The sequence below is a fragment of the Podarcis cretensis genome, assembly GCF_951804945.1.
Source record: "Podarcis cretensis genome assembly, chromosome: 3".
Taxonomy (NCBI): Eukaryota; Metazoa; Chordata; class Lepidosauria; order Squamata; family Lacertidae; genus Podarcis; species Podarcis cretensis.
In genome coordinates this window covers 112,087,672-112,231,850 of record NC_137172.1, presented here as the reverse complement: position 1 = coordinate 112,231,850, position 144,179 = coordinate 112,087,672, and the positions used below count along the sequence as shown (strand labels likewise).

At 44.2% G+C, this 144,179-nt stretch overlaps 1 protein-coding gene and 1 long non-coding RNA gene across 3 annotated transcripts; one reads left to right on the top strand and one right to left on the bottom strand.

The window, feature by feature from the left end:
* The first annotated feature begins 59,992 nt into the window (after positions 1–59,992).
* Positions 59,993–140,196, top strand: SNAP25 (synaptosome associated protein 25). Of its 2 annotated transcripts, none has more exons than XM_079970152.1 (8): positions 59,993–60,144; positions 113,006–113,142; positions 114,914–114,955; positions 124,053–124,101; positions 130,986–131,103; positions 135,419–135,544; positions 136,338–136,482; positions 138,518–140,196. In XM_079970152.1, the coding sequence occupies exons 2-8, from the start codon at positions 113,071–113,073 to the stop codon at positions 138,584–138,586; spliced, it is 621 nt and encodes a 206-aa protein (XP_079826278.1). In that variant the 5' UTR covers positions 59,993–60,144; positions 113,006–113,070; the 3' UTR covers positions 138,587–140,196. The 2 variants fall into 2 exon arrangements, with proteins under 2 accessions (XP_079826278.1, XP_079826277.1); XM_079970151.1 differs by lacking the exon at positions 130,986–131,103 and adding an exon at positions 131,256–131,373 and having other exon boundaries at positions 60,001–60,144.
* LOC307212754 lies at positions 124,904–130,979 on the bottom strand. Its single transcript, XR_013837177.1, has 2 exons — positions 126,119–130,979; positions 124,904–125,416 (listed from the first exon to the last, which is right to left on the bottom strand). It is a non-coding gene; the product is annotated as an uncharacterized lncRNA (long non-coding RNA).
* Positions 140,197–144,179: the final 3,983 nt, after the last annotated feature.

The window sequence follows — 144,179 nt, the reverse complement described above, 5'->3', positions numbered from 1 at the left end:
CTGCTTATAGTGGTCTCCTAAACAGATTATCATTTTTTCCCCATTCTTTTTTAACGTTTCTGTCCTCTTAGTTCCTGAACTTTCCAATCAGCTTTGCCATTGCAGCATAGTCCATCAGCATATTTTGCCATTCCTCTCTTCTTTCCATCTCTAGGCTAATAGCATCCACGTGGCTGTTGTCGCATACATAAAAAGTATTTTCTGCTCCTTTGGAATGTCGGCACCTATAATTCCGAACTTTTTTAACAAAAGTAATTTTAAACATTCATTTCATTGTACATCATTTCCCAGAAAGCTTTTATTATCTTACACAACCACCACATATGATAAAAGGTACCTTCTTTTTCTTTACATTTCCAGCAGGTATTTGTGCATGTTCTATCCCAACACTTTTCTCCAGGGTGGCATCATGGCAGGCAATTTCTTCAACAGCAGCATAAGAGCATGAAGCAAGCCCTGCTGGATCACACTCAATGGCCCATCTCATCTAGCATCCTCTTCTCACAGTGGCCGGCAAAATGGATCTAGATTTCTGTTGTTAGGTGGCTATCTGTCACGGATGGCTTAGTTGAGATTCCTGCATTGCAGGGGATTGAACTTGATGACCCCCCAGCTTCCCTACCAAATCCATTTTTTGGCTTTTCTTGCAATTTCTATTTTTTTATTTTTAAATATAATTTTTATTAATTTTCTATTAAAAAATTCACTTCTACTTTCTATTTGAATCGAGTCTGCAACTTTATGTAACTAAACAATATTTTTATCTGATTATATTGCAGACTTCTGTTGCCAATTTCCCCCCCCCCCAAATTTTAATTGATTTTCAATATTTATCACAAAAAATAACGTAACTGTCAGAGCTGCCTCTAGGTCCCAGCTCACAGAGGACCAACGCTAGGCTGTAGTAATGTACAAAAGTCTTTATTGAAGTTCAGTTTCTATTTCAAAGCCACAGCGTGCAGCCCTACGTCTTAAACCCTAGATCGGCGAAGTCCCGTCTGAGTCTCCTCCCCTATGACACCAGTTTAAGATCCTAGCCCTGTTCCACCTTTTACGCTGCTCTCTCCTCCTCTGGGTCCTCCTGCCCGTTGGGGCATTGCCCTTTCTGGACTCTTCCGACGCTGAGTCGCTTAGCTCCTCCCCCTCCCTCCGGTGGGCTTTAGGACCCGGTTCCCTATCCTCATTCTCTGCTGTCCCGCGCTCCTGTACATTTGAACTTGCCTCTCGCGCCAGCCCAGTGACCTTTCTCCTAACCGTTACAGTACTTCAGTCACTGCTTCCCTCTTCCGGGACACTGGCCGGATCTGACCTCTCCTCCGTTGTCCGACTTTCTGATGGAGGCGTGGTCAGCCCTGCCTTATCTTCTCTCCCTGGTGGGGAATGCACTGGCCCCGATCCTTGGGACTCTTCCCCCCCCCCACTCTGCTCTGGTGGGGAAGCTTGTCCTGATTTCCAGCTACTGCTCTGGGAGTCCCTGCTGCCCCCTTGCTCCTGGGGCATTCCCCTTGGGAACCCCCTACCCCTGGCCACTGGCGCCCCCTTCTGTGAATCTTCCGATTCGCTGGAGAGGCTCATGGAATCCCTCGGTCCACTGTCCTCTTCTCCTACGCTCCCCTCGTATTCTTCCCCTTCGCTCTCCATCTCCTCTCTTCCCTGTGCCTCTGCTCCTGAGCCCCTGACAGTAACAAAACACACAAAGAAAAACACACTACAACAATAAACTAGACACAAAGGAAAATTATATTTTCAAATGCCTAATTCTCATTACATTGATAACTGACTTCCTCAAATCCCCTCTAACTGAATTTCATCATATCACCTATATAACAGTTCTCCAAATTCATATTTCTGATAATATTAACTCCTTTCATTTACTAACCTCTTCACCTTTATTAATACTGTAATCCTTAGTATTTGCTACCACGTATTCTTATTCTACCCCTAAACCTATTTGTTACTTCCAAGAATTTTCTATTTATCTTATATCACAATATTTAGCTAAATATTTTTTAAATTTCTTCCAATCCTCTTGTGTCTCCTCTTCTGTCTGGTTGTGGATTCTTCCACTCAGGTTGGCCAGCTCCAAAAAGTCCAACATCTTCATCTGCCATCTGTGTTGCCATTTTTGTTGAGAGGGATACTAAAGGGAATGATCCAATCTGGCAAAGCATCCTGGATAATGATAGAAGGCCACGCAGCTTCGTCCCAAGCTTCCACGTTAATGCTGCAAAGGGTGGTATAGTCTTAATTCTGCTAAACGTGATGCTAACCATATTCAAGTGAGTTATGGGTATGATCCAGCCAAAGTTGATGCGTTTTGGATCCCATTGATTTGAGCAGGAGAGTTTAGTATATGTTTACACCTCTCCTGTTGAAATCAATGAAAATCATTAGAATTTAAAAGCACATGTTTATACTTCTCCCGTTGAAATCAATGGCGTTTTAAAGTGATTGATTTTTCTCGGGATCATGTCCACTGCTCTGCAGGGAGCACAGTAGTGTAGCTGGGGCTGCAAGGTAAAAGTGTACCTAATAACTGATGTTTCCTCTTCTGGGCAAACAGGAAATGGATGAACTATAAGCTTGGTGGTAGAGGACGTGCTTGCATGTGGAATTTCCGGCATCCTTACCTAAAAGATGTTATTCCTTCCTCTGAATGAGCAGGTTCGTAGCTTGGGGGTCCTCCTGGATCCTTTGCTGTCGCTCAAGGCTCAGGTGGCCTCAGTGGCCCGGAGTGCCTTCCATCAGCTTTGGCTAGTGGCCCAGCTATGCTCCTGTCTGGACAGGGATAGCCTAACTACTGTTGTCTATGCTCTGGTAACCTCAAGGTTAGATTACTGCAATGTGTTATATGCAGTGCTGCCTCTGAAGATGGTTTGAAAATTTCAGCTAGTGCAGAATTCAGCGGCCAGGTTGCTCACCGGAGCAAGATGGTTTGAGCATATCACACCAATTCTGGTCCAACTGCACTGCCTACCAATTAGTTTCCAGGCCCAATTCAAAATGCTAGTTTTGACCTACAGTATAAAGCCTGAAATGGCTCAGGACCACAGTACCTCAAGGACTGCCTCTTTCCATATGAACCTACCCGAACCCTGATCGTCTTCTGAGGTCCTTCTTCATGTGCCTCCTTCTCAAGAGGTCTATAGGGTGGCAACACAAGAACGGGCCTTATCTGCAGTGGCTCCCCATCTGTGGAATGCTCTCCCTAGGGAAGTTTGCCTGGCACTGTCATTATACACCTTTAGGCGCCATGAAAAAATGTTCCTTTTTATCCAGGCCTTTGGTTGATCTGATTGACAACCTATACCCTTTTAAAATGTCACTCTTTGGGGGGGGTATTGGGTTGTTGTTTTATTTTGATTATATATATTGTGGTTTTTATGTTGATATTTTCTGTGAACTGCCCTGAGAACTCTGGGTATAGGGCGGTATATTATTATTATTATTATTATTATTATTATTATTTCAGCATGGGGAAGCAAAACCTCTGCCTGTGACCCAGGTAAAGGTAAAGGGACCCCTGACCAATAGGTCGAGTCGCTGACGACTCTGGGGTTGCGGTGCTCATCTCGCTTTATTGGCCGAGGGAGCCGGCGTACAGCTTCCGAGTCATGTGGCCAGCATGACTAAGCCACTTCTGGCGAACCAGAGCAGCGCACGGAAACACCGTTTACCTTCCCGCTGGAGCGGTACCTATTTATCTACTTTCACTGGCGTGCTTTCGAATGGGAGCTCACCCCGTCACGGGGATTCGAACCACCAACCTTCTGATCGGCAAGCCCTATTGTCAGGGGCTCAGGAGCAGAGGCACAGGGAAGAGAGGAGATGGAGAGCGAAGGGGAAGAATCCGAGGGGAGCGTAGGAGAAGAGGACAGTGGACCGAGGGATTCCATGAGCCTCTCCAGCGAATTGGAAGATTCACAGAAGGGGGCGCCAGTGGCCAGGGGTAGGGGGTTCCCAAGGGGAACGCCCCAGGAGCAAGGGGGCAGCAGGGACTCCCAGAGCAGTAGTTGGAAATCAGGACAAGCTTCCCCACCAGAGCAGAGTGGGGGGGGGAAGAGTCCCAAGGATCGGGGCCAGTGCATTCCCCACCAGGGAGAGAAGATAAGGCAGGGCTGACCACGCCTCCATCAGAAAGTCGGACAACGGAGGAGAGGTCAGATCCGGCCAGTGTCCCGGAAGAGGGAAGCAGTGACCGAAGTAGTGTAACGGTTAGGAGAAAGGTCACTGGGCTGGCGCAAGAGGCAAGTTCAAATGTACAGGAGCGCGGGACAGCAGAGAATGAGGATTGGGAACCGAGTCCTAAAGCCCGCCAGAGGGAGGGGGAGGAGCTAAGCGACTCAGCGTCGGAAGAGTCCAGAAAGGGCAATGCCCCAGCGGGCAGGAGGACCCAGAGGAGGAGAGAGCAGCGTAAAAGGTGGAGCAGGGCTAGGATCTTAAACTGGTGTCATAGGGGAGGAGACTCAGACGGGACTTCGCCGATCTAGGGTTTAAGACGTAGGGCTGCACGCTGTGGCTTTGAAATGGAAACTGAACTTCAATAAAGACTTTTGTACATTACTACAGCCTAGCGTTGGTCCTCTGTGAGCTGGGACCTAGAGGCAGCTCTGACACCTATGCTCTGTGGTTTAACCCACAGTGCCACCCGCGTCCCACCTGTGACCCAGAGCAATAGCTAAATCAGCATTGACAATCCTGGGCTAGATGGAACGATACCCATTACCAACTTAACTTTATATACATATTTGGTTGGTTGGTTGGTTGGTTTTTACTCCGCCACAATATTGTTGAAGGGTAGGGGTGTTTGTAGATGCCTTAAATAGCTTCATGTTTCCATAAGCAATCAATCTGATGCTTGAGGAAATGTTAATACTAATGCATTTGGCTTCTGGAACTTCTTCCAAAGAAAATGCCAACAATTTTCCGTGCCCCAAATTGGGAGGAGTTCAAGGCATTCCATTGCTGAAGCTGGGGCTTCCAATGAATACTTGAAAGTCTGTCATGGTTTAGCACTTGCATTGAAATGCTACAGTGCTGCTCATTTTAAACCAACTTCGACATAGATTGGAATCCAGGAAAAACTACAGTGTTCAGAGGAGCAGCTGGTACATTGTATCATGGCACACTGTCAGCTTCTGTTGGACAGGTAAATAGCTTGGCATGTTGTCACGGTGCAGAAAAGGTTAGCACTGCTACAGAGAGGGCCAGTATTCTGCAGAAATCAGATAATAAATTATAAGTGAGCATAAAGAGGAAAAATGTTAGCTGGCATAGTATAGTGGCAATGAAGGCTGTGTTCCTATAGATATTTACTGGAAGTAAATCCAACTGTATAGCTGTCCGTATAATTAAAGCTATGGTTTTCCCAGTAGTGATGTATGGAAGTGAGAGCTGGACCATAAAGAAGGCCGAAGAATTGATGCTTTTGAATTATGGTGCTGGAGGAGACTCTTGAGAGTCCCATGGACTGCAAGAAGATCAAACCTAACCATTCTGAAGGAAATCAGCCCTGAATGTTCACTGGAAGGACAGATCCTGAAGCTGAGGCTCCAATACTTTGGCCACCTCATGAGAAGAGAAGACTCCCTGGAAAAGACCCTGATGTTGGGAAAGATTGAGGGCACAAGGAGAAGGGGGTGACAGAGGACAAGATGGTTGGACAGTGTTCTCGAAGCTACGAACATGAGTTTGACCAAACTGCGGTAGGCAGTGGAAGACAGGCGTGCCTGGCGTGCTCTGGTCCATGGGGTCATGAAGAGTCAGACATGACTAAACGACTAAACAACAACAACAAATCCAACTGAACTTCATTTCTGAGTTTGTTGTTCTCGTCATCCATCTCAAGAGAGAGAGACTAGAGTGCACCTCCAGGGGTGAAGTCAAACTGCTGTGTTAGTAGCACCGAAGTAACCTCCCCAGGGTGCAAGTCTGAGCAGTGTGTACGGAGGTCCTGGGCTACCAAGAGGACAAGATCTTGGCCTTGCTGATGTGTTCCAGAGGAAACCAGTTGGGCTGCAGGAGTTGCCAGAAAGAGGCGTGCAAGATGCCATCCAACCATCTTAGAGACTCCACTCTGGATTTGTGTAGGGTTTACTTCTTAGTCCTTTCTTCTCCCAAAATATCCCTCAGAGAAGCAGAGATTTAGGATCACAGTTTCCCTTCTACCTTCCCAGGTTGATGAGCTCCACCTGCCCCTCACTTCCCTTCTTGACTGTTGGTCTCATCCACTAAATCCACTGGAGGAAGTCCCTAATGTACCTAGGCTTTGAGACCCATTGGCTACCCTCTGAGTAGACATGATAGAACTGTACTAGAAAAGACCAAGCTATGAATCACAATGACCCTACTTCAAATCTTGCCTCTACCAGGAACACAGCTTGCGGCCTTCCTCACCCTCTGCCTCTTCCAACAATATGGGGTTCTACATTTCAGGATTCTTGAAAATATTGCTGCAATGTAATAGCTCAATTCAGACCCACAACCAAACCATGGTTTGGAGATGCTGAAATACGCCACACGCTCATGGATTCACTTTACTTGCAGTTTAGTGCTCACCATAATTCATTGTGACATCAGAGTTGGAACTCTATAGTTAGTGCTTGCTCTCTAGGCCAGAATGGATGGAAAACTCAATTTCTGCATTTTTAATATTTAGATCCTGCCTTATCACCCAGACACAAAACTGAAGGTGGCTTGTTCAAGTCAATAAATGCTTCTGTGGGCCAAATATCCACATCAGCAGCACCAGCACCACTGTCACAGGACCAAAGTGTCAAGCAGCATCATACCCTTGGTCCAGACGTAGGCAATGTGATCACCTGCAGACATTGCTGGACTATAAGTCCCACAATTCCTGGCCATTGGTCATGCTGGCTGGGACAGATGGGAATTGCAGTCCAACCAACATCTGGAGGGCACCATATTGACTTCTCCTGATTTGCAGCATTCTGCAGAGGCTAGCCATGCCAGCCGTTGAAGGAGGAACATCAATGGACTGATGTTGGCAATGTTCAAAAGGAAGGGGGAAAACTTCTTGCCATCTCATCTTGAATAAATAAAAAGAAGCCTCATGAATATTTATCTAGCAGTTGTGGGCATCTCTCCTCTAAAATGATGACTCTGGGCCAGATTCTTGGGCCCAGTGCTTACATTCAAAATTACAACAACAACAAAACCAAAAACCCTAACTCAGAAAACAGCCTGATCTATAAAATTCTACTTTCTTGCTTTCATAAATATGACCCTTTAAAACTGGGGAAGTTAGTTCAGGTTGCCTTGAGCATGCTGAACTGCTGAGGCTGTCACAGTCCAAGCTATGGCGACTGTGCTCTCTTTGCCAGGACTAGTGGCCCTTTAAAATTAGGAGGGAGAGTGCTTGTGCATGTGGGAGTCCATGCGGCCATCACAGGGTCATGCTGCTCTTCTCCTGGCAGAGCAGGATGGCCTGGACTGTCCAAGTTGCCTATCATAATCTTAAAAGGGCAAAGGTAAAGCAGCTAGGGGAACAAAACTGCCTCTACATTGTGGGAATGTTCTTTTTTTAAAAAAAAATAATTTTTATTAACAGGCCAATCAAATCACATTAATTCCAAATCACATTAATTCCAAATTACACAGCCAAATTTTTAAATTTTTGTTGGGGATACCCATACTTCGTGCTCCGAAAGGGATCCAAACATCTCTCTTGCTGCTGCTTTGATGTACCTTCTCTTTGTTGTTTTCCTCATCTTCTTGTTGTTATCATATATTCCTTTCTTTGTGATCTCTGATAGTCTCCACAAGCAGGTTGAAAACAAACGTTGTACATTGTGGGAATGTTCGGGGACGCAGGAGAGGATATATTGTCTGACAATATATCTTTCCAACTTTCCAATTTAGCAGAATAACATTCTACCTTTAAAACTTGCAGCGGATGCGTTTGCTCAGGCTCACTAAAGCCTCTATAATAACTGTTCTGGTATTTCCCCCTTATTCCCTCATAAAAGATAAGACACGACACAGTCTTCTACAAAAATATAAAAAGGTTTACTCACACATCATTCTGTTCACAATAGGATCCCAGAAGGCAGACTTAGCTTAGAAAAGTAACATATATCTATAAACGATCTCATAAGAAGACAGTCCCTTTGTCCTCTCTTAGCTGGAAGCCAAGAGGGCATCTTTGGCTAAGCATATGTTGCTTCTTCAATGCATGTAGTCAAAGAGAGAGAGATGGCTGCCCTGCCCTGTGCTTTTGTCGTTACCTGCACAGGTGAGGCCACACCCACCTCTAGTCACATGCAGAGGAAGTCTGTCCCAGCCCAGAAGGAAACAGAAAGTTTACCTGCTGGCTGGACAAACATTCCTCCCCATGTGTAAACATGTTCACTCTAGGAATGTTGTACTTGACTGCTCTTGTGTTTCACATTCCACATACATTTATGTGGGCCCTGCAAATGGTGGTATGTCACTTTGCAGTGTAGGCAAAGGAAACATACTTTAACTCTGGCAACACAGCCTTTAGCTAAATTGAAGGGAAAGAGTGAAACAGCCATTTTACCCATGCAAGAGTTGGCCCCTTCAATGTTTTGTCCATTCCTTCTAACATCATTACTACTACTACTACTACTACTTATACTCCACCCATCTGACTGGGTTGCCCCAGCCACTGTGGGTGACTTCCAACATATATAAAAACATAATAAAACATTACTTTAAAAAACTCAAAAAAACTTACAGTATACAGGGCTGCCTCAGATGTCTTCTATTTATTTATTTTTGTAAACACTTTTTATTAAATTTTCTGTTTTACAATTTAAAATACTCATTTAAATGTACTTAAAATATCAATGACTTCCCTTCTCTTTCCATGGTTCATTTTGCATATCATAAATCCCTGCATATTTTACAAAAACTAAACCATTCAGTATTCCATTATTACATCCATCAAAACTTATTTACACTGCTGAATTTATCTTAATGCTGCCAACATTTTCAAGTGTGCACATTCTTTCCGCATATATTCAATAAACTTTTTCCAATCTTCTCTAAATGTATATTCTTCTTGTTCTCTTATTCTATATCTTAGTTTTGCAAGCTGCTCATATTCTGTCAGCTTAAGTTGCCGTTCTTCTTTGGTTGGGACCTTGCTCATTTTCCATTTTGGGGCTAACAAAACACGGGCTGCAGTAATGGCTTACATAAATAACCTTTTTTGACACCTGGGAATTTCCATCTGAATTATTCCCAACAGAAAGGACTCTGGGTTTTTTGGGGAAAGTACTTTTAAACATTTTTTTCAGTTCATTGTTATTTCAGTTCATGGTTATTTCCCAATACTCTTTTACCCTTTTACAAGTCCACCATAACGTAAGATGTCTTCTCAAGGTTGTATAGTTACTTACCTCCTTAGCTTGGGGGGTCACATAACTCCATGCCCTCCAACATTTATCCAATGAAAATAAGGACATCCTAAGGAAAAGCGGAATATCAGAAACTGGGATGGCTTCTGTAAATCTGGGACTGTCCCTGGAAAATAGGTCTGCTGTCCTTTTTCAAAGGGTAGCGCTGAGGTCATAGCAAGGAACTCCTCCACCGTCTTCAGTGAAGGGCATGGAAGTTATTTTCATGAACCGGCCTTTGGCAGAAATGTGAGTCGCTTTAATCATGCCAGCCAGACACTTAAAAGATGAGGAGGCAGGGAAATCCTTAGCGAATTTCTCATTAGCACTGTGAAGATCAAACATGGAAAGTCACTGGCAACGAATGTTCTGTTCTTTAGAAGTGAAGGCTGATTGCTATGTGAGATTTTCGCAGTGCTGCCAACCCTCCAAAATGCAAACAAAATTAAAACCCCAATTACAGAGGTTCCCAAGCTGTAGACAAGGGACCACCAGTGGTCTGTGAGTTTTATTCAGGTGATCTGTGGCATACCCGTGGATTTGTGGCTGAAAATGGGAGATGGCCCACCCGACACATTAAATAGACATATTGATTTTTAATTGTATTTTTATTGCTGCTTTTATTTCTTATATTGTATTTGAGTGTATTGCACTTTGAGTTGTACGGAATACAATTCAATACAATATATAAGAAGTAAAATAAGCAATAAAAATGTAATGGAAAATCGTTCGGCATTTGGCACAGTGCACTACAATGGCTATGGCAGGCAGAAAAATCATTAAGTGGTCCCCCAAGACCACCAGCAACTTTCAAGTGATCCATGGGGAGCGGAGAGATTTGGAAACCACTTCCCCTTAAGGACCTGAAGAAGATACCCTAATTTGTACATGGTCCTCCAGATATTGTTGGACTTCCAACTCTCATCAATCCTAGACAGTGAAGCCAATGCTCAGGGATGATTGGAGCTGTTTTAACTGAATTCACCCAATAGGCATGACTAAGTTAGTGCAAGTCCATTGGCAACTTTCAGGTGATTCATGGGGAGTGGGGAGATTTGGAAACCACTTCCTTATAAGGACTAAAAGGTAAAGGTAAAGGTACCCCTGCCCGTACAGGCCAGTCTTGACAGACTCTGGGGTTGTGCGCCCATCTCACTTAAGAGGCCAGGGGCCAGCGCTGTCCGGAGACACTTCCGGGTCACGTGGCCAGCGTGACATCGCTGCTCTGGCCAGAGCCAGAGCCAGAGCCAGAGCCGCACACGGAAACGCCGTTTACCTTCCCGCTGGTAAGCGGTCCCTATTTATCTACTTGCACCCGGAGGTGCTTTCGAACTGCTAGGTTGGCAGGCGCTGGGACCGAGCAGCAGGAGCACACCCCGCCGCAGGGATTCGAACCGCCGACCTTTCGATCGGCAAGCCCTAGGCGCTGAGGCTTTAACCCACAGCGCCACCTGCGTCCTCCTTATAAGGACTAAGTGGAATTAAATAAGAAGGCCAAGAGAAAATGGCTTGGGCAAGGCTTTTAGAGTTGTTGCATATATGATTTGAAGCGACGCGGATGGCGCTGTGGGTTAAGCCACAGAGCCTAGGACTTGCCGATCAGAAGGTCGGTGGTTCGAATCCCCGTGACAGGGTGAGCTCCCGTTGCTCGGTCCCTGCTCCTGCCAACCTAGCAGTTCGAAAGCACGTCAAAGTGCAAGTAGATAAATAGGTACTGCTCCAGCGGGAAGGTAAACGGCGTTTCTGTGCGCTGCTGTGGTTCGCCAGAAGCAGCTCAATCATGCTGGCCACATGACCCGGAAGCTGTACGCCGGCTCCCTCGGCCAATAAAGCGAGATGAGTGCTGCGACCCCAGAGTCGGCCACAACTGGACCTAATGGTCAGGGGTCCCTTTACCTTTTATATATGGGTTGAAGTAGGGTTCAACTGCCCAGTCACCATGTATACATAGATCACTGAGATCTTTCTGGTGTTCCTCTACACCCCCGGAGTTTGCTTGGCCTTTCCTAGGGACTGAGGTTTTAGCATGAGCTGGGGAACCTCTGGCCTACTGTTGGACTCCAAATCCCATCAGTTCCAGCCAGTGGTCAGGGATGATGAGAGTTGTAGTCCAAGAATATCTAAAGGACCACAGGTTCCCCATGCCTGATTTAAACTGCCCTGCTGAATTGGCACCATAAACAGGCAGCCAGAAAGCAGCATTTTCTATTCCCAGCAGAGTGGAATAGAAATCTCTGTTCCCCGCCCCCCCCCCCTCCACCAGTCTCCCCATCTCCTGTCATTTAGTACGATGGGCTTCAAAACATCCTTTTGGGTTAGCGGGGTGTGTGTGGCAGAATGCATCTCTTTCTTTCATCTTAGACAGCAGTGTCAGCATTTTCAGATGTGTTCCGCATCCTTACCAACTCCTCCTAAAGAATGTTTTATTTTCCCTTCATGAATTCCTCTGTAATTGAGGAGCTGGAGCTAGCTGATTGTGAATGATGGCTTCTCTATTTAGGGAAGAGCTGTTCTGCCTTCTGATTCCAGAGCACTGCTAGTACTTTCTGAATAATACTGTTAGGAATATGACGCATAGTTGGAATCGTTGTCTTTCTCGGGGTCTTCAGGGAGCAGAGGGGATGTGTCATCCTTTCTCACAGTGCAGAAATTTAGGACCCATCCGGCACATGTCTTCAGAGTTGAGAAGCCCAGAGCAATAAATGGAACACTTCTGTTTGCTTTCCCTATTTATAAAAAAAAAGCCACAATAGAAAGCTTGCTTCTTAGGGCCGGTGATGGTGGGGATTGCATCTTATGCAAATACCCAAGGTGAATGTTCAGAGAAACAGAGAACAGATCAGAGAATTATATTTCCCTTGTTTTGCAGAGAATTAGAAAAAGAATTTAGGCTGTTGTAAGCAGAGTTACTTTATTCCCACTTGAGTATCATGTTAAAGATCCAGAAGCAGTTGGATTGCTTTTGACCTCGAACCAAGGGCATAAAAGACTGCTTGGGATTAGACTGTTGTTTTTTTTAAATGCCAAGGTAGATGTGGTCTCGATGGGGCTAAAATGAACATGGTGAAACGATCTAGGGGACATATTCTGTGTTGTTGTAGCTAATGTCTTTTTGGAGAAGGCAAGGGAAAGGGTAATGAAATGCTGAACTGGAAATGTCCCGTGAACTTTTAAGTTTCCCAACAAGAGACATCTCATCAAAGTATCTCTTTTCTTTTCGGATAATAATTTTTATAAGTTTTCAATTATAATCCAATAATAGCCTCATTATAACAATGCCAAATTATAATAAAGTTACTAATACCAATCGTTCAAATACCAAAATATATAATTTTGGTCCCGTCCCCCCCACATGCTAGAATTGATGGTTTGATTATTTTCTTTATTTCTGCATTTCAAAATCTTATTAATTTCAATTTCATTCTGGTCAAAATAATAATCCCTTATAAACAACTGCAATATTAATAACTTCTATTCATATTGACACATTAAATGATTTATAAATGTACAAGTGAGGCACTCAAACGATATTCTTGTTCTTCCTATGTGTGGCAATTATTCTGTCCATGATGTTTCTTTCTGTCCTTGAAAAATGTTATGTTATGTTCCCAGTTGTTGCTGTTCTCCATCATGCCTTGGGCGGAGTTAATATCCCATTGTTGTTTCAGAAATTTCTTCATTGCTCTGTCCCATCTCATCAAAGTATCTCAGCCAGTATATCTTATTAGCTTCCTTAAGAATGTTAATCAAACAAATGTAGCCTGGATATAGAAGCCTAGGGAAGACATTTAGCTTATGGGTGAGGAACCTGTGGCCCTCCAAATGTTTATTTGTTTGCTTTATTTATTTAAGGAGGAAAAAGGTTTAAAACCCTAAAAAGACTAGGTTATGGTCAGAGGAGATGACCCACCCAACTTCCACCACTAGTTCCAGGAGAACTAGTCAAAAAAAGGATCATAAGTCTACAGTTTTGAACAGAGATAGAGCTGAGTTTGGGCACTGGAAGGTAGTAGAAATTTGAGGAGTCATCTCTACTTTGAGAGCAAAGAGAAATCAGTGGACTTTGACTGTCTGATCAGGTGTCTACGTTCCACCACAACTTCGGCTGGCATATTTGTAATTAATACATAAACAGTACAAAATGGCATTATGACTTCAGAGCCTAGGACTTGCCGATCAGAAGGTCGGCGGTTCGAATCCCCGTGACGGGGTGAGCTCCCTTGCTCGGTCCCAGCTCGTGCCCACCTAGCACTTTGAAAGCATGTCAAAGTGCAAGTAGATGAATAGGTACCACTCCTGCGGGAAGGTAAACAGTGTTTCCGTGTGCTGCTCTGGTTCACCAGAAGCGGCTTAGTCATGCTGGCCACATGACCCGGAAGCTGTACACCGGCTCCCTTGGCCAATAAAGCGAGATGAGCGCCGCAACCCCAGAGTCGGTCACGACTGGACCAAATGGTCAGGGGTCCTTTACCTTTAACTTCCTTCCAAAGGGAACCAATGGGTTGTATTCAATGCTAGTCTGACTCAATTGAGATGAAATGGCTAACTTAGGTCCATTAATTCCAATGGGACTCACATTTGATTACACTATAAGCACATTTCTACCACTTTATTAGTCATGGTTTGCCCCAAAGAATTCTGGGAACTGTAGTTTGTTAAGGGTGCTTAGAGTTGTTTCAAAGACCCCTACAGGGCTACAATCTCCAGAGATCCCTGGGAAGAGGGGTTGATTCACTCTGGAAATCATAGCTCTCATCTTGAGAAGGAAGGATCTGTCCATTTCAATTCTTTCAGTTTCTCATTTTTCTGGTCTTCAATTCAGTTCTCCACATTTCTCAGCAATTCACGTGTTTTAAAAACAATAGCCTTCATGAAAATTCCTCAGCATGTTAGTGCAATTTCTCCCAATTAACTTATTTGTATATGTAGTTTGGACTAATGCTCACATTTTTACAAACAATTCCCCCTAATATAATGCAGTTATGTAAGTTACTTTCACCAATATCTTCATTTTTATGCATACTTTCCCCTAATGTATTTGTAAACACACTGCTTGCAGAAGTGGGGTGAGCAAAGGAATGCTTTTTTCCCCAAAAAATAAAGAAGCAGTAAATTTGCTTATGTGATTTATTAACATTCCAGACTGTCAAATGGGATCAAATCACTGACATCATATTTTAACATATTGGTTGTTAAGATCCATGGCTAATGGAATTTACAGTCATACATAAAGTGTCATTAAAAATGAGCTGGCTTAAAATAAACCTCCATGCAATGAGACTCACAATCAGCAAGGGACCATTTGGTCAAAATAAATGGCCTTTCCTATCAAAAGCAAGGCATTTCGCTCTCTCCGTCTGAAACATGTACAGATCAAAGGAGATAAAGCATGAAAGTTAAATGAATGGCGGCAAAGAAAACTTTTTTTTTTAAAAAAAAGTTCATGTAATTTCCAGAAGCTATATTGTGACAACCAAAATATATATTATATTTGCACTAAGGTCACAGTATCAGAAGAAAATACGTGCTAGGAAATGGAATGTGTTTTCTACTGCAAAAGAGCTGGCTTCAATTTTGAGGGAGCTGATTTATCCTCAAAGCTGGGGGATTATATACAAATAAGCAATATTTTTGTCTACAGTGTTGTTGCCACTGATAGGCTATTGGTGGTTTGTGTGTGTGTGTGTTTAAGAGATGTCCATTTAATCCCCCCCCCCAAATGATATTTTCTTCCATTAATCTCTGTACAGTGGTACCTCAGGTTACAGACGCTTCAGGTTACAGACGCTTCAGGTTACAGACACCGCTAACCCAGAAATAGTACCTCGGGTTAAGAACTTTACCTCAGGATGAGAACAGAAATTGCGCAGCGGCAGCAGCGGGAGGCCCCATTAGCTAAAGTGGTACCTCAGGTTACAAACAGTTTCAGGTTAAGAACGGACCTCCAGAACGAATTAAGTTCTTAACCTGAGGTATTACTTTATAGATGTGTACATAACCCGTCATGCACAAAGAAGGCTTGAGAGTATTTCTTTTTTGTTGTCACAACTTAATACAGTGTTGAAATATGAAATTTTGCGCACACGAGGGGGGGTGTTATTTAGCAAAACAAAAAGCAGGTGAATAAATCTACTCCAAATTATCAGTGTAAAGTCAACTGCATTGATCTCGTGGCCTGACCAAAGCTACGGACCCCTCATGGATGCACAGATGAGACTATTGTCCTAAAATTTAGGTGGACTCAGGAGGTGACTGTGCCCTGGATTCTTTGATCTATTTAAAGGTGCCCAGAGATTATGTATTTAGGGGAATCATCCCTTTTTCCAATGTGCTGGGTTGATTAAGATACAGATTGGAGGTTGTACTTCAACAGCAGTTTATATGCATGGTCAATAGCTAGGGATGATGGGAGTTGTAGTTCAGCAATATCAGGAAGGTCAAAGTTTCTCACACCATTTCTAGTAGGACTAGTTAGATTTCAGTCCTGCTTCCATGGATGTGTGAACATTTCAATTCTGATTTCTTCCCTGTGTCATAGTATGGATAGCAGTGCTGCAGAGAGTGTGTCTGAAAAGTCACCAGAAATTCAAGTACCACATTTGCTTTATGGTGGGTAGTTATAGTCTGATCACTTCTCCTATCTGGGCAGTTATCTTTCCACAAGGGCTGACACTGATGCCAAAATCCAGCAGCACCTGAGCTCTGCAAATGCAGTTTTCTCTTGACTGAACCACTGAGTGTTTGAGGACCAAGACATTCACAGGGAAACCAAAATGCTTGTTTACAAAGCTGTTGTACTACCAACCTTACTGTATGCTTAGGAAACATGGACCACTTATAAACACCATCTCCAACTCCTGGAAAGATTCCAGCAACTGTGTGTCTGAAAAATGTAACACATCACTTGGGAAGACAGGCGAACAAATGTCAGTGTTATGGAAGAAGCAAACATCACCAGCATTGAAGCAATGATGCTTCAACATCAACTTTGTTGGACTGGTCACGTTGTGCGAATGCCTGATTATCGTCTTCCAAAGCAACTACTCTATTCCAAACTTAAGAATGGAAAGCGTCGTGCTGGTGGTCAACAAAAGAGGTTTAAAGACTCTCTCAAGGCATCTATAAAAATGTAGTATAAACACCGACAAATGGGAAACCCTGGCCTGTGAGCGCTCCAATCGAAGAACAGCCTTTACCAAAAGTGTCATGGGCTTTAAAGATGTTCAAACTCAGGACGAAAGTGAGAAAGCAATGATCCTTCAACATCAATTTCGTTGGACTGATCATGTTGTGTGGATGCCTGATTATTGTCTTCCAAAACAACTTCTCTATTCCAAACTTTAAAATGGAAAGCTGATGGTCAACAAAAGAGATTTAAAGACTCTCGACTCTCTCAGGGCAAATCTTTTTTAAAAAGCAGTATGAACACCGACAACTGGGAAACAATGGCCTGCAAGCACTCCAATTGGGGAACAGCCTTTACCAAAGGTGTCATGGGCTTTGAAGACACTCGAACTCACGACGAAAGGAAGAAACGTGCTAAGAGGAAGGCACGCTTGGCAAACCCTCACCGTGATCAACTCCTGCTCGGAAATCTATGTCCCCACTGTGGAAGGATGTGTGGATCCAGAATTGGCCTCTGGAGTCACCTATGGACTTACTGTTAAAACCGTGTTCATGGAAGGTAATCTTAGCTACGAGTGATCCCCAAAGGGGTAGCTATACTTTTCCTTGTGTGTGATCATTAGGGAAGTCACCCAAGAATGATGCTGGGTTCAATCCAACATACATGTACTCAGAATGGATCTACTGAAATTAAGGAACCGAATGTTATTTTGGCCCCTAAATTACAGTCAGTCTATTCTGAGGAGAACTAACTCTGGGGAAAACCCATTGTAATCTTTGTTGGAAGCCACCCAGAGTGGCTGGGGAAACCCAGCCAGATGGGTGTGGTACAAATAAATTATTATTATTATTATTATTATTATTATTATTATTATTCCTCGGCAAAGAGCTATACAGGTTGTGTGGACTCTATGACCATTATTGTTGGAGTTTTGTGCTTACTTTGCGGGATGCCATTGAGATGGCACTGCTGGTTTTATTACAATGAAACACTATTTTAATTTTTCAAAATAGACAAACAAATAAATGGGATTAGCTGCCTGAGAACTTAAGGATCAAGCGGCCCTATTTTATGAAGAATGTGCCATACTAAGGAAGTTATCCAACCACCCAAAAAGAAAACAACCACTCTATTTAATACCTTGTCTGGTTTCTTAAATACATTACTGATACCTCTCTCCCCCTCCCCAATTTACCTTTCCTTATGAGGGGTAAAAACAATTCCATGCCCTCTTGATCAGTTGCCAATGGGCGAAGGTGATTATTTCTCTCTATTAAATCTTTGCTAATTAATCAAATTGTTTAATTCATCTCTATTGGGTCTCAAGGCAACATACAGTAGATACAATAAACGTGACAACAAGTGATTCTACACTGATTCTCAACAATTAACCCCCCATTCCCCAAGTACATTAGTATGCTCAACATTAAAACAGTAAACAGAGCGCCATCAGAAAGGAAAGAATCGATGGGTGGGTGTTATTTTATCAAAGGCCTCTCCTGCCCTCTTCTTCCTTGCACTGAAGTCAACCAGCCATAATGTGTGACTGGCTGCTGAGTGTGCAGAACCTCTCTGTGGCTTATCACACGCTCGTGTGTTTTCTTCCTCCCCTGCCTGAAACTGTCCCTTATGTAGATAGGGCTTTGAAAGGCAAGAGAACTTGTATGCATCAAACCCACAGTGCCTCATACCTGCATCTCTTCCTCCTCCTCAAGAGCCAGTATGGTGTAGTGGTTAAGAGCAGTAGTCTTGTAATCTGGTGAACCGGGTTCGCTTCCCCGCTCCTCCACATGCAGCTGCTGGGTGACCTTGGGCTACTTCTTTGAAGTCTCTCAGCCTCACCTCACAGAGTGTTTATTGTGGGGGAGGAAGGGAAAGGAGAATTTTAGCCGCTTTGAGACTCCTTCAGGTAGTGATAAAGCAGGATATCAAATCCAAACTTTTCTTTTTCTCCTCCTCCTCCTCCTCCTTAAATTTTATTTATACTTTTCAAATTAATACATTTCATCACATTTACAATCATCTTGATATTTCAAAACTTGACTTCCTTCCCCTTCTTTCTGAGGTTCCTTAAATTTATTTTTAATATCTTCTGCATATCCAAATTAACTTAATTTGCTCATTTATTCATCTTCTTTAAATATAAAACTGCAGGTTATTACAATATTTCTACTAATGTTTTTATCTGTTTGCAATTTATCTGTAAATATTCAATAAACCACTTCCATTCTTTTACAAAAAGTTTGTTATCTTGATTTCTTATTCATTTGTGCATATTCCATAACTTTTTGTATCCATCCTTCCTATGCTGGGACTTCTGCTTCTTTCCATTTTAGGGTGAACAACATTCTTGCCACTGTAGTAGCATACATTAAAAAAAATAAAATCTATAGAGTTTAGGTAGTTCTGTCCCTATAATTCCCAAAAGAAAAGCTTTTGGGTTTGTTTGTTTTTACAAAGGTTATTTTAAACTTTTCAATTCATTATATATCAAATTCTCAGTAAGCTTTAACCTTACTACAAGACCACCACACATGATAAAAAGAATCTTCTTTCACTTTACATTTTCAACACTTAATCGGTTTAGATTTATACATTTTTGCCCATTTACTTGGTGTTAGGTACCATCTATGCATCATTTTCATATCATTTTCTCTTAAACTGTAACATGCTGTAAATTTTATATCCATATTCCACAATCGCTCCCACTGCATTTCTTCCTTCGAATGTAGCCACGCTCTCTTCCCCTCTCCATCTCCCCCTCCACACTCCTTAGCACGGGGTGAATGAGTCAAAAGTTCTCTGCGCTGAATGCTGCAATAGGAAAGCGAGATACAGAGTTCTCCTGCTTGCCTGTGCCAAGCCACTGCTGCAATGAATCGATTCTGCCACACTCGGCCGCGATTCGTTAAACCCCCCTCCACCTGTGTGGGGGTTAGCTGGATTGCTGCAGAAAAGCATACTGCTGTTTGTTTGTCTCGTTTAACCACGTGACCCAAGTCCTTGCAGCCATAAACATTTGATTTCTCTCTCTCTCTCTCTCTCTCTCTCTATATATATATATATATATTTCCTCCCCTCAATGGATGGAGATGAAATGGCTGCGTCTACACTCTCCCGTCTCCAGAATCTTATCAATGGGGAGAAGGAAAGAGAGCTCTGGCTTCATTAGTATTCCAGGGCATGCCTTTTCGCTCCTGCTGCATTTTGTTCTGTGGCACTCCAGGCACAGAAGGCAGAGAGGAGAGAAGCCCAGAAAATCTATGCAGGTGTCTGGAAGAAATCAGAGCTACTGGGCAGGAAAACACACTTAGATACAGCTCATTTTCAGGCTGTAGCCGCATCGAGATATTGCTAACTCATCTCTTTGTTTGTGGCTAAACATCTGAAGGTCAGAGGCTTGGTCAGTACAGTGGTACCTCAGGCTACAGACGCTTCAGGTTACAGACGCTTCAGGTTACAGACTCCGCTAACTCAGAAATATTACCTCGGGTTAAGAACTTTGCTTCAGGATGGTAACAGAAATTGCGCAGCGGTGGCGTGGCAGGAGCAGGAGGCCCCATTAGCTAAAGTGCTACCTCAGGTTAAGAACAGTTTCAGGTTAAGAATGGATCTCCGGAACGCATTCAGTTCTTAACCCGAGGTACCACTGTATGTTGTACAAATTTCATTATAATTGTTGCTTTTTTAAAAAAAAAGTCATCCAGCATGACATTTCATTCTTCCTACAAAACTACTATTGTCAGTGTAGTCAACATTGAGCAAGATAGACCAAAAGGCAGCTCCCAATGTTCTTATGTAACTTTTGCTGATAAGTATATAACAGGTATGGCACTGTGGGTTAAACTACAGAGCCTAGGATTGCCGATCAGAAGGTTGGCGGTTTGAATCCCCGCGACAGGATGAGCTCCCGTTGCTCAGTCCCAGCTCCTGCCAACCTAGCAGTTCAAAGGCACGTCAAAGTGCAAGTAGATAAATAGGTACCTCTCTGGCGGGAAGGTAAACAGCGTTTCCATGCGCTGCTCTGGTTCGCCAGAAGCAGCTTAGTCATGCTGGCCACATGACCCGGAAGCTGTACGCCGGCTCCCTCGGCCAATAAAGCGAGATGAGCACCGTACCCCAGAGTTGGCCACAACTGGACCTAATGGTCAGGGGTCCCTTTACCTTTATATAACAGGCATAGGCAAACTCAGTCCTCCAGATGTTTTGGGACTACAACTCCCATCATCCCTAGCTAACAGGACCAGTGATCAGGGATGATAGGAATTGTAGTCCCAAAACTTCTGGAGGGCTGAGTTTGTTTATGCCTGGTATATAAGGATGGAGGACGGCCTTAATAGATTGCTGCAGCTAAACTGGCAACGGGGAGCGGATGCTGGGACGATATAACACCTGAAAGACCAATATTTGGCTACCAGTACGTTTCCAAACACAATTCAAAGTGTTGGTGTTGACCTTTAAAGCCCTAAACAGCCTTGGCCCAGTATACCTGAAGGAGCGTCTCCACCCCGGAGGTCCAGCTCCGAAGGCCTTCTGGTGGTTCCCTCCCTGTGAGAAGTGAGGTTACAGGGAACCAGGTAGAGAGCCTTCTCGGTGGTGGCACCCACCCTGTGTAATGCCCTCCCATCAGATGTCAAGGAGATAAGTAGCTGTACAACCTTTAGAAGATATCTGATGACAGCCCTGTATGAGGAAGCTTTTAATGTTTAGTGCTTTATTATGTGTTTGTAGATGCTGGAAGCTGCCCAGACTGGCTGGAGCAACCCAGTCAGATGGGCAGGAGGCAATTAATAAAATTAATATTATATGGAAATTTTACCTGCTTCAAGCAAGCACACTGTTATAGAGCCCCTCCCCTCCAGCACATTCCCAGTGGTGAAGAGTTCCAGGTGCAATACGAGAAGAGGCTTTAGTTGCCTGAGAGTACCCTCAAGACCCTGAGTGGTTTTGTAGTAAGGTTAAAGCTTACAGGGAAATGATATATAATGAATTGAAAATTATGTTTAAAATAGCCTTTGTAAAAAAGAAAAACCACAGAAGCTTTTCTTTGGGGAATTATAGGGACAGAACTACCTACATTGTATAGACATTTTTTTAATGTATGCGACTACAGCAACAGGAATGCTACTCATCCAAAAATGGAAAGAAGCAGAAGTCCCAGCAAAGGAAGAATGGATACAAAAACTTATGGGATATGCAGAAATGGTGAAACTTGCTGAAAGAATAAGAAATCAAGGTAACAAACTTTTTATAAAAGAATGGAAATGGTTTATTGAATATTTACAAATTAAACTGCAAACAGATAAAAACTTTGGCAGGATTATTGTAATAATCTGCAGCTATATAAGAGTAGATATTTAAATTAGATAATTAAATGAGCAAATCAAATGAATTTGGAGATACAGATGATACTACAAAAAATAATTTCAGGAACCTCAGAAATACAAGGAAGGAAGTCAAACTTTGAAATGTTACCACAATGATTGTAAAATTAATGAAATGTATAAATTTAAAAAGTATAAATAAAAACATTTTTAAAAAGAATGCCCTGAAGAACGAAGGCATCTTTGTAACTCTGGTTGTATTTAAACCTATAATCCTGGCACAGTGAAGACAATTGGATACACTATTAAGGAGAGAGCACAGCCTACATCAGCTTTCCCAAGAGATACTTACAAAGTCCTGCCAAAGTTTGCAGCTAATGAAGTCCTCACAACTCCCTGAGTTCCTTTACAGGATGAAACAACATTTTGCTATCTCTTCATCCATTCTCCCCAAGTGGAGGACTGTCACCATCTTTGAGCTCTGATGGGTATCTCATTCCAGAAGCTCGAGAGATATCTTCAGCTATCAGGAGGCCATCATTTGTCATTCGCTCCCACCGATGAAACATCTGCAGATCATGCTGCACTCTTTATCAGATGATCAGCCTAGAGGAAAGATGGTCTGTTGGCAGCTTTTAGCAATATAGAAGATAAAAAAGACTCCCCAAACACATCTTTGACTCTCTCACCTAGCAGTTTCAAATCGCTATGACCCATTTTTGCCAACTGAAATGAGTACTCTCTGCATTCTCATTGAAATATGTAGCTTATTAAGAAGCATAGCACAGGGTGAGAAAAGCCTAGGTGTCCTACATATATATATATGCTTTTGCAAAACATTTTGATTGCACATCGCCCTTAGATGTGTGGTCAAGCAACCCAGAGGCACGTTGAAATCATATTCTCAAAAGTACTGTAAATATTAATTGGCACAAAAGCCATCTTCCTTAACTTACGTAACCGGCTGTGCTCTTAGATAAATAAGATACACTATTCATTGTATCAAATTGTAAATTTCAACAGAAGTAACCCATAAAGTTCAACAAACAAACAAAGCAGTTGGTGGAGCGATTTGTCTTGTTAATTCCGATAACGAACGAGACTCTGGCATGCTAACTAGTTATGCGATCCCCGATCATTTTGTGGAACTGTAACAACATTATAGGGACGCAGGTGGCGCTGTGGGTTAAAGCCTCAGCGCCTAGGGCTTGCCGATCGAAAGGTCGGCGGTTCGAATCCCTGCGGCGGGGTGCGCTCCCGCTGCTCGGTCCCAGCGCCTGCCAACCTAGCAGTTCGAAAGCACCTCCGGGTGCAAGTAGATAAATAGGGACCACTTACCAGCGGGAAGGTAAACGGCGTTTCCGTGTGCGGCTCTGGCTCTGGCTCTGGCTCTGGCCAGAGCAGCGATGTCACGCTGGCCACGTGACCCGGAAGTGTCTCCGGACAGCGTTGGCCCCTGGCCTCTTAAGTGAGATGGGCGCACAACCCCAGAGTCTGTCAAGACTGGCCCGTACGGGCAGGGGTACCTTTACCTTTACCTTTAACAACATTTCAGGTGGATAGTTTGGACTTTATAAACAGACAGGTGGAATAGACACCATTATACGGATGGACCTTGTACATGAACTGACTAGAGAATAATCTGATCCACTGGGTCTTCTGCTTTGAACTTTATGAGTTACTGTGGTACCTTGGATTACATACGCTTCAGGTTACAGACTCCACTAACCCAGAAATATTACCGCGGGTTAAGAACTTTGCTTCAGGGTGAGAACAGAAATCGTGCAGCAGCGGCACAGTGGCAGAAGGAGGCCCCATTAGCTAAAGTGGTGCTTCAGGTTAAGAAGAGTTTCAGGTTAAGAACAGTCCTCCAGAACGAATTAAGTTCTTAACCCAAGGTACCACTGTACTTCTGTTGAAATTTACAATTTGATATAATGAATAGTATATCTTATGTATCTAAGAACACAGCCAGTTACATCCTGCGTGTTTATTGAGGATGCTTTATGTGACCATAGCTTTGTTTGTTGTTATCTTCCTTAACTGAGGCATATATTTTCAGCTATTTGGGTCGTCTAGGACTGACCCCTTTAAGCATAATCTAGCATTGTAAACAAGAAACAAAACCAGGGATGCTCACCCAGAGCCTGGTCTGTGTGCCTAAATAATGCTCCTCTCCCTTGACCTGAACCTCACCTCCCAGGTTTCTCATCTCTCCTGTGACAAGGCAGCCGTTGGCTCCTGATTCACCATATTGCAACGCTCCCTGGCAACTGCTCTTACTGCTACAGGCTCTTAAGAGCCGCTTCAGACACTATGGAAAGATGAGGCATGGGGACATGCCAGCTCCATCTGAAAAGGCACTGTTTTATTTCTGCACTATTTATTTCCTCAGCGCAACTGCAATATCCTGGAAGGCATTTTGAGTCTCGGGGGCTGGATGCAGATGACCGTTTGCTGCATGACATCAGCAGAGAAACTGGGTATGGAGAGGCAAATCTGACTCTGCCAGCCTCAGCTCACACGGTGAGATTTTCTGCGTGGTCAGATGCCACCTCTTGTATGTGGCCTGACTCTCCCCCCTATTACAAGGGATTTCTTTTGGGCAACAGCAAAATATGGCACGGTATTCTGGTGGCCTTCTCCTCTCAGCCACCTGGAATCCCACTGAGCTGTGCACCTGGCAAGGTTACTGGAGGCGGTTCACATTTATATTCCTTGCCAATGACTTCTGGGTGCCCAAATTCTTGCAGCTGAGAATTTCAGCACATTGAAGCTTGCCTTCACTCTGGCCTGTCACTCCTATGAAGGTAAAGGTAAAGGACCCCTGATTGGCAAGCCCAAGAGGCTCAGTGGTTTAGCCTCCGTATGACTGAGCTGTGAAGGCTACTCCTCCGGCTCTCCTCCGACAGTGATCAACGACCTAAGCCTTTGAATGAGACTTCAGGCACGCTCTCCATTCTGCAGAGTACCCAGACAACAGCAGAAGGAGACAGAAATATGTACTACATTGCTGCTTTATTTCTCACTATGCAAGACAGAAAAGAATATTGGTCTGCTCTCTGTGAGAGACAGAAAACAACAGGAACAAAGAAACAGGAAACCAGTAACTTCAGCATCCGTCTCCCATCTCCCGGGAGACTTCCAACAGCCTGGAATGTCAACAGAGTCTCATGACTCCAAGAACTGCACAGTGGCAATAACAGAAACCTAACAAGCGCCACCTGCATCCCCCATGATTATACAGTGGTTCCTCGGGTTACAGACGCTTCAGGTTACAGATGCTTCAGGTTACAGACTCCGCTAACCCAGAAATAGTACCTCGGGTTAAGAACTTTGCTTCAGGAGGAGAACATAAATCGTGTGGCGGCGGTGTGGCAGCAGCAGAAGGCCCCATTAGCTAAAGTGATATCTCAGGTTAAGAACAGTTTCAGGTTAAGAACGGACTTCCAGAACGAATTAAGTTCCTAACCCGTGGTAACACTGTATTGTATGTACATTATTGTATTTATAGTTCAAATCGGGGGAAAGAAATACAGTAAATAGACAAAAGTACAAAGATGCACAACATGTTTAGTGGTAAGTGTACCCCTGTGTACCCCCAGAAAAAAAGAACTGTATATCCTGAGGCAGAACTAGCCCAATAAGGTCTGTTCTTGGATACCAGCTTTCCAAGGTCTCAGGCAGAGAACTTTCCCAATCCTCATACGAAGGAAGATCCATTTTTAAAAAGCCAGAGTCCTTTGTTAGATCTAGAACAATCTGCATGCTTGCTGTCGCTGAACTACCTCTACCATTAGGCCAAGTGAGGCAGCCGTCTCAGACAGCTGATTCTGAGTATCATGAAAGAGTAGCAAGTTCTTATTTGTTGCTGTTGTTGTTTTCTTATTGTTACTATCAATTGTATTGTATACAATGATATGCAATATAATTATACAATGTAATATACAATATGATTTTTATAATATGATATAATAATAAAAATTATAATTATAATTATAATTTGAATCCATATTTTATATCTCTCCATATTGTCCATAATATTCACTACATTACAAGTGTTATTAAAATGCTGCTAATGTTTTCATCCGCTTACAGTAGTCTTCTAGATAATTTTTTTAAAAATTTCCATTCTTTGTTGAAGTTTTGATCTTCTTGCTTCTTGGGTTTCTGGTCAGTTTTGCCATTTTGGCATAGTCCAACAGCTTGGTTTGCCATTCCTCTCTGGTAGGGACTTTGTCTTCTTTCTGTCTCTGGGCTAGTAACATCTGTGCGACTGTGGTCGCATACATAAAAAGTATTTTCTGTTCCTTTGGGATGTCTGTACCTACAATTCCTAATACAAAAGCTTCTGGGTTGTTGTTTTTTTACAAAAGTTATTTAAAACATTTTTTTTCAATTCATTATCTATCATTTCCCAAAATGCTTTTATAACCTTACACAACCACCTCATACGGTAAAAGGTACCTTCTTTTTCTTTACATTTCCAGCAGATATTTATACTTGTCTAATATGTTTTTGCTAACCTACTGGGTACAATATGATTATTCAATAATACAATCAAAATAATACTGTATTATTTTGACTACTGGGGGGAGGTGATTGCGTGAATTGTTCTGCTTTTTTAAAACTCAAGTTTCAAGATAACTTGACTGGCCTCAAATACTGAGCACCTTAACTTGTGGGGCAGCATTTGATTCTTCGTCTCAGACAGCAAAATGTCTTGGTCTGCCTTGTGAGCTATGACCACTGCCAACCCCTCCGGCTGTCAGGGGTTCTAATAAGATGTCGGATTCCTCCATCCCTATCCTTTGGCGCAGTCCAGCTTCCTTTTTTTAAAAAAAGAGTATGAATCTTCTGGAGGGAAGGGCCTGTGGCTCGCAGCCAAACATTTCTGCCCCCTCGCCAAGTTTTGAAGTCGGCAAAAGAGTTTGGGCGTGCATGGCATGATCTAGCCTATGGCAAGCAAAGCTGTCAAGGCAATTATCCAGCCATCGCCAGGACCTGTACGACTAGCAAGTAGGGTGACTCATGAGCTGATGCTGTTCTTCTGGTGGGAAGACTGTTCCAAATTTGTAAAATTCTCTGGAAAATGATCACTAATCATGCTCCCATCTTTTAAGAATCCTGAATTCAAGCCAGGTTTCTGAATTCTGATTTGAATCCCGTGGATCTCTTGTTAAATATTAAGGCTGGGAATCTTGGGTCCAAATACCTATTTTAAGCATTCCCAAATGATTGCCCACACTCAGTGGGAGTCTGGATTTCTTTCTTTCTTTGAACATTTCCTCTGTGTTGTCTTTGCCACATGGCATTACATAAAGCAAACACATGCACACCAATCACAAAATCCTTTTTGGCATGCAGACTTGGTTGAGCAGTTCTTTGGAATTGAGAGTATTTGGGCAGGCTGCTGCTGTATCGCCTGAAATACATGGGGGGATGTTGGAACATCTGGAATTAGAAAGCTGGGAGGAATCAGTTATGACCATGCATGAGAGCCTGTTCCCTTCATTAAAGCAGCAACAACAAAAATAAAATGATGGCTATTTATATCTTTCTTGGGTTTAGAATTCACTGGTTGAAATTGTTATGGTTTTTAAGATGGGGGTTATGTTAATTTGGAATTATTTTAAATATAATGTTTTTCCCTGTAGCAATATACATCTTTAATGACAAATTGAGTCATTATTGCAGTCTGAGCATGGGCTGTGAAAGTAGTCTGATTTGAACAGAAAGCCTTTTTTGCAGCACAGAGGTGTTGCATTCAAGGTATCTCATAATAATATAATAATAATTTATTATCTATACCCCACCCATCTGGCCGGGTTTCCCCAGCCACTCTGGGCGGCTTCCAACAAAGATTAAAAATACTGGTTTTAATGCTGTACTGTTTTTAACACTTGATTGGGAGCCGCCCAGAGTGGCTGGGGTATAAATAATAAATTATTATTATTATTATTATTATTATTATTATTATTATACATTAAAATGTCACACATTAAAAAATTCCCTAAACAGGGCTGCCTTCAGATGTCTTCTAAATGTCAGGTAGTTGTTTATCTCTTTGACATCTGATGGGAGGGCATTCCACAGGGCGGGCATCACTACCAAGAAGGCCTTGCCTGGTTCCCTGTAGCCTTTCTTCTCGCAGTGAGGGAACCGCCAGAAGGACCTCGGCACTGGACCTCAGTGTCCGGGCAGAACAATGGGGGTGGAGACCCTAAAGAATGATGCCTGATCATTCATTTGGAATATATTTGAAAGCTTGGATTGTGGGGGGAAGGGGCTCTGCCTTCTTCAGTATATGAAGCATCAGGTAACAGGTGATGGGGCTATTCAGATTATGTGAAAGACATCTTTCTACCTGATACCCTCGAGAGCAGGAAGCAAATGTATCCCTCCAGGCCTCTCTAGCTGCCCCTTCTCCTCATGCCACCTTGAGCCACGCCCCATAGCAGCCCCACTTTGCCCCCACCTCACGAATGCACTCCACTCAATCTTCCATTCCAACAATGCAAGGATTTCTGCTTGTACAATGAGAAGTTTGCCCCTTCTCCTTCACCTCTTTTCATGCCCTCCCCCAGCCCAGATCTGTTCCTGGGGGTTCCCCTGACCCTCTGGAGCAGATCTGGGGAGGGCATGGGTTTGCACAGGGAAAGAGAGGGGGGAAACCCCATTGTGCAAGCAGACATCTCTGCATTGAGGGGACATGGCAGTTGAAAAAAGGCAAAGGGACCCCTGACCATTAGGACCAGTCGTGGCCGACTCTGGGGTTGCGGCGCTCATCTCGCTTTATTGGCGGAGGGAGCCGATGTACAGCTTCCGGGTCATGTGGCCAGCATGACTAAGCCGCTTCTGGCAAACCAGAGCAGTGCACAGAAATGCCGTTTAACTTCCCGCTGGAGCGGTACCTATTTATCTACTTGCACTTTGACATGCTTTCAAACTGCTAGGTTGGCAGGAGCAGGGACCGAGCAATGGGAGCTCACCCCGCCGTGGGGATTCGAACTGCGACCTTCTGATCGGCAAGTCCTAGGCTCTGTGGTTTAACCCACAGTGCCACCCGCGGCCCTTGGCAGTTGAATACCACCCCACAAATGCTTTCGCCTACCTGCAATGTTGTCCTTAAACTCTGATCAAGCATTTTGCTTGCCTGGAAGCAGGACAGAACGGGGTGGGTAGGTGTGGATGTAGAATGTAAAATAAATGTAAAATCCACATTGGTTGCTCTGTCTACTTCTTTCCTCTGGCAAGAGGAGAGCTACTGCCAGTTGGAATAGCACTGGGCTACATGGACAATAGCTCCTTTCACCCCAAAACCTTTCCTCATCTGTTTGGCCCCTCCCATCTCATTTTCATTCTCATCTTGGCTCACCTGGCCCCTTCCGCTGAGCCAGGCACAACACAGTTGCCTGTAGATTTCTGTAGATCTTCCGCACCCACTGCCCAGATTTAGTATGCACAGAGCAACAATTCTGCATCTTTCACCTCCACACACACACACACACACACACACACACAATCAGCAAAGTGAGAGAAGCTTTTGTGGCAATCACACATCTTGGCTTTTATTTTTAGCTCTCCTCCTCTTCTGCTTCCCTTTCAGTGCCGCATTGCTCTGCATACTGTCTCTTCTCCATCAGTCTTGCCAGGGCTGTTTCTCTATCCGGCAGGAAAATTCTCATTGTGATGTTTTGAGCATCCCTCAGGTGCAAATTCTGGCCTGGAGATTTGCATTCAAACCCAGTCCTTGGCATCTGCTTTATTTATGTTAACGAACCAACCCTTCCAGAAAGGTAGCCCCCCCCCCCTTTTAACAGTACCTCTCAGGCCAAATGTTTCTAACCATGCACCCTTCTTGCTAGCCTATTTTTGGTAAATAAATATTTTATTATGGTATGATAGGCTGACAAGCTGTGTTTATTCCGTTTCTGTTCACATGGCCTCATATAGAAGGGGGAGGGAATTATTTACACTGAATGGGTGGCATCTGTTTCTGGCCCCTTAAGACTGCTCCAGTCTTTTTGAGGTCAAGCATTCAAAGCTCTTCATAGCTAGTGAAGAATATGAAAAGCCTTAGGCTATAGAGAGAGAGGAAGGAAGGAAGGAAGGAAGGAAGGAAGGAAGGAAGAAGTTATAAGTTATGCAGGAGTTTGTCAATGGCATATGAAGACCTAAAATACTAGTGGACCACCAGATGCTGTTAGACTACAACTCCCATCATCACTGACCATTGGCCATACTAGCTGGAGACTGGTGGGAGTCAAGCATCATAGTGTTATGAGTTCAAGGGTGCTAGACTCCTCTAAAGACCTGGGTCTGGTAGAGGTTAGAATCAAATAAATACCTGGAGTCTTAACACGGGTGGCAAATTTGGCGAGTGTTAAAATATAAGACAGGCCAGCTTCCTGAGTTCAAGAAATCACCTGGGAGAAGAACCATTACGGAGAATGAAAGGAAAGTAATAGGCCATTAACAAAGCAAATACTCTGTGACAGACGGCAGATGGGTGTCAGCTCCTCCTTCAACAGAGAGTTAGTCAGAAGACAATGCCAGATTTTTAAGACTGAGTTTAGGATTGCAGTGACGCTGATGTGACCTAGAAGAGGTTGCAGTCTGTTAAATGCGGCAAGCTGCAGAGAGACAGAGCCATGGTTGGTGTCTGTTAGTATCCACGGCTGCAGTTATGGGAGAAGCAAGACACTTGGAGTGTTAATGCTGTGAACCCCTCCATTGCACATATGTGTAAATAAACCATATATCATAAAGACACCGCAGTCTGTGCTGTACCTCATTTCCAAAAGGAAGCATGGACCCTGGGTTAGCAAGAGAATAACTCCTGGTATCCCATACCACTAGGAGGTTGGGTGCTGTGCAACAATATGGAGGGCCAATGTCAGGGAAGAGCCAGAATGTGCAGTTTCGTCAGTAGCAGGGGAGGCTTCTGAGCAGGAACTGGCAGAAGAGGAAGACAGGGAACTGACACATGAAGCAGAGCAGGGGGTGGGCCGGAAGGAGGAGCAAGGGGTCAGGGATGGTGAAGAGCCCTATAACCCACCAGAGCCAGCAGGGGGCTTTCACACCAGCACATTCAAGGAGGGAAATGAAACTTAAAGAGCAAAGATGTATCGCGAGGTTTCCACACCTACTTTGTTGGCACTGAAATCAAAGGAAGCCACTCTCCGAATCTGACTCGACAGTTTCGGATGCATGATTTTGAACTGCAGCTGTTCTTTGTATATATGTAATAAAGACTGTAAATATCACACTGTGTGTGCTGCAGTTTTACTGCAAAGAGGGAGCACCACCTTTACAGCCACTGATTGCCCATCACTGACCTAAAAGAAATAAATGGTGACTGGATCTAGCCTGTTGGGAGACTGTTTGCTTCAGTTCCAGATATGAGATGCCATGGGGGTGGGGAGTTAATCCAAATGAAAATAAAACTGAATCAGAGCTTGAAAGCTTATGGCAATTTAGTCTACAATCCAGTGTGAAGTTCCATTAAACTGAACAGGGCTTTCTTCTGAGTAGACCCACATAGGACTGAATTGCTGCTGCTGCTGCTGCTGCTGCTGCTGCTGCTGCTGCTGCTTCTTCTTCTTCTTCTTCTTCTTCTTCTTCTTCTTCTTCTAGCTTTAGTAAAAGCTGAACTGTAAATGTTTAGCCTGGAGAAGAGGAGGTTAAGGGGTAATATGATAGCCATGTTCAAATATATAAAAGGATGTCACATAGAGGAGGGAGAAAGGTTGTTTTCTGCTGCTCCAGAGAAGCGGACACGGAGCAATGGCTCCAAACTACAAGAAAAAAGATTCCACCTAAACATTAGGAAGAACTTCCTGACAGTAAGAGCTGTTTGACAGTGGAATTTGCTGCCAAGGAGTGTGGTGGAGTCTCCTTCTTTGGAGGTCTTTAAGCAGAGGCTTGACAACCATATGTCAGGAGTGCTCTGATGGTGATGGTGTTTCCTGCTTGGCAGGGGGTTGGACTCGATGGCCCTTGTGGTCTCTTCCAACTCTATGATTCTATGATTCTATTCTATGAATTGCCAAGAACCAGAATTGGAACTGATTCCCTAAGGTTAAAAAAAAAAGTGGGAACCATTTCAGAATAACAGGTTTGATGTTTAATCAAAAGAATGTATTGTTAAATTATCTGAACCCAGTGATTTCAGATGTTTTCATTGCTTACTCTGGGATTTGGTTACCTTTGAATGAGAACACAAGAACTTAAGGTGCTAGATTAGGTCAATGGTCCATCAAGTCCCTATTCTCACAATGGCTAGCAAGCAAGACCTGAGCACAAGAGCACTCTCCTTTCCATTGGTTTTCAGCAAATGGTATTCAGAAGCACCAGAGAATTCCTTCTTGGGGACTAGGTTGACAATCCCTGCCCTGGAGCAACAGAAAACAAACTTGGCTCCATCATCTATGTGATAGCCCAGGAGATACTTGAAGAAGGCTATAATCATTTCTTCTTCAGACTAAACATACCTGATTCTCCCATTTTGCCTCCTAAGACCAGGTCTCTGAGGTCCTCACCGTTTTTGCCATCCTCCTCTGGAAGCATTTTAGTTTGTTGATACCCCTTTTATATTGTCATCATTACTCAAAACTGGATGTGGGGCATTCATGCTCCTCAATGTGAAGGTGTGGGGTCAGATCTCACAAAAGATTTCAAAGCCAGAGTGAGTATATTACTCATTCTTGAGAGGAGGAAACATAGCAGCACAAAGGAGATGATAACGAGTGAATGCAGAGGGGAATATGGGATGTATTTACTTCAGGACAAAGAAAGGAACGTAAGCACAACCTAATCATGGCTTGGCTCACTGCACTCAAGCTTTCTCAACCCAGGTCAGGGATGAAAAAGGTAGCTGGGAACAGCGAAGTGCCGGCTAATCAAAGATTCTCAAGGGAAAGCTAAAATACTGAGGGAGAAAGAGGGACTGTCACACTGGGTTGCCGGAACTGCCTGTCAAGATGAAAGGAAGTATATAATAAATAACCACATAGCCTGCCTCCCTGCCTGCCTGCATTAGAGTGATTCAGAATGAAATGGTTGATCAACACACTATCCTTGGGAAATGATCCTGGCTTCTGCCCAAACACACACAGAAGCCCTTACTTGGAAGTAAGGAACAGGTCTTCATTCAGGCAAGTCATGGTACACATTCAGCAGCAGATACAGTTCTCAGGCAGGGCCAGCACAATAAATTCTGGCACCTGAGACGAGCCACAAAGTGACTCCCCCTTCCCCACCAGGGAAGAAGCTGGGAGCAAAGATTGACATCAGGAGCAAAGGGGGTGGGAATAAAGATCTACATCAGGATCCACTGCCCCTGTGGATCCAGCCACCTGAGGCAGCCACCTCACGTTGCCTCACGGGTGGGCCGGCACTGCGCCCAGGAGTCACGATTCAAGAGTTCAGGAGCAGGACAAAAAGGTCAGAACCGGAAAGAAGTGACATAGGTGTATGAATGAGTTTTCCCAACCCCTTCCACCAAGCTTATAAAGAGGAGGCATAGCATGATCTCTCACAAGGCTCCCTTGCCTTGAGAATAGCGAGACTTCAAGAAAACGCTCCTTAGCAGCAGGTGCACCTGCTCATACCTACCAAGGCAGTGCCTGGTTTGAAGTGAGATGACTGCACCCTCTGATTCAACATCCTGCTCAGTCACTGTCACTTCCTGTTTAGCCCCCATCCCACCCCACTTCATTGATCAAAGCCCTCTGCATTCACAGAAAGTTTCGAGGGGAGAACCAACATCCATGTTCCCCCTTCCAAATCAACTGAAGTTGGAGTAGAAACGGAAGACCCTCTTCCAACGCAGTTCAGCCACCTCCTTGTTTCTTCTTCCCAATCCCAATCCTGACAGTGCTGAGGAAGTTGTGACAGAAAACAGGAAAACTGGGTTGTGAGAGTCCTTTGCTTCAGGGAAAGCACCGTGGATGATGTTCCACTAGGATTTGTAATATTTCACACACTATTTTTGTACCTAACATAGTTTTGTTTTTGTTTTTTTCTCTGTGTGTGTTCATGAAAATGTCATGTATGGGATCTCAGAGCTGGAGAGAAATAGACCATGGTCCATCAAGACTTTGGTTATGACTACAAAACCCACATTTTTGCAGTGCAAGTGTGAGTGGAAGTGGATACACGTTTCTATATATTTTAAAGCTTAAACCCTCTGGTGCATTGGCCCACTTTCATGTGTGAAAGTTTCCCGATCGGGGGCTGGGAGGTGGCGTAGGGGCAGGGGAATGAGAGAGTGGAAATGCAACCATAACTAATATTAGAAGCTGTGGATTGTTTTTCCATGAAAATCCACTGCTTTGGGACAGGGGAATTGAGGGAGAAATTAAATTATTTCATTTCATTCATGCAGTATGGTGCAGAGAAAGCTTTATCCTTGCAAAAAAGTGATAGGGGACTTTAAGTTAAATTTGACCAAACTGCGGGAGGCAGTGGAAGACAGGAGTGCCTGGCGTGCTTTGGTCCATGGGGTCACGAAGAGTCGGACATGACTAAATGACTAAACAACATGCAGAAGAAGTTAAAATGAGTTCTGCAGAAACCATCCCACTGTCATTACATCCAACCGCTTTGTTTTGTTGATCTGAACCCAGTGACTCAGAGATCATATGCCTATCTGTGGCTGATTAGATGAAATGCAAAAACATTTTGGTCACAAAACTGGAGTTATTCAAAACATGAGCATGGCATTTTTATTGCAATGTGTCATACCTGTGCAAAAGATTATGCACATTGAAGAAACAATCCCAGATGCACATAGCACTTTAGCAGCGAGTCTGACTTTGTTTTTCCAGTGTGGGGGAGTTGCTCCTGTGTGGGAGAATTTCTTTCTATTGCAGATCTATACTCTGTGCCATGAAGGAGAACACAGACACACACGAGCGAAGAAGCTATAATTACCAAATAAGCAATAGAACTGGTGCACTGCATGGCAGGGATCCCGATAGAAATAGGGTGAAGCCAGAGGGATAAAGACAAGCAATTGTTAGGCAGGTAAGCTTGACAGAACCTGCCATTCCAAAATGGTCTATGGTCTATTAATACACACAGAATGCTTTTGCCTGTACACGCTAATCATTTCTGCATACTAATTGAGTGCAAAATAAGAAGACTCCAAATGTCAGGCTAAGCAGGTCTTACAACCTTTTGATCCTGCTGAGAAATGCAGTTCCACCAGGACTTAAGTAGCTTTCATCCCACCACCATTGCACGACAAGGCCACAATACCTGAAGGAGCATCTCCACACCCATCGTTCTGCCCGGACGCTGAGGTCCAGCGCCGAGGGCCTTCTGGCGGTTCCCTTCCTGTGAGAAGCCAAGTTACAGGGAACCAGACAGAGGGCCTTCTCAGTGGTGGCACCCGCCCTGTGGAACACCCTCCCACCAGATATCAAAGAGAAGAACAACTACCAGACTTTTAGAAGACATCTGAAGGCAGCCCAGTTTAGGGAAGCTTTTAATGTTTAACAGGCCAATGTATTTTAATCTTTTGTTGGAAGCCTCCCAGAGTGGCTGGGGAAACCCAGCCAGATGGGTGGGGTATAAATAATAAGTTGTTGTTGTTGTTGTTGTTGTTGTTGTTGTTGTTGTTGTTATCCACCCTCCCAGCATCAGGCCGTGGTTTAAATAGACTCCACGGCCACGCCCCCAAGCTCCCATTGGAGCACCCCCCTGGGGTGACCTTGGAGCCATACTCCATCGAGAGGCAGGACACCGCCCCAACCAGTGCTAAAGAGGGGGTGTCCTGCAGCCAGCATGCAACCCTGACCCTCAATTAAGAGGATCCGACTTCCTCACAAGACATTACTGTGCAAATACAATGGACATATAAGCATCCTTTTAGATTAGGAAACCAGCACTGGTTGCTACTAGGATCGCCATATTTCTAGAAGTACACAAAGGTTTTTTTCAATTCATTATAAATTATTTCCCAATACTCTTTTACCCTTTTAAAAGTCCACCACATATGAAAGAACGTTCCCTCAACCTCTTTGCATCTCCAGCACTTATCTGATTCAGTCTTATACATCTTAGCAAGCCTACTCAGAGTTATGTACCACCTGTAAATCATTTTCAAGTAGTTCTCCTTCAAGGAATAACATGCTGTAAACTTCAGATCGCTCTTCCAAAGTTTTTTCCACAGATAAAAATGTATATTATGTCATATATCTATTGCCCAGTGTGTCATAGAGACTTTGACAAGCTTGATTTTTGTTTCCCAATCTAATAACAGATTGTACATTTTAGATAAAAGTTTTTCTTTGTTTTGTATAAGCTCTTTTTAAAATTGTGAGCTTTGGTCTGAGAAACCATTTTTCTTATCTATTTTAAACATTTCTCTCTTTTTAAATTTTTATTACATTTTATTGAACAAGAAAAACCTCAAAATACATACAATACCGACATAGAAACATTCAGTGAATTGTAGAGATTATAAAGAGTATAAATAGAAAAAGAACAGAAGAAGAAAAAAGAAAGAGAAGAAAAAGAGATGAAGGTGTGAATAGAAAAAGAACATAATTATATCTGATGTGCAAATCAGTGAAGAAAAGAAATTTCTGACTAAGCCCATTGTACTGATTTATAATTAAACTATTATTTACACAGTGACATAAAGTTGTTTTTCTTTGACTTAATTTGACATTTTCCAACAAATATTTTATATTGCATGGCTCATTCAGTATCTGCCAGGAAGCTTTTATTGTTCCAGTACCCTTTGAGATATTCCTTAATAAGGATATCCATTCCTTATTAACTTCTTGTGTTGAGTTTCCTTTCACTGTCCCCCTTCTCCTTGCTAGTTGTAAGTACTCTATTAATTTGGCTTGCCACTCAATCTTTGAAGTGATGATTTCGCTCTTCCATTTTTTTGCCTTTAGAATCCTTGCTGCAGCTGATGCATACATGAATAGTGGTCTAAACTTCTTTTTAATTTCTACTGTCATAAGTCCTAAAAGAAATGCCTCAGGTTTTTTTAGGGAATGGGATCGTAAACATTTTCTTTAACTCGTTATAAATGATGTCCCAAAAATCTTTGATCTTTTCACATTCCCACCACATGTGCATATAGGTTCCAATACCTTTTCTACATCTCCAACATAACTCTGACCTATTCTTGTACATTTTGGCTAATTTTGCTGGTCTATTATCTATTTTAAAGATTTCATGTAACTGATGATATTGTAGCCAGTCCATAACATGGCTCCTTACAATTTCCATTGATTTCAGTTTAGGTTCTCCCTCTGTGAAATGCAGCAATTCCCTGTAAGTTGCCCATTGTCCCAGAATCAGTGTCCATTAAAATGTGGAGTACACACAGACTAACTTGCGTATCAAAGCCCTGTGACCTGCAATTCCTCATTGTCCAATAAACACACAAGCACGTGTATTTAAGATTATGGGCTAAAACAGGGCACAACTTTGTTGGTTACAGATGTGAGCAGTTTGGCTTAGGCATTGGGTGAAACCAGGCTATATCTTGACTCCTGCCCTTCTTCAGGGTGTCTAACTAAGGGTAAACCACCAGAAGGGAGACAGGGGAGAAAGAGAAGCCCCCCCCCAGCCATGCCATGGTTTAAGACACCCACAACCATGCCCCCCCAGCCCTGATTGGCCGGGCAAGCGTGACACGGTCAGGGTTGGCACGAGGGGGGCGTCATGAAAGGTGGGTGGTCTTTTTAATAAAAAAAAACCTGCCATAAATTATTATGATTGTTTATGTGCAGGATTTAAAAAAAAAAATTATTAGAGTTTATAAAGATAAATACAAAACTTAATATCAAATATCTTTTTTATCTAACATTAGTCTAAATAAGATTTAGAAAAAAAGTAAAAGAGAAAAAGAGAGAGAGATACAAAGAAAGAGAAAGAAAAAAACTTAAGAGAAGAGAGAAAAGATTTCAAATTCTTCATTTGTCTGCTCTGTATAATCAGTACTCACTTCATCCACTCCAATATAAGACCCCAAATCCAAATGTCATTATTTCACTTTTTCACGCAAAAATCTATGAGAGGCTTCCAATTTTTAGCAAACATTAACAGCGACTTTCTTTGATTAAACATGTCAATTTTGCAATCTCAGCTAATTTTAACAACCATTCTTCCATTGCTGGTAATGATGAGTCTTTCCATCTTTGTGCATATAATGGTTTTGTCACCTGCATGATTTTGATATATTTTTTTGGTAGTATGAGAAAGCTTTCAGATTGGCTATTGCCTGTTTCCAGTATGAAATAGCATTACCCAGGAACAGTGTGGTCACATAATCATTTTGTACAGGGTACCACATCGAGTTACAATTTTGCATTGTTATGAAGTAGGTTGCATGGTTGCAGTTGCAGTTCCAGTCGCAACTCCACACTCCCCTGACAGTGACTAAAGTAAGGTGTTTTATATATATATATTAAAAGTTTATACATTTTACTAATTTTAGACATTTCACTAATTTCACAATCATTTTTACATTTCAAAATATATACTCTTATAAAACTGCAGATTATTACAACAATCCTGCCAATGTTCTTATCTCTTATCTGTAAATATTCCATAAACCATTTCCATTCTTTTATTTTTTTTAAAAAATAAGGAAGGAAGGATTCCGAATACCTGGAAGGAAGCCTATATCACATTAATTCCTAAAAAAGATGTGGACGCCTTAGAGGTGAAGAATTATAGGCCGATTTCGTTATTAAATAACGACTATAAATTGTTTGCGGATGTAATGGCAGAAAGATTAAAAAAAGTATTAAATAGCAGAATTCACAAAGACCAAATGGGCTTCCTACCAGGGAGACAATTGAAGGACAACGTAAGAAATGTGATAGATATCATTGAATACTTGGAAACTAGAACAGATAAACAGGCGGCCTTGATATTTATTAATGCTGAAAAGGCATTTGACAATGTCTCTTGGCCTTTTTTGATGGAAAATTTGAAAATGATGGGGATGGGAGAAAGATTTAGAAAAGGTATAGAAGCTATCTACCATGAGCAAAAAGCAAAACTTGTAATAAACAACACTACATCAGAATTTTTTGATATATCCAAAGGGACTAGACAAGGTTGCCCCTTGTCTCCTCTATTATTTATAACAGTATTGGAAGTACTTACTAAGAGACTGAGGGAAACAGCAGAGGTTAAAGGAGTTAAGGTAGGGACTAAGGAACACAAAATCAATGCCTTTGCGGATGATATTGTACTAACATTAGAAGATCCAAAGCATAGTGTGAAAGAAGCTTTACAAAAATTTGAAGAGTTTGGTGCTGTGTCAGGCCTTAAGGTTAATAAAAATAAGACCAAAATGCTGACTAAAAATTTAACTAAAGAAGATACTGCAGATTTAGAACAAAAGACGGGAATTATGACAGCAAAGAAGGTGAAGTACCTTGGAGTGTGGATTACAGCTAAAAATATTAACTTATATGAGGATAACTATGAGGTCACCTGGAAGAATATTAAGAAAGATTTAGAAATCTGGGAGAGAATGAGATTATCTTTTCTGGGGAGGATAGCGGTTATCAAAATGAATGTCCTGCCTAGAATGTTATTTTTATTTCAAACCATTCCTGTACTTAAAGGTTTAAAGCAGTGTAAAGAGTGGCAAAGAGCCTTGGCGAGATACATCTGGCAGGGAAAAAGACCGCGAATAAAAATGAAAATATTGGTAGATAGAAAAGAAAGAGGGGGTTTCTCCCTACCGGATTTAAGTTTATATTATGAAGCGGCGTGTTTATTGTGGCTGAAAGATTGGATAAGACTGGAAAATAGGGACATCTTGGATTTGGAAGGCTTTGATAACAGGTACGGGTGGCACTCGTACCTGTGGTACGAGAAGGTGAAAGTACATAGAGGCTTTCTAAACCATATTTTTAGAGGACCAATATTCCAAGTATGGGAAAGAAATAAAAATCTATTGGAAAGGAAGACACCTTGGTGGATTTCACCAATAGAGGTGTTAACTGTCAAAAATATTAATATGGAAGGGAAGAATGCCACATATGAAGAACTTACGAGGAAAACTGATCAAGGCATTAAACTTAGACCATACAAAGAGATTAAAAACTCATTTACAGGGTGGCTGCAATACCACCAGGTAAATGATTTGTTAAAAGAATATAAAAAGAAATTAGGATTTGAAGACAAAAAATCTAAATTCAATGTGGAAGTTATAGAAGGTAAGAATAAAATATTGTCTAGGATATATGATATTTTACTGGAGTGGTACACAAAAGACGAGGAGGTGAAGGAGGTCATGACTAAATGGGCGATAGACATTGGTTATAACATCGACTTTGAGAGGTGGCTGGAATTATGGAATACTAACATGAAGTTCACGGCGTGTACGGCACTAAGGGAAAACCTGTGGAAAACGATTTATAGGTGGTAGCACACGCCAGTGAAACTGGCTAAGATTTATAGGTTGAAGAACAAAAGATGCTGAAATGTGGAGAAGTAGAAGGTGACTTCTACCACATGTGGTGGTCATGTAGCAAAGTGAAAGGCTTTGGGGAATTGATCTATAACGAACTTAAAAAAAAAATTAAATTCACTTTTCCCCAAAAACCCGAAGCTTTTCTGCTAGGAATGATGGGTAAAGAAATTAAAAAAGAAGATAAGACATTATTCCTATATGCCACAACAGCCGCAAGAATCATGTTAGCACAAAATTGGAAAACGGAGGTTATACCCAATATAAGTGACTGACAGGTTAAAGTGACACATTATGCCGAGCTCGCTAGAATAACAGGAAGATTAAGGGATCAAGATGAACAGAAATTTCATGATAATTGGAATAAATATTGGATGTATATTGGAACTAAATTTCAGATGACACTAGCGGGGTTGGAATAACTCTAACAGTAAGGGATTACTATGTAAAAGAGATAAAATACGTGACCATAAAATTTATCTGATACTTACCAAAGGAGTGGAGGGAAGTCCAAGGCTCGGCAGAGCCTAAAACAACTGTGTATTATACTTATGATCTGTGGAGTGGATATAATATGTGCAAGTTATGTAATGGATTTTGTATATGTCTATATGTATATATGTGTAATATTAATAAAAAATTATCGTAAATAATAATAATATTTATTGCATCTCCTGAAACCTGATGTGCCATTCTCCCACTTTCAATAATACATAATTCTTCACAATTACAGTCATATTAAAGTTAGAAATAACATTCTAGTTCACCAGTTGCGCGCTCTCTCTCTCTCTCTCTTTTAAGCTGGCCTGGAAAGTCGGATGATATAACAGGGGATTTTAAAAAACATCTTCCCTTTCACTAAAAATTAAATCTGAGTGTTGCGGGGGTGGGGGGTGTTGTCGTTTTTAGAAAGGAGAGTTGTGAAGCAGGGACTGTTTTCCTAAAGGACCTCCAGCAACCTCTTCACACATCCCCAATGAGAAACATGCTGTAATGAATACATTTTACTGAGCATGTCATGAGCTGTATACAGTCGATTCCGTTATAGCAAAATGTCCAGGGAGCTCGTGTGCTTCTGTGCTGAGGTGGCATTGATGAGTGTACACGTATTTTGTTATGGAATCACATTCTGCAGACCGGTGTGGTTTCTCTGGCATCTAGAGTCAGATCTTATTAGCGTTGCCAGGCCCTTCTTTATGTGCAGTCAGCTTTCTTAGGAAATCTGTACATCTGCATGGAATATTTAAACCTTCTTTCATCTGGTCTCAGAGGGTTAGGGGCTCCCGGACCAAACCTTAAAGGACAATGTCCATTTCAAGTTGTGAGTGTGTTGTATAGACACCTGAGAGTAATGACAGGTCTTCTGAGGAATCCCTGCATGGTTGTTGTTTTTAAAAAAAGTGGGGGCGGGGTCTGGACTTCCTCTATTTAGGGAAATGTTTCCCAAACTTGGGTCTCCAGCTGTTTTTGGATTACAACTCCCATCAACCCAAGCTGGCATTACCAGTGGTCAGGGATGATGGGAACTGTAGTCTGAAAATAGCTGGAGACCCAAGTTTGGGAAACGCTGGTCTAGGGCATAGGTGGGTATCAGATAAATCCACAGGTGCCAGCTCCTAGGGCTGAGGCACTCCCCCCCAATGTTTTTTTTTTAGGGGCCCCAATTTTTTGGGAGGGGGCGGTCTCCCTCAATGTTCAGAGGGTGTTTGGCTCCACCCCCTGGTGATGTCGTGTGCATGACATCAGGATGTTGCATTGAGCCCCCTCAATCATCTTGAGAACTTGGTGCCTCTGGATGAATCCCAGTGATCCCATTCGTGGATCACTGGCAATTTCAGTTGCATGCTGCATTGAGCAGGGGAGTCAGAATGGGTGGTCTTCAAGCTCCCTTTTCAGATATTTGATTTGATGGGATTTTATAGTCTTAGCCAACAAGGACTTTCTCCTGTTCTTGAACCAAAATCAATAAATGAATGCCTACTTAGGATCATTTAACACAAATTAGCTCTGCCTCGAGGTGGGTGGCGCTGTGGTCTAAACCACTGAGCCTAGGGCTTGCTGATCGGAAGGTCGGCAGTTCGAATTCCCACGGCGGGGTGAGCTCCCATTGCTCAGTCCCTGCTCCTGCCAACCTAGCAGTTCGAAAGCATATCAAAGTGCAAGTAGATAAATAGGTACTGCTCCAGCGGGAAGGTAAACGGCATTTCCGTGTGCTGCTCTGGTTTCGCCAGAAGCAGCTTAGTCATGCTGGCCACATGGCCCGGAAAAACTGTCTGCGGGCAAACGCTGGCTCCCTCAGCCAGTAAAGCGAGATGAGCTCCACAACCCCAGAGTTGTCCGCGACTGGACCTAACGGTTAGGGGACCTTTACCTTTACCTTTTAGCTCTGCCTCAGGTGTTGAGAGATCCTGAGGACACACTCTTGAATTGCCAATTTAAAAACACAAACTGTGGACCAAGGAGATGAGGATAAAAAAGAATGGCTATATAAGATGGAAGGCATACTATAGCACTGATCAAGGTCCTAAATCACAAGGGAGCTCTATTCAATTACAAATTGGATGGAGAATATTGGCTGAAAGGGGGCTTTTTAGTTCATTGTGAGTCTCACTGACTCCTTGCCTCAGCTGAATCCACCTTAGATGGCATCCAACATTTCTCTGCAGCCCAAAATTGCAGGGGGAGCCTGTCCATCATCCTCAGTCTTCTTACTTGTGAATCCTGCAACACAGTTCAAAAAGCACTGACCTAGAATCCTTGCTAAACGATGAGGGAAGCATGCAGCGAACTCAAGTGAGTGAAAACACCATTGGAGGTAAAGAAAGGAAGAAAGAAGCTCATATCCTAGACTTCTTCTGGTGGGAAGAGCTGATACATTAATGCAGGCGCCCCAGGCTGCCTACATCAAGCGATGCTGAAGGAGGGGACAGGCAAAGCACTGCCATGTTTATTATAGATATTTCATCATTACATAACAATAATAAAGCCACACTTAATAAGGTTGTAAAGTGATGGTGGAGTAAAAATGTGACATGTGAACAAATCACTCATGAGGAATGCATGGGAAATTGCATGCTTTGGACCTACCATTATTATATAAGTGCTCAAGTTATTTCTGGAGAAGTCAAGGGAGGGAGGGAGGGAGGGAGGGAGGGAGGGAGGGAGGGAGGGAGGGAAGGAAGGAAGGAAGAAATTCCTTCAAGCAGGCTAATCAGCTAAGCAGCATTCAAACCTAGAAAGGCTTCTGTGCAATGCTATGCAGAGACAACAGTTCTTTGGGACTGCTATCCGAAAAGGAACTTGCTGAGAAGTAAGCTCCGTTTAACTGAGCTGGGCTTACTTCCAAGTAGACCTGTATAGAATTGCACTGTCGGGTTTCTATGAAGCAATGGGAGATGGGTTTTGTGCAAGAAACCCAAGGTGCTGCAGTGGTTAGAACAATGACCTAAGACCAAGGTTGGAGCCCCCACTCAACTATGAAGCTATCCAGGACTGGCTGGACCCAGAGGAATGGTGGGAGACACCTGCTGGGGATCCCCCAAGGGGAGTAGGCCCAGAGACTGGAGATTGGTGATGGGATGACGATGAGTGGTCAGGGGGAGAAGACTGGGAAAAGGAGTTGTTGGAAGCTGATGGGATAACTAAGCTTATTATTATTACTATTACTAATACTATTATTAGAATTTATATGCCTCCCTATACCCAGGGGTCTCAGGGAGGTTCGCAAAATAAAATCAAGAAATAAAACCACAGAATACCTAATAAAAATAAAAATAACAACAAAATAGCCACCCCCCAAAAAAAAAAAAAAACATTTTAAAAGGGCATAGGATGTCAATCAAATAAACCAAAGGCAGGGTTAAAAGGGAACGTTTTTGCCTGGTGCCTAAAGGTGTATAATGAAGGCACCAGGCAAACTTCCCTGGGGAGGGCATTGCACTGATGGGGAGCCACTGCAGAGAAGGCCCGTTCTCGTGTTGCCACCCTCGGGACCTCTCGAGGAGGAGGCACACAAAGGAGGGCCTCAGAAGATGATCTCAGGGTCCAGGTAGGTTCATATGGAAAGAGGCAGTCCTTGAGGTATTGTGGTCCTGAGCTGTTTAAGGCTTTATGGGTCAAAACCAGCACTTTGAATTGGGCCCAGAAACTAACTGGTAGCCAGTGAAGTCAGACCAGGATCGGTGTAATATGCTCAAACCGTCTTGCTCTGGTGAGCAACTTGGCCGCTGAATTCTGCACTAGCTGAAATTTCCAAACCATCTTCAGAGGCAGCACTGTGTATAACACATTGCAGTAATCTAGCCTTGAGGTTACCAGAGCATAGACAACAGTAGTTAGGCTATCCCTGTCCAGACAGGGGCGTAGCTGGACCATCAGCCAAAGCTGATGGAAGGCACTCCGGGCCACTGAGGCCACCTGAGCCTTGAGCGACAGCAAAGGATCCAGGAGTACCCCCAAGCTACGAACCTGCTCCTTCAGGCAAAGTGTAAGCGCACCAAGAGCAGGTGATCTCCCAGCCATCTGGTCGAGGGAACCACCCACTAACAGTGCCTCGGTCTTATCTGGATTGAGTTTCAGTTTGTTGGTTCTCATCCAGTCCATTATCAAGGCAAGACACTGGTCCAGCACTTCCACTGCCTCACCTGCAGATGTAATGGAGAAACAGAGCCGAGTGCCATCAGCATACAACGTACTCCGAACCTCCGGATAACCCCACCCAGCAGTTTCATGTAGATGTGAGCTGGGGGAATCTGTGGCAGAGAGAAGTCTAGAATCAGAGGCAGAAGCTGAAGCACGGGAGGAGGGAGGCCAAGAGGCAGACAGGAGTCAGGCTGGTGAAGAAGCCAGTCTGTCTTCCCCTTCCTGCTGGACAAGCTCCCTTCCCCACTTGTCTCCCAGGACCAAGAGAGGTATGAAGTGGGAGGAGCAAAGACAGGCACACAGGCATAATCTCCAATCGCCTGGGAAGGACCCGGGGTAGGAGGAAGATTAGACAGCTGCAGGAAGGTGGGGACCTTCCACCTCCACAACTGCCTCATAGGGGAAATATCTACTGAGAAGAGTTTCATAGAATCATAGAATCATAGAGTTGGAAGAGACCACAAGGGCCATCGAGTCCAACCCCCTGCCAAGCAGGAAACACCATCAGAGCACTCCTGACATATGGTTGTCAAGCCTCTGCTTAAAGACCTCCAAAGAAGGAGACTCCACCGCACTCCTTGGCAGCAAATTCCACTGTCGAACAGCTCTTACTGTCAGGAAGTTCTTCCTAATGTTTAGGTGGAATCTTCTTTCTTGTAGTTTGGAACCATTGCTCCGTGTCCGCTTCTCTGGAGCAGCAGAAAACAACCTTTCTCCCACCTCTATGTGACATCCTTTTATATATTTGAACATGGCTATCATATCACCCCTTAACCTCCTCTTCTCCAGGCTAAACATGCCCAGCTCCCTTAGCCGTTCCTCATAAGGCTAAGGTTTGTGCTCATTAGGCCTGGAACTCCTGAGTAGAAGACCTTGGTTCTTCTAAGAATGAGTTAACTTCACTTACTCTGTGTGATTTATTGCTGACTCTCTCCTGACCATGGGTGCCAGCCACTCACTCTCAGCCTAACCTACCTCAAAGAGTTGTTTTGGAGATTAACTGGAGAAGGGAAGAACCAGGTAAGCCACAATGAGCTCCGTGGAGAAAAGTAGGGTTCTAAATGAAATCAATAAATAAAGCACCATTTTTAAAATTACACACACACACACACACAAAACCAGATAAACATTAAAGTGACTGGCTAATCAAAAATAAGGGATGCGGGTGGCGCTGTGGGTTAAATCACAGAGCCTAGGACTTGCCGATCAGAAGGTCGCGGTTCAAATCCCCGCAACGGGGTGAGCTCCTGGTGCTCAGTCCCTGCTCCTGCCAACCTAGCAGTTCAAAAGCACGTCAAAGTGCAAGTAGATAAATAGGTGTCGCTCCGGTGGGATGGTAAACGGCGTTTCCATGCACTGCTCTGGTTCGCCAGAAGCAGCTTAGTCATGCTGGACACATGACCCGGAAGCTGTACACCAGCTCCCTCGGCCAGTAAAGCGAGAGGAGCGCCGCAACCCCAGAGTCAGCCACGACTGGACCTAATGGTCAGGGGTCCTTTTACCTTTACCTTTAATTAAAAATAAACATCAATAATAAGCATTAAAAGGTATTCAAGAGAGAACTGAAAGTCAAAGGTGAGGACTCCTGCCAAATCCCTGCTGGAATTAACAATTTTATTATTTATAACAATAAAAGAGTGTTCCACAGTATGGGACCAGTGACACTAAATGGCCAGCTTTAAGTTGAAGCCAGTTGGGCCTCTGTAACTTGGGGGCAACTATCAGCACTCTTCAATATGGGCTCAGTGGCTCACACTTATAATGGGTGTATTTATTTATTTAAAATGTAATTTATTATAATACGAAACCTAATTAGTATATGCATATGAGATATAAGTACATGAGATATGTGCTGATTAGTATAAGATTTGTATTTAATATTCACTTAGACGTTGTTTTCAAGTAATCTCGCAACATATAAGTAGCAAAAGCAACACAAAATCCCCACATCCCAACCGCAAATCGAAAACCTCGCCGGTAATCTTTAAGCCTTAAAAGAGTTTAAGACAGTCTTTCCCTGTTCCTTATAAAGGCTTTGGAGCCAACAGCATCTGACACTGAGAATTTTGGACAAAATCCAAATGAAGGGAACATAAAGCTTGTGCAAGCACATTTGAGTCAGGATAATTGGCTTGATAATCCCTTCCGCTGATTTCAGATTCATACTTCATGCCCTCTCTCTAAGAAGAATGAGAAGAACTCTGCTGGATGCAAACAAGCGGTCATCTAGTCTAGTTTTCAGCAGCAGTCAACAACCAGAAGCTTCTGGACAATTCGCATGAGCAATGCCTGAGCACAGCAACCTTTCCCTGCTGGTATTCTGGGATAAACTCCCTGTGCATATGGAAGTTCTATTTAGCTTTAAAGGCAGATTGTTGCAATGAAGCGGTCAAGCCCCTTTGAGACTCATCTTAAGCCACTAGCCCAAAATGGAAAATGAGAGAAGCCCCAACTAAAGAAGAATGGCAGCATAAACTGATGGAATATGTGCAGCTTGCGGATCTAACATATAGAATAAGAGAACAAGAAGAATATATATTTAAAGAAGACTGGAAAATGTTTGTTGAATACATGGAGGAAAATTGTGTATATTTGAAAACGTGGGCAGCATTAAGATAAATTCAGCAGTGTAAATAAGTTTTGATGGATGTAATAATGGAATACTGAATGGTTTATATAAAAAATGCAGGGATTTATGTTGTGCAAAATGAACCACAGAAAGAGAGGAAGGGAGGTCATTGCTAGTTTAAGGTTGTTTAAGTGAATTCTCTAAAATGTAAAACACATACACACACACACACACACATTTTATATATATATAGAGAGAGAGAGAGAGAGAGAGAGAGAGAGAGAGAGAGAGAGAGTCATCTTAAGCCAGGATCCGCAGCCACATCCCGTGACAGCAACTGTGTGTGTGAGAGTATGTGTGTTAAAAATACTTTCTTTTACCTATCCTGAATTTACTGCCTATCAGTTTCATTTGGTAAACCCAAGTTCAAGTTGCTTCAGTGTTGGCTTATGGGATCAAATAAGGCCACAACTTTATTGTTATGGATGTGAATGTTTGGCCATAGGCACTGGGGTAAGTGCCCACCTACTAGCAGTACCACTAAGGGTAAAGTCAACCAGAAGGCACTTCCTATGACCTACGTCAAATTGGGGCATCCCCTAAGCAGTCCCCGTTGGAGGAGTGGTATGGCCCTAGCCCCTGTCTGGCCATCGGACAGGAGCCACTCCTCCCGGATCCTTTTAGCAGGATATCCTTAACTGTGGAGGGGCAGGCAGAGGCTACAACCTCCCCTCCAACCAAGATCTAAGCTTACCCAATGCCTATCTGCCTTACAGAGTTGTGACGATTGCTATGAGGTAGGAGAAAACACAAATGGTGGAGCCAATTTTGCCAGCTGGGAAAAATTCCTGCCCTGCCCCCAAAATACGGCAACCGACATTACCCATAGCAACATCGTCCCAGCAGAAGACAACCCTAAACTAAGGGAGGGAGGGTAGGAGAGCTGACACAGCGAACAAGAGGCCAAAATGCCAGGCAGGCCTGCAATTTATCCTGGCCCTGGGCATGAGGCCAAGTGCCGTCATTGGGCAGTTGGTCCTGCACCCAGGGGAACGCCCTCCAATTCCTGCTGCCATTGGCCTATTGGGTGGCAGGAGGATGATCCAGCTTGCCGTTCACTGGTTAACATGGCGGCCCAGGGGCCGTCCTCAAAGCCGCCCACCGAAGAAGAGGCAAACGGACTTCTAGTGAGGGAGGAGCTCTATTTGCATTTTTCGTTCATCTCTGCTATGCCCCTTTACCCACTATTTATATTAATTAAAAATGTAAAAGTAAAGAGACCCCTAACCATTAAGTCCAGTCGCGGACTACTCTGGGGTTGCGGCACTCATCATCTCACTTTATGAGGGAGCCGGCGTTTGTCCGCAGACAGTTTTTCCGGGTCATGTGGTCAGCATGACTAAGCCACTTCTGGTGAACCAGAGCAGCTCAGGGAAACGCCGTTTACCTTCCCACCAGAGCGGTACCTATTTATCTACTTGCACTGGCATACTTTCAAACTGCTAGGTTGGCAGGAGCAGGGACCGAGCAACGGGAGTTCACCCTGTCACGGGGATTCAAACCGCCAACCTTCTGATCGGCAAGCCCTAGGCTCTGTGGTTTAGACCACAGCGCCATCCGCGTCCCAATTATCAACTAAAAAGCACAGAGCGTAATCTTTTCATCCTATGAAAAGCGTCCCAGCCCCTTGATCATTTTGGTTGTCCTTTCTTTTTTTTATTTTAAAATAAGAAGCAGAGAGCTTCCCTCGCTCCATTTCTTAACCTGAGTCCACACTTAGGTAAAAACTCATCTTCACAGCTGTTTAGGTCTTGTGGGTTCCCCACTCCATAAAACATTATTATTTTCAGTTTGCTGAGTCACAGAGTGTTACCCAGAATTTTAAGTAGTCGGACAGACAGCAGCATCACTTTTCGGATATCTGAGAGGAATATCAAGGCAATATAAATTCAAAAAGCAGGGCTAAATAAAGGTTTCAAAAATCATCACATGTCAAGGGTAGATCTCTCCTGGTTTTGATCAATGTCCTGTCAATTAAGTTGTTCTTTTTTAAAAACCAACACCTTTGTAATGTAATGATAGGCTTTAAGCGAGAGGCTTTCTGAAGGAGTGGCAGGTTTCGACATTGTCAATGCCACTCTGGGAAAGTGTTCTAGACATTCAGAATTCCCAAATTCAGGGAGAAGTTCAGCAGGGTAATTTTTGCAGCAGTGCTACTCAGCATCCAAAGCAACTGCCTGGGAACCAGATGCCATTGTGCCATAGGGATATTAATGAGAAGCATTATAGTAGCAAACCTGGAGAGTACAATTTGCTGCCATGTTAATTAAATCGCCATAGCGATTGTGGTTTTTTTCCCATAGTAAATGGTTTATTCTGCAATCCTATACACACTTAAGGGACACGGGTGGTGCTGTGGGTAAAACCTCAGCGCCTAGGACTTGCCGATTGTCAGGTTGGCGGTTCGAATCCCCGAGGCGGGGTGCGTTCCCGTTGCTCGGTCCCAGCGCCTGCCAACCTAGCAGTTCGAAAGCACCCTCGGGTGCAAGTAGATAAATAGGGACCGCTTACTAGCGGGAAGGTAAACGGCGTTCCGTGTGCTGCGCTGGCTTGCCAGATGCAGCTTGTCACGCTGGCCACGTGACCCGGAAGTGTCTCCGGACAACGCTGGCCCCCGGCCTCTTAAGCGAGATGGGTGCGCAACCCCAGAGTCAGACATGACTGGCCCGTACGGAAAGGGGTACCTTTACCTTTACCTTTATACACACTTGCAAAGGAGCAAGCCTTCTGGTTTTGAGTAGTCATGTATAGGACTGCACCTTTTAAAATTTTCATTTCACTGATATTTGTTTGTTTGTTTGTTTGTTTGTTTGTTTGTTTGTTTATATCAAAGGCCTGTGAAAGGAACATTCATGTTGGGGGAAAACTTTTTGCAAAACAGGTATTTTTAAGGGATATGAGCCCAATAGTCTCCTGTTGTACTTTATAACTCCCTTGCATGCCTGGCCATGAGTGCAATGGAATGGTTGGTTCTCCATAGATACTTAAATGTTCGTAAACTACACTGTGTACATGTGTTTATATGGCGTTGCATGAAACAGGTACTCTGCCTATTCTGGGGACACAGTCCATGCTGTGAGCTCCTTAAATTCAGGGTGGTGGTGGTTGGGGGGTTAAAGTGTGTGTGTGTGTGTGTGTGTGTGAGAGAGAGAGAGAGAGAGAGAGAGAGAGAGAGACTATTTTGTGTTGTTCAAGAGCTTTAAACCCTTTAGGCAGTAATCCTATACTTACTTCTCTGGGAACAAGTCCCACTAAACTCAGTGGGACCTACATCTCAGGAGACATGCATAGGATTCTACTGCAAGCCTGCAAGTCTATACAAAATTTACCTGGAAGCAAAGTCCCTAGTGGGACTTAAGTTTGAGCAGACATGTACAGGATGGTGCTTTTAAAGAGCCTCGGCAGCCATAGTATAAAAAGCTTTCAAAGAGAAGCAAAAAAATGTCAGAGTCCAGTGGAAAATCTCCCATCGTTTGTAGAGTTTCTGTAAAGGTTTCAGTGCTGCAATGCAGTGCTATTTTAGAGAAACAGAATGTGAAATGGAAGCAAGCGGAAGGCATTGTTGGTTACAGAGCTGCGAGGAGATATTGTTTTTCTCAAATGGCTGCTGATTTGTTTTTTGATCTGTATCTCTGAAACCTTTAGCCTATAAAAAAGAACCACACATGCAAAAAAACACAGTGTCCTTCACTGCATGGTTAAAATGTCCCTCTCGGGATCTGTGCATATTCTTTAATTCCATGAGTTATTGCAGTGAAACTGTGCTTCATTCCAGGCCCTGTTTTAAGTACTGGTTCTGACCTTTAACACCTTCAGCGCTGGATCTCAGTGTTCAGATAGGGGTGGAAACGCTCCTTCAGGTATACAGGACCGAGCCCATTTAGGGTTTTAAAGGTCAGTACCAACACTTTGAATTCTGCTCGGAAACCTACTGGGAGCCAATGCAGATCTCTCAGGACCTGTGTTATGTGGTCCCGGCGGCTGCTCCCAGTCACCAGTCTAGTTGCCGCATTCTGGATTAATTGCAGTTTCCGGGTCACCACGTAGAGTGCATTGCAGTAGTCCAAGCGGGAGATAACTAGAGCATGCAGCACTCTCATGAGACAGTCCGCGGGCAGGTAGGGTCTTAGCCTGTGTACCAGGTGGAGCTGGTAGACAGCCGTCCTGGACACAGAATTAACTTGCACCTCCATGGACAGCTGTGAGTCCAAAATGACTCCCAGGCTGCGCACCTGGTCCTTCAGGGGCACAGTTGCCCCATTCAGGACCAGGGAATCCCCCACACCTGCCCGCCCCCTGTCCCCCAAAAACAGTACTTCTGTCTTGTCAGGATTCAACCGCAATCTGTTAGCCACCATCCATCCTCCAACCGCCTCCAGGAACTCACACAGGACCTTCACTGCCTTCAGTGGTTCTGATTTAAAGGAGAGGTAGAGCTGGGTGTCATCTGCATACTGATGAACACCCAGCCCAACCCCCCTGTTGATCTCTCCCAGCGGTTTCATATAGATATTAAAAAGCATGGGGGAGAAGGACGGAACCCTGAGGCACCCTACAAGTGAGAACCCAGGGGTCTGAACACTCATCCCCCAACTTTCTGGACACGGCCCAGGAGAAAGGAGCAGAACCACCGTATAACATCACAACTATGTCATAATCTGGGAGTGGTCTTCTGGCAGAAACCTGAGCATCAGGTTTGCCCCCATCCCTCTCTTGACCTCCACTTCATACCCATTAAGTAAAATAAAGGTATGTATGAACATGTTCCTGTCCTCCCAGTCAAGTCAATCACACTCCTTTGTCTTGACCAAGATCATAATCAACTGAGGTTGGGTTTTACTATTGTCTCTGGAATGGCTACCTGTCTGGCACTCAGGGCCAGGATGCCAGCGAGTATCTTCCATGCAAGAGGCTGCTGAGTATGTGGTGTCAGGCTTGAGGAATTATGGCTGCCCACATCCCAGACTCCCCCTTTGGTAGCCATTCCTTTCCTGAGCAGAACAAAGTCGGAATGGCACAAATCCAATACTGAAGCAATTTTCATATGACTTTCTAAAGTTTTCCTATTCAGCCAGTACATAGATACATTTATCAGTGAATTGTTACATCTGGTAATGTGCAGCGGAGGCCCTTTGAATAGAGATAGGGGGAAAATACTGTATGATGAAGTGTTTTGTGGGGACATTTGCAGGAGCCGGTGGGGTGCATGGTGTCCACTGGAGGGGCAACCCCCCCAACCTTTCCATAAATTCCGTTAACACTGGCCATACAAGATTTTCAACAGAGGGCTTCCTGTAGGTGCCCTTGCCATCTGAAATAAGATAGGTGGTTTTCCAGATGCAGGGCCTTCTTGGTGATGGTGTCAGCTTTGTAACATTCTCTCCAGAGGCACCTACACGGTTGTCTTCTCAGTGCCGCAAAGAAGTCCTTTTAACTCTGCTGCTTCCATCCTATGTCAAGGTTGAATATATGTGTAAATAAAACCAGATAACCTAAATACATCACAGTCTCCGTTGGCCTTCATTTCAAGGAAACCAAACCCTGGTTGGGCACAGGCCTTTGTGGAATCTCTCACCACTCAGAGATTGGGGTGTACAGTACTGTCAGGTGGCAGAAGAACCAACCCAGGTTGCCAGGAACAGATAAGACAAGGAAACGTCCTTACTGTCTGCTTTTATTCAATATTTACAGAGAGAGGCTTGATAGCATTGCCCCGAGTGAATCTCCACCTCCTCTGTCTCTCCCATTTCCTCATGAGCCATCACTGTTGTTGTTTAGTTGTTTAGTCGTGTCTGACTCTTCATGACCCCAAGGACTAGAGCACTCCAGGCACTCCTGTCTTCCACTGCCTCCCGCAGTTTGGTCAAACTCATGCTGGTAGCTTCCAGAACACTGTCCAACCATCTCGTCCTCTGTCACCCCTTCTCCTTGTGCCCTCAATCTTTCCCAACATCAGGGTCTTTTCCAGGGAGTCTTCTCTTCTCATGAGGTGGCCAAAGTATTGGAGCCTCAGCTTCAGGATCTGTCCTTCCAGTGAGCACTCAGGGCTGATTTCCTTCAGAATGGATAGGTTTGATCTTCTTGCAGACCATGGGACTCTCAAGAGTCTCCTCCAGCACCAGAATTCAAAAGCATCAATTCTTTGGCGATCAGCCTTCTTTATGGTCCAGCTCTCACTTCCATACATCACTACTGGGAAAACCATAGCTTCATCACTACAGGTGCTGAAAAGTGCCCTCTGCCTTTGACCTCTTTCCTCTCCTACTTTCAAGGTCCACCATGTTCTGGGAGAGGGGGGGTCTGGAATGCTTTCTAAAGGCACTGAGTCCGTCAGCTGTCACTCCCCTGGTACTGCTTCTTTTTCTGCTTCCTCCTCCTCTCCCATTATTCCTCAGTTTTCCCCCTCATCTTCCTCTGAGCCGTGACCTCCCTCAAACCCCTGTTGTAATTCTGAACTGTCTTCTTCTTCTCTGGAAGGGTCAGGCTGGGGAGGCGGTCTCCACCATTCCTCCTCTGCCCAGTCCCTGACAAGTACAATCTGTAGAAGATATGATCAGGAAGAACAGGAAAACTGCAACTCTATGAAATCAAATCACAGCCTTCTTCTCCTGCTTTGTTTTCAGAGCTATTCCCTTACAAGGGAGTAGTGATTTCATAACCGAACATATGCACAGCAGTTGGTAAGCTGATTTCCCCCCATTATTTTTATTTTATTTTATTTTTTCACCGAAACAAAATGGATCCCATCCAAAATGTGGTCCTACTAATTGGAAGTCCATAAGAAGAAGCCACCTTTGGGGGCCATGGCAGTTCACCCTGTTGCCTGCTGACAACGTCAGGCGTGCATTTTAGCCCTGCACTTCTCTTCACTTAAATCCAAGAAAAGTTCAAGCTTATTCCCCTTGATTCTAGGGGCCACTCCACACAACAGAGCCAGGCAACTGTGTTGTTATATGTCACTACAGTGGTACCTCGGGTTACATATGCTTCAGGTTATATACGCTTCAGGTTACAGACTCTGCTAACCCAGAAATAGTGCTTCAGGTTAAGAACTTTGCTTCAGGATGAGAACAGAAATCGTGCTCCGGCGGCGTGGCAGCAGCAGGAGGCCCCATTAGCTAAAGTGGTGCTTCAGGTTAAGAACAGTTTCAGGTTAAGAACGGACCTCCAGAACGAAGTACTTAACCCGATGTACCACTGTACTACCTGATTTTGCTGCAGCACAAATTCATACCAGCCGTGTTTCCCTTATTTAATGAAACAGAGTACTTTATGATCTTTATGGCTGTAACCCTGGCAGCTCCCACAGCTGTTACTAGGTATTTGTGTGGACTCAGGGGGAGTCATGATTGTTTTTCTTTGACCACCTGCCCATCCTTCCCTCCCTTGTGCTGCGTTTCAAACTGCTCTCATTTTCAGAAGTATCTTTCTGGAACATAGAAAGCTGCCTGGTACTAAGCCACTGGTCCACTTAGTTCAGTTCTGTCTACTTTGCCTGGCAGCAGTTCTCCCAGGTTTCAGGCAGGGGACCATCTCATCTTTGCCTGGAAATGCTGGAGACTGAACTTTCTGCATCCAAAACCAAGACTCTACAACTGAGCCATTGCCTTTCCCCAGCTACAGTCCTTCTGTGACATAAGGATGGAAAGAGTATTATTTTGGTGGATATCCGAAATCCAGCTGTGTGCAGTCCTCTTGGGTTTTGGCCTCTTTTATCCACCAGCTCAGCTTCTATGATGCCAGCGAGGAATATTCCAATTTCACACAGTGGAAATAGACACCAGAACTGAAAGTGAGATGACTTGCCAAGTATTTCCAGTAAGGACAGGCTACGCTGGAATTTAACAAAAAAAACAAGAAGTATCCTAGGGCACCAATCAACATATATTAACAGGAAAACATTTGCCTTCCCACAGGGATGCTTGCAATATCTTTGTGGGGAATGGGTACTCAACATGTACAGGGGTAGGAGAGGGGTAAAGTCCTGTTGCACAAGTGCTAATCCTTGCACTAGCACAATTACTTAGTTGAAGGCTGTCCATGATATTATGTCATACTCCCTTCCTCTCATGCCCTCAGAAGTACACGTTTTCAAATCCAGTTTGAATATGATGTGCCACATTAAAGGTAAAGGGTAAAGGGACCCCTGACCATTAGGTCCAGTCATGACTGACTCTGGGGTTGTGGCGCTCATCTCGCTTTATTGGCCGAGGGAGCCGGCGTACAGCTTCCGGGTCATGTGGCCAGCATGACTAAGCTGCTTCTGGCGAACCAGAGCAGTGCACGGAAACGCTGTTTACCTTCCCGCCGGAGCGGTACCTATTTATCTACTTGCATTTTGACGTACTTTCAAACTGCTAGGTGGGCAGGAGCAGGGACCGAGCAATGGGAGCTCACCTCGTTGTGGGGATTCAAACTGCCAACCTTCTGATCGGCAAGTCCTAGGCTCTGTGGTTTAACCCACAGCGCCACCCGCATCCCTATGTGCCACATTAATTTCTGCTTATTTCAGTAGGCTGAAACTCTTTCCCAGCTCTGCAAGGGCTTTCAAATTGCTCCAAACTTGGATCTTGGCATCCAGGAATGGATGGTTTGATTTCCCTCCCTCTTTAACTTCCCACCCCAGAACTCTTAATCATTAAGGTGTCATCTGTTCATGCACTGTCATCCATGCATGTGCAATGGCCATCTCAAATGTACACACCTCAGTTTAACTGCAAACTGAACATGGTTTACATTTTTAAATCTGATGGAAGCTGGTTTGAGGGGAAACACTTCATATACTATTTCTCAAGTGTGCATGCACATGAAAGCTCATACCAATAACAAACATAGTTGGTCTCTAAGGTGCTACTGGAAGGATTTTTTTAAATTTTGTTTTGACTACGGTAGACCAACATGGCTACCTACCTGTATCAAGAAACTACAGGATAGATATGGCTTGTGATGAAATGTTAGGTGTACAAGGATTCAAAAGACAAATCTTGGACAAAAGAATAGTCAGTGGCTTGCTTGCTTTTTTTCCTGGCTCAAATGCTAGACACTTGGGTTATTTATTTATTCATTAGATTTATATCCCACCGTTCCTCCAAGGAGCTCAAATAGCACCACACATGGTTTTCCCCCTTCCCAATTCATCTTCACAACAACCCTGTGAGACAGGTTAGGCTAAGGGACACTGACTGCTCCAAGGTCACCCAATGACCCCTGGTCTCCCAGCTCCTAGTTCAGCACTCTTAACCACTACACCACATTGCCTCATGTGGCATGAACCTGGCTTTCTTGGAGCTGTAACATGCACAGAGCACAACTAGTAGAATGCATGCAAAACCCTTTTGAACATTTGTTCCCTTCACTTGTCATTTCTACGCTGAAGGAAACCTTACTTGACCTGGCTGCCTCTAGCCCTTAAATGCTTGGTGTTGCCAGTGCCCGCCAAAACCCACTTCCTTACCAGGCAAGGCCCATTTCCTGTTTCTTCTCCACATCCCTCATGATGTAATCTCCCGCAAGACCAGGGAACTTGTCTCTGTTGCCTGGTAACGTGGCCAACATTCCCCTCCCAGACTTAGCTTCAGGGCCACCCCCACACATCTGTTAGGCATCCTCAGCCTTTTTAAAAAAAAAAAACAACAACTAGCAATTGAATTGAGACCCAGATGGAATGATACATTTAATAACATTTCCTTCAAATGGAGATTGGAGATGTGGTGCAAAAGAACCGCAACACCACATCGCAGGTGATCAGGTGGACTTCAGTACCTGGGTCAATGTGTCTGTGGGGAATGGGGGAAGTGGAGTTAGACAGGAACCTCAGCACATCTTATATAAATAATGATATAATAATTTACTTACCATATATCTTGCTCTTCTGCTAAAAAAATACCCTGGAGATGATCAAGATGGTATATGTGGTTCTCCCCATTTCATCTTTGGGGAGAGATAATAATAATAATAATAATAATAATAATAATAATAATAATAATTTATTTCCCCAGCCATTCTGGGCAGCTCCCAACAGAATATTAAAAACATAATAAAACATCAAACATTAAAAACTTCCCTAAAAAGGGCTGCCTTCAGATAACTATCTGACTTTCAGAAGACATCTGAAGGCAGCCCTTTATTTCCTTGACATCCGATGGGAGGCCATTCCACAGGGTGAGCACCACTACCAAGAAGGCCCTCTCTCTGGTTCCCTGTCGCTTCACTTCTCACAGTGAGGGAACTGTCAGAAGGCCCTCAGAGCTGGACCTCAGTGTCCGGGCTGAACAATGGGGGTGGAGACTGTAACTGGCCCAAAGCCACCCAGTGAATTTCATGGCCTAGTGGGGATTTGAACCCTGGTCTACCAGCTCCTAGTCCACTACTGTAACTGCTACACTACACTGGTCATAAAACTATATAATGTCATAATATGGTTCGCTAATGCTTTCCCCTGGACAATGCAAATCACACAGGCACTGTGGGAGACCAGAACTGGCACCCAGCATATGCCCTTTGCATCGACTGTGTTTGCAAATCTTTCAGTAGCGTGAGTGGCATGATACTGTACTATGGAGCCATGCGCAACCACACACACCCTTGCTCCATATGGCCTTTACACTATGGTTTACAAGTGTGGCCTTGTGCTCTGGATTATAATAATAATAATAATAATTTATTATTTATACCCCGCCCATCTGGCTGAGTTTCCCCAGCCACTCTGGGCGGCTCCCAATCAGTGTTAAAAACAGTACAGCATTACATATTAAAAACTTCCCTGAACAGGGCTGCCTTAAGATGTCTTCTGAATGTCAGGTAATTCTTTATCTCTTTGACATCTGATGGGAATTATTGCACAATCGCCTCAAAGATATCCAAAGACAGCACCTAAAAAAAGATTTTCATGGGCTGTCCTTACAAATCTTTTGGGAGGTGAAGTTAGGGGGGCCTAAGTTATGTTTAACTTGTTCCAAAAGTGTCATCCTATCTCATTTCATTCAATGGGAGTTGTGCTGCTGCAATCGAAAGAAGGAAGGACTATTCTCACAGCCAACGTAAGCCAGAAAACCTGGCAAAATCAGGCTCTTGTTGGAGCAGCAGTACAGATCACACAGACTGTTGAAGAGTCTTCTTTATTACTTGTTCTTCCTTTCCTTGTCACAGACCTCCTTTTCCTCATTTTAGAACACCTGTATTTAAATGAGGGGTTTTTTGTTTGTTTTTGGGTGGGAGAGCTATCCTTTCCTGGGTTTTCAGTGCACAATTAACTATCAAGGTTTTGGTGGGGAGGGAGGGGTGAAGGAGAAACAGCAGTGCTCAAAGTGGGCCAAATAATCTGTATTTCTGCTTTTCTCCATGTTCCACACAAGCTCAGTACTTGACAGGCACACTTTTAAATTTTGCACGGTATTTGATCTGTCTCCTGGAGGGCCCCATGAACCCAGCCAGAAATGTTTTTTTAGTGGGGAAAGATACATTTCAGTCTCAACTCATAAAGAAGCTTAGGTTCATTATGATTCTGCTAGACTGAAGTAAGCATGCGATGGTGTGATTGATGCTTGTCTTAATAATCTAGGAGTAATACTTTACGTATGTCATTAGATATGGATTAAATAGAATGTGGCATTTGGGCAGATAAGAGCAAGAAAGCCTTCTCAGAGTTTAGCTTAAGCTTTTAAAATGAGCAAAATAGATACGATCTGAGAAATTTGGATTCATTCCATCCGTGCACTGCTGTTCTTTAGACTAAGAGTTTTTATACACTGTAAATATAAAAAATAACTTTTGAGGTTTTAACAGCTACTCTACAGTGTAAAGCTGTCGACAGGAATGTAAAAACAAAACAACAAGGCAATTTTGTTTGCGTCCCCTTTGCTAAGGAGGAGGGGTCCCAACCAGACAGATTGGCATAATTAAAGCCCCTATGCAAAGTTGGCTTGCTTGCTGGGGGCACAGAAAACAACACAGAGAAGGAGAGAGAAATCTTGCATAAAAATAGAAGCCCACGTCGACGGGCCATATATGGAGTACTGGAGACTTAGAGGAATACCCTTTTCGGACCACCCCTTTGGCGAAAACAAATCATTACCGCATTATTGCTCTCCCTCCCCGCCCCCAACCAAAGCTTCAGCTAAAAAATGCCCTGCAAAGGTGAACAAGATATCTTCAGGCTACGGTATGCACTAGGAAAGGTCACGCCCCGTCGTGTCTCCTTTAAATAATTTCAAAACAGATTTATCACTTTTAATAACCGGTGGAGGAAAATGCAAAGGATTGCGGTACAGTGCAGCAACAGCAGCAGCTTCTGATGAGTCAAGCTCCCACAGACGCCAGCCTGCCTCTCCAGTTCCCCTCGCCCCCACCCGCGCGAGCCCTCCTTTCCCTCTCCTCCTCCCCTCAATAGATGTCTATTAAAAGCTGCTGACGTTGGAAACGACGGCCATCTTTGATGAGGGCACAGCTCCCATTCCATTGAAGAAGGAGACTCGGGGAGGTCAGCAGCGGCTGTGCTTACTTCCCGACTGCAGCAGTGCACCCCAGTCTCACAACCTTCGTCGGAGGCAACCGGACAGAGCTCTTCTGCAGCCAAGGTAAGAGAAGCACCGGATAAAAGCCTCAAAGGAAGCCTTTTCTCCCCCCGCTTCCCCGCTTGCAAAGGTGTGGAGGAAATATATTGCTGGGAGAGCTGTAATCTCACCAACCATGTTGTTGTTTTCTGACTGAGCAAAGAAGAGGAAAGGAGAAGAAATGAAACCCTATTTCACATGGCCGATTTTATTATTCTTATTATTTTATGTTGCTGTGGGTTTTAAGAGTTTTCCTGCACCCTTAACTCTTTGTGCGTGAGGGGGCGGGTTAGGGAGTGAATACTTAAACCTATATCGTTTCTTCTTTTAAGAGATGGTGGTTGTTTTCCTGTCTGGGAACAACCAACCTTTCTCTCCCGCGTTGTCGTGCATGGCTCTCGTCTACGTATCTGGCGCTGGAGTGTCGAGGTGGGATACGATATCGGGCGGAGGTTGGGGTTTTCTTTTCGGTTGTTTTGCCCCCCCCCCGCCTCCCCGCCCTCCACATTGGCCGACAGCCTTCAATGGCAGATAGAGGTTCAGCACCCTGGATAGCGGCTACGGCTGCGGACTGCGTCGCAGCGGCGGTAGAAATCCATCAGGGCAGCTTGCGCAGCGAAAAGCTTCACTGCAGTAGTGGGCTTCGATTCAGCACCTCGGACAGCTAACCTCCTGCATTGAGACCGTAGGGTCGTGGTCAGGACCATGGACAGCTCTCGCCTGGTTGCAGAGACCCCGACTTGCAAATAACTGCAAAATGATAACGTGAAGTGAGGTGGTGGGGTTAGAAGGCAGGGGACTGAAACCAAACTTAAATATGTCAGACAGATTGTATGTGCGCGTGTAGAGGCACATTAAAATCTTTAAAAGGCGACGCCGATCTAGTTCCAAGTTTCCAGCTTCTCCTTTGCGTCTTTTTGTCAACAATGCTTTAGCCCCCCCCCCCACCGCCCAGCGCTGCCTCTGTTTACACGCCATCACCCGAGATCACGCTGTTTCTCCATCTCAGAATATCCGCATTCATCGCCACTTAGGAAAGGCAAAAAGCAAAAAGCCTTTCCTAACCTCCGTATTGCAGAGTCCAGAGCTGCGAAACCTCGGCTTTTCGCCCCACCCCCACCCCCCCCCCAAAAAACCCCGTGGATCCTCGTTTTCCTGCGAGGAAAGCCTGTGTTTAAGCAGATAAATTCTAAAAGGTGACAGGAGGGGGGAAGGCGGTGGGGGAAGGGGCGTAAGATAGCTTTTGGTGCCTTCACTTTCCAATATTAAAGTTCGTATTATTTGCTTGTCACGTTGTGTGCTCTGTTTTCAATAAGTTAAAAAAAATCGGGTATTTTTTTATGTCTCTCCCTCTCTCTCCACCCACCCCGCCCACCTCATCACTTTAATGACGACGTTTGCAATGGCCAAATTGCTAAACTTCCATTGGGTTTGAAAACAAACCACTCGTGAGCCCGGCGCCCTGTAATTTTCCCATAGACTGGGTTGGGCACCTTCATTCATCTTTTCCTTGCTAGTACACGTCGGAGGGCCATTCCTACGAGGCTATGGGAAGCAATGGGGCCAGAGCCTCTGGGATGCAGTAGGGAGATCGGTGCTGGATGTGGGGTTTTTTTTAATAAAAAACAAGAACAACTGGCCAACCCACTCCCAAGCCCTCGACCGGAGGGGAGGGGAACCGAGCGAAGAGGACTCTGGTCTCGTGTGCACCGCAGAGCTTCCCTTAACTGTGCGTGCATCTTATGTAACCGATTTGCTGGAATGTCTAAAGCAACATTCCTGGCCCACATAGAACATGCGGGGTTCAGAACTGTCGACGCTTCTTCCTGTCATGGGGGAGGCGTTGCATTGAGAGGAGAGAAAAGGACAGCGGACCGGGGGCCCCTAAGCAAGGAAGCTTCAAGGGAGATTGTTTACTTAAGTGTGGGGGGAGCAGGGTATTCACAAATACAGCTTTGCGCTTCCTCGGAGCTCCGGGCCACAGAGCGCTTCACATGTTTGCGTCAGAGGAAAGCTCTTACGTGCGAAATCACCAGTAAAAACGATTCCTGGTGGTTTTCTTCTTCATCGCAGGCGAAGGGGTGAAGAAGAAGAAAGCGAGCGGGAGGGGAGGAAGCCTGCAGTGATACAGGGGGCGGGGGCGGAAAAAAAAATCCTTGCGTCTGAGACTGATAGGAAAACCAGGGGACCGTGAGGCTTTGTTTCCATCTTAGCAGCGTCTCTGGATAAGTGATGCGGGGCGAGATCTCAGGTGGCGCCCATTCATGGCTGCAGGGTGGAAAGAGAGAGAGACGCGTCAGCTCAGCTCAGCTGACGGATTAAGAGGGCTGATTGAGAAAACTCCCGGAGATCAGGCAGCAAGCACCAGATTTGATGCGCCCAGCCCGACGTTTGCTTCCCACTGTCACGTTTCCTGGCCTCTGCCTCCATCTGCTGCATTAACTGCTGGCGTGGAGGAAGCACGTTGAATCAAGGGGTGCCTACATCGAAAAGAGGCTACTTAGCTGGGAGTGGTGAGGTGCGGTGACTTCTTCCTGTCTCCCCCCCCCCACCCCACCCCACCATTCGGTTGTCTAAAAAGCTTTCAGGTCCAAATCGCAGGAGCTCTACTGAGCAGAGCTTGTTTTCCGCTCGGGTCCTGGTCTTGGTGATAAGAATCAGGTGGGGTTATTATTAATCTAGCTGGCGACGGCTGCCCAAGGCCAGCTCTCCCAGCAGATCTCTACGCAGCAAAACAGAAGCCAGCGAGACTTACCACGTGACAATCTAAACACCTTTCCCTTAATCGATTTGTTAAACAAATTAACCCCTCCATGAGATTGTTGTTATCGTGTGTTTTTTTTTGTTGTTGTTGTTGTTTTGTTTTAAGGTGTGGGCTTGTCAGGTCCATCTGGACAAAGCAGGGAGGGGAAGAGGGGGGTGGTTTGAAGGATGCTGTCTCAGCAGACAAGGCGAGCAAAGGGTGTCTTCCTCGGGCTCACGACGTTAAGCAGCAGCAATGTCCTTCGGGTGCCTCGTGACTCAGAGAATGGGAACCCAGAATAATCTCGAGGAACCGCGAGCAGCCAAGAACGAGCAATCGTGCCTCGCAGTAGGAAGAAGAAACAAGGTGGGAGTGGAGAATGCAGCTGGCAGATCAGAAGAGGACCGATTGGGAGGGATGTGGGGCAGGCTGTAACCCCAGAACCTGATTTCGATGCCAAGCCCATCATGGTCTTGCTGCTTCTGAAGCACAGATTCTGCTTGAGATCTTCCCATAGGCATCTGGTTGGTCTCCCATAAGAACATGATGACGGGTCATTGATGGAACAGGAATATTCTTATACTGTATCCCTATGAAGCCATAACAGCATTTCTAAGCATGGGCGGAATGCCTTTCTTGCAACAGATCTTCCCATAGGCATCTGGTTGGTCTCCCATAAGAACATGATGACGGGTCATTGATGGAACAGGAATCTTCTTATATCCCTATGAAGCAATAACAGTGTTTCTAAGCATGGGCAGAATGCCTTTCTTGCAACAGCCAGGTCCAGGAAGGTTCTCCATGTATGACTTCCAGGTGCCTGGATATCAAACAAATGAGAAGATGGACCCTAAAAGAACTGACAGCGTCACCTTGCAGTGGCTGGCATGTGGGACAGAGACAGAGGTTGCACCAACCAACCAGCAATGCAGACCTGGAAGCAAACAAGCCAACACAAGCAGAAGTGGAGACCATCTCTTAGGGAACAACCTGAACAAAATCTTTCCATTAGGACCTGCCAATGCATAATTCCACAATGGCTTGTTTGATTGCCAAATGTTGCAGGCAGCGGGAATTGGGTGAAGCTGATGGCTGCTGCTTTTGAAAAGAGTGCAAATCAGCCAGGAGGATATTTCCAGACTGCAACAACTGAGATGACTTTGGGCCTTTGGTTCCAAACAGCTGTCAGAGAGGGTATCCCAAAGAATGAGTAATGCATGCCCATGTGTGTCAAGATTATTATTATTGTTGTTGTTGTTCTTTATTAAATTTGTGTAATAAATTTGTAGCGCCACTACAGAGGGCCTTCTCGGTAGTGGTGCCCACCCTGTGGAATGCCCTCCCATCAGATGTCAAGGAAATAAACAACTATCTGACTTTTAGAAGACATCTGAAGGCAGCTCTGTATTGGGAAATTTTGAATGTCTGATGTTTTCCATTTTTTTTTATATGCTGTAAGCCGCCCAGAGTGGCTGGGGAAACCCACCCAGATGGGTGAGGTATAAATAATAACAATTATTATTATTATTATTATTATTAACCCTTCAAAACTACCTTCTCCTGAGTCAGAACACTGATTTGTTTAGTCCAGGCTGGTCGTAAGCTGACTCAGGCAATGGTTTTGCCCATTCCTAACACCCATGTTTCTTACTCACTCAAGGATTTATGGCAAGAATTTAATGTTTAGTTTTATATCTTGGAGCAGCTAACTTTTTTGCCCTGAGCATTGGCTACCACTCAGAGGGTTATATGCCAGTGATGAACTGAAGTAGGTGTGGTCAATGCGCACACACATGCATGCACCTCCAACACACACACACATGCATATGGACCACACTCCCACAGCAGAGTGTTTTTCCTGCCCGTTGCTGGCTAGGAGTCTCTTTTCTTACTCCAGTGCTGCAGTGGGGAAGAAGAATAAATGATTGATATGCCTTTTTAATTTGCAATGATGCCTCTTCCCTGTCTGATGCAGCAGCATTGCAAGAAAGTCTTAGGGCTCGGCGAACAGGATGCAGTGTTGCTTTGGGTTTCCTGTTTTCTTTGAGCAGTTGTATGTCTTTAAATATTATTCACAGATGGGGAGAGTGATGTTATGCTTAGGTTCTGCTTGCTATGGGCATCTGGTTGGCCACTGTGAAAGCAATGTGCTGGACCAGATGGGCCTCTGGCCTGATCTTCTGTTCATTCACATTTCCTGCTCCCTTTGTGTTTTGATATGAGCAAATGTATATTTGAATATAGTATATGTTTTTTATATTACATTTATGCCTTGCTCTCAGCTGCCCATCCACTTTATTCTTTTGCCACTGTAGGTGGATTGGGTTGGGAACTGAAAATAATACCAGGCAGGGAACCATCTGACATTTGAACCATTTTTCCAATCTAGGAATAGCAATTTTTAGCTTCTCATAGACTGTTTAGATTGTGTCCCACATGTAGTATAGTGTTTTGCCTGTTGGTCATTTCAGTTCTCAGACCTACTTCCAGTGCCAAGATAAAATAGCAAGGGGTGAACTGGCCACATCAAAAATCATAATAAATATCCTCAAATCAAAAATAAAAACTTGTGCTGCTTTGTGAGACTCATGTCATGATAGCCAATAGCAGGCTTCCTCCAACTCGGCCCTCCAGATGTTTTTGGCCTACAACTCCCATGATCCCTAGCTAGCACGACCAGTGATCAGGAATGATGGGAAATGCAGTCTCAAAACATCTGGAGGGCTGAGTTGGAGGAAGCCTGGTCAATAGGGTGCCAACGAGAAGTTCTCATAATTTATTACTATTCAGTTTCTCACCCACCTTTCCTCCAAGGAGCTGAAGGTGGCATACATGGTTCTCCCTGCCCTCCATTTTACCATCACAACAACCCTGTGAGGTAGGGTAGGCTGAGAGAAGGTGACTGGCTGAAGGTCATCCAATGAGCTTCATGGCTGAGCTGGGATTGGGCTCCAGGGTCCATTATGTCATGCTGGTTCTCAACTCCTGTTAGCATAGCATAGCATAGCACAGAAGGTGTCAGGTTGGCTACCCCTGGCTGTGTGGCTGCCCCTGGTGGCACTGTGGTCTAAACCACTGAACCTCTTGAGCTTGCTGATCAGAAGGTCAGTGGTTTGAATCCCTGCAAAGGGGTGAGCTCCCGTTGCTCGGTCCCTGCTCCTGCCAACCTAGCAGTTCGGAGGCACACCACTGCAAGTAGATAAAGAGGTACCGCTGCAGCAGGAAGGTAAATGGCATTTCCGTGCGCTCTGGTTTCTGTCACGGTGTTCCGTTGTGCCAGAAGCAGTTTAATCATGCTGGCCACATGACCCGGAAAGCTGTCTGTGGACAAACGCCGGCTCCCTCAGCCTGAAGTGAGATGAGCGTCACAACCCCCTAGTCGCCTTTGATTGGACTTAACTGTCCAAGGATCCTTTACCTTTTTACCTTTTCTGTGTGACAAAAAACAGAGGGAGGCAATTCAATCTTTGGGTTGGGGCAGGTTAAAGCAGATTTCTGCAGGTGACACCATAAGGAAGAAGGGTGGGTGGGGATGCTTTAATGGTGCAAAAATCAATGCCTTAATGGTTAGCAAGTGGGAGCTGTTGTCCAATGACATTGGAGGGCACCCTGTTGGCTACCCCTGGAGCAGCCAGCATATACTGTATGCACTTAGGAAATAATTTAAGCATGTACTAAATTGCATGGCAACATTTTCCGTTTCACAATAGGGAAGTGGGAGCTTAGCAAGAGAGACAAAACACAACCGCAGCAGCTCCATGTGATGTATCTGCACCACATCAGACTGTACTGAATGGTTGAATGCCCCTGCTGCGTAAAGCAAATCAAAGTTAGCATGTGCCTAGCTAGATCATTCTCTCTGACATGCCATTACCCACCCCCAAACTCCATATATAGCCTTCTTCCGAGTCAACAAATTGCGGGCATTCACCATCCCATTCCTCTTCTGTCCCATCTGAATTGGCCATACAGTCTGGCCGCCATCTTATAGCATGGAGCTGCTGATTGTAGAGCTTGGTTGCCCAGACAAATTCTTAGCCGCATTGTTGAACCCGAGCCTTAGGGCTCAGCTGACATCCTTTGACAGAGTCCTGAAATATCATTACTGACATAAATTGATGGAGCTGAAGTGAATTCATTCTACTGTAATTAATTTCTTCTGGTGTTGATGCTGGACAATGGCCTGAGCAATCTTCCTTGCCAGCTGAATTTAACTTACATTGATGAACATCTCTGCTGAACAGAGCTAAACTGTTTGCATTCTAATTTACTGGACTGGGAGGGCAGTATTTATATATCTGCATTTCACCTCTGTAGCCAGCTAGATCTTTAGTAAGCAGCATTTAAATGTTATGGCTCATGTGGGGAAACCCCTGTCATGCAGAAGACCTTGCTTTTCCGGCTTTGACTCTATGCAGTGGTATCTCGGGTTAAGAACTTAATTTGTTCCGGAGGTCCGTTCTTAACCTGAAACTGTTCTTAACCTGAGGCACCATTTTAGCTAATGGGGCCTCCTGCTGCCGCCGCACAATTTCTGTTCTCATCCTGAAGCAAAGTTCTTAACCCGAGGTACTATTTTTGGGTTAGCGGAGTCTGTAACCTGAAGCATCTGTAAACCTGAAGCATCTGTAACCCGAGGTACCACTGTATACCTATTTATCTGGGAGTTAGTTCCCTTGAACATAATGGGACTTGCTTCTGTGTAGGCATGTATAGGGCTCTGCTGGCAGGATCTTCCACACTGGGGGCTATCATCCACCCAATTATTTCTTGCTCTAGGGGTGAGTGTTACAACATTGCTTCTCTGTCATAAATGCAGTAGGAATGTGTAAAGTAGAGCATGTTATATAATTCCAGGACATGCAATTCCAAGATGCAGTGTTGATTCTCCCATCTCAGCCAGTTGGGAATGACGCATACAACCAATTTTCTACAGCTTACCCCCACTGCAAATTTTGGAAACCTTCTGCAGTTTAAACATTAAGAGGCTACCCATGCACGCACATGGGTGAAATATATTGTTATGCCTCATCCCCTTTATCATAGCTTTATAGTGTCCCTTCTTTGGCAGTGGTAGATACGGTATCTCATCTTTCCCAGTTGCAGAAGCTGAATTTCTAATCCAAGGGGAAAGAAAGACCAGAAGCAATTTGTCCTGAATGTTTCACTGTTACTTTGGATGATGAATTCTCATCTGGCATTGCCCAAATTGAATTCATGCTGGCTGCAGCTATCAAATGCGTTTAGCTTTTCAGCTGGAACTATCCCAAGCCATGTGTGTTTTGTGTTCTAAAAAGCCCCCATTAAAAACTGAGATCTGGGCATCAAAATCATTAATGACACCTAATGGGAATATGTTGATTTACACCCATCAGGTATTTTCTCCAGTTATATGTGTGTCACTACATTCATACAGACTGGTGATTTAATCTCAGGACTGCAAATCTGATTTTTCTTCTTCTTTTGTGCATTCACTGTTTCATAGATTTTGAGGTATTAGAGATTAAACTGTTGTGTGAATAGGTGAAATAGTTTCTCCTACCCCGACCAAAATGCATTTCTTTCAAACTGTGAAAGTGATGGCGTGGTTGAGGGGTTTGCTAAAGAAAGAATATGTAGCCCCGTGCTAAAGGGGAAGAGGGTTAGTCTTAGGAATTGGGTTTGTTGCATTCCTGGAAGCAATCATTTTTGGTCAAACCTTATGCCAAGAGTCTGGTAATTCTGGGTCAGAATCTCCCCTTTCTAGCAAGCAAAAATAATTTTCAGTTGACAGGTTCACATATAAGAATCTAGTGCTGATGTTGACAATTTGAAAATATGAAACTGCTTTGAATATATGAAAATTGAGCCCCAAACACTGACTCATCAGGCTCAAGAGAAGACATCCTTTCAAACCCTTCTGCTACCCAAGAACCTCTTAAGTGCAGATAGTGGGACCTTGTGGGCTACGAAGAAATGCATCTATCAATCTTAAGCATAAATAAATAAAACTAATGGATGAAAGCAAATCTCTTACTTTGAAAAGAGCAGCATATTTTGCTTGCAATCATTGCCTTACCATGTCTGCAGGTAAGCCAGTCCCCCCCGCAACCTGGTGCCCTCCATATGTCTTGGACTTCAACTGGTAGGGATGATGAGGGTTGTGGTCCAAAACATCTGGAATGGGGGGAGGCTGATGTTAAACTTTTGCTGGATTTGAGAATTTATTAATTTTGTATACCACCCTTCATCCACAGATCCCAGGGCAGTATACAAATTTAAAAATTATATGACTTTGTCTTGAAGAATAACATTTTTTCAATGCACACACACACACACACACACACACACACACACACACACACAAATCATTCTATTATTGTTCTTCACTGTGCCTGGGATATGACTCAGCAATAAGAATATTTACATGTGGAGGGAAGGAACTATCATTGAAAGTACACCTCTAACAAGGGAGGGAGGGACCGTTTGTATACATGTACAAGTAATTATGTTTTGCACGTTGTTTTCATTTTTCAAATTTTTAACGTCCAGTATTTACTGCTAGAGAAACTGGATAACTTTAGAATGATTGTAGCTGAGCATAACTGCTGATAATAACTGTCAACTTCTGTCTTTAACCATGAATACAAAAAGATGCTTCTTTACATGTGATTTCTGACATGACTGCCTTGTATTTGGTTTCTCCTTTGAAGCCTGTTGTCTAATTTAGAAATGTGCCATTAGAGGCACAAACAAAAGGAAAACTTCTCATGAATCGTATCAACAAGATCAATAACTATTAGCAGAGCTTGTTTGTAGTCAGTAGGCTTCAACACATGCATACCCCACCTTAAAACAAAAAAGACTAGTAGGAAGTCAGTGGCAGGGAATATTTTGCAATCCATATCCAGAGCTATATTCCCTCCAGTACAACATTCTGGACGCCAAATAATAATAATAATAATAATAATAATAGTTTATTTATACCCCACCCACCTGACTCGGTTTCCCCAGCCACTCTGGGCGGCTCCCAACAGAATATTAAAAAACACGATAAAACATCAAACAATGGTGAGAAGGACCAGAGTCAAAAGTGGGAAGGGCAAAGGATGTGGTTCTTACTTTCGTACAGTAGAACTATATGTTGGTGTGATGTGAACAGTGAGTTAAATTGCACAGCCTTGAGCTTGAGCTCTAGCATATTCCCCATGCCTGGATCTTGTGAGATAAGGGTGCCAGGTGCCCTGGGTTACCATAGCAACACCAGCAAGGTTGAATGTCTGACTTGTTGAATCATTCAGCCTCCCATTGGTTCAGGAATTAAGCCTGCATGTGGAGGCAGGCATAGTAGTCTCTAGGGCATTGCTTTCATTACGTCTTGTCCTGTTGCACATCTATGTACTGTCCTCTTTGCTGTCAGGGGCTGACTCTGCGAGAGTCAGGAGAAGAGGCTGTGGGTTTTACACAGCAGCGTTTGCTAGCATGGTGATAGTGTTAGGGGATCTTCCTGCGTGTATGTATCTTCAAAGGCCAGAAGAAATGCATATATAGTAGACAGTAGTGTTTTGCTGCATCTTAGAAACACCTTTTTACTTCGAACTGTGCGGGAGAGGCGTCCTTGCCTGTAATCGGGAACTCTGGGAGAAGCTGTCTGCTGGTGACAGGGAATCTCTGGAAGACTCTGCTGGGGCTCTGCATACTCTGTTGACATATCACACCGGTTGAGATATGGTGATGTCATGGAGTGGGCAGAGGAGGAGTGGTAGAGACAGCCTCCCCAGCCTTTTCATTCCAAGAAAAAAGAAGAAGAGTGAGTTGAGGGTTTGGGGGGGGGGGCAAAGCAGTGGGATCGCCACTGGCACTGCCCTTCCAAGGGCTTGACAATCCACCTACCTATAGTTGTCACATTATCACGCTGTGACTTGGTGCATGGAGCCCCTCTGAAACAATATGGGTGGTTATGTAATCATCTGAAGTGCCTTGTAGAGTCTGCCCAACATGTATTTAACTCCACAAATAAACTGCGTCACCAGCTAGAAAGCATTTCCTCTCTCATCATACAGGGCACAATCTATTTAAGATGCTGATAGTCATTATCTAGTGTTGTTATATTGTATCCAGTGCATATTTTTTGAAAACAGGCAAATGGCTCCGAGAGAGATGGATTTTGGATGCGGTAGCAGTTAGTGTTTGTGAAAGCCTGTTCGTCCGGTACCCTTTAGAAAAGGAGAGCATAATGAAATGGAATGGAAAACCCTCCAGGGTTCTGAGTAGTCACTGAGCACTGATACATAGATGTCATCTTTCATGTTGTGCTGTAGGGAAAGCTTAACATTTTTTTTTTTTAAAAAAAAAAAGAATTCTACACTGTGCAGGGATTTCTAAGACATCAATATTCTCTCCTCCCCTCTGGTGGCAGAAGCCTATTAGGCTATTGTGTCCATCTATTCTGTATCTCAAATTTCACAGTTTCGGTCCCTGCCCTGAGAACACATTCTGACCTTGAGAATGTCCCATTCACTTATTAATAAAAAGGTACACCCTTATATTTATGGCCACAGAAGAAGTGACAATCCATTGCAACCTACTGTTGTCAAGGAGAAAAACGGCGCCCGGGGAAATTATCATTTGTCGTTACTGAATCTATCATGTTTGTGTACCACCGTTCCCTCAGTAAGATAAAGGTGGTGTCTAGAGATGGGGAATAAATGTGACTCTGTTCAGATTCATGAAGCTGAATATATCTAATCTGTGCTTTCCAAAATAATTTGAGCATCGAAACACAGCCATCCCTCAATATTCACACTTATCTGAATTTTGTGATGCAGTTCTCCAGCCAAGCAGTGTTTATAAAAATGCATATATTAGGGAAAATGTGTGCAAAAAGGAATATATTTGTGAAAATGATATACAAAAATGCATTGCTTGCAAAAAAAGTGCATATTAGTCAAAACCACAGGAAAAAACCTATTAAAAACACTAAAATATTGAAGGATTTTCATGAGGATTTTTTAAAAATGCAAATTGCTGCAGAAACATGAAGAACAGGAATTAAGATCAGAAAGTGAGAATCTTAGAGAAATGAAATTAACAGACCCTTCTATCCCTAGTGGTGAACATAACCTCCCTCCCATTGGGTATAGGTTAGACTGATATATTGGGATTGGTCCAAGTTGAGATAGAGAGCTTCATGACTGAGAGTGTATTTGATTTAAATCTCCTAATTCAAAATCCAGTGCTCCAGTCCCTATACTACACTGGGTACATGAAGGGTGGAGCTAAGCAGTTTTTACTGTGCAGCAGAATAGATTAATAACACTCAGCTATCTCTCTCCCTCTCTCTGTGTGTGTGTGTGTGTGTCTGTGTGTGTCTGTGTGCGTAAATACTAGCTCTCTGAAGGAAGGACCTTAGCCATTGTTAGATACTCAGAGCAGACACAATGTATTTTGATGCCCTGGGTCAGAACAGCAAATGGTGCCCCCATCCCAAAGTCAAGACGCATAATACTAAAGGCAGGCAAGTTATTTTGACATCTGAGGCAGAACATTCAACAAGCCCCTCTCCTACACCCTAGCAGTAAAAACACAATAAAAACAAATTACATAACTAACATTTTGCTGCCCTTTCTTGACACCCAAACACTGCTGCCTGAGGTGGTTATTTTACTCTGCCTAATGGGAGGGCCCTCCTGCCAACCTAGCAGTTCGAAAGCACGTCAAAGTGCAAGTAGATAAATAGGTACTGCTCCGATGGGAAGGTAAACGGCATTTCCATGCGCTGCTCTGGTTTGCCAGAAGTGGCTTAGTCATGCTGGCCACATGACCCGGAAGCTGTACGCCGGCTCCCTCGGCCAATAAAGCGAGATGAGCACAGCAACCCCAGAGTCAGTCACGACTGGACCTAATGGTCAGGGGTCCCTTTACCCTTTACCTTTAATGGGAGGGCCAGTCTGAGTGCATTGCAGAACAGGCTGGTAGCATTCAATGGATCTGTAGATATGTATTTATTCATATAGGTTTAAAAATGAAGACTACATGCATACTGATACTCTCTCTCACACACATACCAGTAAATATTTGGGACCCAGGAAATGAGGCCAGTATTTTGATAATTATCAGTTTTCTCATTTTGCTCTGGATTTGGATGATGACTGGCTGGACGCAGAGGAATGCTGGGAGGAACCAGTTGGCAAACCACCAAGGGAAGAAGGCTCAGAGCCCAGGGAGTGGCAGTCAGACAACAATGAGTAGTCAGAGGGAGAAGACTGGGAAGAGGAGGTGTTGGAAGCTGATGAAGAGACAGGGCTTAGTGAGCTGGGAGAGTCCGTGGCAGAGAGAAGCCTAGAATCAGAGGTAGAAGCAATGAGGAAAGGAGGAAGAACAAGACGTAGATATGAGTGAGGCTGGTGAAGAGTCACAAATGTATCCCCCTCCTGCTGTGACATGCTCCTCTCCCCACTGTCTTCCAGAACCAGAAGGAGACTGAAACGATCAGAGCAGCAGCAGGCTGCATGTGGGCACTGTTAATAATAATAATAATAATAATAATAATAATAATAATTTATTTATACCCTGTCCATCTGGTAGGGTTTGCCCAGCCACTCTGGGCGGCTCCCAACAGGATATTAAAAACATGATAAAACATCAAATATTAAAAGCTTCCCTAAACAGAACTGCCTTCAGATGTCTTCCAAAAGTCAGATAGTTGTTTATTTGCTTGACATCTGATGTGACTACCAAGAAGGCCCTCTGCCCGGTTCCCTATAGCTTCACTTCTCACAGTGAGGGAACCACCAGAAGGCCCTTGGAGCTGGACCTCAGTGTCTGGGCTGAACAATGGGGGTGGAGAAAGACATTGAGAGGAGGGGACTTAAATGACTGTGAGGAGACAGGGACTTTCAGCCTCAGCAACTGATTCATGGGTTAAGACCTACCAGCAGGGCTTTTTGCAGCCAGAACTCAGTTCCGGCACCTCTCAGGTGGGCACCATTGCCATTCTAAGAGAACAAGGGAGGTGTTCGTGGTGAGTTCCGGCACCTCTTTTTCTAGAAAAATATCACTCCCTACACGAATGAGGTGCTGTGCTCATTAGACCTAACATTCAGCCAAGTCTGTGCAAAATGTGTTTTTGTTAATAAAGAGTTAACTCCAACTTTGAACGGTGTGATTTCCTGCTAGCTCACTCTTTGACACATACTGATATCAGAAAGAGGACTAATTATACCTTGTTATGATAGCCAGAAATAGCAAGTAGTCTCATGGCATCTTGAAGAATATTCTGGCTGGCCTTACATGGGCAAGAGCCTACTTTGCCAGACGTGTGAAGAGGTCCAGAAAAAATTGTGTGTGTATATACTACTATGAAAATGCAATCTAGCACAATGTAGCAAAGGAAATGCAGGTGTAAAAAATATTACAGTCCATTTAGAGTGATGAAGGTAGATGCAGAATCTATTGACAGTCTTTCTGCAGATCTATTTGTCCTAAATTTAATTAATTGGGTTGGGAGTTATGGTTTTATCCTTCCTCAATTCTTCTTCCATATTTCTCATTCTATTTAGCTTTTTGTCAAACATTCTCTCAGCTTTATCATTTGACCTTCCTGAGCTCCTCTAAAAATGATTGATCCGGAATCCTTAGTCCAAAGTTTAATAGTTTCAGCAAAAATGGTGGGGACAGAGTGAGCCACTGGAAACTCATAGCTGAGTCTTTTTGGTACCTTAATTGGGTCTCCAAAAATCAAGTGAAGCACTTCATTTGATTTTTGCCTATAAACCATCTTGAAGATAACGAAGATCTTTAAGTACCGGTGGAATATGTTCATCATGACAAACAACTTGGCAGCCATCAGGGGTGCCAACTTGAGTAAAATATGGGGCCTTACCTGCCCCATATAATCAATCACAAGACACAGTGTATGCACACCATTTGAATGGCAAGGCCCATCAACTTGGGGGGGCAGCCCCCTCAAATATTTTATTGGGGGAGCAGTGGCATAGCGTGGGGGGTGTAGGGGGGCCAGCCGCACCGGGCGCAACATCTGGGGGTTATGGTTAGGGGGTGCAAATCCACGGGTTAGGGGGCTCAAATTACTTGCCTTGCCCCGGGTGCTGACAACCCACGCTACACCACTGTGGGGGAGCGAAAGGGCCCCTAGGAGTTGGCTCCTATGGCTGCCATATTCTAGAACCACTGAAATTTCCCAACACTTTTCAGAGGTAGCCCCATGTAGAACACATTGTGGTAATCATGCCTGGAAGTTATGAATAACTGTGGGCAGGCCATCTTAGCCATTCTAAACTTTGTGCAAATGAAACCTTTTAGATGCTTTGGTCCTTGACATACATCTATAACAATATGAAACTGATTTGATTACAAAGGACTTTGACATGCCCCTTAGATGATTATGGACAAGTGTTTTTTTCTTACATTAGCACCTATGTGCGATGAAAAGAAGATAAAAGAGAGCGCACTTGATGAAGTATAAAGTAAAGCCATTGCACAGTGGTTGCAACCTATGGCTCATTGATTGGCAAGACACAAAGATTGGTATGTTTTAAGCCCCCTTCACCCCATTAGCGTAAAACTTCCTGGTATATTTCATCCATCTGGTAAGTGCGAATTACAGAGGAAAAGCCCAGAATTATTCGTGAAGCTGACTCCATCTAGACTGCAACCACAGGAATCACTATGGCAATATCTTTGTATAGCCCAGTTCATTCCTTTCTCTCTGTGTGTGATTATATGCACTTGTGTGTAGGAGAATACAGGCCTTGGGACAACCTCAGTGCAAAGAGTGAATGACATTGTAATTCCTTCCTCCTGTACAGCTTTAGTGTTTGTGAGTCTAATGCAACACAGGATGAAAGAAACCTGTTGACCTTCCTATCCACCCCACCAAATCTAGCTCTTCCGAACAGGTCCAGCAGGTCAATGATGAACCCTCAGCAGTCTAACTCTCTAGAGATTTTGCATGGGAAATGTGTAGGCCGATTATTGCATCTCTTTAATGTTTCTTCGCTTTTCAAATCTAGCATCCACAAATCAGCTTTCCTGTTGTTAGCTAACAGCACAGCTGGTACCAGCCTGTGTATGCCCAGATGCCTGTAGGAAAGCAATGTTTGCAGAGGGTGGGTATTTTAACGGCAGCTCAGATGGCATCTTATCAGAGAGTCAGGCCTGTGAACAAAGCAGTAAATATTGTCACACAGTTGGGTGTGGCATTTGAAATGCATGGTGGAGACCGGGTAGACTTTCACAGCATGCCAGCAGCATATCAATGTTTTGGATTGACTCAAGGTGTAGAATGTTTGAGCAAATGTTCAGTGGGTTTCATGAGAGGGGGCTGGAATATTTCTGAGATGATACAGCTGAAACGATGCATCCTCAGCAAATATTTGAAAGGTAATAATAATAATAATAATAATTGCCCCTGGAGAGAACATTCCACAAATGAGGAGTCAGGGCAGAAAAAGCTCATTCTTGTGTTGCCACCCTCCAGACCTCCTGTGGAGGAGGCACGCGAAAATGGACCTTTGATAATTATTGCAGGATGTAGGTTGGTTCATATGGGGAGAGGTTATCCTTGAAGTACTGTGGTCCTGAGCCATTTAAGGCTTTATAGGTCAAAGCCAGCACTTGGAATTGGGCCTGGAAACTAATTGGCAGCCAGTGCAGTTGGGCTAGGATTGGTGTTATATGCGCAAAATGTCTTAGTCCTGTGATCAACCCAGTTGCTGAATTTTGCACCAACAGAAGTTTCTGAACTGTCTTCAGAGGCAGACACATTCTAGTAATCTAACCTAGAGGTTAGCAGAGCATAGACAACAGAAGTCTGGCTTTCCGTGTCCAGATAGGAGCATAGCTGGGCCACCAGTGAAAGCTGGTGGAAGGCACTCCATGACACCGAGGCCACCTGAGCTTTCAGTGACAGGATGGCTCCAGAAGGACTCCCAAGCTGCATACCTGCTCCTTCAGAGGGAGTGCAACCTCATCAAGAGCAGGCAACCTCCCGTCTATCCAGTCTAGAGAACCACCCACTATAAGTGCCTGTCTTATCTGGATCGAGCTTCAATTTATTGGCTTTCATCCAGTCCATTCTTGAGGCAAGTCCAGCACACCCACTGCCACAGTTGCAGATGTAAAGGAGAAGTAGAGGTTTGTGTCATCAGCATATTGCTGACAACATACTCCAAAACTTTGGGTGACCCCACTCAGCAGTTTCATGTAGATGTTAAACACCATGGTGGTGCTGGTGGGGATTCAAACCCTGAGGAACCCCACATTGAAGGTTCCACAGGGCTGAAAGCACTCCCCAAGCATCACCCTATGGAAACAACAATCTAGGTAGGACCAGAACCACCACAAAGCAATCCCACCCACCCCTAACACAGACAGCCACCACAGGATACCATGGCTGATGGTATCAAAAGCTGCTGAAAGGTCAAGGAGAATTAACAAGGACACCTTTGCCCTGTCTCCTCACAGAGATCACCATCCAGGGCAACCAAAGCAGTTTCTGTGCCAAAATCAGGCCTAAATCCCAATTGAAATGGATCTAGAAAATCAGTTACCTCCAAGAGCACCCATACTGATAATAATAACCCATAATTATGGTACACATTGTTTATGGTCTAAGAAAGCCTCTGTATTTGGGTCCAACCTAAGGATCTAGCCCAGAAAAGAAACTTTTGAAATCATTAGAAAATGATGCACAAGAAAGAAGTGCCTTGATTATCAACATCATATGCAAGAGCTAGCGTGTTCAGACTTCCTTATTTATTTATTTCTCATATCAAGCCAGAAATGGTTCAATTGCACCTAATTATTTAGCATGGAAAAAGAAATATCAAGCAGAATGTCACAGGGAGCCAACCAACTCATCAGCAGTTCAGTAACTGTCTGACCATCTAAAGAGAAACACTTGAAGTATGACTCAGCTGTTTATGTGGGATGATAATTTGCATCCAGTCATTTCTAATGGAATGTGGCCTCTCTTTTTCATTCATGGATATTCCATTAGCATGTTCCCAAGACAGGTAACCTGCTTACAATTAATTGCTGAATTTCTACAAATAATCACTGCCTTATGTTCTGGGTTTCTTATGAATTGACTGCAGATATCCAAGTTTTAACCCTGCACTGCTTTGTTTGCAAATGGGAGTCATATCATACGTACACTGTTCTATAACGCTGATGCTACGTGTTGATATTTATTTATTTACTTGCTTACTTACTTACCTTAGAAATGTTGTTTGCATGTGAAAATCCTTTGAGAAACGTATAGGTTTTGTATTTTTCCTCCTGTAAATATGTTTTATTTCTTTATTTTGCCTCACATTCTTAGCACACAAGTACACCCACAGAGTTCTATAAAATGCAGCACAGCAAAATCTGGTAGCTATTAACTTTATAAGATTGAGTAGTTAAGTGAAGGTACTCAAAGTCCAAGAATGAGCTCTGTTCAGCTCAATTTGAAATTGGCTTAGTATTCATAAGCTTTCTTGGTGAGTATTGGGGGAAAGCTAATCTCCTCTCTGGGGGTTCTGTACAAACATGTAATGTTGGCACACATGACCAGCCCACCCATGAGGCAAGGTGAGGCAGCTACCTCAGGTGGCAGGATCCATGGGGGCAGCAGATCATGAACCCAAACATCATGAACCTTCTGCTTGCTTCTTTCACACAGAGAAGCTTCCAGAAGCTTCCAGAACCCTCTAGAATTAATTTGGATAGGAATGATCTCTACACCTCAGATCAATACTTTCTGCACTAAGAAATGCAAACTGACACTGGGTTCTCCTGGGCTCTGCACCCGGCTGGGGTGATTCAGAACAGGGGCCCTTCACTTCCACAACAGCTGTTGATTTCCACTTCAACTGTTGGGTAAGGTTGATTTGATTCCCCACCTTGCTCCCAATGTAGATCTTCACTCCTCCCTTGTTCCTGAATTAGATCTTTACTCACCCTTTCTTCCCTAGTGGCTGATGGACGCCACTTTGCGGTCTGGCCGGCACATAAGCTAATAGTGCTACACATGTGCATTATAGTGGTACCTCTGGTTAAGAACTTAATTTGTTCTGGAGCTCCGTTCTTAACCTGAAACTGTTCTTAACCTGAGGTACCACTTTAGCTAATGGTGCCTCCCGCCACCGCAGCGCGATTTCTGTTCTCATCCTGAAGCAAAGTTCTTAACCCACGGCATCTGTAACCTGAAGCGTCTGTAACCGGAAGCATCTGTAACCCAAGGTACCACTGTATTGCATTGCTCCCTGGTGTTCTGTTTTGAGTAGCAGACAGGGCTTGGCCTGGTTTCAGTAGCACCCTGGACAGCTCCATGCAGAGACTCCATAAGAGCAGGGCTCAAATGTTGTTTCAGCACCAGGCATCCTCAAGCTGAACCTGAGGAGCTGCAACTCTGTGTCAGTAGCTACCACTGCTTTCTATGTGAGAAATCTCTTCATCTAACGGGGCACAGCTCAGTTAGAGTCTTCAGAATCAGAAGAGGGTAATGCACCAGTGCTTTGGGATCAGTATACACATCTGGGGCTCACCCTGAGAGCAATTTCACCCTGAATCCTTGACTTCATCCCCTGAAGAAGAAGAATCATTAAGAAGAAGAAGCACTTAGGTATCTGGAGTATTATGTCCATTTATGTGTTACACATATACTAGAGTGTGCAACCAGGATGGTGAGGGAGAAGCTTTAGGAGACAGTGCTGCTTCACAAATGCTGCTTCACAAAATGGCCGACACCCCAAAAAAGGCTGCCCAAATTCCAAGCAGTGTTTTATAACAACAAAATGAAGCACGAAGCGCGAAGCCAAAGTGTGAGAGGAAGCAACTTCTCCCTTTCTTAGGCAGAGGCCCAACTGAATCTCGTACCTTGTCTTGTCAGTCTTCAGCAATGAAAGCGGATTCTGCATTTCTGTCTTACGACTGTAACATTCTAGAGCTGGATTGTACAGCAGACAGAAAATCCTTGCACAATCCATGTGTTGAAAAAGGGCAGTTAGCAATAAATATTTAAAAAGCAGCCGATTTTCCAGCATTATTTAAAAGGAGTTGCAGTGCAATCCTTACCATGTCTCCTCAGAAGTAAGTCCAGTTGCAGTCAGTGGTGCTTACTCTTCTGTGAGTAGGGTTTGCTGACTGAATAACCTGTGTTTTTTTTGGAATACGTACTCAGAATGCAGTATATATTCAGAGTGCATATATTTCTGAGGCCAATACTAGGTTGCATCACAATCACCAAAAATATTATTATTATTATTATTATTATTATTACTACTACTACTACTACTACTACTATCCATCTGGCTGGGTTTCCCCCGCCACTCTGGGCGGCTCACAGCATATATCGAAACATAATAAAACATCAAACATTTAAAAATTCCTGATACAGGGCTGCCTTCAGATGTCTTCTAAAAGTTACCTAGTTCTTTATCTCACTGACATCTGAAGGGAGGGTGGTCCACTACTGAGAAGGCTCTCTGCCTGGTTCCCTGTAACCTCACTCCTGGTGTTTCTTGTCATCTGAGTTGTCCGTTGATTATATCTCTTTAAATATTACTTCATCTGACTGTAAATAAAGAGAGATGTTTACTTCTGTGTATCATGAGCTAGGATTATATTCTAGTATTGGTAATGAGACACCAAAGCAGAGTTCCAGAGTCTATTAGCTTTGCAACAAGGCAGCATGCAACAGTATAAGTATTTTGGGGTTTTTTGATACAATGGTGCTACCCTCTGTCTCCGTGCTCAAGGACAGGAGAGCTCTTGGACGTATCTATCATTCCCAGGATAGAATACCCACAGTCTAGGGGAATTTATGGGAAGAGTCATAGCCCAGAGGTAGACCATCTGCTTGCATGCGTCAGTCCCTGGCATTCCAGGTAGGGAAAGATAACCCTAGAGAGCCCTTTCCATTTAGTGTATACAGTATTATACAAGATGGATGGTTGGTCTGATTCAGTAAAAGGTAGCTGCTTTTAGAAATGGCGAAACTGACAGAGAAGATCAGGAACCAGGAAGATCAAGTATTTTTTAAAAGACTGGAGTAAATTCTTAATTTATTTAAAAGACCACTGTAAACAGTTAAAATCATGGGCAGGGATTTAATGACACTTCTAATGTGGAACTAATTATGGTAACCATGGCTATATAACAGATGCATAATGGTAAAAGATGCAGAAACCCTTATCTTAAATATGGAACCCATGGAGGGAGGGAAGGAGGTTCGATGGTGCAAAAGAACCTTTTATTTTAATGTTTGAAATGGTCAAAGCTAAACCAATAAAAAATGTTATTAAAAAAATGAACACCCCCTCAAAAAGGTAGCTGCTTTTGACCATTAAAAACAGTGGTGCAGTTTCATGCCTCGCAACTGTGTCTACATTCCTGATTTCTTAGAGCAAGCTAGCAAAGAAAACATTTGTCAATCTTGATTCTTTTTTATTTTGGGGGGGGGGGAATGAAAAGAAAACAAATGCTCCAATCATGCACAGTTTTGCATATAAATTGAATCATAGCAGTATCGTGACGAAGGGAATAAAAATGAGATTTGCTTTCTGCTGCGGTGGTGGTGAGCACATTTGCTGAGAAGAATCACTGCTTTGCTGAATATTTTTAAAGTAAAAATAAAACCACAAGCATCTCAAAACATGTACTTGCCTGACATATACACATATTGTTACAAAAGTTGGGTGCCACCTCTGCCCTCTGCTGAGCGATAGCAAGATCCCAGGGGGTTCCAGGGTTTAGGTTCCTTCAGAGAATTGGGACATGGCAGAGACTGTTGTAGCTTTAATAAATATGGTTTATTCACCTGTTTACACCTTCAGTCTGCATGGAGGGAGTCCAGATCTCATAGCATGAACATTTCAAGAGGGGCTTGCCCTCCACAGCAGGGCAGCCATGGAATTCCAAGCCATATCTCCCAGATAGTCCTCACAGAGCCTGCCCAAGTTGGATCCCAGTCTTTCTTCCTCCTCCTTCTCCCCAGCAAGACTCCCTTTCCCAGTCACCTCACACCCAGTTACCCTGGCAACCTTCCCAATCCCCAGTCTCTGTTCACATCTCAGGGCAAAGGGGAAGGGCAGTTCTCTTGCATTGCCAATGTCTCTCAAGGGCCCCGTATTGTTTCTTAATGGCCCTTGCTTGGCCAGGTCATTTTACGTAGGCTAGCTCAAGAATTCCTCTGCAGCTTGTATTCTATCTTCATATTCCAAATATGCAAAATCCTGCTGTTTATTGATTTCTAGGGTTTGGGGCTGTCCACCCCACTCAAATCTATAACAATATGAAAAAAAGGAAAGATGCTGCAGTGTCCAGCCTCGGTAGACCTGTTTGCTGCTGCCCACATCATTTATAGCCCACCCATCTGGCTGGGTTTTCCCAGCCACTCTAAGCAGCTCCCGACAGAATATTAAACAGAATAAAACTTCAAACATTAAAAACTTCCCTAAACAGGGCTGCCTTCAGATGTCTTCTAAAAGTCAGATAGTTGTTTATTTTCTTGATATCTGATAGGAGGGTGTTGCACAGGGCGGGCACCACTACCAAGAACGCCCTCTGCCTGGTTCCCTGTAACCTCACTTCTCACAGGGAGGGAACTGCCAGAAGGCCCTCGGAGCTGGACCTCAATGTCCAGGCTGAATGATGGGGGTGGAGACGCTCTTTCAGGTATACTGGGCCGAGGCTGTTTAGGGCTTTCAAGGTCAGCACCAACACTTTGGATTGTGCTCAGAAACGTACCGGGAGCCAATGTAGGTCTTTCAGGACCAGTGTTATATGGTCCCGGCAGCCACTCCCAGTCACCAGACTAGCTGCCGCATTCTGGATTAGTTGTAGTTTTTGGGTCACCTTCAAAGGTAGCCCCATGTAGAGCGTGTTGCAGTAGTCGAAGCAGGAGATAACTAGAGCATGCACCACTCTGGCGAGACAGTCTGCGGGCAGGTAGGGTTCTTTTAAAATGAGATTCAGAAGTCATACAAAACACAAGTGAGTGAGAAGATTAAAGATTTTTTTAAAAAACAGCAAGCAATATACACAAACCAAGCAAGCGCTTCAAATTGCCACTTGGAAGCTCTCAAGAAGCGGCGAAGTGACTTCCCCAGGTAGCCTCAGTTTGCACGGCCCCGCAACTGATCGATCCGTGCACAACCTTCTCCCTAACTCTGCCCAAAACCATCCAATTTAGACATAGCTAGCCTATGTGGCTTACCCAACTGACTATGTGCAGATCATTCATTACTGGGTATGTGCAGATTATTCATTAGTCACCCCCTCCCAGTGCCTCACTTTCTCAAAACAATGTCCAACATCAAAGAAGGCACCTAGCAGTACCCCTTCCTTCCAACTGATTAGGGCATTAAAGGCTGTTCTCATGTCATGGAAGAACTTAACAAGAGATAAGAAGGGGAAGGAACAGAGGCAGTAAGGGCAACCATGTCAGATCACTAACTCCTCAAAATACAATTTATCTTCCAGATAGATTGCCTATACAATGCCCTCCAGTGGACCTCAGCTCCCATCAGCCCTGACCATTGATCATGCTGCCTGGGACTGATGGGAGTTAGAGAGCAACAGCATATGGAGAGCATCATGTTGCCTGCCCATGCTTTATAGCGTAGCTTTGTTGCCAGACAGTTAGAGAAACTGCTTTTCTCCAGAAGTGGCCATGCCTGGTAAGCCTGGCTCATAGCCAAACAGAGGGTGTTTAAGTTATTGCTTGTCCACTTTATTTCCAAACTGAAATTTCCAGCCCCAAACACATCAAAGGTGCATGGAAGTAAACAGAACCTTCCTAGGAGCTGGATTTAGAAATCCCCTGGTAAATCCAGAGGATCTTTAAACACAGTCATTCACACTGGAGCCTACTCCCCATTCGTTGCTGCCAATTTTGGAGAAACAAAAGGAACATCACAAGCAGATTTTTTAGGCCAAGGAAGTTAAGGTTGCAATGCACACATAACCTGGGAAGAAACCCCATTGAACTCGAGGGGCCTTACTTCTGAGTAGGCATCTTTAGGAGTGCACTGCTCAGCTATCATGCGACAATTACAGTTGTACCTTGGACGTTGAACAGAATCTGTTCCGGAAGTCAGTTCAACTTCCAAAACATTCAGAAACCAAGGTGCAGCTTCCGATTGGCTGCAGGAAGCTCCTGCAGCCAATCAGAACCCGTGTCCGACGTTCGGGTTCCAAAGAACGACTGCAAACTGGAACACTCACTTCTGGGTTTGCGGTGTCAAAATGTTCGACTCACAAGGCGTTCGGGATCCAAGGTATGACTGTGCAATAATTATCTGAATGGTTGTCTGAAGTCATCAATTTGTGAAAGAGGCACAGCTAAATATGAACATCACTTCCATGAACACCCACCTCCCTTCCCCGCAAAAAATCTTATTTTACTCATGTTTCTATGCATCTACCTGTAGATTCTATATGCACACCCACACAATCCCCCCACCTCACCTCTCATATACCAGAATAACAATGAAAGAAAAAGACTCAGTATGAATCAGCTTGTTTTATAGTTCTCCTGCCGCCTGGTAATAAAGCAAGGCAAAGATTGTTAACGTAACAATTAGTTTCAAGCAGTTAGCTTGCAGTTGGATTTTCCCTTGGCGGGAGTGTCATGGGGGAATGGGGAATTCAGGTTCACTGTTAGAAAGGAGAAGGCTGTCGAGGGAAAAGTACAGGCTGCAATTTTCAAATTGTTTGCTTCCAAGTTGACATGCTTGCTCGATTCAGGCACCACACTAAGCCATGGTTTGTGCTAACAATTGTTTAGAACGGAAGCCTATACCTACCCAGACCTGCAGCCACCTGCTTCTCTGAGTGCCGTTGCCAAATGATGATGGGTGGCTATAAGAAACAGAGTGTTTTCTTAGTGGTAGCACCCCAAGTGTAGAACGCCCTCCCCAAAGCAGCACGCCAGACCCCATGTGGATTTCAGTTTAAGGTCTTTTTGCCCTGCTGTCATCTCTATGGTGGGTATTTATTCCCCTGCTGTTTTACTCTGGTTATGAGCATGTGTTGTTTGTATTTCTGGTTTAAAATAGCTTCGTTGTAAATCACCAGAGAGCCTGACAGGAAATAGTTTGCTCGGCAGAGCTGGGGTGGGGTTAGGGATGTTCTGACACCGACCTCACTGTCGGCCAGGTCAGTGGGCTTTGTTGCCCCCTGGCCTGGGGGAGGCAGGTAAGATCCTCCCCAAATTGTGTGGGCAGGGTGGTCCCTCCCCCTACCTGGCCTGATCACCTTGGCAACGCCTCCCCAGGCGGGATTGGGCAGCTGGCTGAGGTAGGCAGAGACCTCCAGGTATCCCACCTGGGAAAGACGAAGCCAAGCCTGTTTTAATGGTGCTGCACAGGGTCCAGAGGGCTGCACACAACCCCACATTTAATGTGTGGGGAGCGGTCATTGCTGAGATGTACTGAGTGCCAACCAGCTAGAGGGCTTTGCAGCTTGCAAGCCACCGGCTAAAGTGATGTATCACATTGCATTTTATAATGACACAGAAAGGGCATTGCCTCCATCTGCGGGTCAGTCCTTGGCGCATGAAGGTAACGAGATGAGTTTGGCAGCAAAAGGAAGAACACCTGCTCAGAGTTTTGCCCTGTGAAGCTGCATTGCAGCAAGCTAGTGGCATTGAGCGGGTAGAGGCGTTGTAGAGTCCTGACTCCATTTGAGGCCACAGCGCACCAGGGATCATGCCAGGCAACGGACGAGAGACCACTGCAGCGGCAGAAACGGCAGCGCTGCTTGGGATTCCTCTTATTCTCCGGGAACTTAGAGCTCTCGAGCCAGAGCCCCGCAGATGACAGGCAGAAAGGCGCAAAGTGCTTTGTCACCCAGAGAGATCAATTTTTACACTGTTCTCCAGGAATCTGCAGTGGTGTCTGGTTCCCCTCTGTGCTTACCGCAGTGGATGTCAAACGCAGCGTTTGTCTTACTCATGCTTGCCTTGAAATGCAGCCCGGCTCTCTGAGAGAGGCCTCCCTCTAGCATTGTAGCCATGATGATGCTGATTTGTGCCCGCATGCTGTTTCCTCGGTGGTTTTGTCAAATCCTCTGCCTCATCAGGCCAGCTCCTTATAAGGCAGGATGAATTCAAAGCTTGGCATCCTCAGTGCCACCCTGTGGACAGCAAGATTCAGAAAGCCTTGTGACTAAGGCCATTTTTTTAATTTTTATTTTTTTGCTTTCGAGCATGGCTGCTGGCTCTGAGTCATTCCTCCCCCTTTGGCCCCCACCGCTTTTTTAATATGTTGCTGTGGAGTCACTTTTATTAACATTGCTCTTGGCCTGGGGCCCAATGTGCCTCTAATTCCTAATGACAAGAGTCTAATGTGGCTCCGCTGAAGGTTACTTTGGATTCCTAGCCATGTAAATAAGAACAAATGTAGCCCACGGAGCATTTGTGTGCAGTCCAACCTGCCCTTTTCATGGGGGGGGCACTTCTGTATAGGCTTATAGAGAAATGCAATGCTTGTTTTTCCGCCGCTCTTAATGAGTGCTGCTTTTAACGATTGCATTTTGTGGTTTTAGTATTCTGTATTGGGTTCCGGTTTCTTTTGTAAGCTGCTTTGAGTGTTTGTTTTAACTGAAGACTGGGGTAGAAGCTGTGGGCATCTGTCTGTCTTGGGAGATAATAGAAGGGGGGACCTTGTGTAATGCCTGCTGTGGCTGTAGAGACTGATACAGGAGGGGTAGAAGGATTAAAATAATAAACAAGAATTTGGAGACACAGTTCATTTCTTGAGGAAAGGGACTTCTGGGGAGTGCTGTCCTCTGTCCATGGTCCCTAGCAGACTGCCCGGGCAACAGCCACAACAAGGGCATTCCACAGGGTGGGCGTCACTACCGAGAAGGCCCTCTGCCTGGTTCCCTGTTTCACTTCTAGCAATGAGGGAACCGCCAGAAGGCCCTTGGCGCTGGACCTCAGTGTCTGGACTGACCAATGAAGGTGGAGATTTCAAGGTGGTAAACATAGGCATTTCAGATAAAAATAAAAATAATTTATTATTTATACCCCGCCCATCCCGCTGGGTTTCCCCAGCCACTCTGGGTGGTTCCCAACAGATTAAAAACAGAATAAAACATCAAATATTAAAAACATCCCTAAACAGGGCTGTCTTCAGAATCCTTCTAAAAGTCAGATAATTGTTTATTTCCTTGACATCTGATGGGAGGGTGTTCTACAGGGCAGGCACCACTACTGAGAAGGCCCTCTGCCTTGTTCCCTGTAACCTTACTTCTTGCAAGGAAGGAACTGCCAGAAGGCCCTCGGAGCTGGACCTCACTGTCTGGGCTGAACAATGGGGGTGGAGATGCTCCTTCAGGTATACTGGGCCGAGGCCATTTAAGACTTTACAGGTCAGCACTAACACTTTGAATTGTGCAAGGAAACATACTGGGAGCCACTTTAGGTCTCTCAGGACTGGTGTTATACGGCCACTCCCATTCACCAGTGTAGCTGCCGCATTCTGGATTAGCTGTAGTTTCCGGGTCACCTTCAAAGGTAGCCCCACCTTTGGGGCTATGAGGACGGGGTCCTGTGTTGGTAGCTGCATACATTTCAGTAGGTTTAGCTTTTGCAGGAGAGAATTTCCACTTCTAAGATGGCTGTTGCAGCCCTCTTGCTGGGCTAGAACTCCAACCACCCCCAACCCTTGGCTATGCTGCTTGGGACATAGATTTGAAATCAAGCAACATCTGGGAATCCACAGATTCCACCCACCCCTGTATTAATGGTATAGGAAGCTCTTCCTTCTCTCATCTTATCACCTGAATTGGTTTTAGGGGTAGAGTGTTAGATATTTGAGATCCCAAGAGAGGGAGGCTACTAAGATTACAACTAAGATTGCTACATCAACATCAGCTGTCACTCAGATTGATTGATTTGCAATGTTCACATTGCTAGAAATATACTCTATATCCTACAATATTAAACAAAGTCAGAAACTTCAGCTAGTGCAGAATTCAGAGGCCAGGTTGCTCACCAGAGGGTTTGAGCATATTACACTGATCCTGGTCCAACTGCACTAGCTACCATTTAGTTTCTGGGCCCAATTCAAAGTGCTGGTTTTGATCTATAAAGCCTTAAACGGTTCAGGATCACAATACCTTAAGGACCGCCTCTTTCCATATGAACCTACCTAGATCCTGAGATCATCTTCTGAGGCCCTTTTTCGTGTGCCTCCTCCTCGAGTCGTCCAGAGGGTGGTAACATGAGAACAGGCCTTCTCTGCAGTGGCCCCCATCTGTGGAATGCTCTCCCCAGGGAAGTTCACCTGGCACCTTCATTATACACCTTTAGGCGCCAGGCAAAAATGTTCCTTTTTAACCAGGCCTTTGGTTGATCTGATTTATATCACTTCTTAAAATGTGGCTCTTTTCTGGGGGGTGGGGAGGGTGTTATTGGGTTGTTGTTTGTATTTTGATTATATATACTGTTGTTTTTATGTTGATCTTTTCTGTGTATCGCCCTGAGACCTCTGGGTATAGGGCGGTATTTAAATTTAATAAATAATAATAATAATAATAAGTCCCAAACAACTTGGTTTGGGGCACAGCTGTTGTTTATTTGCTACATTTGTAAGTTTCATGACTAGGCAGAGATCTGATTCCAGCATTTGGTGATTCCAGTTCTTTGCTCTACCCCAGGCATAGGCAAACTCGGCCCTCCAGATGTTTTGGGACTACAACTCCCATCATCCCTAGCTAACAGGACCAGTGGTCAGGGATGATGGGATTCGTAGCCTGAAAGCATCTGAAGGGCAAATTAACTGGGAAAATCAGATTTATTAAAGACCAAAAGTTCATCGAGGACTGGGGAAAATTGGTGGATTATCTGAAAAACATTTGTGGTATAAATACAACGTTAGTGGGATTTCAAGAGGCACTGTAAAAATACAAATAAGTATTGTTTATTAAAAAAAAAAAACGGGAGTAAGGAGGAATAATGGCAATATGAAAAAAGGGAATGTGTATCAAAGGTATAAATATGGATGATTGTCAGAGGCGCTGAAGGAAGTTCAAAACAGGTATAATATGTTGTATTCGGTTTAAAATGTATAACTGGATGAAAATCAATAAATTTATTTATAAAAAAAAAAAACATCTGAAGGGCCGAGTTTGCCTATGCCTGCTCTACCCACTACACAAGACTGCCTTTTGTTTTTTCTGTGGGATTCCTCTTTCAGAGCTGCTTGAATCATTTTCTTACGTTTCAGCTCCTGAACCTTTCAGTGAATATAAAGGTGGCCAGGGAAAAAGAGTGAGGGGAGGAATAGTAACCCCAAGCTGCTATTTGATAAGATTGAAGTGAAATGTATCTTGAAACATTCTCTCACTCCCACTGCTGCATTTCAAATCGCACTTGCATGTCGCAGAACACATGCGCTCCCAAGTTCACAATGTTCACACTGAAGTAATACGCATGAAAATACAGTATTTCTCAAAAAAGGGCAGGTTGGTTGTGGATTGCAGGTTGTGGATTTCAGGTAATGCATTCCGTACAATGTTTCTCCGATGAAAATAGGGACATCCCATTCCATAATGATAATTTTACTTTTTTTAAAAAAAGTATGTATTTGTTTTTTAAAATTAAAAATTTTCAGAGCTATATCAAACATAAATCATAAAAACAAGATTACAAGGAATCTCATGGGCTTCCCTCTTCCCCTTTGTGGGCCCTATTGTTAGTCATTTCCTCCTGCATCTTTTGTAATAATCCAAGTCTTTTACATCCCCATTGTGTCCAGAATTCACCCTTAAACCACAAGTGATATTCCAATCCTGCTAACAATTTTTACTGTTTACAATGGTGTTTAAGATAAGTTATACATTTCCCCCATTCCTCATTATATATATATATAAAGCAAAATAAAACATTAAACGCTTTAAAAAAACACCTTCCCTATACAGGGCTGCCTTCAGATGTCTTTTAAAGGTTGTACTGTTATTTATCTCCTTGGCTCGGGGGTCACAAAACTCCATACCCTCCAACATTTCTCCAATGAAAATACGGATGTCCTAAAAGAAAGCAGGACATTCCGGGATCAGATCAGAAACCAGGGTGGCTTCTGTGAATCCAGGACTGTCTCTGGAAAACAGGGACACTTGGAAGGGTCTGGCAATGGCATTTGTAAATGGTTTCACAAACCATCAGCAGGAGTGCAGAATAACAGGAGCCTGTACCCAGGCTGTAATCTAATCTTACAGATTTGACAAAGATGCTACAAAAATGCCTTCTGCTGAATCAAACCTCTGATCTGTTTAGCTCAGAACTGTCTGCAGCTATCCCAGGTTGTCAGGCCAAAGCCTGTCTCAGCTTTGACACCTTTTGACTAAAAGTATCAGGGATTTGGGAAAATATGAGCCCTGTATACGATCTGTGATCCCTTTCTACAATCACAGGAGTGAATGAATGGACAGTGAATCTGCATGTAACAATAGAAGGAATCAAAGTGTTCTCTGAGTCAGTACATGGAGAGAAGCAATTCTAGGAAACGCCAAGAGAGGATATAAACCCAGAGCAGAAGCCATTTTGAATTCAGTTGTAGCAAAGCGTGTTCTCCTTCATGGAGAGCACGTGTTGCGGTGGGGGCCGCCAGGACACTCCAAAGTTGGGGGGCGGGCTAATTGATGGTTGGCCACTGATGCGATTGGGGCTTCCCTTGTTGTTGGGAATAAGTTAATGTTGCCATTTGTTGACTGACAGCCAGAAATGCTAAAACTCTTTGCACGAGGCTAGGGCTTCCTCTTTTCGCCCGTGCATCGGATTGCCCGTCCCTCCCTCCCTAGAATAGGGTTGTTCGCTTTGACCTTGCTATGCCTGTCATGTGGTCGTCTGCTTTGGAGCGGGGGCCTGGTAGGAATTTTGTCCATCTGGCTGATTGGCTGGGGCCATTTGGTTTTTGCCTACTGCGTAGCAAATCGTCACAACTTGTAAGGTTCACGGTTAGGCATTGGTTTATGGTTTGGTTGATTGAGGGGCATGGATTGGCTGTGCCTGCCCCTCTAATGCTGCTGCTGCAAGGGATTCCGTTAAAGGAATTGGGAGCTAACTATTGCTTGTCCACTCTGTCAAGGGGGCTCGGGCCATAGCAATGAGCTCCTGGTTGCATTTGGGGTGAGGGCAGGTTCCCTGCTCTGCGTAACCCCCAAGTGTATTTCCCCATTCTGACTTTCGCATCGTGCGGAATGTCAGTCTGTCCCCCATGGTGGGGGCAGATAGTCGCAACCAATGCCTACGCAACCACTCACAAATTTGTATTTTAATAAAGTTATGGCCAAAATTATGCCAAAAATCTTAAACAAAAATTTCTGTGTGATATGTGAGTTATTGGGGTGGACCTGGGGACCTCGACACGCAAAGGTATCACATTTATTCATTTCCATCCTTCAGTCCCTTGTCATTTTACAAAGTTTGCAGCAGCAAACAGGGGAACTCGGGGAGCTCTGTGGACAATTGCTTTGTGAAATAAGATCCAATATATATATATAGGTTTTACATAAATTTATACATTATAACTTTAACCGTTTCAAAACATTAAAATAAAAAGGTTCTTTCAAACCTTTGGAACTCCTCACCTCCCTCCATTTCCAAAGAAAATAAATTCTTTTTTCTTTCTCTGCGTCTTTTACTGTTATCTATCTGTTATATGGGACGTGGGTGGCACTGTGGGTTAAACCACTGAGCCTAGGACTTGCGAATCAGAAGGTCGGCGGTTCGAATCCCCACAACAGGGTGAGCTCCCGTTCATTGGTCCCTGGTCCTGCCAACCTAGCAGTTTGAAAGCACATCAAAGTGCAAGTAGATAGACAGGTGCCGCTCCGGTGGGAAGGTAAACGGCGTTTCCAGGCGCTGCTCTGGTTCGCCAGAAGGGGCTTAGTCACTGTATGCTGGCTCCCTCGGCCAATAAAGCAAGATGAGCGCCGCAACCCCAGAGTCGGTCACGACTGGACCTAATGGTCAGGGGTCCCTTTACCTTTACCTTTATCTGTTATATATTCATAATTTCCAAAGTTCATTTCACATTACAAGTGTCACTGTATCCCTGCCAATGATTTTAACTAATGGAATCCATTATCCAGCCTATGATGGTGGAAGACGAGATCAACCCGTCTTGTGTCATTTCCCGTAGTTGTGTACCAGCACCCACACCGAAATGCAGTAGCAAAACAAACCTAAAGAAGGAAATCAATAAAAACCTTCTGCAGAGGGGAAGGGCTTGATCCTTGGATAGAAACAGTCTGAGCAGAAAGGATTTTGCTTGCTGCATCTTTCCATTAATCTGCTGCTCACGCGACATGCTGATGCCGTAGAAGCCTTGCTGATTGGTCACGGGGAGACGGAGGGGGGTGCAATTTCAATGCCTGTATTAGTACAAGATAAATCCTCTCCTGCCAAGCTATGATTTAATCGCTGGAAACACAAAGGTTGTGTGTTTGTGTGTTGGTTTGTGTTGAGTACTCCGAGGGGTGGAAACGAAATTTGGTGTTCAAGTTCTTCTATCCTGGCTTCCCAAACCAGGCGTGTGCAACCACTTTAGCGTCCTGGAAATATCAATGACTTCCCTTCTTCTCTTTCCATGGTTCATTTTGCATATCATAGATTCCTGCATATTTTACAAAAACTGAACCATTTAATAATAATAATAATAATAATAATAATAATAATAATAATAATTTATGCCCCGCCCATCTGGCTGGGTTTCCCCAGCCACTCTGGGCGGCTTCCAACAAAAGATTAAAAATACATTAAAGCATCAGTCATTAAAAACTTCCCTAAACAGGGCTGTTTAATACTTAACATTCCATTAATATAGCCATCAAATGTTATTTACACTGTTGAATTTATCTTAGTGCTACCAGTGTTTTCAGGTGTACACAATTTCCCCCCATATATTCAATAAACGTTTTCCAATCCTCTCTAAACAAATGTTCTTCTTGTTCTCTAATTCTGTATGTTAAATCTGCAAGCTGTGCATATTCCATCAGATTAAGTTGCCATTCTTCTTTAGTTGGGACCTCGCTCATTTTGCATTTTGGGGCTAACAAAACATGGATGTGTGGTTCTTGGGGCTTCTTCATAATAACATTACTGAGCAGGATGCGTGCCGTAGCTGAGGACCAGAAATCAGGGAGTGAAGCGGCACCGTGCTTTGGAAACGAGCAAATAAGAATTATGCGTCTGTGGGGTTCTGTTGAACACTCCTGTGGCTAATATAATTTGTTAGTCAGCCTACAAATGTCAAACGCTATCAAATGTGTATGAATAGCAAAGCTATGGGTTTTTATGCAGTCGTCGGCCTCGGCTCCGAAACATTATCGCAGGAGCAATTTGACCTCCAATTAACGGATTGGCGTGAATGCTTATATGATTTTGCCTTTCAAGTGGATGAATATGCCTGCCAAAAGGGATGGTGGCAAGCCTAAATCAAATCATTTGTACCTTTTCTTTAACGAGTCACACCTGGAGAACCCAGGGATTTTATTTCCAACGTCAAGCCGTTGCTGTCTAATGATCATGTTGGGAACCATTGACGTTGGTGAATGTTTGCTTACTTTGCCTGGGCCAACAACTAATGGAATGAGCAAATACAGTGCTTTTTTCCGGGGGGGGGGGGGGGTCGCAAGGGTACGCATGCCCCTAAACATTTTGTGAATCTTTGTACTTTTGTCCATTTACTGTATTTATTTTTCCCGATTTGAACTATAAAATGGTGGTTTTCTTGAGTCAAAATGAGAGTACCCCTAAACATTTTTTTTTAAGAAAAAAAAGCACTGGGCAAATGTGTTGACTATCTAGGGTTCTGAGGCTCTTGGGACCATTCCAGTCAGATGTCAAGGGATGGAAAATGATAAGGAAGACACAGCACAGAGCTACAATCAAAGAACTTCCCTTTTCCCGGATGTGTGATACATAGGCTAATTTATGCAGTCTTCACCAACTGATTCATAACTAAGCAGCATCATACCCAGTAAGATCCTGGGAACTGTAGTCAGTGGCAGAGGAAGCCTCTCTGGCACCCGGGGCGGGGCCAGGCGGCGTACGTGAGACGCCCATACAGATAGCACACATGTGGCAGCCCGTACCCTTGGCTGCTCTACAGCTGGGGGGGAGGAAGTGAGCCATTTTGTCAACCCTCCCCAGGGTGGCACACGGGGCAGACCGCCCCCCACCCCTCCCCTCCGTACGCCGCTGACTGTAGTTTGTTAAGGGTGCTGAGAGTCGTTTAAAGGTAAAGGGACCCCTGACCATTAGGTCCAGTGATGACCAACTCTGGAGTTGCGGCGCTCATCTCGCTTTATTGGCCAAGGGAGCCAGCGTACAGCTTCCAGGTCATGTGGCCAGCATGACTAAGCCGCTTCTGGCGAACCAGAGCAGCGCACAGAAATGCCGTTTACCTTCCCGCCAGAGCGGTACCTATTTATCTACTTGCACTTGGACGTGCTTTCGAACTGCTAGGTTGGCAGGAGCAGGGACTGAGCAACGGGAGCTCACCCTGTCGCGAGGATTCGAACCGCTGCCCTTCTGATCGGCAAGTCCTGGGCTCTGTGGTTTAACCCACAGCGCCACCCGTGTCCCCCTATTACCCTTACAGAGCAACAGTTCTCAGTACAGTTTAGCAACCCAATTGCTGTTCCTGGCAACTCTGAGAAATGGGGGGGGGGGGAGTAGAAGGTCTCCTCACAACCCTCAGCGCCCTTAGCAAACTACAGTTCCCAAGATCCTTTGGGCGAAGCCGTAACTATTTAAGGTGGCATGACGCTGCTCAAAATCTACAGTGCAGATGGAGCCTAACGCTAAAACAATTTAATAACTTATAGTGCAATCCTCACCATGTCAGCTCTCTTAAATTCAACAGGGCTTACTCCCAGCTAAGTGGGGTTAGAAATGGTAGCCTGAGATTGTTTCAACTGCCTAACTCCTAATTTTAAAGGAGTATTTCAGAGAGTTCAGTTAAATACAAGAGGGAAGGGAGTGGAGGGATGCCTCTGGAAAGAGAGTAAAAAATACCACCTCAAACTACAACTGCTCAGCAACAATAAGAAGTGCATTACCAAATATTCCTTCGCACACTCAGGACAGTTTATATTCACTGCTAAATGCAAGTCCTCTGCTTTCTGGTGATCAAGTCAGGTGGGTAGACTAGCAAACCAATGTGATCCCATGTCACATCTGGAGGGGGGGTTGTTTTTTGCATTTTGGTTAAATGGGAGAAATACTTTAGGGTAATATCACGGAATCGCAGAACTTGAGAGTTGGAAGGGATCCGAGGTTTATCTAGTCCAACCCCCTGGAATGCAGGAATCTTAGCACATGGTCTCCCATCTAGTAGTTTTATTGCAGCACCTCTAAGAGGGGATTAACAAAAAGGGGAAATCCTCGGATGCCAAGAGCCAGGTTAGAAAACTCCAGCAGAGATTATTTTAAAATCACAAAATATGCAGCAAAGTAAAGTCTGATTTACCTACAAATCTTTAAAATATCCCCTTCTAAGTTGCTCCCAATTTTCCCCAGTTCCCTTAGCATAAAGAGAGACAACCCATTTAGTAAGTTTGGTTTTTAAAAAAGTTTACTTACAAATTCCTCAAAGGTCAGAATCATGTGCTTTTCCATACAGCAGCAAGAAAAGACAGACAGTAGAACTTAGGTTCTAAAACAGTAAATGTTTCTAAATTATTTGAAACACAAAGATGACTTCCCTAAAGCCACACAGTCTAAGCTTGGAGCCTCTAGATTAGACCTCCTTACTGGTGGGATTCACATGGTGGAAGTAGGAGAACAAAGAGTTTGGTAACCCTTCCTGTCCCAAGGAGAGGAGGTGTGACCTAGCTAACCCTGGCAGGACAACTTAGTCTATGGTCTTAACCCCTTCATGCATGAATTAAGCATGCTGATTAAATGAAGCTGGATTTATCCCACAGAGGGCACCACTGTTTTACCCCTGCCATCAAGAATGGACACACACTTGTGTGGGTCAGCCAACGATTACTCAATTGGTTGTGGTGGGGGGACGGGACGATTGCAGGATTTAGGAAAAAGCTTGGGGGCAAGACTCTGCAGGCTGACTTTGTCTGCCGATCTGCACATCAGCTCTGTGAAAGGTCTGGCATGTGATCTCGCCTTCCAGAGGGATTCAGGGAGCTGCTCCTCACAGTTCACGGAGAAGGTCCATGTGACAGGCCTCTGTGCAGGCGGCACGAGGGGGTGGAAGCTGCCTGTTCCCTCCTCCCTCCCTCCCCTTTAGTGCTTACTCATTTGCCTCGGGGCTTGCCACAGAGCCGCTCAGATCCTGCTTATTAGTCATGACCGTACGCTGCTTCGATCAGTTGGCTTCCTAAGATGACAAGGCTCAATTAAAACACAGTCATATCTGGTGGCTGAAGAGAGATGGAGAGGGCAGAGTGTGTGTTCCATGCAGACATTATGCACAGCAGCTAACATGGAGGGGTGGGTGGGGACTTGCATGGCTGTTTAACATTCCTAAGCTCCACACACACACACCCGCCACAAGGAGTTAGCCAGTATTATGCATTAGCATACATGTGTGGGTATGCATCAGATGTTAGTGGAAAGCCTCCTCTGTGTGTACATGTGTGCATCTTTGCACATGTGTGTGTGTTTGCACACATGTATATGCACAAGCATGTGTGTGTTCATATGCAAAGGTGTGTGCATGTTTTCTCCTGGTGCATTTATTTTATTTTTTATTTTTTTGCATGCTAGATCCGATACCTCTACTGAAAGCCGCTCCTTCTGCTTACATCATAATATTAGTGGCTCCGCTGCTCAGAAAACGTAAAGGGCTGTGGCGATTTCTTCTCTTCGCTGCATTTTTTATTTTTTTTAAAAAATACAGCAGCCATTCTGCAATGATATTTTGTTTGCTTAGCTTTTACTCAGAGCCGAGAAGGAATAAAGAGATGCACATTGCCAGAACATCAGGCAATGAAGTGGAGACTAGAAAGGAGAGAAAAGGATAGCTGTTAATCATCCATTCTGTGAAATACAAGAGCAGAATACTAGTTCTCTGTTGTTGTCAATTTGGAATTATCTTGTTATGAGTGGGAGAATGGGGTGGGGAGTAGGCTGTATGCAATACCCTTCTAACTCCTGGATCCAGTGTTAAAATATAACCAGGCTAGATGTCTAATGAGCCGATCACCTGGGCGATGGGCCTGTAAGAGAACAAAGGGTTAAGAGGCTTGGTTTTAGATGGCAAATGGATGGGGGCTCCCTCCTTTAACAGACAAAACCAGAGTTTGGGGGCTGTGATGTGAATGCGAGGGAAAGCAGCAAGCTGGAGAGAGAGCACAACGTTTGATTTCTGTTTGAATCCAAAGCTGCAGGTATGGGAGAAACAGGACCCTCTTGGAGCATTAATGCTGTTAACCCCTCCATCACTGGCTCAGGTTGCATATTTGTGTAAATAAACCATATATCCTCAAGACACCACAGTTTCTGGTACTCCAAAAGAAAACACAGACCCTGGAATCTCCCACTGCTCAGAGATTGGGGTGCCATGCAACAATAGGTTACCAGGGTAGAAGTTAATCATATTTTTACATAACCAAGGCCTCTGTTTTGTTCTTGTTGATGATGCTGCTGATAATGATGTTTTAAAAAACAAGCACTGCCTTAGCTTGCAACGCGTGCATTTGAAAAGAAAAACAAAGCTTAACATCGGGGGCAAATAAAGCACACAAATAAAATATCCGCTGTTTGTTCAGGCAACAGAGCTAAAATGTATTTGGGTTGGTTTTCACTGCCTTTTAACAGAATATCCCCAAGGCAGCTCTGTCTTGTTGATGCTGCCCCTGTGTGCATGCTTTGAAAGGGGCCTTTCAAAGGGGACTTTTAAAAGAGAACCTTGTCTGTCCAATGTGCTGGTTTTGCTATGGAAAATTACAGTACTTTATTTGACTTTCCTGCAAGGCATGCGCACACTTCAGCTGGGTTGCCCTGCCAAAATTGTTAATTCTAGTTTTCCTTTGTTATGGGAAGAGAGACGAACTGTGGAATAACAGCAAAGCATCTGGGCAGGAATAAAACTGAGCATTAATAGAATACTATCCAAATTTCAAGTTCATAATAAAAGGAGCAGCACTAGATTGCTGGGCTGTATTTGTTTGACTTCCTTTCATTCTTAGGCTGAAGTCTGAAAACTGATGAGTAGCCTCTATAGAATTTCACTGGGGACATGGCGTACTTTGTTTTGTGGCCAAACCATAAAATAAACAATCTGAGGCATATGGGATCAAGGGAAGAATGAAGCAAGCTTTGCATTGACTCGGTGCAGCTGTATGATGCTCTTCCACATGGAGCCATAGTTTAACATTACATGCTAACCAGTTTAGCATATGACTCAGGGAGTTCCAGATTTGACTCTTGCCATTTTCTTGAACTCTCTGCAAGTCTCTTTCTCTCAGCCTCAGTCTGGTGTCTGCAATATGGGCACGATAATGGTTGTTTGCCTTACATAGTTGTTGCAAGGTTGCAGGTTTATATACATTTGAAACACTTGGATGCTAAAAACGAAAGCAGAAAAGCAGAAAAACAAAGCAATTATGAGGCCTTCAGGGTGTGGTGCATCCTTCTGTCTGAACCCTCTTATCTTTGTACATACAACATTCAGGAAAGTTTGGGGTTTGCTGTTGCTGGGGGTTTTCAAGGAGAGAGAACAGATTGGAACTGCTGCAGATATGAACCCCGTTTTCTGCAGGTGGAAGGTGCCTTCAATGCACATATAACCAACACTGAAAAATTTGCACATTTGGATATGCATTACATGGGCATTACAGTCATCATCTCAGTGTCCTTGAACACATTTGATGCAGCTGTGTGCAAACATCCCCATCCAAAACTATTGGGCAGAATGAGGGCCAGAGCATTCTTTGAATCAAGTAAGAACAGATGAGCTCTGTGGTCTTCCCAACCAGTTGTGCGAGGTAAAAAAAAGTACACTGGGATTTGTACCGAGTGGGCCAACTGAGTTTTACTCATGGTAGACCCATTGAAAATAATGAATTAGCCCAAATTAGGTTAATTATTTTCAGCAAGTCTGCTCTGACTAAAACCTAAGGCTTATCCACACTTACGTTTTGCTCTGCACTATCCAGGCAAGTCCACACTTAAAAGTTCTGTGTCCAAGTATATGCTTTGTGTGTGTGTGTGTGTGTGTGTGTGTGTGTGTGTGTGTTGCCCTGAGCTTTCCCCATGAAAGCCTGCTCTTTAGCGTTCAATTGGAGCAAATGTCAGACTGGAATTTCTGCAGATTGCTGTTTGTGCCAAGTGAGCTTTAAAGAGCGGGCTTTTGAGGGGAACACTCTGGAACAAAAGGAAAAAAGGGCACTCAGACACAAAGCTTTAAAGTGCGACCTGCACCTGGAAAGAGTTGAGGAAAAGTCAGTGTGGATAAGCCCTTTGTAGGGGACGCAGGTGGCGTTGTGGTCTAAACCATTAAGGCTCTTGGGCTTGCCAATTGGAAGGTCGGCGGTTCGAATCCCCATTGCTCTCCCATTGCTCTGTCCTAGCTCCTGCCAACCTAGCAGTTCAAAAGCATGCCAGTGCAAGTAGATAAATAGGTAGCGCTGCAGCAGGAAGGTAAACAGTGTTTCCATGTGCTCTGGTTTCCATCATGGTGTTCCATTGCTCCAGGAGCGGTTTAGTCATGCTGGCCACATGACCCGGAAAGCTGTCTGTGGACAAACGCCGGCTGCCTCAGCCTGAAAGCAAGATGAGCACCGCATTCCCATAGTCACCTTTGACTGGACTTAACCGTCCAGGGGTCCTTTACCTTTACCTTTACAGTAGACTCCATGGTAAAATTGCTGCTCGCATCAACAATGGCATCATTACAAGAGTTATGAGTAATCAAAGATTTGATCCTGTGCTTGGAGAGGTCAGATTACATTGACATCAGCCCAACCCAGAGCTCTTTAAAAAGAGCTCAGCACCTGACCTAGTAGGTATGATGCAGCAAGCATTTGAGAGCTAACCTGAGGCACTCCTGATGTCAACTCCCATAAGCATCAGCCAGCATGACCAAGGGTCAGAGGAGATGGAAACTGTTTTGCAGCAACATCTGGCTAGCTATCCCTGGCTTAGCGCTTGAGCCATGGATCCATTGCATAGATTTATTTGTTGAATTTGACCAGGGTTTGTTGAGCCGAGGAGAAAAGGAATCTTGGCTTGCAACCGTGGAGTGCATCATAGCCTTTTATCCCCCAGGAAGAGACACAAGGAAAAGAAGGACCTAAATTTCCCACAGCCTGTAGTTCCACAGACGGAGAAGTGAACAAAGGATATTTCTCACCAAGAAAAGACTTCTTATACTTTCCCTTAGATCTCTGCACAGATAGATTGAGCAGAACAGAAGTGATTGTGCTTCTGAGTATTTCTGAGCCATAGGACTTCACCACAGCTACCCTGAGGGTGGGAAATGAATTTCCCAATGCCGGATCTTCTCTCTGACTTAGCTTCTGCCCCCAGTGGCTTGGCATCTGCTCCTTGAAAACTCTTTCCAGCTAGGAAAAATTGCAGAGAGCAAGGCGTGCAGCACTATTTAGAAGTTCTTTCCAGTACAGTGGTACCTTGGGTTAAGAACCTAATTCGTTCCGGACATCCGTTCTTAACCTGAAACTGTTCTTAACCGGAAGCACCACTTTAGCTAATGGGGCCTCCTGCTGCTGCTGCGCCGCCGGAGCACAATTTCTGTTCTCACCCTGAAGCAAAGTTCTTAACCCAAGGTACTATTTCTGTGTTAGCGGAGTCTGTAACCTGAAGTGACTGTAACCTGAAGTGTCTGTAACTTGAGGTACCACTGTACTTGGGAACGGTCATCTATCTATGGGTAGATCCATCTGGTATGAACCAGATGAAACTCAGCAATTTTAGTGTGATTCAGAATTAATGTGTGGAGTAAGATTCTACAGCAGGTCCCCTCCAATACTAAGGGTTATTTCAATCCCGTTGGTTTCTTTATTTATATATATAGTGGAACCTTGGTTCTTGAATGGCTTAGTTGATGAACAAATTTGCTCCTGAATGCCGACCCCATGGACCAGACCACGCCAGACACTCCTGTCTTCCACTACCTCCCGCAGTTTGGTCAAACTCATCCTGGTAGCTTTGAGAACACTATCCAACCATCTCATCCTCTGTCGTCCCCTTCTCCTTGTGCCCTCCATCTTTCCCAATATCAGGGTCTTTTCCAGGGAGTCTTCTCTTATCATGAGGTGGCCAAAGTATTGGAGCCTCAGCTTCAGGATCTGTCCTTCCAGTGAGCGCTCAGGGCTGATTTCCTTCAGAATGGCTAGGTTTGTTCTTCTTGTAGTCCATGGGACTCTCAAGAGTCTCCTCCAGCACCATCATTCAAAAGCATCAATTCTTTGGCGATCAGCCTTCTTTATGGTCCAGCTCTCACTTCCATTCATCACTGCTGGGAAAACCATAGCTTTTACTATATGGATCTTTGTTGGCAAGGTGATGTCTCTACTTTTTAAGATGCTGTCTAGGTTTGTCATTGCTTTTCTCCCAAGAATAAATAATGCCCCTCAATGAGGCCAAACTTAGATTCACAAAATGTTTAGGGGTATGTGTACCCCTGCATCCCCCCAGAAAAAAGCAGTGCATATATATAGATATCGTTTTCTGTTTTACAATTTAAAATACTCCTTTTACATCCTCAAGATATCAGTGACTTCCCTTCTTCTCTTTCCATGCTTCCTTTTACATATCATAAATCCCTGCATATTTTACAAAAACTATACCATTCAGTGTTCCGTTATTGCATCCATCAAAATTTGTTCACGCTGTTGAATTTATCTCAATGCCGCCAGCGTTTTCAGCTGTACGCAGTCATTTCCCACATATTCAGTCAACGTTTTCCAATCTTCTCAGTCCCATTGATTTCAGTCGGATAGATATAACTGGGATAGCTCAGTTAGTAGAGCATGAACCTCTTAATCACAGGCTTGTGGGTTTGAGCCCCATGTTGGGCAAAAGACTCCTGAGGTTGAACTAAATAATCCTCAGGGTCCCTTCCAACTCTATAATTTTATGATTCTATTATTTAAGCATTATTTAAGATATTGCATCCAATCAGCTTTCATTGGATTATGTTCACTGTATCATTCTGATTAGGGAAGTCAGCGATTTGAATATTTTTTCTTTGTTAAACTTTGGCTACAGTCCACGGTGGAGCTTACACTGCAAGGCAGGCATAGGGGAAGTTTGGCCCTCCTGATGTTACAGAATTACAACTCCCATCATCCCAGTCCATTGGCCACGGAGAGCCTCAAGGTCCATAAATAGCAACACCTTAGTGGTCCCAGGCCCTAAGGAAGTTAGATTGGCTTCAACCAGAGCCAGGGCCTTTTCAACTCTGGCTCCGGCCTGGTGGAACGCTCTGCCTCATGAGACCAGGACCCTGCAGGATCTGACTTCTTTCCGCAGGGCCTGTAAGACAGAGTTGTTCCGCCTGGCCTTTGGCTTGGAGCCAATTTGATTCCCTCTCTCTCTCTCTCTCTCTCTCTTTCTTTCTTTTCCTTCTCCTCCTGCGATGAGGCTACATTTTAATATTTTAATGTTCCATTATTTTAATGTTGTATTTTATTTTTGTTTTTAAGTTGTAATCATTCTTCTTGTTTTTATTATTGTTTGTAAGCCGCTCTGAGCCCGGCCTTGGCTGGGGAGGGCGGGGTATAAATAAAAAATATTATTATTATTATTATTATTATTATTATTATTATTAACATCTGGCCAGCCAAGGTTCCTCACTCCTGCTGTGGTGGGCAGTTCTTTGAACCAAGTGGCTCCAAACCTTTTCAGAATGGCAACCCCCAAGCCCAAATTTACTTGGTATGGCAACCCATTGATTTATTGTCACATGAACTGTGTACCTTAGGTCTTTGCCAGCCATCACTTTCATAGATTTTAACTTTTTCTATTTTACAACTATTACTTGAGGCATCCGAGAAACAATTTTCTTGGCGTCCCTATTAATGTGGAATTTCTTGAAATGTGCACAGCACTGACTGGAATGTAATTGAAATCAATAAGATTTTAGAATGCAGAAATAAAGAAAATCATCAATTCTAGCCCTAAACGGCCTCGGTCCAGTATAGCTGAAGGAGCATCTCCATCTCCATCATTCTGCCCGGACACTGAGGTCCAGCACCTAGGGCCTTCTGGCGGTTCCCTTGCTGCGAGAAGCCAAGTTACAGGGAACCAGGCAGAGGGCCTTCTCAGTAGTGGCGCCCGCTCTGTGGAACGCCCTCCTACCAGATGTCAAAGAGAAAAATAACTACCAAACTTTTAGAAGACATCTGAAGGCAGCCCTGTTTAGGGAAGCTTTTAATGTTTAATAGGTTATTGTATTTTAGTGTTTTTTTGAAAGCCGCCCAGAGTATACAGATGGGCAGGGTATAAATAAATTATTATTATTATTATTATTATTATTATTATTATTATTATTATTATTATAATATTATGTGGGGGCGACCTTATCTAAATTATATAATTTGGTATTTGAATGATTGGTATTATTAATTGTATTACAAATCAGTATTATTATAATGAGGCTATTATTGGATTATAATTGAAAATTAATAAAAATTACTATCAGCAAAAAAAAAAGAAGAGAGAAGGAACGATAGTATAGAACACTAAAAAAAAAAGAAAAAGACTGACAAAGCTATTTGCCATTTATTTTGATGGGAATGTCAGAACCCCAATCACCCAACTGCAGGATATTGCCTTGTAAGCTATAAAACATTATTATAAAATTGATTCAATCTAAAAATGGTTTATTCTAAAAATGGTTACACAAGCAATGTTATATATAACCAACTATAAATATTCTTTTTAAAAAAAACACACGATGAAGTCCCATTTGGGCATGTATCATCAGGATAGCTGAGCTTGCATTTTGCCAACAAGTAGGTCAACACAGGGTTTGATGGCTGTCACCCATAGTCTCAGATCATTATTGATATGTAGCCTGCCGCTGTATTTCATCTTCACAGCAGTCGTTGCTGAAAAATCTGTCTTGCAAAAATATGTACCACCAAATGGCAGCAGCACAAATATAGCTTCATCGGCAAGATCAGTGGAAACTCAGTAATTTTAGTAACATGAAGCCAGAATTCAGGTAACCTCTCTTCCAAAAATCTATCATTGAGGGTCCTATGTATCACATGACAATGGGTTGTCCTTCTCATGTAGTCAAAGACAACTTGGCGACATCACTTGCAAATTGAGTTTTGCACCCACTTGAACGTATGTTTCTTTTAAAAAAATAAATAAAGTATACTTTTCAAGTTTATACATTTCACTAGTTTTACAATCATTTTGACATTTCAAAACTTGACTTCCTTCCCCCTCTTTCTGTGGTTCCTTAAATTTATTCTTAATATCTTCTGCATATCCAAATTAACTTAATTTGCTCATCTATTCGTCTTCTTTAAATATATACGCTTATGAAACTGCAGGTTACTACAATAATCCTGCCAATGTTCTTATCTGCTTACAATTTATCTGTAAATATTCAATAAACCATTTCCATTCTTTTATAAAAAGTTTGTTATCTTGATTTCTTATTCTTCTGATAAGTTTCACCATTTCTGCATATTCCATAGGTTTTTGGATCCATTCTTCCTTTGCTGCGACTTCTTTTTGTTTTTGGGCAAGTAACATTCTTGCCACAGTAGTCGCATACATGAATAAGTTTCTATACAGTTTAGGTAGTTTTGTCCCTATAATTCCCAAAATTAAAGCTTCCGGTGTTTGTTTGTTTGTTTACAAAAGTTATTTTAAACATCCTTTTCATTTCATTGTACAGACGTACCTTGTTTTGTTCTGGAGCCCCAGCCGCTAGCCGAAAAGGACGTAGGGCAAAGCGCCACATCTGTGCATGCATGTGGAGTGGTTTGTGCTTCTGCGCATGCGGGAGCGCAATTTAGCGCTTCTGCACATATGCGAGTGGCAAACCCGGAAGTAACCCATTCTGGTACTTCCGGGTTTGCCGCGGACATTCGCCGGAATGGATGCTAGACAAGGTGGACGTTAGCGGAGGTATTACTGTATATTATTTCCCAGTGGAAAATGAACTTCTGTTTCTTCAGCAGAAAAGGAGTGACAAATTTTGACTAAACAAACTTCAAATCACCCTTGGCTAAACTATTAATTAGCCTTGGTGGCAGAAGAAGAAGAAGAGTTTGGATTTGATATCCCGCCTTTCACTCCCCTTCAGGAGTCTCAAAGCGGCTAACATTCTCCTTTCCCTTCCTCCCCCACAACAAACACTCTGTGAGGTGAGTGGGGCTGAGAGACTTCAGAGAAGTGTGACTGGCCCAAGGTCACCCAGCAGCTGCATGTGGAGGAGCGGAGACGCGAACCCGGTTACCCAGATTACGAGACTACCGCTCTTAACCACTACACCACACTGGTGAAACTACAAGTAATCCAGAATGTGGCAGCTAGACTGGTGACTGGGAGCAGCCGCGAGACCATGTCCTGAAAACCGACATTGGCTCCCAGTACGTTTCTGAGCACAATTCAAAGTGTTGGTGCTGACTGCATCCTTTATCACCTTAAACATCATCTATGTTATATCCAATATAATATTTATCACTCATGCAATTTGTGAAAATTAATCCAGGTAAATAAAGATTTTAGTTGGGAACAATGTTGTTTTAAAATACCCTCTATAACCTTCCCACACCTTTGTAAACTTTTGGAATGTTTGATTCCTTCAATGGGGTTTTATCTCCCTTCCAATCTCTGGCAACCAACATTCTTACTGCTGTTGTCGCGTATTAAAATATCATTTTCTTATCACCTGGGATCTCTGTGGACAAAATACCTAGATGGAAGGTTTCTGGCTTTTTGTTTTTTGTTTTACAAATGTTTGTTTGAACATTTTTTAACTGTTTACAATGGTCTTTAAGATAAGTTATAATTTTTTCCCATTCCTGCCAATGTTCTTATCTGTTTACAATTTATCTGTAAATATTCAATAAACCATTTCCACTACACTTTCACACCCCTCTGCAAAGAAGTCTTTAAAAATACACCAAACCTGGGGGCTTAATTCATGGATGATGAAATGGTCTTGAAAGATGTTGTCACCATCCTTCCCTCATATTTGGCTTAACGTTACGAGAAACTATTTTTCTATCTGCTACAATGAGTGGTTGTCTGAGGCTCTGAGCATCAGACAGATTCAGAATCATTACCTGAGACATTTTTTGTCTCTCCCTTCTCTAGCCTATGCACCACAGCACAGCTGTAATGTTAATTGCATGCAATTAAGACAATTTATTGCAAAGATATCAATTAGTAGCAAATTGTGCAGATTCTGCAGGGTCCGTAGCTGGAAATCTGGAATTATTCTTCTGTGCAACGTACTTTTTGCAAATGAGTAACCTTGCTGAATTGCTCTGCTGTTTCTATAAATAAAGATGAGCCAGGCCTCCTGGGGGGCATTGTTAATTATGACTAAATACTAGTATACAATCCCCTTTTCTTAAAGAAATCATTTGCGGTGCTTTACAAACACAGATGACCTTGTCAGAGCAATCCACATATTACAAAACACTTTTGCTGTTCTGACCCCTGAGGAGCTGGATGTGGGTGGTACAGCATATCGGAAGCTACACTTCTAGGAATAAGGAAAACCTCTGTTATAAGACAGCATCTTAAAAAGTAGAGACATCACCTTGCCAACAAAAGTTCGTATAGTAAAAGCTATGGTTTTCCCAGTAGTGATGTATGGAAGTGAAAGCTGGACCATAAAGAAGGCTGATCGCCAAAGAATTGATGCTTTTGAATTATGTGCTGGAGGAGCACAAAAAAGCAAAAAAAATAGCAAAAACAAAAGCGCCAAATACAGTGGTACCTTGGTTCTCAAACTTAATTTGCTCCAGACGTCCGTTTGACTCCCAAAATGTTTGAAACCAAGGCGCAGCTTCTGATTGGTGCAGGAGCCTCGGAAACAATAGCCAACAGCTGCATCGGATGTTCAGCTTCAGAAAAATGTTCGAAAACCAGAACACTTCTGGGTTTTCGGTGTTTGGGAACCAAGGCATTTGAGTACCAAGGCATTTGAAAACCAAGGTACCACTGTATTTACCATCTCAAAGGAATGGCCGGGCTATCCAGAAAATGCAACCAAGTAAGGCATTATGAGGTATCCCGGCAGACAGGAGAGAAGCAACACTCAAATTTCTGCTGCAGACCTCCTCCTTCTGTGGTGTATGTATGTTTTGGAGGGGGTGGTCTAGGGTTACAGAGGGAGCAATTTCAAAAGTCTATATAGGGGCTCACTACTCCTGCATGTAGTGAGTGGGGACTCTGTTGCAACAGTTTATCATATTTTTCGCACCATAGGACGCACCGGACAATAGGATGCACCTTGTTTTAGAGGGGGGAGAACAAGGGGAAAAAAATCTCCCCCTCTCTGCCCAGCGCCCCTTCAGCGAAGCGGCAGGAGGCGCTGCGCAGAGAGGGGGAGAATTTCCCCCCTCTTGTTTTCCCGCTCTAAAACAAGGTGCCGTTCAGGCGGCTACCTTGGAAGCCTGGAGAGCGAGAGGGGTCGGTGTGCACCGACCCCTCTCCCTCTCCAGGGTTCAGGTTCCTTTCGACCTGCTCTTTGGGGCTGGCGGGGGAAGCCCACCACCAGCCCCAAAGAGCAGGTCAGGGAGCAGCGGAAAGGCGCAGCGGAGAGGCTGCTGCCATAGTCACGCGTCACCTCTTCAGCTGGGAGAGGGTCGCGGGGCTATGGCTTCTTTAGCCCCTCACGCGCTCTCCCAGCTGGAGAGGTGGCGCGCGGCTAAAGAGGATCCTGCCATAGCCGCGCGTCACCTCTCCAGCCAGGAGAGGGTCGCGGGGGGCTTCTTTTGCCCCGCGCGCGCTCTCCCGGCTGGAGAGGTGACGCACGGCTATAGAGGCTCCTTCCATAGCCGCGCATCACCTCTCCAGCCAGGAGAGGGTCGTGGGGCTATGGCGTCTTCGCTCCATAGGACACACACACATTTCCCCTTCATTTTTGAAGGGGAAAAAGTGCGTCCTATAGAGCGAAAAATACGGTATTTCCTTTAATAAAGATCAGGCTTACTAGCCGCTTTGCTTCTCAATATACTCTGGTTGGCCTCTGTTATTTTTTCCTACCTATAGGGAACCCACGTAAGGACTCTATATGGGCTCTGGAATACCCCATAAGGGAAAGGGAGCAGTTTTTCTTATAACACCTTGCGCAGATTCAAGACCATATAAGCTGTGACATAGCATCCCAACCAAATAGGGAAAGACAAATTCAGTTTCTCTTTTTTCCGATCTTAAGTTCGCTACATTTCTGCATCAATTTGCATTTTTTAAAGTCCTCATGCAAAGCTGTCAACAATCTCTACTAATGTACACCTTTTCATATACACCTTTTAACATACACATTTTGGCCAGCAAACTTCCCTAACAATTCATTTTTAGTTTTTTGAAATGATTGTACTCTTTTAGGACCCTGTGTGTTTGTGTTTTATTCTGTTTGCATCTCATGCACTGCTTTGATGGCATCATGCTCTGAAATGCTGCATAAATTTGGTAAATAGAGGGTGATATTTTTGTATATTTTCATGAATGTATGCATTTTCTGCACATTTCTTTGTCTGGAGCACCGCACGGCAAAAATGTGGAGAAGTGCAAATGGGAAAGGATAGCTGTAATTCAGTTTTCATGGTTTTTCAGTGAGTTAAAATTAGGTCGCTTCTCATTAAAATGTGAGCTGAGCTGATTTCTCCCCGCACAGACCCATCCTTACCACAAGAAGACCTAAACAGCTTAGGTGCAGGATCCTTTAAAGATCACCTCATCCCATACCATCCTGCCTGCTCCCCTAAGATCCAGGCCTTTCTCTGTGTCTCTCCAAGGCACAGCTGGGTGGAAAATAGGCAGGGCCTTCTCAGTGGTTGCCCCATGTAGGAATGAAACACTTTGCTCTAGGAAGTGCAGGTCCCTCACATGTTCTTCTCTTGTTACTGAAACCCTATTTATTCTAGAAAGCTTTTATTTTATGAGACTGTGTTTTTATTATTTCTTTAAACTACTGCATCCCCCTCCTTTTTTTTCCGCTTTATACTATGTTACAAAAGCACTTTATGTTTGTCCCAAGCCACCTTGAGTGCGTTTTGACACTAAGAAGGGTGGGGTAAAACTTTCAGCTAAATAAATAAATTGCTGTTAGATAAGTCACCGAGATGCAGCTTACGGGAGTTGCTGTGACTTTTGCAAGATATTGGTCTGCAGAACGTGAATCTTAATGAGTGAAAAAGTATATCAGCTTACTGTGAAGAGGAGATGCATAGCCCTGGGCTCTAGTCCTTGTATTTTGCCCTGTCTTGCAAAAGTAGCATAGAAAGAAGTTCTCACAGCATATTAGGAAATATTATTGTCCCATCTCCTGAAACCTACTTTTTAGCTGCCTGAATGGTTTTATTCCTTTCAATTTTATTGTAGCTACATCATGTATTTTCAATCTCCCTGATCCTGAATGGGATAACTGTGCCCCTAAAGGACCAGGTGCGCAGCCTGGGAGTCATTTTGGATTCACAGTTGTCCATGGAGACGCAGGTCAATTCTGTGTCCAGGGCAGCTGTTTACCAGCTCCATCGGTATACAGGCTGAGATCCTACCTGCCCGCGGACTGTCTCGCCAGACTGGTGCATGCTCTGGTTATCTCCCACTTAGACTACTGCAATGCGCTCTACGTGGGGCTACCTTTGAAGGTGACCCGGAAACTACAACTAATCCAGAATGTGGCAGCTAGACTGGTGACTGGGAGTGGCTGCTGAGACCATATAACACCAGTCCTGAGAGACCTACATTGGCTCCTAGTACATATCTGAGCACAATTCAAAGTGTTGGAGCTGACCTTTAAAGCCCTAAACAGCCTCGGCCCAGTATACCTGAAGGAGCGTCTCCACCCCCATTGTTCAGCCCAGACACTGAGGTCCAGCTCTGAGTGCCTTCTGGCAGTTCCATTCCTATGAGAAGTGAGGTTACAGGGAACCAGGCAGAGGGCCTTCTCGGTGGTAGCGCCCATCCTGTGGAAAGCTCTCCCATCAGATGTCAAGGAAATGAACAACTATCTGACTTTTAGAAGACATCTGAAGGCAGCCCTGTTTAGGGAAGTTTTTAATATTTGATGTTTTATTCTGTTTTTAATCTACTGGGAACCGTCCAAAGTGGCTGGGAAAACCCAGCCAGATGGGCGGGTATAAATAATAAATTATTTTTATTTTTATCTGAAATACCTAAGTTTACCACCCTGAAATCCATTTCTGGATGAAGGGTGATTTATAAATTTAAAAAAGTAAATAAGCCATCTTGGATCTGGGGGAGATCAGGAGCCACAACTGATATTCCTCCACATAAATGTCATGTGTGCCATCTCTGTCTCTGGCCATTTCTGTGTCTGTCATTTTTTTGCTCCACCCATCTGCACATGTCTATTCCGTCTTCATTGCCATTCCTGGTTGTTTTTCCTCTTCATATTCTGGTGGGTTCCCGGGATGCTCCCCCAATCTCTACCTACCCCTCCCTTCCAAGTCAATCTTCCTGTTGACAGCCAGATTGCTGCACAACTACAGTGGTACCTCGGGTTACAGACGCTTCAGGTTACAGACTCCACTAACCCAGAAATAGTACCTCGGGTTAAGAACTTTGCTTCAGGATGAGAACAGAAATTGCGTGGCAGCGGTGCAGCAAGAGGCCCCATTAAGTAAAGTGGTACCTCAGGTTAAGAACAGACCTTTGGAACGAATTAAGTTCTTAACCTGAGGTACCACTGTATTTCTGAAGTGAAGGAGACACTGAAAATACATTCATGTGGAATACAGTTTTGACAATCTGAGTCTCTGATATAACGCTTGATGGCTTATTTAAGGTTTGTTTGGTTTGTCATGTCTGTGAGATAGCGGTTATGTCAACATCCAGGCAATTGCCTCTTGTTCAGATTTAATTAACAGATGCATCTCAGTGAGAAGAGTCCTCTCTCCCACAGTGGTGATGCGTCATCGAGGAAAAGCGATTTCATAAACTGAAATCCTCTCACTGTCAAGGGACCCAGGTTTCGGAGGAGTTCCCTGATGCCAAGTTCATCCTACCAACTAAAGTAGGGAAAGAAGGAGGGCAAAAGGAGAAGGGGACGACAGAGGACGAGATGGTTGGACAGTGTTCTCGAAGCTACCAGCATGAGTTTGACCAAACTGCGGGAGACAGTGGAAGACAGAAGTGCCTGGCGTGCTCTGGTCCATGGGGTCACAAAGAGTTGGAAACGACTAAACAACAACAACAAAGTAGTTTAGATGCTCTCTGAAAGCTGGGTCAGCCTTAACTGCTGTAAATTATGACTGATGGACTTCAGTCCTTATAGAAGACAGGTGTCAGTTCAAGGACTCAGCTCCCCCCCCCCCACGCTTTGGCAGTAGATAAGTAGAACAAAGCGAAAGGAGTCTCTTACCAGTTAGAAATTTAAATGATCACAGCGAGAGAACAAAGAATCCATTCCAAGGGATGAAGGTGCTCCCAATTAAGGGTTCCACCCACTTCCCCCCTAGTCACCCACGTCACTTCTACGTCTGGCAACCTGATCTTGCAACCTCTGTGCTTTCTGTGCTGCCACCTTATCTGCTCTCCTTGACCTTGGGCTGAGCAGATGGGCGCTTTCCAGCGAAAGTGCGTCTGTTAACTCTCTGCCCCAGTTCTTCTTCTCCTAGCTGTTCACCACCCAGTTCTTCCCAACTTCTGTCTTCTGAACTATGTCCCTTTGCAAGCCACTGTTCCAAATCTATACTGTCCCCCTGCTCCTGGGAAGATTCAGGATCCTGATCAGGAGCAGGGGGGAGGGGGAGGCTCCCACCATTCCTCATCTGTGCAGCCCTCCTCAGCACAGTCCCTGACAACAGGTGTGCTTCATCAGTTTATGCCAATAGTGAAATTTCACCGTTAGGAATTTATGGGACCTCCCATGGTGTGTCATAGAAAAAAGAAGGGTGTCCTTGCTGCTTTTCCTCAGAAGCTCTTCCTCAGTGGGGAAAATTTTGTGCTGTACAACATCCATGATCAGAAAGCATTATGGCATTATGGAAACCAGCTTTGCAAGCATGGCAATGATGCTCAAGGAATATGTTCAGCTTGTATTCCAATGTGAATGGACCTGTTCCATACCTCCTTTTTCAATACACATTTTCACATGGATTTGAGAGTTTCTAAAAATCTGCACAATAACATGGAATGGGGTGTGTGGAACAGACTTTAAAATGTGCAACTGACATGGACTGGAAGTAGACCGGGGAAACTCAGTCAGATGGGTGGGGTATAAATTAGTATTAGTATTAGTATTATTACTTAATAGGTTATCAAGCTCCGTTGCTTTATCCTTTCCTGAGGGCATAGGGGGTAACAGAGAAAGCCATGTCCCCATATTTCTTCTTTCAGTGAAGGCAACTTTCATGCAGGACAAAGACCCAACCCACAGTCCAACCATTTTGAAGCTTGGGGAACAGGAACAGCTGGGGCTTTGTGGTACATTCTGTTCCTTATAAATTGCTGTTTTAATTCTGTCACCAACTTTGGATAAAGTTCTGATCATGTGAGGTAAAACGTTGTTTGTGAGATCTTTCCTTGCAGTCACTTTGCATCGGATTAGCAGCTCCACGGAGGCCGACTTGGTGTCTTTAGAAAACAGAAATGAATCAGTTCTTCTTCGTGATTGCACCAAGGAAGCAAACATTTGGGTTCCTATTGAAGAGGGTGACTAATACCCCAGAAATAGAACAACATCACCTTGGGAACAATCTATGACTGTTCTCTAGCTCATAAGAATTGCCTGGCACAGTTAAATGATTTGACGGTGAGAGCAGTAATCTAAGAGGGTTCTTTGAAATTACCTGGCACTGACGCACGGATATAATCCAGAAGAGAATTGTTTGTGTGAGGCCACTAATCTAATGTTGCTTTTCAAAATGATCATCATAGCACGCAAATGTCCAGAGTGAAACCTGTTTGATTTCGCTTCACTGAATTTATTCCTCTTTCTTTCTTTCTTTCTTTCTTTCTTTCTTTCTTTCTTTCTTGTGTTCTAGGCTTGCTGGCAGGACCAAGGAAATTTGCTTGACGCAGAGGGCCAGCCCACACACCCACAGCCAAAATGGCCGAAGATGCTGACATGCGCAACGAGTTGGAAGAAATGCAGCAGCGTGCTGACCAGATGACCGATGAGGTGAGGAAAATGTGGCTGGAATGATAAGCAGGGGAAAAAACACAGCCTCCTCCTGCAGCCTGTTGTCTGCAGGCTAAGATCCTCACCCAGATAAATGTAGACTTTTTCTGTTGCTTCCTGATTTCTCAGCTCCGTCATTTTGATGTTCTGAACTCAGAAGTGAGAAAGCTGCTGCTAGACCTTCCACCATCCTTAGCCGTTGGCAGGGGCGGAGGAAGGGGGTGTGGTGGGTACGGACCGCCCCAGGTGTCACCACTGAGGGGGTGACAAAATGCCAGGTGGCACTCACCATGGGGCCTGCAGCGCGCCCGAGCCATGCATCTCTCCTGGGAGAGACGCTGTGGCTTGGGCGCACGCAGGCTCCGTGCTGCCCAAATGGTCCGCCCGCTGCCTCCCCCCCCCATCTGTAGGGTGGCTGAGAGGGAGGAGGCAGGCAGACTCCGGAGGCCCCATGGTGTGCCCCACCCCTATGGGCAGCTCGCCCCGCCCCGGGCGTGCTGCCCTAGGTGCCCAAGTGGCTTCCTCCGCCCCTGGCCGTTGGCCATGCTGGCTGAGACTGATGGGAGCTGGAGTCCAAGAGCAAGCAGAGAGCAATGGCTTCCCCACCAACTAAAGAAGCAAGAGCTTGAACCCAGGGCCTTCTGCATGAAAAACCAGGTGCTCTACTAATGAGCTGTGACCCTTCTCATGAAAGAATGCAGAAGAGTAATTCCAGAGGGGTCAAAATATTGTCCAACGACAAGGCCTCTCCCAGATTCTGCTGTTGACTTTGTGAAGTTTTCATGTAGGAAGGGAGAATGCCTCTGGTGACTTAATTTTTTAAGTGTCTTCTGTTTGTTTAATACATACCAGAAAGTGCAAATTGAGTCATTTTTCTGTGCCTTTCATTGATGCACCTCGGCAAGCAAAGAAAAACCTGTGACCCTCTAGAAGTGGTTGGACTTCAGTTCCCATCAGCCCCAACCAGTATAGCCAGTGACCAGGGATGGTGGGAATTGTAGTCCACCAATATCTGGAGAACTATAGGTTCCTCTTCTCTGTTCTAGGCTTTACAACCAACAAACAAGCTAGGGCATTTAGCTAGGTACAGATCTAACAAGCTTCTTTGGGCAGCCTCTTTGAGCAGTATTTTGGGTGGGGAAAGGTGGCATAAATTATCTAAATAAGCAACCACACATGTACTGCTCATTGAAGGTATGTTGCTCCTTGTGGGGTTTAGTCCATGATATGCCGCCATCACAAAGAACTCTAGAATGAAGCTTCTCCCCCATTGGTGATACATTTATCACCAATACTTCTCCCAACTAACCTGCAAATTTTTGGTTGTAAGTTTCTCATGACTTCCTCTACTTAGAACCTGGGCAAGAACCTTGTCCTTTTCAGACACACCCAACCTGAAGAAGCCATAGCCTGTTGTAGTATAGTTGGAAAACAATCAGAAGAGTTAGCGTGGTATAGTGTTAGACTAGGACTAGGGGAGAGTGGTATAGTGTTAGACTAGGACTAGCAGGACCCAGATTCAAACCCCTGCTTCACGAAGCTCACTGGCTGATTGTGGGCCAATCACTATCTCTTAGCCCAGCCTATGTCATGGGGTTGTTGGGAAAATAAAGTGAGGGGGGAAGAGAACCATGTAAATAAGTTAAAATAAGACAGATGTCATCATTTTTTTTATGTGACGTATTTATGCTCTGCATGTTTCTGAGCTGAAACGGTTTAGCAATTCTAACTCTCTTCCTCTGTCCCCCCCCCCCCGCCATTTCCTTCTCAGTCACTCGAAAGCACTCGTCGTATGCTGCAGCTTGTTGAAGAGGTAAGGAATCCATGGCTTAACTTCAGTGTTTTCTCGGGAATGCTGAATGGTTTGCAGGAGTTGACCCATCTCAAAGCCCATGATGCAAATGATGACGAAGGTCACACTCATTGCCTCCTGGAGATTGTCCCATCTATAGAATGACCTCTCTAAACGCAGTGGTTTGTTTTTCTTTCAAAGCACTTCTACAGTTTTGGGTGAATGCACATGCTCATCCAGCATACATTAAGCCAGGTGGTGGTTCCCCCTCCATGCTCATTGTCAGGAACGTGACCCCCCCAAAGCGCAGCCTCAGAAACTAAGCTAAGCGAGCAAGAGGCCAACTCTGCAAATGAGAGCTGGCTGTCAGAGTCTAGAAAGTGCAGCCCAGCCCCCCTCCTTCCCAGGGAAGATGTTATCTCACAAGGAGAGGGAGAGTTAGAAGGTGGCCAGAGCATTGCCAGGCAGCCAGCAGATAAGCCAGTGTCTGATGCTGTGTCTTCTGGGAGTGGGGAGGAGGCAGGCCATCCGTTTAGTCTCTGTACTAGGAGACTGGAGAAGCTCAGAGAACAACGGAAGGGAAGGAGAAGAAAGGTGGGATTTGGGCGTCCTTCCTGTTGGAGGAGGGACGATGATTCAAACTGATCAGCTACTGTTAATGCAAGCAGGCAGGGGCCGTGCTCTGGATATTTATCTTGTAAATAAACATACATAAAACTGACGGAGAGTCATTGCTGCTTATCAGACTGCTTGCCTGCCAGAGATCGTTATACTCATAGGCACATAGTTTTCTGGTAACAGGAAGGACAATGCCATACAACGGAAAGCTTCCAGAAGCTGCTTTTTGGTGGTGTGGCAGAAAAATACATAATACCAGAAATGTTGTATTACTGCTGTCCTGTTAAGATGGATAGAGCCAACAACTTGACATCATTTGACATCATTATGAATCCGTCAGATTGACAGGTATCAAAGTTGGCTTTCTCTGTGGTGAGTCATGAATTCAGAGCTCTTTTTGTCCATGCTGTCACTTCTGGATGGAGGTGGTAGCTCTCATTGCACCTTCCCTTTCAAATGCAATGCTGTCCAGAATAAATGCAACCCAAGCCTGCAAGTGCATTCCAGCACTACTCCTCATCAACTGATAGGCAATAGAGCTGGATTTGGTGGTCACATACCCCGTGCCTGGGCTGGGCATGGTGTTTTGAAGTCCTGATTTTGGGACTTCCAAACTCCTAATTGCTTGTTGACAAGGTGGGCATTCCTGCCCCCTGTCAAATTTGGGCCACAAGACTAGACCCTGGCCTGCATGGAGCCCAAAAGGTTCACAACCCCTGAGCTACTCTGCCCACCAGCAGCTCTCAGATGAGGATCATGCCCATCAGCTGCTTTCTGATCTTTCTTACTGGAGATACTATCGACTGAGCCCAGATACCAGCTGAGTGCAAGCTATTTGCTCTAGTGCTGAGCCTTTCCCCTGTTGATGGTGATGTCTTAGCTGTGATCGTGCAGCAAATTTATAACAGGGCACTGGGGCAGAACGAAGGCCTTTTGCAAAGGGGAAGAAGGCAAATTTCACATACAGGTCAGTGTCACCAAATCTGGAGCAGACATCCTCTCCTATTGAAACATTTGACCTCTGGGCCAAGTCTGGAGAAGAAAAACATGAAGGAAAAGGCCAGTTCTCATGATAAATCAGCTTGGCATTTAAGCATGCTACTTTCAGAAAAGAACAGCTACGGAGGGAAATGTCATAAACTACTGGTGTTAGGGATGGGCTTAATTTTTGTGCTGTTCTATTTTTCATTTTTGCAGTGATAACGATTGGGAGGGTAGGGGAAGCATGTATAAAATCTTCTCTCAAAGATCTGGACTGTCCTAGCATAAAGCTGCAGTCCTGAGCACATTTACTTAAGAGAGTAAGCTCATTGGCCACTGGGAGGGCCTTCTTGCAGGAGTCAAGAAATGAGCAGGAGCTTGGTGGCTTCTTGGGGGAGATGGTTGCCTTCCAAGTGATTGCCTTTCCATATTTTAATGGGCCATTGGGCTATACCAGCCTTTAACCTGGTGCTCTTCAGATCTTTTGGGCTACAACTCCAAAACATAGTAGCCCAAACCATGTGGAGAGCACCTAGGTGGTTAAGGCTGGGCTACAGTATGGTGTCAACACACGCAAATGGTAAACAAGGAGTTCCTTGTACAGCTGGGAGGCGCAGGACTGAGAAAATAAATTGTAACTCATGCCTAAGAAATGGTTCTGCAGCCATTCTTGTGTCCTTAGGCAACTGACACATCCTTTTAGTGTCATCTAACTGCTGGCAATGTCAGGATGTCCTAGTAGTTTAATGTCTCTCCTACCTCAATCAAAACAAGGTTGCTACCCCAGAGTAAATGGAATAAAATGTGTTTAATTGCCTGCTTTTAGACTGTGTGCTCTGTTCCTCCAGCAGACATGATATGTTCCCTTTCGATCTTGAGGAGTGCTTATGGGAGATGCTAACATACAAGTGTTTGGAGTGGTTTTTCACACACAATCACTTGCTGCACATCCCATCCTGTTCAGGAGGGTCTCCTGACCCCCAGGAGAGGCTTTTCATTTCCATGAGCAGGTGGGAACAAGGGATGGACAAGTCCTCTTCTACTATCCCCTTCCATGAGCTCTTCTTAGCAGGGCTGGCCCACCCATGAGGCAGAGGGAAGCAGCTGCCTTGGGCGGCCGAAGCTCCCAAGCTGGTACCTCTGTGGGTGCCCCACTGTCCCCCTGCCTCCACCGGTGGCAGAGAAGCAGTGCCACCACCAACACTGATTCCCGGTGAGATCTTGCAAGACCTTGCCAGAACCTACAGTAGGTGCTGCCACTTTGCTTCTTAGGATTCAAGCCTTTCTCGTTGCTTAGACAACTTTTGACCCACCAAACTGAAACCATAACATCTCAGAGAATCTTCTCATAAATTTTCCGAGAGCTCCCCCCAGCCTCTCCACTTTTGGGGAAATTCTGCCTCCCTCAACAGAGACTGTTCAGTGAAATCCTCCACTCCCTATCCCTGTTTGACTCAGCATGGGTATTTGTGAGGGCCATTCTCCATCAAACTATGTGTGGCATTCACTAACCAAGGTTCAGATTCTGTTTCCGGTTCTCACTCAAGCAGAGACTATTCTTTGTCTTGTCCACATTCCTGCCTCTGCCTTCCTTCACCTTAATCTTGATTTCTGGTTTTTTAATATTGTATTTATTTACCCTTATTGTGACACGAGTGGCGCTGTGGTCTAAACCACTAAGCCTCTTGGGCTTGCCGATTGGAAGGTCGGCGGTTTGAATCCACTCGATGGGGTGAGCTCCTGTTGTTCTGTCCCAGCTTCTGCCAAGCTAGCAGTTCGAAATCACACCAGTGCAAGTAGATAAATAGGTACCGCTGTGGCGGGAAGGTAAATGGCGTTTCCGTGTGTTCTGGTTTCCATCAGGTGTCCCATTGCACCAGAAGCAGTTCGGTCATGCTGGCCACATGACCTGGAAAGCTGTCGGTGGACAAACGCCGGCTCCCTTGGCCTGAAAACGAGATGAGCGCCGCAACCCCGTAGTTGCCTTTGACTGGACTTAACCGTCCAGGGGTCCTTTACCTTTTTTATCTGTAGAATATCACCCACTGACTCCATGACAAAATTGCTGCTCCCATCAACAATAGCATCATTACACAAGTTATGAGTAATCAAAGATTTGATCCTGTGCTCCGACAGGTTAGACTAATTGAGTTCAATGGAAATTTGACTGGACTTAACTGTCCAGGGTCCTTTAACTTTAACTTTTTTTACCTTATTTACCCTTAGTGATTAGCCACATATGCATACAGAAGTAGTAGTAGTAGTAGTAGTAGTAATAATAATAATAATAATAATAATAATAATATTTATACCCTGCCCATCTGGCTGAGTTTCCCCAGCCACTCTGGGCATTTCCCAACAGAATATCAAAAACATAAAGCAAGGCCTCATGTCGGTGGTAGGTGGCAGAGGGGGGAAATGGTGGAGCAATGAATGAAAACTAACTTGGTGGGTGTGCTTATGCATCACAATTCTCTGTCCTTCACCCAGGCAAGCAAAAGGCGCTGCCGAAATTTAATAATACATTGCAGCCAGGCGAAAACACCCAGGGTGGAAAGCAGTGCCAATGAGGGGTGAGGCCTGGAGCAGAACCAGACAAAGAGCCCTTGAAGGCCACATTCTGAAGTTCTCCCTGCCTCACATGAACACCCTACCAGATAGTCATGCCCTGTAGGAGAAGGGAGACGATGTGATCTTATTACCCCATCATTTGTAGGAGAGACTAGAGGAGAATATTGTCCAAATGAGGCCTAGGTCCACAACACTATTAGTCCAAGGGTTGCACATATTTGATATAAACCATTTCTTAGCTGTTTTGCCCACCTTGGTGTTAACAGTTCTGTTCCCATTGCATTTCAAGGGTGTCAGGATTTTGTGGCGAAGGAAGAGGATCAGAGCTGCCGCCATTTTGTTTTCTATCCTAGGGTGCATTTTGAATTTTGGGAAGTTCAGAGTAGCTACCGCCATAAAATACGGCAGCCACTCTGAACTGGTCTTTGACTATAATAATAAATTATTATTATTATTATTACTATTATTATTATTATTATTATTATTATTATTATGGCAGCCACTGGCAGAGGAAGAGGAGTGCAGGGGGAGCACACTGCCCCCGGTAGTGCAATCCCAGTGAGGTGCCATCGCGGCTGCCCCCCCCATGCTGGGCACCACGCCCCCACAGGTGGCATGCCACGCCCCCAGGATGTGTTCCACGCCCCCAGGACACGCGGCATCCCTGCCCCCGCCTGCTCTCCACCCCCACCCCACCCCCAGTGCTGGAGCATGAAGCTCGGCCACTGATGGCAGCTACAGAAAAAGACAACCTTTGACAGAATGGGTGAATTGTTCCTCAAACAGCTCATTTGATTGGAGAGGTGCAGTCTAGACAAAGGGCAGTGGCTTGTTAAAAATCTAATAACACAGAGAGCTATTCCATGCAGCTCTGAGCTACCAGGGGAAACTCCTGTTTCTTTCCTCCATTTTTAACAATGTCTTGCAATAAAGCTAAAGGTGATTTATTCAAAAGCAGACCCCAAGGCTTAAAAATGCTGCTTGGGGGCTAGAGAGGCATTGGAGATTAACGAAGTAGATGTATGTATGTATGTATGTATGTATGTATGTGTAATCAGAAGTAAGAATAATTGAGTTCAATGGAAATTACTTCCAAACAAATGAAAAAACAAAGAGAGGAAATGGACCATTTCACCTTGAATTATGGGGTCCATTTTACAAATTTTAAATCACTGTTTCTCCCCAGTCCCAAAATTTGGTTCACACATCCAGTTTTTTTAAGACGAGCCTCGCTTTTCCTTTTGCTCCTTCTCAAACTGTCAAGTATTGTAATGAATACTAATGCAATAGAGAATCTTCCATTTATTTCATAGTGTTAATGGATGCGATTGAGGAATTAGATTCACTTAGCATTTAAAGCTGAACCTACCTGATTCACATTCCCCCAAAACAAGATGCAAACCGAAACACAGCAATCCCTCAAAATTCACATTTTTCTGAATTTTGTAATGGAGTTCTCCAGCAGAGCAATGTGTTCAAATATGCATATGCCAAGGTAAAATATGCATTAAAATGCATATATTAGTGACAATAATAATAATAATAATAATTTATTATTTGTACCCCGCCCATCTGGCTGGGTTTCCCCAGCCACTCTGGGCGGCTTCCAACAAAGATGAAAAATACACTAAAATGTCACATATTAAAAACTTTCCTGAACAGGGCTGCCTTCAGATGTCTTCTGAATGTCAGGTAGTTGTTTATCGCTTTGACATCTGATGGGAGGGCATTCCACAGGGTGGGCGCCACTACCGAGAAGGCGCTCTGCCTGGTTCCCTGTAACTTGGCCTCTCGCAGTGAGGGAACCGCCAGAAGGCCCTTGGTGGTGGACCTCAGTGTCTGGGTAGAACGATGGGGGAGGAGACGCTCCTTCAGATATACTGGGCCAAGGCCATTTAGGGCTTTAAAGGTCAGCACCAACACTTTGAATTGTGCTCGGAAACGTACTGGGAGCCAATGTAGGTCTTTCAAGACCGGTGTTATATGGTCTCGGCGGCCGCTCCCAGTCACCAGTCTAGCTGCCGCATTCTGCATTAGTTGTAGTTTCTGGGTCACCTTCAAAGGTAGCCCCACGTAGAGCACATTGCAGTAGTCCAAGCGGGAGATAACCAGAGCATGTACCACTCTGGCGAGACAGTCTGCAGGCAGATAGGGTCTCAGCCTACGTACCAGATGGAGCTGGTAAACAGCTGCCCTGGATACAGATTTGACCTGTGCCTCCATGGACAGCTGTGAGTCCAAAATGACTCCCAGGCTGCGCACCTGGTCCTTCAGGTGCACAGTTACCCCATTCAGGACCAGGGAATCCTCCACACCTGCCCGCCTCCTGTCCCCCAAAAACAGCACTTCTGTCTTGTCAGGATTCAACCTCAATCTGTTAGCCGCCATCCATCCTCCAACCGCTTCCAGACACTCACACAGGACCTTCACCGCCTTCACTGGTTCTGATTTAAAAGAGAGGTAGAGCTGGGTATCATCTGCATACTGATGAACACCCAGCCCAAACCTCCTGATGATCTCTCCCAGTTGCTGCATGTAAATGTTGAAAAGCATGGGGGAGAGGACAGAACCCTGAGGCACCCCACAAGTGAAAGCCCAGGGGTCTGAACACTCATCCCCCACCACCACTTTCTGAACACGGCCCAGGAGGAAGGAGCGGAACCACTGTATGACAGTGCCCCCAGCTCCCAGCCCCTCAAGACGGTCCAGAAGGATGTTATGGTCGATGGTATCAAACGCCGCTGAGAGATCCAGCAGAACTAGGAAACAGCTCTCACCTTTGTCCCTAGCCCGTCGGAGATCATCAACCAGTGCGACCAAGGCAGTTTCAGTCCCATGATGAGGCCTGAATCCCGACTGGAAGGGATCCAAATGGTCCGCTTCTTCCAGGCGTGCCTGGAGTTGTTCAGCAACCACTCGCTCAATCACCTTGCCCAAGAATAGAAGGTTTGAGACTGGGCGATAATTGGCCTTCGTGGCTGCATCTAAAGATGGTTTTTTAAAAAGCGGTTTAATAACCGCCTCTTTCAGCGGGTCTGGGAAGGCTCCCTCGCGGAGGGAAGCATTCACCACCCCACGAAGCCCATCGCCCAGTCCTTCCCGGCTAGCTTTTATAAGCCAGGATGGGCAAGGATCCAGGAGACAGGTGGTTGGCTTCACTCGTCCAAGCAGCCTGTCCACATCCTCGGAGGTAACAGATTGGAATTGATCCCACACAACTTGACCAGACAGGACTCTAGCACTCTCCCGCCCCGGCCCTGCTCCCACGGTGGAGTCTACTTCTTCCCGAATCTGAGCGATTTTATCTGCAAAAAAATTTGCAAAATCATTGCAGGTGAACATATGGCCCGTACTGGGCCCCGATGTTACAGGTGGTTCCGCTAAATTGTGAACCACCTCAAAGAGTCTCCTGCTGCTGTTTTCTGCAGATGCAATAGAGGCGGTGAAGAAAGTCTTCTTCGCCGTCGCTATCGCCACTTGGTAGGCTCAACATTGAGCTCTAACCTGTGTCCAGTCAGATTCGGAATGAGTTATCCGCCACAGGCGCTCTAGCCGTCTCAACGATTGTTTCATTGCCCTCAGATCCGTGGAAAACCACGGGGCTCTCCGGGCTCCATGCAATCGGAGAGGGCGCTTCGGAGCCAAACAGTCAATAGCCCTGGTTAACTCCACATTCCAGCGGGCCACCAGGGAATCGGCTGAAAGGCCATCAACATGGGATAAAGCATCCCCTACCACTCTCTGGAAACCATTTGGATCCATTAAGTGGCGGGGGCGGACCATCCGAATCGGTCCCACCTCCCTGCAGAGGGGATGGGTCGCAGAGAAGTCCAGTTGCACCAGGAAGTGATCTGACCATGGCACGTCTTTCGTTTCACTTTTACTTAGTGTCAGATCACCAACATCCATAGAGGTAAACACCAGGTCCAAGGCATGTCCGCGGCTATGGGTTGGGCCAGACTTATTCAGGGACAGCCCCATGGAGGCCATGCTTTCCACGAAGTCCCGAGCGGCCCCTTGTAAGGTCGTGTCGGCATGGATGTTAAAATCCCCTAGGACAACCAAGCTAGGTGTCTCCAGGAGAACATCCGCCACGACCTGAAGCAGCTCGGGCAGGGAATCCTTGGTGCAGCGGGGAGGTCGGTACACCAAAAAGAATCCTGTACTGCCCCTATTGCCCAACTTCCAGAACATGCACTCGGAAAATTGGGTCTTCCCAATAGGACGCCTGGTGCAAACTAATGACTTCCTAAAAATCACTGCAACCCCCCCTCCCCGCCCACATGACCTGGGTTGCTGTGCGTAAGAGAAACCTGGTGGACAAGCAGCGGCAAGGACAGGCCCATCTGCTTCATCCAACCAAGTCTCTGTTACACATGCCAGGTCAAGTCCTCCATCCATGATCAAGTCATGGATGGCAGTGGTCTTATGAATCATTGACCTGGCATTGCACAGCAACACTTTCAGGTCATGTGGGTATCCCTTGCTGATTCTAGTATCCATCCGGTCAGGACCAGACCCGGAGGCAGGGATAGTCCTCAGACAACGACTAAACATGCAGAAATGCATTATATTAGGGAAAATAGAAATACTGAAGAAAAAATGTCTATATTAGGCATAATTGCATTTGAAAATGTGTATATTGGGATAAATTTTCACTAAAATGCTGATGACTTCTTTTTTACAAACATTGCAAGCAAATGTAGAAATGTGGAGAAGTAAATTTAAGACTGGAAAAATGAGAAACTAAATGAAACCAACTGACAGCTTCATCATCTCTCATGTGATGGGTTCCTGTTGATTCCCTTATCCCTTGCCATTCCTTTCACTGTTGATCTTTGAGCTTCTAATTTTTTTCCAGATCTAGGGCTGCTTGTTCTCCCACTAATTTCTTTCTTTCTCTATCTCTGTCTCTTCGTTTCATCCTCTTATTCTTACTGGAATGTAGAGCAAAGATGCTGGTATCAGGACCTTGGTTATGTTGGATGAGCAAGGAGGTAAGTTCAGATCATTTTCATCATCATAATAATTATTTTATTATTTGTGCCCCGCCCATCTGACTGGGCAGCTTCCAACAAAGATTAGAAGTCAAAAGCATCTTTTCAATGAAGTGAATGATTAACTGTAGATATCTTTTAAAGGTATCAGTAACGCATGCATGTACAAACCTGGTTACCAGTGACAGAAAGTTGAAAAAGTCTTTTCCCAGCACTCATCAGAATCAACAGGAATTCCTGAACCCAACATTTCCAAAATAACCCCACTGCTTTTTAGAGTGTGTGGTTTGAAGACTGTAGCCTTTCAATTTTGCCCATGCTTATCTACACAAAGGATCTGTAAGCCAAAGCTCTATAAGTCCGCAGTGCGCCTACAGAATTCTGCACAACCTGATGTTGCCCCATCATCTTTGAAGTCAACAAACATAAGCCTTTGCACACATGGAACATGGACAACATTGAACAGAATGGGGCACATCCACCTTGCTGTTGGCTCACTAGAGCTCTCTCCAGAGTAGGTAAAGCGAGGCAAGGGTGCTTAGTAGTTCATAATCAGTTTGACTGATGGAAGCTCCATTTCACTCCTAAGTACAGGTTACTTGGGGGATCAAATTCTCTAAACTCTGGATTTAAGAAGTAATCTCGATACTCAATTCCTATTGAGCATTGAGACCTAAAGGGCAAAGCTGGTTATAGAGAGCATGCAACTATATTGCAGAGGCAGGTGACAAGATTTTGAAAGTGATCACCGCACTGATTTCAATGTTATTTAACCAAATTTGTATCACTTTTTTTTTAAAAAAAAAGCGTTGTGCAGGTTGGATAAATGTGACTTGGGGAAAATGTGATTTGCCTATTGTGTGCAGTTGGAGCAGCTGGGCCTCTGGCTGTCTTCGGGGACCCCTCCTGTCATTTGAGCCTTAGCAATGTATGCCTCGGCAGATGATCCGATTAATGAAACCGTTTGTTAACCTTGCCATGTGATCTTTTCCCAGATGACCCTGAAGTTACTTAGGATTGTTAGGTGTTATATAGAGGATTCTGATATGGATCATTGGAACGTGCAGATGACAAAGAGTATCACATTCCTTTGTGTGCCATACCCCTTTTCCCTGCCCAGTTTTCTTAAGGCACCTGTTTACTTTGATGCTGCGAGTAATTTGCAAGACAGAAGCCTCCTGAGTCAACTTCAGTGAAAGCGCTATATAGGAGAACAAGGGTTTATTTCTGGTATAGAAAACAAGTGCCTTTGAGGTCATCAGTGCAGTGACGTGATGTGCTGAGTGTGTAGCCCACATGGCAAATCACAAAGCACCTCCATGAAGCCTCTTGTTGTTTTTGTTTTTTTTTAATAATTTTTATTAACTGGCCAATCACATCAAATTAAATCACATCATATAAATTCCGAATTACAAAGCCAAATTTTTAAATTTTGTTGGGGGAACCCATACTTCAAGATCCAAAGGGGAATTCAGATCATCTTCTTATTACTGCGTTAATGTCCAAATCAGTCCCAATCAGTCCAAACAAAGTTCATAATTCTATCCAGTCTTATCTTGGTGTTGCCACATCATATCTTGTTCGTATAATTTCTCTTTTTCCTTTACGATCTCTTCTGTTAGTCTCCTTAAGCCGATAGCAAGTGTAATAATCCTGTGTGGATTTCCCGTTCCTCCACTAAGTCCAGATGGTTTCCATATATCTCCTTCGTAGATAACATCACTTTTTCCATCGTAAATTTTGGCATTTGTCGCTCTTAAGTCCCACCGAGGAGTTGATTCACGATATGTAAACAACTCTATTTCTCTCTTTCTCCTCCCAGACCCAAGAGCTCCCACAATGCCTCACAAAATGGCGAACAGCATTTTTTCCTGACTGCGTCACTCCAAAACTCTTAGCTTTCCAGCTTCATCTTGAAACATTGCTTTGGATCGAAAGTTTATCTCCACACAGCCTTAAATCCACAGCTTAAGTCCTTAATTTCTGACTCATTAGGGGAGGGGGATTCTTGTTACACCTCCATGAAGCCTCTTGGTTCCCTTGCTGATATCTTGAGGAATTCAGTTGCACGTGAATATCCCCAAAATAAAGACACAATAGACACAGAATTTAGTTTAAGGTTTTTGGCATTAATTTTGGCCACAACTTAATTGATTACAGCATGTGAGTGGTTGCTTAGGCATTGGTTCCAGACTACATGAACCTGCACAGTGGCAGGAACAGGACTGACACTGGGCACCTCCATATGTCAGTAAGAGAAAGGGGAGCAAGAAGCTGACTTCCATCGCACAGCTCACCCCAGATGCTTCCAGGGGCTCTGGTGTGGCCCTAGCCCCTGGACAGGGTTTGGACAAAAGCAAGGAGAGCCTCTGGATTCCTTTAACGGAATTCCCTAGCAGCAGCGATGGAGGGGCAGGCACAGCCAACCACTTTCCCTCCATGAAACATTGAACCAATGCCTAACCACCAACCTTACAAAGTTGTGACGATTTGCTACATGGTAGGCAAAAACCAAATGGCAACAGCCAAATGGCAAAATTCCTACCGGGCCCCTGCTCCCAAACAGACGACCCCTACACAGGCATAGCAAGGCCAAAGAACAGCCCTAAATATAGGGTGGGAGGGTGGATGATCCAATCCACGTCGCAGGAAAGAGAAAGCTCCCAGCAACATGCAGCAACTTAAATAGCCCCTCAGTAGCCAATAGATGACCCAACAGGCCAAATTTCTGCCCCAGCAACCGAGGGGCAACCAATGGGGTGTTGTGGCTATCCAGACGGCCGCACCCCACAACAGGGAGGCAGTTTAGGTGATCTCACCGCAACACATGCCCTCCATGATGGAGGACACGATCCGCCATTAGAAGGGTTGTTAAGCACATTTAAAGGGTGTGTTTTCGTGAGACGTTTTGGCATGTCCCATGTATCTAATTCTGCTCCAGGTGAAAAAAAATCCAGTTTCAGTTCTATATGCTTTGGTTGCCTATCAATGGTTAGTAAAACCAAGCCCAAAATGATAAAACTACACTAGTGGCCAAAATTGTGGAAACCTTTTGGGAAAAGTGTAATTCTGAGGTTTGATGGCTCATAACACCATTTTCTTTTAGAGTAATGTCATAAAATTATATATCAATGGAAAGATAATTTAATGAAGAATGTAATGCAACAAAGTTTGTTCAATTATCTGTATTCTATCAAAAGTTATAGCCAAATAACCAGAAAAAGAAGTACAGCTTGCTTAGGCTGATATGCAGTAGCTTTCCTTCATGTGAATGTAGCCAATGAGCATGGGTGTTTAGAGAGCCAATCAGGTGATATGAGCCATCAAACCTCGGAAATGCACTTTTTCCAAAAGGTTTCCACAATTTTGGCCACTAGTGTAGCTGTGCTAGAGAGAGCATAATATGCAGTTCTGTCCTAAACACATTTACTCAGAAGTAAGTCCCACTAATCAATAGATTTTATCCCGTAAAAATGTGTTTGGTACTGCAGCCATAGGTTTCCATTCCAAAAACATATAATTCAGTCACTGTGGCTATGTTACATTGAGTTATATTAGGGGTCAAAACTGGATTAAGTCCAAGCGCTTTAGGTTAATTGGAATTTACTAGGTCTTAATTTGCAGCAGGTCTTGGTTTTGCTGAATTCTGGGACACCCTTTCAGTCCTAGGCTCATCCCCACAACATACAAAGTAAACAACAAAAGGCCTCTGAGCATGTACAGAGAGCTTAGCCTTCATAATTGAACAATGTTAAAGTGTGCATGCAGCAAGTGATTAAGGACATGGAAGTCATGCAGGAGATTTTCCAGGCATGCATGAGCCACAGCACCTTTCTGTGCGGCAAAATTAATTGTCTGTTGCATCAGGCATTCTTCCTGCGCATTCTCTCTACTCCTGGCAATTGTCCCTTAGCCGGCTGCTCAAGTCTTGAAATAGAAACAGGCAGCTGCTGCTTCTACCCCAAAGCCACCTGAACATTGCCCTACACTGAGGTCATTCTCCTGCAGCTAACTAAGCTGGCATCCTGGAAGATTTGCACAGGCAGAGCAATGTAAAGCTGCCCTCATGGCAAGCAAACTCTGCCCTGATGTACCTGACTCTTCCTCTCTTGTTCTTTCACCCATTCCACAAGCTCACTCAAACCAGGACCCTGAAACTTAGATTTTATTTGATTTTACTCATTATATTTCTACGCTGCTTTTCATTCGTGTGAATCGCAAAGTGGCTTGCAAGCAAGCAATAACGGTAACATAATAGAACATCGGAAATGCAATGTAAATCATATAGAACGATTGACAAATAAAACAATTGCAATCTGTCCCAATCATGCTATTGGCAAAACACCTAAAAAATAAGCTAAACAGCACAATTACAACAAAATTCTTATTACAGTCGTACCTTGGAAGTCGAACAGAATCCATTATGGAAGTCCATTCGACTTCCAAAATGTTCAGAAACTAAAGTGCAGCTTCTGATTGGCTGCAGGAAACTCCTGCAGCCAATCAGAAGCCGTTGAAGCCCCATTGGACGTTGGGCTTCTAAAAGAACATTCAAAAACCAGAACACTCACTTCCGGGTCTTGATCGTTCAGGAGCCAATTTGTTTGTGAGCCAAGGCATTTGAGATCCAAGGTATGACAGCATAGGATTCACAAAGTACTATTGTCCCTTCTCTCACAAACCAGTCTACCAGTGCTCACTGTACAGAGGAGGGCTTTGTAAAAGCTCAAGGGCCTTGATTTCCTCCGCTATGAACATGGATGGAATTTTCTCATGTCTTCCTCTGTTCCATGGATAGTTAAGGCCTCCAGACTCAAACTCTCATAATCACTAACAACTGGCTATGTGGTTTGGGGCTGATATGAGCTGTGCATCCTAGTTCAGGAGTAGACAATATGGTGCCCTGCAGAGTACCACTCCCATCAATGCCAGCCAGCACGGCCAATGATCAGGAGTGATGGCAGTTGTTATCCAGAACATCTGGGGATCACTGCATGGGCTACCCCTGTCCTAGTTTATGTAGCCTAGACCAGCAGGTACTCTGCATGCATAAGACCCTATGTTCAATCTTGCTTAGGAATGAGGGAGGAATTTGGTTCCGTAAGGCTATTGATGGAAATCTATCCAATTAATGCTTTCCGAAACAGTATGCAAACCATTCTTTTCTCTCTCTCTTCTCTTTAACTTCAGGAACCAGCCTTGTATTTGTTGTTTGTGAATCGGTTTCTTCTTTTCTTCTACTAATCTGTCGAAACATGCATCTATATTTTCGTTCCAATCTAGAAAATGAGAATACAACTTGCTTCAGGATTCTAATATTTCATTTCTTTTCCCTGAGTAGCTGCAATGATTTTTCCTCCTTGGATTAAAACGTTTCTTTCCTATAACTGGCTATCACACTGTGTTTGAAAGCTGGGCTCTGAATCAGATTGGTCTCTTAAGGAGAACCAACTTGGGATAGGCCAGTAAAGTGATTTGGTCTACACTGGTGTTGAAACAATTGACTAAGAGTGTGGTGTCTGACCAAGTTTTACTCAGTAGACCCATTGAGATTCATGACCATGCCTAAGTTAGGGCCGTTTATTTCAATGGGTCTAATTTGAGTGAAACAGTTGAATACCACCTATTTTCAGTAAGGTGGCAACTCTACCCATGCTTAGATTGTGCTGCATGGTTGCTTCTGCAATCTCAGTGCAAATCATTACATTGGGGTGGGTTATTTTTGCTTCTGTAGATGTAAAAGTGGCATGGAACCACTGTCTCCTGCTTGAGAAAATGGGGGGGGGTGTAATTTGTGCTACCCTAAGTAAGCACCAGGCTGTGGGTGTTCATGAAAGTCATTTATTGTTTGCATGTGAGCCCACTGTGATGGGCCGGATAGTTATGTTAAACTGTTATGATGAAAAAACAGGTTAACTCCACTGAAGTAAAAGGAATTACATTGGCCTAATCATGTCCTGGAAGTCATGGCAAAATGAGGTAAGCAGCAAGAATAGGGAATTATGCTAGTTAAAAACAGGAAAATGCAACAGTTTGTATCCTTATGTAGTCCATCTGCTCTGAAGCTACTTTGGAGCAAATAGAAGTCCTCTCATCCACTTCTCTGGGCATCAAACTAGGTCTGCTGATTCTTGTAGTTCCTCCTACTGCAGTGGGGTTACTCCTGAAGTATAACAATGTCACTGACAGAGGAATAAGACCCATGGTCTTCTCTTCTTTAGAGATGGACCACGGCCAAAAAATCAGATCTGAAGAGCCTCAGTCTTTGAAAAAGTTTGTATCTAGACATGGATCTTAACTCAACTCCTCATATCCATTCTTAATACCATTATTAACTGTCTACTTTCCCACCAACTCTCAAGTCAAACCAATTACATTTTCAACCACCATCAAAATCATAAGTGGAAGTACTGTAGATATTTTCCATGGAAGGCCACCATTTAAATTGTGTTGGAGTTTTTTTTGTAATTAATGTACATACATACAAGGTAATAACCCCATTTCTTTCTTTCTCTTGGATACCATTGATGTCTTAGTATCTGGATGTATAGTATTATGTTTCTGGATACTGAGGTATTTGGTAGCACCTCCACGTTTACATTTTGTTCAAATGACTAGATCTCATTTTATTTTTTATTTTCATTGTATGTGAATGTGTGTGTGCTTTACCATATTAGCAAAGGGCCTCACTCTTCAGCCTCTAGGTTTGCTTCCATCTTTGCTTCAATGCATCATTTGCAATTAATGCATTGAAATGCCCTCATCACAATTCAGTTTCTCCATCAAATCATTTGTTCATGTTCTGTTGAAGACAAACAGCTGCAACCGCGAAACGAAACAAAAGTACAATTCATTCCATACTGTCATCCCTTTGTCCTGACCAGAGCAACTCGATCGTGTCGAAGAGGGCATGAACCATATCAACCAAGACATGAAGGAGGCCGAGAAAAATTTAAAAGATTTAGGGAAATGCTGTGGGCTTTTCATATGTCCTTGTAACAAGTAGGTACTGGGTACCAGCTCTGCTCTGTAATGTCCAGTTCTTTGTCATGAGTGAATGTCTGAAGTTTTCTTTTCTTTTTTGTCTTTTTTCTTTTCTTTGTCCCTTTCCATCTGCTTCATACTGTGGGGATAAAATACTTGTGTTTAATCAGAACAACTGGAGCGCATCGAAGAGGGAATGGACCAAATCAATAAGGACATGAAAGAAGCAGAAAAGAATTTGACGGACCTAGGAAAATTCTGTGGTCTTTGTGCCTGTCCATGCAACAAGTAGGTGTTGCCTGCCTGCCTGCCTGCCTGCCTGCCTGCCTGAAATTTTGAGCACCCAAGGCTGATCGCAAGCTAGCAAGCCTTGTGATGTTCATCCTTGCTTAAGGCACCTGGGCAGGATGAGCATGTGGCATGCAGAGAGAACAATTCTGGTTCCAATGCGTTCATCTCATAGCGTAGACCAGAGGTTCCCAAATTTTAGGGACCGACAAACCACTCTTGCCCTGCTTTTATGAAAATAAAAAATAAAACCCTCCAAGGTTCCTCCTCTTCTCCCCACTGTCAGCATCCAAATTCCCAAGCGCTATGGATCCAACCTTTTATTCCCAAAAGCAGTTACCTGGAAACTTGAATGTTGACACTGGGGGGTTGTGGCTTCACATCAGTCCCAGTGGAGAAGAAGTGGCAGATTGCCCTTCCCCTCCATGGATGGTCACTGGTGTGACATGGGAACTAGACGAGGTCGGGATCATGGTGGCTTCGTTAGCTATTTGAGAGCCACGTGCCATCATCTCAGAGTTCACGAGTGGCTTATGGGTTTAATGTTTGGGAATCTTTGGCAAAACAGTGAGATCACCGTAGCTGCATTTAAAATCAGGCATACCACACTGAAACCTTCACTGTGGACACTTTTAAATGATGAAGATTTCAACATTTTACAGAGTGTGTACTATGTCGTAATAACCTAAGCTTCAAAAATTATGGCGCTATCTCAGAATACTGACTTTTCTCTCTCGTTCTCAAGCTTTAAAGGGAATGCTTTCTTGACCATGAGCTGTGCTCCAAAATTGCATAAAATGACCATTTGGAGCCAAAAACAATACCAACATCCTATTTAATCAGATAATCTCTCTTTGCGAGGTCTGGAGACGTGCCGTAGTTTCTTGTCTGATCCCAAGAAATGGGGAATTTTTAAATTTATTTATATATATTGGCAGGAAAACTAGACCCATTTTGCTAATTGTCGTTCCCCAATTGGATAGTGTACACCAAGCAGAAATGTTGAAATGTGCTGGGTTTGCTTGCATGTTATTGTCACAAAATGAAAATGCAGCATTAAAAAATGTGATGTCTGAACTTTGGAGGGAGGCAGTAGACATGAAAGAACAGGCTTTCTGATGGATAGCAGACTTAGTATGCACTGACACTGCATGAAGGAATTAGTAAAAATACAGTAATAAGTTGGCTGCCCCAAATGGTGTGTATGTCAGCGAGTGACTGTGTTCAAGTGTGTTTGTAATCTTCTGTTTCAGCATTTCATTAGTCCAGCTTTACAGTAGGATATTCCCCTACTCACCTGGGGGTGAATAATAATTCCTCTGGGTGAATAAATTGCCAAACATTTCTGGGAAGGTATGTTTCTTGTTCTGATGTGCAAGGCTGGATCAGTCCTTCAAAGCAAGCAGCAAAAACCAGCCATAGCCCTTGCAGAACTTAAAGAGAATATTGAAACAGGAGATGCCAAAATCTGCAATGGTGGTAGAAAGTTTGGATGGCTGAACTTTATGCTGGCTACCCTTTTGCATAGATAAGAGAGTCAACCAGTGGGTAAAGTTGTGTGTGTGTGTGTGTGTGTGTGTGTGTGTGTGTTTTGAAAGGGGGAAAGAGTCTATTGTCCTAAGCAGACCTGACAATCTAAAGGAAATTCTAATCTCAAGTGTCAATTACTGTGCTAAAAAAGTCACCTGAACTAACAAAATCCAACTAGCATTCAGGCTGGTAGAATTGTTTGTTTACCTGTTCAGTCATGTATTATTATTATTATTATTATTATTATTATTATTATTATTATTTGTTAGCCACTTTATACCAAAAGAGTCTCAAAGAGATTTAACAAGACAAAACCCAAACAGATAAAATCAAGTCAAAGCCAAAGAGATAACCAACAGCATACAACACAAAATTTCTGGATTGCTTATCAAGCAACACAGCAACTTCTTCTAACAATCCCTGCCTGTTCATCTGTATGGTTATTAAGAAGCACACCCTAATGAGTTTTATGGGCCTTACTACCAAATATCCCTAGGATTTCAGCTGGACAGCACAACCCTAACTATATTTATTCAGAAGTAAGGCCTCTTGATTTTAATGCAACTTACTTCTAACTTAACAATGCAGTCCTAGGTATGTCTACTCATAAAGAAGACCCACTGAGTTCAATGGGATTCATTCCAGAGTTGACATTGAGGGCAATGAAACTAACAACTAGGTCAGCAAGTATATGTTTGTGCTATTAAGTCCAATGGTGGTTTATGGAACTACAGTCAAACCTTGGTTGTCAAACATAATCTGTTCTGGAAAACCATTTGACTTCTGAAACGTTCGACAACTGAAAACTGACAGCGGAAGCCTCAATAGAATAGGGAAACTCAAAACAGAAGCCATGTAGCCCGTTTGGCTTCTGAAAATCGTTCAAAAACCAGAGCAGTTACTTCCTGGTTTTCGGCTTTCGGGAGCCAAAAGAGAACCGAGGTTTGACTGTAGTAAGGATTCTTCATTCAGCCCACTCAAGTCTCCAAAAGCACCCAGCTTAAAACAACTTTCTTCGTGCAATTTATAAAATAAAGCACTCATTAAAAGTGTTGTTGATTAGCACATTGTTTGAAATCTATGGCCAAATGGAAAACGTTGAACAGTGTTCAGATCATACATGCCACTATTACGAAGTAGCAACACTGGACATTTCTTACTAACGGCACCCCAAATTTTCAAATTCTCCTTTCTTCCCTCAGATAGGAGAGCTTCATATTTAAAACACAGACTTGTACATACCTCATTAATAAAAGTAATTGCCATCTTTGGTTTAAACCCCCAAGAGAGACTTCCTGAAAGGCTGATAATTCTGACAATGAGCTTCCATCACGTCCAATTTGTAATCTCGGATAGCTTTTGTTCTGAAACAACCCAAAGGAATGCTGCGCATGCTAATATTATCTGTCACCTCCTGGTATGCCTGGATTTTAATTTCTCCGTGGCGACTCAGTCAAAGATGGCTCCTCGGTTGCCCTGTGCAATTGAATTCACAATGTGGCTCTCCAAGACATGGCTTTTCAGGGCTGAACGTTTTAAGATTTGCAACATAGCTGAAGATCCATTTTTGCCTGTGTCCCACTCGCTGCATAGGCTGTTACTGCTAGTGCATTAAGAGAATGTTTGAACCACTGGGGTTAGCTGTGCTTTACGGAGAATGCTTCACTTTCTTATTCATGCCTGTAGCTGGTGCATGAAAAAAAATTATATCTAGAAGAATTTCCCTTTCTGATGCTCAACTGCTACACATGCTTGTTATTTATCTGTTTCTTCATTTTTCCCGCACTCATCCCACTATGGCCTAATTTTACTTTTTGTCTCTGTGGACAAAGGTTTGTACATCAACTCTGGATGTATATTCTTTCCAAGTACCGATATATTATTAAAAAATCTAATCTAAATTGCCATATATGACCCCAGAAGGCAAACAAGCCAAGATTGATTTCACTGGAAATCACTGAAAAGTTTGACGGATACAGAGGTTTATTGTGCCACACATAAAAAAGCAAGTTGGCCATGGTTTTGTGTTCAAAAGAGACCAGATCTGTGTGTCTTTTAATCTTAATCTGTCGCTGTGATGTACACACTACCCTCTGTGGTTTCTGTCTTCATGTCTGTACGGCCGTATGTTCTCTGTGTTATATGTCCAAATATCCCATGTGTCATGAAATACAGGTTTTCTAGTCGTGTTTCATTTTTAAAAAAAATTAAAACAAAACAACAACAAAAACACAAGCCCAAATTCTTGCTGACTTGGCAATCACAGGCGACTTGATTGGAAATGAAATTTCTAAACATCGCAGTCATTGTGGCAGCAAAACGATGAAAATGAAATCAATCCTTTTGTTCAGTTGTATGATATATCGGTATACCAGACTGTCCCGTCCCACCCCCTTGTATGAAACGCTCATTTGCTTGACTCGGCTCTTAGCTTGAAGAAATAACAATCGTCACATTTCTTGCAGTTGCTTCCGCCCAGTTTCTGCTTCGTTACTCACCATCTCTTTTTGCATAGGCTTAAATCGAGTGATGCTTATAAAAAAGCCTGGGGGAATAATCAAGATGGGGTTGTAGCCAGCCAGCCGGCACGCGTTGTGGATGAGCGAGAACAGATGGCTATCAGCGGTGGATTTATCCGCAGGTGAGGCTTGTTCTGGGAATCTTATTTTTACCCATTCTTACTCCTCTTTCTTTCCTGTAACTGGCACATTCAGACCATATGGTCCTACGGAGAGGGTTTGTGGTGATGCTGTACTGTTGTTTATTCTCCAAGTTGACAACATCCAAGTCAAATGAGTCCGAGTCTTTTGTAAATTTCCACTGACATCCTATGTCCTATGTGGGAGGGGTTCTGAAAAAACTTCAGATTGGCCCACAGGTTGGTGGACTTGGGTAAAAGAGTACAGTGGTACCTCGGGTTACATATGCTTCAGGTTACATACACTTCAGGTTACAGACTCCACTAACCCAGAAATAGTACCTCGGGTTAAGAACTTTGCTTCAGGATGAGAACAGAAATCGTGTGACGGCGGTGCGGCAGCAGCGGGAAGCCCCATTAACTAAAGTGGTGCTTCAGGTTAAGAACAGTTTCAGGTTAAGAACAGACCTCTGGAACGAATTAAGTACGTAACCAGAGGTACCACTGTACTGTACTAAAAGAGTACAGTGGGACTTGGGTTACGTACTGTCATCCTTACGAATGCTTCGGGTAACGTGGCAAATTACTATCTCAGTCTTTTAAGGATGTATATACCACACTTTAGGATAAAATCTTTCCTGCGTGGCTTAGAAATGAGCACCTGTTTCATGACTTTCTGACAGTAAGAAGCGATCAAGTGCATTGCTCTGAACAGGCAAAGAAGTCTAGCAGTTTGGGATGAATATGTAGCTTTATGATACAGTTCAGATCACCTTTACTCCTTACTACTTGACAGGGTAACAAATGATGCCCGAGAAGGTGAGATGGATGAAAATCTGGAACAGGTCAGTGGCATCATTGGAAATCTCCGTCACATGGCCCTGGATATGGGCAATGAGATTGACACACAGAACCGCCAAATTGACAGGATCATGGAGAAGGTAAGGGCTGACCTGCTGTTCGTACCCTATATTCCTTGTTCTGAGCATGATAATAAGTTTTTCTTTTCTGGATCAAAATGTTGGGATAAAAACTAAGAGTGTGTTTAATTTCCCCTCCAGTTTGTGGGGTTGTAGGGGTTGTAGGGATGCAGGTGGCACTGTGGTCTAAACCACAGAGCCTAGGGCTTGCCGATCAGAAGGTCGGCGGTTCAAATCCCCACGATGGGGTGAGCTCCTGTTGTTCGGTCCCAGCTCCTGCCCACCTAGCAGTTCAAAAGCATGTCAAAGTGCAAGTAGATAAATAGGTACCACTCTGGCGGGAAGGTAAACAGCGTTTCCGTGTGCTGCTCTGGTTTCGCCAGAAGCGGCTTAGTCATGCTGGCCACATGACCTGGAAGCTGTCTACGGACAAACGCCAGCTCCCTCGGCCTATAGAGTGAGATGAGCATGCAACCCCAGAGTCATCCGCAACTGGACCTAATGGTCAGGGGTACCTTTACCTTTACCTTTACCTTTTGGGGCAAAGCATTTAGCTTCTATGCTAAAGTGATGGGTGCAGGGACTTCCTTTTTAGCAGTATATAAAGGCTTCAAGGCATAAGCCTCATGGCATTTGCATGAAATTTGTTTCTGGTCTAGATAGATACCTCTAGGCCAGCCTTTCTCAACCTTAAATTCCCAGATCATAGAACTGTAGACTTGAAAGGGACACTGAGGTCATCTAGTTCAGCCTCCTACAAGACAGGAATCTCAGCTAAAACATCCATGACAGATGGCCATCCAACATCTGCTTTGAAACTTCCAATAAAGGAGAGTTCCCAACCTTCCCGAAGTCTTTGGTTGCCTCAAAAGATAATTCCTCCATAATGCGTATAGGACTAGGTATCAAAAGATAAAATCAGAAAAAAATAGGTATCTCACCATGTGCAAAAGATAGGAATGTAAGATTGAGACTGCCATAAATGCACACCTTCAGGGAATGAAATCTGCAGCTAGGTAATTTTCTTTATCCAGTAACTGAATGTAGTGACAGATCCTCACCGGACTCGAGAATAAGTATAGCAACGTTAGCTTTTCAGTGCCCAGCTGTACCATTTGTTAAGGGAACTGGAATGGCCCCTTTCAATGCAAATATAAAATGCACCATGCTTTATCCTGAAGTTCTGGAACTCCTCGTCACTGCAGAAGACCTTTTTACACATGCACACAGTAGCTATCAGTAAGTGGAAAGTTCAGCTCATCTGAATGTGAATTTGGCTTTATTGTCTACTCTGCATGTATCTAGAATCAAAGAATCATAGCATTGTAGAGTTGGTCATCTAGTCCAAACCCCTGCAATGCAGGAATCTCAGGTAAAGCATCCATGACTGATCCAACCTCTGTACCAGGCTAAACAGCTCCCTCAACTGTTCCTCACAAGGGTTCGTTTCCAGACCCTCTCTCATCTTGGTTCCCAGATGTTCTCGAACCGTAACTCCCATCGTCCATACACTAGCTAGAAATGATTGATTGATTGATTGATTTTTATACTCTGCCCTCCCTGGCCAAGACCGGGCTCAGGGCGGCTAACATCAGGTATAAAAACAATTGATTAAAATAGAACTTAAAAACAAGATTAAAATACTACTTAAAATGCAGCCTCATTTCAGTGGAAGCCCAGATCAAAAACTGTTTGGGGGGAGAAAACGTCAAATCTTTACCAAGGCCAACTATCCAGACTAGTCCTACATGGGCCAGAAAAAAGCCAGGGAAGTCCCCAAATAGGGGTTCCATCACAGAAGGAAAAGGAAAAGAATGATAGTTGTAGCCCAACAATTTCTCGGAACCCAAGGTTGAGAAAGGCTGCTCTAAGCAAATAAAGATGGTGGTTTGTTCATTTCTCGCCAGCACTGAACTTTTAGTGCGCCCAGCTGCACTCTAAGCAACCTGGGTCATCCCCAGGTAGACTGGACTGGAATATTACTCAGGATAAACTTCAGCCAACTCAGTTGCACCTATTCCACAATTACATCTCTCTCTCTCTTTCTCCCATCTAGGCTGTTTCCAACAAAACCAGGATTGATGAGGCCAATCAACGTGCAACAAAAATGCTGGGCAGCGGTTAGATGTGCCCCTGTGCTGATTCTCCTTCTAAACACTGTCCGCAAGGGCAGCACTTTCATGCTTTTTTCTCATGGTATTTACCAACTAGGTTTGCACACATGCACATATCAAAAAAACACACACACAACAACCACCACCCCTCTCTTTCTGCTCTCCCAGCCCAGCCCATATCCCAGTTGTAAATGTTGTCCTGTGTAGGTTGTCAGCTTTCCAAAAATGATACTTGTAAATTATTATCTTCCAGATCTCTTCCTTTCCAAAGGTTGTATATAGTACTGATTCGATGGCTATAGCTCATGACAACGTTCGATATATTTGTTGGATTTCTATTGCCCCCTCCCTCCCCTCTCCCTCTCCCCGCATTTCTTTCTGTCTGTCTGTTTTTGGTTGGTGAGGTTTTTTTTAAACAACAACAACTTTATGATGTTTTTTGCTGAATGACAAACAAATGTAGGAATGCTCAACGTGCTGTTAAACTTTTAACTATACAGTATTGTTCTTGTAAAACTGTTAACATTCCACAGAGCCACCCGCAAGAGTATTTTCTTTGGGTGTCATGTCGTTTAAGCACTTAAGAATTTGGTGTTTTTCTCTCTTTTTCTCTCTCTCTTTCTCAGTTCTCCATCGCTCTCTCCATTGGTCGTTATGAGTTCATTGATTAGACAGTGTGGAATTCTATAAGTTATAACAAGCATTGCACTAAAAGAAATAATACTAATAAATAAAAAGTGACGTGATTTTATGCATTTATTGCATGAGAAATAGACTTTTAGACTCCTTAACTTAAGTGAGACTTTTCCATGGCAGTAGCAACATCGACAACAACAAAAAGAAAAAAATTAAAATTAGCATGCTCCGTATTGGGACACTGTCAGGACTATGTTATAATACCAGCAAGTTTGCAGTAGTGCCATTTATTTCTTCTTGTCAATATATATATATATATATTATATTATAAATATAAATATAAATATATATAGTTATGAGCCATGTTCATTTCTTTTCTTTTCTCTTTTTCTTTTTTCCCCTTACTTTTAATTTCAAAAAGAGATGGATTTGGCACTCATTTAACCATTGCCAGCAAATTAAATGTTTGGCTGATACTATTGTTGAGGACAAAAAAATATATATATTTAAAAATGAAGAAAAAAGCATCAACAAATAAGAAATAAGTGTAATATATATAGTTTGTCTGCTGCTTTCAAAGACTGTCTTTTTTTCGGGGGGGGAGGGAATTGCTATCATATGAAATGTTGCAGAGAAATGTAATTTTTATAAGGCTCTCTCTATCTTTCTAGCTACTCTCTCTCCCCCCTCTCTCTCTCTCTTTCCATTTCTCTCCCCCTCCCCCAATGTGGTTTGTTATTGGTAGAGTTCTCTGTTTGCTTACCTAGAGCTATGCACACCAAAATCACTGCGATGTTTAGTAGCTGTTATTAATTAAAAAAAAACAAAAAACAAAAAACAACCTACATGAATGAAAATCTAGATAAAACTGTGAGATTAAATATAGTTGCTGCATGTACTATGAAATTCCTTCTGTCTCCTGTCAGTTTGTGACGTGATTGACATTTTGTAGCTAGTTTAAAAATATTAAAAATTATAGACCCTCCGAAGGCTTTTTTCTTAATCTGTTTTGTTGGCTCTTTGCTGCTCATACCTTGCTATTCCCCACCCATCAGGAAAGAAAGGGATTCTGTGCTGATCGGGGGACCAGGTGATTCTGAGCAAGCAGCCTGCCTCCCGAAACGCAATGGAAATTTTGTGTTTGAGGCGAGCAGAGAAAATAGCCCTGCCCTGCAGATCTGTGGCATTCCTGCAGCCCTAGGATATTTCAGTTCTCCCTCTTGTGAGGGTAGAAAGAGAGAGGGAGATGCTGCTACCCTGGGCTCCTCGCCACCTCTGTGGAATCTCCCCTAGAGTGCACCAGGAGATGTCTTGCCAAATGCAAGGTGCTTCTTTTAAAATGAGATTCAGAAGCAATACAAAACACAAGTGAGTGAGAAGATTAAAGATTTCCTTCTAAACAGCAAGCAATATGTACAAACCAAGCAAGTGCTTCATTCTGCCACTGGGAAGCCCTCAAGAAGCGGTAAAGTGACTCAGTTGGCACAGCCCCATGACCAATTGATCTGTGCATGAGCTTCTCCTTAACTCTGCCCAAAACCATCCAATTTAGACATAGCTAGCCTGTGTGGCTTGCCCAACTGGCTACATGCAGATCATTCATTAGTGGCTATGTGCAGATTATTCATTAGTAGCTGTGTGTAGATCATTCATTATTGGCTATGTGCAGATTATTCATTAGTGGCTTTGTGCAAATCATTCATTACTGGCTATGTGCAGATTATTCATGAGTGACTATGTGCAGATTGGGACGCGGGTGGCGCTGTGGGTTAAACCACAGAGCCTAGGGCTTGCTGATCAGAAGGTTGGCAGTTGAAATCCCCGCGATGGGGTGAGCTCCCGTTGCTGGGTCTCTGCTCCTGCCAACCTAGCAGTTCGAAAGCGGGAAGGTAAACGCGTTTCCGTGCACTGCTCTGGTTCGCCAGAAGCGGCTTAGTCATGCTAGCCACATGACCCGGAAGCTGTATGCTGGCTCCCTCGGCCAATAAAGTGAGATGAGCGCCACAACCCCAGAGTCAGTCACGACTGGACCTAATGGTCAGGGGTCCCTTTACCTTTACCTTTATGTGCAGATTATTCATTAATGGATACGTGCAGAGTATTCATTACTGGCTTCTTGCAGATTATTCGTTACTGGCTATATGTAGATCATTCATTACTGGCTACCTGCAGATCATTCATTACTGGATACGTGCAGATCATTCATTAGTGGCTATGTGCAGATTATGTGCAGCCATTAGTGGCTATGTGCAGAATTATTCATTAGCCACCCCCTCCCAATGCCTCACTTTCTCAAAACAATGTCCAACATCAAAGAAGTTACCTAGCACTATCACTTCCTCCCAATTGATTAGGACATTAAAGGCTTTTCTCATGGCATCAAAGAACTTAGCAAGGGATAAGAAGGGGGAAGGAACAGAGGCAGGAAGGGTAACCATGTCAGATCACTAACTCCTCGAAAGACAATTTATCTTCTGGATAGATTGTCCATACAACTCGGTGAAGACATGGATCCAAAACAAGCAAAACACAGTGTTGCAAAATCTGGATGCCCCCAATCTCTGCCACGCTGTGGCAAGTTTCTAGCGGGTCCAGGCAATCCCCAAGGGTCAGTATCCCTGCGAGAATCAAGATGCGGCAGAGGCTATCATAGCTTTAAGAAATAGGATTCATTCACATATTGGCATGGACTGCTTGGATGCAGAGGAATAGTGGGGGGAATCAGCTGGGGAACCCCAAGAGAAGAAGGCTCAGGGCTCAGAACCTAGGGAATGGTGGTGGGGTGACGATGAGTTGTAAGAGGGAGAAGACTGAGAAGAGGAGTTGTCGGAAGCTGAAGGGGTAACTGGCCTTAGTGAGCTGGGGGAGTCTGTGGCAGAGAGTAGTCCAGAATCAAAGGCAGAAGCTGAAGCAGGAGAGTGGGTTGAGGGAGGCCAAGAGGCAGAGATGAGTTGGTGAAGATTCATAGGCATCTCTCCCTCCTGCAAACTCCCCTCCACCCTGGTCTCTCAGAACTAGAAGAGGGAAGAAAAGAGTGATGGAAGCTCCTCCCCCTCCCAGCCTTCTCCCTTTTCTTCCTCTGACCACTCATCATTGTCCCACCACCACCAGTCCCCAAGCTCCGAGCCTTCTTCCCTCGGGTGTTTCCCAGCTGAGTCCTCCCACCATTCCTCTGCACCCAACCAGTCCCATATTTTCACCTGAATTTAGATGGAGGGAGCCCAGATCTTACAGCATGGTCATCTCCAGAGGGGCTTGTTCCTCACAGTAGTGCAGTTCATGAGTGCAAGGCATCTCCCCCAGCCTGCCTTCAGCCAACCGGCCAGATTCATTCCAATCCTCATGCCACCAACTCTTCCTGAGACATCACACCCAGTTACCCTGGCAACCTTCCACACCTCCTGTTTCTGATCGCACCTCAGGGCAGGGGGGGAGAACAGATCTCTTGCATTACCAATGGCCTTCAATCATTACGTGGTCTGCCAAAACCCTTCGCAATTTTCAAGTGGTCCATAGGGTGTTTGGGAACTGCTGATTTAAGGCATGCTGAGTCATAGAATAATAGAATTGTAGAGTTGGAAGGGACCACAAGGATCATCTAAGTCCAACCCAAATCTTTTGTCCAACATGGGGTCTGAACCCAATCAGATTAAGAGTCTTGTGCTCTCCCAACTGAGGTGTCAATGGCCTCTTTTATTTCTGAATGGCCCTAGCTTGGCCAGGTCATTTTGCTTAGGCTAGCCCAGGAATTCTTCTGCAGTTAGCATTTTCCCTTCATATCCTGAATAACCAAAATCCTAGAATTTCTCTCTGCTATTTACGAATAGACTCAGTTACCTCATAGCTGTAATGATACACTAGACCTGAATCGTTAACACAAACAGAAGTCATTAGTATTGCAGTAATTGAAATTAATAAGATTTTGGAATGCAGATACCATAAAAAATCATCAAACCATCAAGTCTAGCACATGGGGGGCCACCTAAATTATTTAGTTTGGTATTTGAATGATTGGATTTTATTAACTGTTTTATAATTTGGCATTGTTATAATGAGGCTATCATTGGGTTGTAATTGAGAACTAATAAAACTTATTATCGTCAATACCTGAGACCTGAATTCCACCCCCTTGGGTTTTAGGGGAGGAAAGCAGGAAAGGTCAAAGGATGCTCTGGCCTCACTTCCACTTTGCCAGCACAAGCAAAGGACAGGAAATTCTCTCTCCCACCCTGTCCTTTCTGGTTGTGGCCTGAATCGTGAGGATTCCACTCAACAAAGTGTGGAGTTACAGGACTCACCGGAAAAGTGGACCTTCTAGGAAGAGATGGAGAAAGGAAAAGACGAGGCATCAGGCTGGTCTTTGTGGGGAGGGGGGCAAGAACAAGGGAAAACTGGAAGGGGCAAAGTAGAAGGGCTAGTTATGCTGGCTGCTGTTTTTGCTGCCCACAATGAACAGATAATCTTCATACACCCCTCTCCTTTCATGCCTTTGAAAGGCTCTGCTTTGCAGATTGCAGAAAGAAGAGTTTTCGACAAGCAATGGAGCAACTTAAGCAAGGGAACCAGCGATGCTTTTCTGCAGGGATGGAGGAAATGGGACTGTCTGCCATTAGCCCTGGCCTGCATGGCAAATGGTCAGCAATTGTGGGAACTGTAGTTCAGCAAGATTGGGAGGGCCATGCAGACTCCCAATTCCTGCTTTGATGCCCTCACATTATGGGACGCTGGTGGCGCTGTGGTCTAAACCATTGAGCCTCTTGGGCTTGCCGATCAGAAGGCTGGCAGTTCAAATCCCTGCAACGGAGTGAGCTCCCATTACTCTGTCCCAGCTCCTGCCAACCTAGCAGTTTGAAAGCACACCAGAGCAAGTAGATAAATAGGTACCACTGCAGCAGGAAGGTAAACGGCGTTTCCATGAACTCTGGTTTCCATCATGGTGTTCTGTTGCGCCAGAAGCGGTTTAGTCAT

Excerpts from the sequence above, each read along its gene's own strand:
- SNAP25 (XM_079970152.1), top strand. The coding sequence starts at position 113,071 with ATGGCCGAAGATGCTGACATGCGCAACGAGTTGGAAGAAATGCAGCAG. Across the intron at positions 114,956-124,052 it reads TGCTGCAGCTTGTTGAAGAG|AGCAAAGATGCTGGTATCAG; the intron begins GTAAGGAATCCA and ends ACTGGAATGTAG. Across the intron at positions 136,483-138,517 it reads TTGACAGGATCATGGAGAAG|GCTGTTTCCAACAAAACCAG; the intron begins GTAAGGGCTGAC and ends TCTCCCATCTAG.